Source organism: Fringilla coelebs, assembly GCF_963513975.1.
Source record: "Fringilla coelebs genome assembly, chromosome: 2".
Lineage (NCBI taxonomy): Eukaryota > Metazoa > Chordata > Aves > Passeriformes > Fringillidae > Fringilla > Fringilla coelebs.
In genome coordinates this window covers 79,618,138-79,761,980 of record NC_140029.1, presented here as the reverse complement: position 1 = coordinate 79,761,980, position 143,843 = coordinate 79,618,138, and the positions used below count along the sequence as shown (strand labels likewise).

At 44.9% G+C, this 143,843-nt stretch overlaps 2 protein-coding genes across 4 annotated transcripts; one reads left to right on the top strand and one right to left on the bottom strand.

Annotated features, from left to right (window-relative positions):
• Positions 1–47,222: 47,222 nt before the first annotated feature.
• AMOTL1 (angiomotin like 1) lies at positions 47,223–114,871 on the top strand (the record flags this gene model as incomplete). 3 transcript variants are annotated; one of them, XM_084226351.1, is made up of 14 exons in its annotated part: positions 47,223–47,307; positions 49,865–49,915; positions 70,479–70,625; positions 73,435–74,320; positions 85,227–85,503; positions 89,524–89,668; positions 90,749–90,838; positions 97,440–97,585; positions 103,373–103,522; positions 106,982–107,172; positions 108,483–108,608; positions 109,833–110,059; positions 110,764–111,033; positions 111,958–114,871. In XM_084226351.1, the coding sequence occupies 14 exons, from the start codon at positions 47,223–47,225 to the stop codon at positions 112,059–112,061; spliced, it is 2,895 nt and encodes a 964-aa protein (XP_084082477.1). In that variant the 3' UTR covers positions 112,062–114,871. The 3 variants fall into 3 exon arrangements, with proteins under 3 accessions (XP_084082477.1, XP_084082478.1, XP_084082479.1); XM_084226352.1 differs by lacking the exons at positions 47,223–47,307; positions 49,865–49,915 and adding an exon at positions 59,441–59,535; XM_084226353.1 differs by lacking the exons at positions 47,223–47,307; positions 49,865–49,915 and adding an exon at positions 64,526–64,537.
• Positions 114,872–127,872: 13,001 nt separating this feature from the next.
• On the bottom strand, positions 127,873–143,446 carry CWC15 (CWC15 spliceosome associated protein homolog). The gene is made up of 7 exons (XM_084226295.1): positions 143,379–143,446; positions 141,351–141,489; positions 139,214–139,326; positions 138,217–138,305; positions 137,399–137,509; positions 129,042–129,160; positions 127,873–128,751 (listed from the first exon to the last, which is right to left on the bottom strand). Exons 2-7 carry the CDS (start codon positions 141,479–141,481, stop codon positions 128,622–128,624), a joined length of 693 nt encoding a protein of 230 aa, XP_084082421.1. The 5' UTR covers positions 141,482–141,489; positions 143,379–143,446; the 3' UTR covers positions 127,873–128,621.
• Positions 143,447–143,843: the final 397 nt, after the last annotated feature.

Here is a 143,843-nt window from a genome sequence, read left to right as displayed (position 1 = left end):
CTTTTTAAGTAAAGCTTAAACTGACTGCTTGCTTAGCCCTGCCTGAGGGGGGAAACATTTTTTTAGCTCATTTTCCAGATGGCACTGAACACTGGGTTTGGGAAGCTGGTTAAATATTTTTCTGACAAATATTAGGTACCATTTGTTCAAGCTTGTTTGGTGAGTGCATGAGTGAGTGAGTTATGCCTGAATTAACTCACAGCTCTCTATCCAACAGTCATATAAAATGGTGTTTGTTTTAAGAGAGTAAATAACCCTTTGTAGGGTGCACAGACCTGACTCAGTCTAAAATCTGTTGATGAGAACACAGCGACTTAATGTGGATTTAAGTGGTGTTTAACTAAAGATAACTCAAGATCCAAGTATAACAGCCCGTTTTTAATCAGTAAAAAAATGTTATTATTTTAATAACTTGCCTGTAACCAACTCAGTTTAACAATTTGCATAATTATGTCTTTTCTTCTGTGAGGTCATTTAAAAAGCAATACCCCAGGCCAGAATTTCTATGTCTTCTTTGCATTCTAAAGATTTGTTTTTTAATGGTCTTGAGCTAAATACTTAAGCTTAATTTTCACACAATGGCAGCTGTTCCTGAGAGTCTCACCCCAAAATTATCTGAGTTTAAAAAGTTGGACCTGTTTTTCAGGAGTGCTTTGAGAGCTGCAGAGATTTCTCACTGCTGGTGCTACAGGTGCTTAATGTGCTCAGGAAGCACGAGAAGCTATGACCCCCTTTTAATTGAAAAATTTTCTCTTAAGGAGTACATACTTTTCTGAATTCCTTCAATGATTTTAGGTCCTTAAAATTGCATTGGTTTAATTTTTGCAACAGGTTTAAAACTGGACTTTATTTCAGGAATACTCAATATTTTAATAATATTCTTTTAATAACTATGAAAAATGTCCGAAATTTGGAAGTTGAATTTTTCTCTATTTATCAAAACATCTTTTGAAGTTAATCAACCCATAGGTTGGCTGTACACATTATGGAAGGAAATTCTGCATTTGCATCCTTGAATTTGCCATTGATGTAAAAGATGCTGTAGATATTTTGGATTATGAGAAGCTCATAAAACAGGAAAAAAAAGCATTAGGAATGCCCAAGCTGTGGCCTACTATGCCTCTGAGATCCTGATCACATGGATGCTTATGACTGGAAATTGGCCATCTTGCTTTTAAGCAGAAGGCAGAAAGATGATTGCAAATAAAAAGCATAGATTATCAGATTGTGAATGTATTTTGGTGCATTTGTAATGCTGTCAAATAACTTTGTGTAGTATAAACATGATTAATTTATTTGAAGCAAGCACAACATGACTACATGAAATGCAGCAAAGTAATTGTCCTAAAGACAAAGTTGGATTTAAAATGGAAAAATGATACTGGAAAAAAAAAAAAAAGGCATGCAGTTGTGGGAAAGCATGGGTAGACATTTTAATTTGTTAAATGGGAACAAACAGAGAATGTCCTTGGAACTGCTGACTCTAGCCCAAATTAAAACCAGAAAACATAGGTTGAGAATCATGCTGGTGCTCATGCTTACATCTACTTCTGAATAGGAATATAGGAATGGCCTCCTGAAATTAGGGCAGAACTCTGAACATTTTTATTCCCCTTCCAGTCCCAAGTGTATGTTTTCCTTGCCTTATTGTTTGTTTCTCTTCTATGTCATCCACATGTTTGTCCTCAAATGTGCACAGACCTGAGGATGTCTTCTTTCATGTCTTATTACTTTAGAGAAGGAGAGCTAAGAGGAGATAAGTTAATATATGGATGGTTGCTGGAAATTTTGGTTGTATTTTGCCAGAGTTCTGGGGTAAGATCAAGTAAGCAATATAAGCTGAATACAGAACAGAGAAGCATGTTTTAGGGCAGCATCTTGTTGGAGACCCTAGCCTGGTCTAAAAAATCTCATCAGGTTTTAAGGCTGAGACTTTATGCTGTGAGTTTTCTATTTAGTAGTGAAGATTACTGTATCCCCAAATAGTCCCACTGATGTATTATCTCAGAATCATAGAGTCAAAAGATGGACTATGAACAGAGACAGTAAGTCTGTGCTGTGAAAAAATTTTTCAGGTTAATTAGAGCAGAATTTGTCCTGAGTTCAGGCTCTAATAAAGCATATTAATGAGAATCCTTAATGAAAAAAAAAAAACAAACAACAAAACAACAGGATCAGCACACTGTCTGTTATGGTGTCTGTGGTGAGGAATGTTTTCTGTGCTTTACCCAACTGTGTCTTTACAGTTGGGTCATTTTTGTTGCTACTACTGAGGTATTTATTAAAGTGAGGATTAATCCACAGGAGCTGCTGAGTTTTTGGTAAAGAATTTTTTATGGGACTGCTGATACAGAGGAGATGAAATCTGGTCTCCTGCTCAGAGTCAAGGAGAGAAGCATTCTGGAGCAGCCCAGAAGCACCATCACTGCAGGGAGTATGAGTGAGGAGCAGACCTGGGCTTGACTCCATGTCAAGAGATGGAGAAGATAAAGAAATGTCACCAAAGTAGTGGGTTTTTTTAAAGATACTGAAGCACTTTGAACCCCATTGCCTAAAGCATTTGAGAAGTGCAAGGCTCTTCAAAACAGAACACAAAAGGAGACTCTTTTGGTCACAGGCATGGACTTTGCCATAGTCTGAAAATGTTCCCAAAGCTGCAGAAACAAGCCAGAAAGGCCCCATAAGCTTTTCCCCAGGTGAGCAGCCAGAAGAGAGCAGAAAAGTAAAGCAAGGGCATCACTAAGGCTGTAAAAGAAATGTGTTAGTTGAAAAGTTTGCAGCAGCCTCACTGGCAGCCCCAGTGACCTGGCCAGGACAGGGGCTAAGGGAGGATTCCTCATGGGTTTCACATCTGGGAATAATTTTACCTTGAGCATAGAAGCAAGATACATGATCCTTTCAGCTGGCTTGAGTATCATCAACAGGGCACTAAGGGACAAGGTAAAATACATCTCCAGTGTTTCAGAAGAAAGAGAATCCCACTCCTCCTCTTGAAGGTGTGTGAGCAGAGCCATAAGCTGCATTCCTTGCACTGGTTAATGACTTGTGACATACTGTGGGAAAAATATTTTTCCAAACATTGCCTCAAGAACAGAAGTGGTTTTAGCCAACCTTTTTTTAAAACAAATGGTCTTAAAACTTGACAAGCTCTCACAACTGTCCAAGCTTGCTGAACTATGAACTCTTTATAACCGTGTCTGCTGGCTGTGGGACAGCTACACGTGCTATTTAGGCATCTGAATAGGCTTTTTACAGGTTAAAAGGCTCCATTTCTTCCTTTTGCTCTAGTGGTTGATGTGTCTACCTGTCACATTTCTGCTAAGGATCAACCTCCACATCTTGCTCTCATTTCCCTCTTGATGGACTGCTGGCCAGCTCAGCTGCTTGGGCAGGTTAATCTCGACTGGTGGGTTTGGATACTTAACAGAAAAGTAGCATCATGAAGCAAAAGGTATATATGTGGTTTTCTCTTTTGCTGGCCTTTGGGATTGTGGGTAGTGAGGCTGGGGTTGAGCAGAGAAGGAAATGAAATGTAGAACTGAATGATTTATCTTGCTTTACCTAAAGCTAATTATACCCAAAGAATATAAGAGCTTCTAGAAGATAAGTGTCTCCAAAAGCCAAATTGAAGAAATTCTCTTTATTTGCCCTGTAATGTTCCCCATGACAGTTGCAGAAATGGGGATGGAGACATCTTTGTTTCTAATTTTCTAAACAGCTGTTTCTCTGCAAATTCAGATTTGATCCTTGATGGGCTCGGAGCAGTCCCTCGTCTTGTGCCATGGCTTGTTCACCTGCTTGTTCCTGCTGAAGTGCAAGGGGATCTGGACTGTTTTAACCTGCCCTTGAGACCATTGCTTTCCTCTGGCAGATGTGTAGGGCATGGAGAGGACAGTGAGCTCTGTGTGTGAGTGCTAGCATCTCGCTCACATCTACCTGGGGGATGCAGAGACAGATCTGACCATACTGTTCAGCTCCTCCCATGTCTCCCTGTGCCTCTGAATCTTGTAGATTGTCTTAATACTTGAGCAGTGTTACTTGCAGTCTGTGCTGGGTCTGCACAGAAAAGCCATGAGACAACAGCAGATCCTATCTTGGCCCCACATCCTCAGTCCACAAGCCAAACCCACAAAGTAGCCCAAATATCTCTAAGTACGCCTTCTATGAGACATTGGATACTTCAGAAAGTCTGATATCTAGGCCACATCCAGTGTGTTTTGTCATTAATAACTTCATTTATTTTGCAAGTGCTACTTTAAAAAGGCAGAGTGTTATGCTGGCCAAAGAGAAAGTAATCTGCCTTTTTTTCCTCCCTGATGTTAACTACTGGAGTATGTGCAGGCTGCCAAAAATTTCTGATTGCTTGGGCTATTGTTCAGCCACATCATACATGTAATGTTCTGTCCACATCCATGTATCCTGTGGATTTCACAAGTGGTTTTGGAGTGTATAAAGTGTCATCTTATGACATTTCTGCTTCTTATCAGTTTAGACCACAGTGTGTGCTATGAAGCCAGCAGCTGGAACAAGACTTTTAAAATGAGATAACTTTCTCTATGTCATGTCCATCTCTCTTGGTCTAGATTGGGATCTGTGTTTTAAATCATGCTGGGACAGTACACTTACTGCACTGGTGTACTATGCCCTGCTGCTTTTGCATATCTGGCATGGTCTAGCAGCTTTAATGCTGCCACAAAAATATGTGCAAATGAGCAAAGAAATAGAATAGATTTCATGAGTTCAGATGAAACCGCCACTTTATAACCCTTAGGTTTAAATTTAAGAATGCAGGAGTTAATTACAAATAGTTTGTCTGAAGTTACATAAATAAAAGGCAACTTAGGGACTGTGAAGCTGTTGTCTTGTGTTAGAGTGAGTCTACTGTCACTTCCACCTAGCAGTCTGAACCTGTCCCTTTCAGCTTCAAGACAGACTGGATGAGAGCCCATATATTAAGTCAGGGTTGCTTTGACAGAACACAAGTGAGAGGTGGGCAACAAATTTCGTCACTTGCTCAATTTTGCGTGTCTTCAAAGGAAACTAGAGATCCTAACCAGTCCTTATTTATTTTCAGCTCTGATGTGTCATACTGATGGATATGTGGATTCCTTATGGGTTAATTACAGACTTCAGTTTGAAGCGTGATATGAAAGAGTAACAGGGATGTAATTTTTATGTTATACAATGTATGTGTGGTGCAAGATCACCAGCAGAGATCCAACAGGCAAAGCAGACTGCTGTAGCATTAAGGTTTGGACCCAGAAGGTCTCGGGCATTTCACTTGATACTGAAATTAAACATGATTTGTACATCTGTAGGATTCTGTGTTTAGATTAGAAGCATCTGCTTTGACTCCTGTTTCTGTCCATCCCTACTGCATTGAGCAGGGTGTTCTCAGGAATACTGAAGTACACTCTTGGACTTGCAATCGAGATTTACCTGTGCACGTGTAAATGTTGAAGGAATGTGGCCTGGGTGATTGACAGGGTGTGTGTGAGAGAACAAAAAGATGCCACTGCAAGGGAATGCTGGCTTTGTTCTCACTGAAGGGTCTGACCACGTTGTGCCTCTTGTTTCTCATGATGTTTGCAGCACTTTAAAGTCTTCTATATCGAGCCTTCTGAAATGATGCTTCTGCATCAAAGAGAAAGTATCCATTCTGTGACATAGCACCCATCTCGTCTTATCAGAGGGTTGCCAATCATCTGATTTTACAGGTATTTCTCCATTGTTTTAAAAGAATGTAATTTCACTTACATCCCAGGTTACTTGGTTTATATGATGAAAACTCAGCATTATAATTAAGCTAAAGGCAGGTCTGGCTTCAGTGAAAATGTCACAAAATTTTATCTTTGTTTCAGCCTCCACAAACTCTGATATAAAACAAGAGAGAGGTATCTGAGGGGTCCTAAGTCCTGTGATCAGAACCTCTCCTGATCTTTGCTCTTAGGACAATGCTCTATATATTTTATGATTCTATGTTTTCTGTAAGAGGTAGTCCAGGAGGCACAAGTAGATTTTTATCATTTTCTGAAGTCTTGCATATTCCTAATTCATTGGAAATCGTTTTAGCCTGACTTTCCTGGAGATAACAGTGCTGGTTTCTAGGATGATACATTCCCCAACATTTACCTCCTCCTTCAGTAGGCAACCCAATGTGTGAGTTGTGAAGGTGAGAGTCTCTACTCAGCTGTTCTTCACACAAAACAGTGCTCAAAATAGGTAGATGTAGCTCGTGATCAGTTCTTATCTGAGCTCAGGGATGGTAGTTATTAATGGTGGTGGGATGCTGACATGTTTGGTACAGCCTGATTCCTAGCCCTTGGAACACCTCAGTGGTGTAAGATAGGACCTGCCCAAACCATTCCTTGCTCTTACTTCGCTTTCACTTTGGTTACAGTAGGCAAAGAACCCCTCTGTTTGTAAATGCACCAAATATTATCCTTCTTTCCTAGGGGATTGTGAGGTATTTTCCTCCCTCAGTAAAGTACTTTGAGATCTATAAACAAAAAAGCTACCACAGTGGTAGGAAGGAGCTGATGCTAGAGACGAAAGGAGTGCATGGCAGTCAATAAGATGAGAAGACTTGTATTAAAGCAGCCTGGATCTTTGACCTCTATGGGATAAATCACTTTCATCTTTGTTAAGCTGAGGCTGTAGTAGGAGTTGTCACTTTGGCTTTGAGAAGGCAGAGCAACCTCACTCCCATCCCCATTCCTACCCCCTTCCCATCCCCATCCTCTGCATATTGTCTTTGAGAGGAACATTTTAAACATGATGGAGCTGGGAATGTCTCCTTTGTGTCTGCAGTCCCCTGAAAGTTTGACCTGGTTCTGTTAAAAATGTTCACTCAGGTCCCACCAAGGCATAAGGGAAATCTCTCCAGTGCCTTTCTTGGTGTATCACCCTTCGTGTTAGTGCTGTATTTGCCTGCAGAAATATCACAGGAGACACAGCAAGAGGACTGCTCCAACACCAACCAGAGTGACCATGCTGATGTGGTGTTTATTCTGAAAGCAGAAGAAAGTGAAATAAGCTCAAACTGTTTTCTCCACGTGCACTGTTTGCATTGCATTAGTGTAGTTATATTTTTATATACCCCCGGCGTTTTGCATCTCTTTGATCTTTGCCATCTCACACACTGCAGCACAAACAGAACAGGGTCTGGAGGAAGCAACAGTGCATTGTGTGCCTTTGTTTGCAGTGAGCATGACCTCATGGGTTGTGTTCCAAAGTTCCAGAGAAGCCCATAGCCCCAGAGCAAGAGATATTTCTCTTCTTCATCACCTGTATACACCTCTTTTATATAAAGGAGAGGTTTCAGATGGTCATGTCTTGTTGTGTTTTGATTTTCAGGGGACTCACCATGACTGTCAATAACCTGATGCTCTACCCATCATGTGCTATGTTTCGTATGGGCCACTGCCTCTTGGAGCAAACAGCAACAGTGATGGTAGCGGGCACCAACATCCATCCTTGGCCAGGCTGCTACTTATTTTGGGTAAAATGAGGTGATTTTCCTTATCTTTGAAGGTGGCGTTCCCTATTCTCTTCAAAGGCTAATAGAAAATTAGTTTGCTCTTACATGCATGGTATCCAGAGCAGAACCTCAAAACAATGGGCTAAATTGAACAGAAGAAACATGACCTACCATGTAAAGAACAACTTTCCTTGATCCTCAGCCCAGCTTTGGAGATAAAAGTGCCCTGAAGAGTAATACATATACCAGCTAATGGAGCTCACTTCAGGCAATGCCTTTTTATAGTGAAGGGGGGCTTCTAGTTCAAAAGCTGCTGCCAATTTTAAATAAAACTGCATTGAGCAAAAAGAATCACAGGCTCTTTGGTAGCCCACCAAGTCCCAAAGACCATTCCAGATGTTTTGAGTAAAAATTAGCGTCTTGGATTTTAGCTGGGACTTGGAGTGTGTCCTAGGACAGAGGGGTGAAAGACACAGCTGTAATTCGATTCTAGAAGCGGAATTCAGGCCCATGGGGTCACCTTCAGAAAAGTTTGGAGGCCACCCTGGATTGCAGTTGGGCAGGTTTTCATACCACAGCCTGTGAGCAATTTTCTAGCCTTCTGTTGCTGTGATCCAGTTCTTAAGTAAGATAAGCACACGTAACTGAGACAAAGCCTACATAGAAAAAGGCCTGGTTGGAAAAATGCCCAGGTACACAGAGAACTCCTCCTTTTCCAGGAGCAGGTCAGGCCACCACAGTGCTTCTGTTTTGTTCTGTACTTCTATTACAAGTGGCAGCTGATTCCCATCAGTGGGGTACATGGATATAATCGTCACTTTTGCTTCTGGTTCCTTTCCAGAAAAGAGTTAGTCTGTCCCAGGCCTTGCAGAGGCATTGCCAGGTGCCTCTCACCTGAGGCCAGGACTCACCTGAACACTGAATTCTTTGTTCCACTGCCCTTCCTTGGTCAGACAAGAAGCAAATAATCAGATCACTGTTTGCTGGCAACCTGTTTTCCTTAGAACATAGGCAAAGACAATGAGATCAAAAGGTTTATCACCCAGGACTTTTTCTTTGTCAAATTTTCATCTAGTAGCCAACATTTTGATATAATTTAGGTGCTAAATGGAGACAACCGTACGTGCAGTTAACTGCATGAGTGTTTAAATAGAATATGTGTGCACAGAAAAATATTCAGAAATATAAATTTTCTTTGTTTTTCTTCTCATGTTTACCAGTGAGGACAGCTGGATTGGGCATGCTCTTGCAAAAATAATGGTCTCTGTTAAAAGATACGGCTTCTCTCTGCTGTGTCCATTGATAAATGCACTTCACTCGCTTATCAGTTTTCTAGCAGTGTAGTTGTGCAGTGATTTAACTGGGCAGGCAGCTAAACACCTCCCAGCCATTTGGACAAAAGGTAGAACTAGTGGGTTGAGAGAAAGATAGTTTAAAAGGATAGAAAAGGAAAGGAAAAATATAATAATAATAATAATAAGGATAAAAGAATATGCAAAACAAGTGATGCTCACTGCAGTTGCTCATCACTCACTGAATGATGCCCAGCCAGTCCCTGAGCAGAGATTGGTCTCTCCTGGTCAACTTCCTCAGTTTTATTATTCAGCAAGATGCCATATGATATGGAATGCCCCTTTGGCCAGTTGGGGTCAGCTGTCCTGGCTGTATCCCTTCCCATCTTCTTGTACACCCCCAGCCTCCTCCCACTGGCAGGGCAGAGTGAGCAGCTGGAAAGTCCATGACACAGAGTAAGCACTACTTAGCAACAACTAAAATATCAATGTGTTATCAGCATTATGCTCAACATTATTCTCATCCTAAATCCAGAACATAGCACTGTACCAGCTACTAGGAAGAAAATTAATTCTATCCTGCTGAAACCTTTGTACTTTGTACTCCTTGTGCTTTGAAGCCCTCTGCTACCTGCGTGCATTAAGACTTATAAGAAGAGTGAAGGACTCCTCTAAGACTGCCCCTGTTTGACCTCTGTAAACAACATAAGGATTGCATGTAGCAAACAAGAAAACATACTGACTCCCTGAAACCTAAAATAAGAAAAAAGAAATCATAATTACAGCAGCCTTTCATTTATGAACTCAGCTTGTTCAGTTGTCTTTAAAGCCCAGCAGCTGAGATAAGCATGACAGCAGGCTCTGGATGTTACAAGATTCGAGTCAAGATTTTGAGAGGTGAGGAACTGGCTTCCAATGTCAGATTGCAAAATCCACTCCACTAGCACCTGCCAGAGCTGCTCCAGGACCATGTTCTCTGCCATAACTCTTCCAAGATGGCTCAGATATCTCAGATTTCAGATATTTCAGATTCAGTAGAAAACAGCTCAAGCTCCATCTCCTAATCGGCATGCCATCAGTACAGGGTATGGGATTTGGGGTTTCCCGCAGCACAATGATGCTACAAATTCCTGTGATCCAGCCTGGTGTCCTGTGTGCCTACAGATGTATCTACAGAACCCTGCAGAGGGAGAGTCCCCAGGCTGCAGGTAGCAGGGTGCTGAAATTGCCTCTCATAAAGAAGTGTGTGTTCTCCTGGGTACAAGGAGGGGGTGGGATGGATAAGGGCATTGGGTTCAACAGGTTTTGCAAATGCAGGAGGTAGAGTGCAACAGCTTGGCATCCTGCAAGTAGTGGTTCATGTCTGTATGCAGCTGAGGACAGGCAGGAGGGGAGTTTTTAACCTCTTTCTTCTTGCTATTGATTTCTCCTCTTTGGGCTTGCTGGTTTGGCTGAAGTGTGGTGTACTGAACTTCTGCTTTGTCACACCTCTGTCATGGTGCTGCTTTTGCACTGTCTTGCTTTTGGAGGCTTAAAGCTTTCAGTGAAGAGCAAGGTAAAGCTGGGGTTTGATGGTTTCCTTGCTCATTGCTTCTTTAGTGTCCCTTAATCCCTAGCTAGAGTGTGGGAGTCTGGGTGGGAGCTGGAATCCATTGCTCACGTGTATTGGCAGAAGGTGACAGCAGAGCCAGCTCACTCTCCCACTTCTCCCTGCTAAGCAGAAGCCAGATCCAGACAGAGAAAAGCAAGAACAATATGAATTAGGATGGTGTAAATACACAGAAATGACAGTCCTAATCTATCTTTTTACACTGACATTATGAAAATGTCCACTCTATATTCCTCTAACTGGAAAAAAAAATTTGAGGAAGACTTGTTTGTCTTGTAATTCTTGAAAAACATTGATATGCTGAATATACAATGAGCACTGTGTTTTTTCTGTGCTGCACAAAAATGTATATGAAGAAAGGTTATTTTTCATCTTTTAGCATCATTCATCCATGCCTCTCTAACCAGTTATATTTAGGATGAGATGAATCATGGACTGCTGCTGCCCAGTGACTATAAAAGGAGTCTTAAATGACCATCTCAGATGCAGATGTCTTTTGTAACAATTTTTGTTATACTACTCTTCCTTAATTTAGTTTCACAGCTTGGATAGAAAAATCTGTTTGTAAACCAGACATCAGATCTCTTATGCCAAAGCTAAATGCAAAATTATTTGATTTTATATAATAAAATCTGATTTAGAGGTTATAAAAAATTTGTAGGCGATGAAATAACCCTCACAAATATCTCCAGAGTCACGGCTTGCTGAGGTGGGTGCTTTGGCATCTCTTGTGTGCAGTGGGTGGTGGGCAAGTACCATGGTTCTCCCTGCCCATCACCTTGCCAGCAGCAAGCCTTTCCATCCCCAGCAGAAGACACAGTGTTTTCCAAACTCTCTTCTTCTGGCCTGTTTTAGGCATGTGTGCTGAGGTAAGCTGAAGGTGCTTGGAGGGTTTGTTTCCCTCCCTGGGCAGGGGTGAGGTGGGCTGGTCAGGGTGCTGTGAGGCAGGGAAGGAGCTCAAAGGGGGAACCATGAGGAGCAGCCTCTGGGGTGGTGTTGTGGGCATGGCACAGCACAGATGTGGCCAGTCGTTGTTTGTGGTTTCACAGATGGATCACCAGTGTCTGCAGACGTGCTGAACCAGCGACTGCTCGGGTCCTGCAGCCTGGGAGAGGAGCTTCCACCTGGTCTGGCCACAGGGGAGCATCAAACCTGCCTCCAGAATGGGAACGTGCCACCTGCTGTCCTGCTTTGCCTAAGCAAACAAATGGTAAAAAACATTAGAAGCTCACTAGGGCAGGGAACATCTCCCTTTTTCTCTCTCTCATTCTCAGCTTTATTTCCTGCATTGTCATAGTAGAGATAGTAATGATGTTATTAAATATCTAACCAGATTACTGAAACATAGCATTTTTTGACCAAAGGTATTGGCATTTATGAATTTTAGGCAAAGAGTACCATAAATAAATTAATTTCAATGTTTTTGAAATTTTGCTTTTTGTTTTATAAAATAATTTACCTTTGTTTATAAAATACTTTATTATTGTTTATTATGCCATAAAACTTTACAGTGTCTTGCAAAGTAATCTGTCTTTTGCATTTTTGAAAAAAAGCATGACTATATTTTCGTGCCAATTAGTCATTAAACTGATTGGGACAAGTTTAGTAAAATTAATTTTGCATTCTGTTGCTGAGTACGCTGCTGGGCAAATAAAAAATAATTAACTATAACAAACCTTCAGTCTTGCTATTCATTTTGCCAACCCAGGAGAAACAGAAGACAGCAATGCTAGCTGTATCTAAACGTCATCAATCCCACTGGGCCCATTAAAAGGAATAGTTTCAGGTATTTCTATCTCCATATTTCCATTTCCCCCATGCACTTTTTCCGTGCTGCAGGAGGGAGGAGTTTCCCAATGGCAGAGAGAGGGGGAGGAAGGCTCACTGTAAGGTTCAGGTTTGAGCAATAAATAGAGGTAAGGCAGTGTCAGATGGCAGAGGTCATAAACCAGGTAAAATAAAGGCTTTTTTATTACCCTTCCCTGCATTTGTGGGATGGGGTTTGGATAGTGGCTGAGCACTGGAAGGAGGTAACTTTGCTGCTTTTGCTGTCAGTGACTCATAAGTGACTCAATCGGCTCTTGAAAACACAAAAGCACTCTTGTGCAAAGTTCTCATCTCTGGTTATAGGTAGTCATTACCTCTGAGAGGGTGCTCAGAACATGTGTAGGAGTTTCTCTCTGCCAAGAGAGTATTTCGAGGTGTCTGGTTTTTGACAACCCAATTTTCTTTCCACGCTTCAATTCCTTCCTGACAAGACAGTTGTATGGAGAATTTGCAATTTTTCTGGTTCAAGGTTTTTAATAAGTCTAGCGAGGGCAAAATCCTGTTTAAAAAGTAGCAGAGAAAGCTCTCTATTTTATTTTTTTTAAGCAAGCATAATTTGTATTTTTTAGATACAGATATTATATATAAATTTGAATATATTTTTTAAAATTTACATTTACAGCTGCTTGTCATCTTGGCTGTCTGCTAGCATTGCTGAGAATCAGAATGAAAGCCCATGGCTCCTCAGACACACAGCATCAAGGTGCTTGATCCCCTGTGTGTTACCCACCTTTCCCTGGCAAGCACCAAGCCCATCCCAACTCCATCAGGCACCCCGAAATGTTAGCCCACTATGGACATCCTTTTGTTTGTCTCTTGAAATGGGTTTTAAATCTGCTCAAATGATATGGTAATCTCTAGAAAGACTACTGGTTGGCTTTTTCCACGCTGGTGTGGTGCAGAGGGAAGATGCAGGGCGCATCAGCCGTCACCTGAAGGACATTTTGGCTTTGATCTTTGCAGGGAGATACGGCTGCAAATCACAGTGGGGTGCAGTGGGGTGCTGTAAGGGAGCTGGGCGTGCTGCTGCTGACCTCCCAGCGGGGGCTGTTGGGATGGGGCGGCCCCTCTGCGCCTCTCCTAATCCCTCCTGAAGGGATTACAGCAGTGGATGTAATCTGCTGCTCCGTGAGAGCTCTGCCGAGGATGCTGCTGCCCTGCACAGCAGGATTTTCACTCGGAGGATGCTGCTCTGCTGCAGCAAGCCCGCTGTGCTGGAAGCTAGGAGAGATCCATAGAGGGGTGTGCTTGTTACAGCGGCTGTCAGTGGGAATCAGGGCTCTGTGCTGAGCTCTTCAGCTCAGCCCCAGCTCTCTGCTGTATTCTCACAACATGGAAAAGAAGTGTTTTACCAGCATCTGCCTCCTCTGGGTTTGCTTCCAGTGCAGCTCATCTTGATTCTGAGTCTTGTTTCCACAGTCCTTCAGAAGACCCCTGAATGTTAACTGTCCATTTACATATTTAATTGTGGGTTTACAGTTAATTTTTTATTATTTTCTCTTGTTTTTACGGTCTTCATAATTTCCATGAGGTAGTACAAATTGATAGTGGAAAAATAATTTTTTATTTTCACCTCAGGTTTCTTAAATTTTCTTGCGTTTCACAGGGAAGATACTGCTATCATGAACCAACAAGAGCTAAGAAATTTCTACCAACAATGTCTTAAAACAATTTTTTTCATTTAAAACTGACTTCTGTAATGGAACTGAAGGGAAAGCAGACGCAACCTCTACAGTGCCAGCTTTGTCAAGGAGGATGCAATTGTATCAATACTACATAATGATAGACTCAAAACTGCCTTCAGAGTGCCTGCTACTTGCTTGGCTCTACAGCCTGAAAGGATTTCATAGGAAAGCAGGAGCACCTGGTGGTGCTGTCACAAAACTAGAAGCTTTTTACCCTGCTGAGGCAGATAAGAAAAAAATAAAACATTATTACTTACTTGCTTTGTGAGCACCTTAAATGTTACACCTTCTGGGTCTGAGTGCCCCTTCCAACACAAACCATTCTATAATTCTACCTTTTTCAGAAAAACTGGGACCCACAGTGCCCATGCATCCTAAAACTGAGGACTTTGTCTGCAAGGGCGCTCACTAATGTCTAGAATGAACAGAAAGAAGAGGGAGATGCACTGTACTCCTCACTACTAATTTTGATGTGAACAGAAGCTGAAAGTTTCATTTTCAAAGTCACATTTGATTTGGCTTTTTCTTATTGTAGCAAATTCATGGGTTTACTGGCTTTTTAAAAATAATGTTTGTTTCAATCATGTTTAACCAGTCTAATCCCTCATAAAGTATTTGATTTTGTAAAGCACATACTTAGGTTTATATATAATCAGTATTTATTTGGGGCAACAAGCAGGGAAAATAAAGACGGGAGTAGCGCAACATGTGGTAAAAATAAATAAAAACTGAAAGCAAAGAGTATGATGTGGTGCAGATATAATAGGGTTTAAGAGCTGTGTGACAAATGAGTTCTGTGGAAAAGGCAGGGAAAGTGGGGCTTTGGGGCTGGAGCAGTGCTTTTTTATTGAAAGGCAGTGCCCTTCTCAGCCAGCCCTGGGCTGCCAGCTGCCTCTGCAGGAGCTGAGCCGTGGCTCGGTCCCTAGATGGGGTTAGAGCGCTGTGATTCTCAGCTACCTCCTGCTGCTCCATCTGCATCCCGAAGGGACCAGCTGATAAAATAGACAAGGTGCTAAGGGGGTCTTTGGAGAGGTCACATCGTGCTGGCAGCTGCCACCCAATATAATCAGCCAGTATTGGGTTGCTTTTCTCAAGTAATTGTGAGAAATGCAACCAGATTCTTTGGAAACTAAAGCTTGCTTATTTGATAGCTGTTTCTCAGTTGTGTTAGTGTGCCCTTAAGTTCCTGTCTTTTATATCAAATAAAATGCTTCTGCAGAAACAGAGGCTTGTCTGATGCTGCAGATTGTGTGCCAGTTTTGTTTGAGTGAACAAGCTCTCACAGATGACAAATCTTGGAAGAGCAGAGAGTAAGTTCGCAAACTTAATTTGCACCATAAATATTCTATTTCTGTGTGTCTCCACAGTCTGGAGCTGCCTATGAAGTGTTCCTTATAAAAACACACCTGGGCTTTCAAAACGTGGGGAGAAAAGCCTGCTACTGGAGAAAGGACAGCTATGTGCTTGTATCAGTGATAATGAAAAATAAAGTTGGACTTTGATTAAATGTGGGGAATTGCTATTCAGCGTTACACAGTTTGTATCTGAGATGTATACTTCCATGAATAGAAGTTCCTTGGCTGCAGGGGCTGACTGAGCTGCTGCTCTGTAGGGAACAACACTGGATTGCCTCTTTGTTGAGGAGCTGGAGCTCTCAGGAATGGCAGTTCCTGTCTGCTGCTGGAGGAGGTTGTAAAGAGACCCTGTGCTGGTTGTGGAAGTGTGGGGAGGCAATGGTGGCATCAGTAGGTGCTGTGCTGGCATCTCTCTGCTTGGCTGGTGCTCATTACCCAGCACATTTCACAGGTTGAGCTCCTGCAGTAACCCCAGCCTTACTTGGACCATGGGATTTCCAAGTGGTATGGATTGGTTAAAGATCATCCACCTCCCCCGATGATGGGGAGGGACACCTTCCACTGGACCAGATTGCTCAAATCCCCATCCAGCCTTGAAGACTTCCAGGAATGGGGCATCCACAACTTCTCTGGGCAGCCTGTGCCTCAATGCCCTCATGGTAAAGAAATTCCTTCTATTATCTGATCCAAACCTACACTGTCAGTTTAAAGCCATTCATATCCTTGCAAAATATCTCTCTCCAGCTCTTCTGTAAGCCCCCTTATGGTACTGAGAGGTGCTGTAATGTCTCATCAGAGCCTTCTTTTCTCCAGAGTGAACAACCCCATCTCTTCCACCCTATATTCATAGCAGACGTGTCACTGTCATATTTTCTGAAAAATCCCTTCGCCAGGATCTTTTCTCCTGGGAAGCTGAGAAGCTTCAGAGAATTATCTGATGGCTTCTCCTGTGTTTTGCTGCTTTGGGATGTGGTGTGGAGATTGTTTATACAACATGTGAATTGCTTTTACTTAATGACCAGTCATGGTCCAGCTGTGTCGGGATGCCGGGCACAGCCATGAGTTTTCACTATCATTCTTTTTAACCTTCTGTCTGTACCCTTTCTCCATTCTTTAGTATAGATTAGTATAGCATTCTTTAATATAATATAATACAATATCATAAAATAATAAATTAGCCTTCTAAGAACATGGAGTCAGATTATCAATTCCTCCTTTGTCCTGGGGACCCCAGCAATACCACAGAGTTGTTCTCTCCTCTGCACTCACTTTGGCACACACATGTTTGAACAAGGCATGTTGTCTTGTATGTATGTCTGCAGAAAATCATTTTCCAGGCTCACAGTGGCCAAAGTGTATGCTGAAGAAGCTGCTGTTGAGCATGCTACAGTATGCAGGTATTTTTGCAGCATCCTTTATTAAACTCATTTTGGAAGCAATTGAACCAGTTACCCCAACAATCCAGATTAAAAAAAAAAAAAACAAAAAACAAACCAATCAACTCAACCACAAAACAGGTTTGCTGAGAATTATATTTGGTAGATGTGGTACCACACTGGTGACTGATCCTCACCTTGGAAGATGAGCAGCAGACCGGTATTTGCAAGGTTAGGGCACAGCTGGATGTGTTCAGTGCACGTGGCTTTGTTCAGATGAGAAGTGCCCGAGCGTAGGGTGGCATTCCTGGGGCAAGGCAACAACACTCAAATGTGCAGCACAGCTGGGGCTGCTGCCTTTTGTTTACTCAGGCACCAGTTTGTTTTGCACTTGAAGAAAATGCGGCCTGACTTCTCACCCACAGGGAGGAGAGTCAGAGGAGGAAGCGAGTGTTGGGAGTGCAGAGATCAGGAAACTTAGAGCAGTTATTTTGGGTGCTGGTAACAGCATGACTGCAAGGGAGAGGGGCTACGTGCTGCCCTGCAACCTGCTCTGGAGGTTTGCTCCCATGGCTGGGCTGGGATTGGTTTTAGAGTAGCTGATTGAAAGCTCTATAAGGCATATTTGTGCACAGGACAGTCATTTCTTTGTTTTTTAGGACAGATGTGAAGAGGCTGAGGAGGGAGTGGGATGGAAGTGTGGTAGGTGCAGGGTCAGCAGCTACAGGGACACTCTGTCCTGCTGCACCCCTAATGAAGTACATTTCCCTTATTTCCCCCCCAGAAAAGGGCAAGAGTGAGCATGCTGCATTTTCTCTCTGGTCTGGAGGCATTGTCACCACAGAGGTCTCCCCTCCAGTGCTTTCAGCTTGTTTGGTCCTAGCAGGATTCGGTCTGGAGCTGTCACCAGTTTGTTCAGCACAGTCCATTAGGGCAGATATCTTCAGCTCTGCTACAGGGACCTTATTTTCCAGCTGTCATCTTGTATGGAAATGAAATTTCTGGGGTAACCAGATCAGTCAGAATTGATAAATTCTTCCCACTTCATGAGAAAAACTGTATGTATCTAAAACAGTGGAAAAACCTTCCCATAGGGAGGTGTGTAGAAACAGAGCCCTGCATCACCACCTCATGTCTCCTGAGGAGGGGACCCATGTTTTCATGGATTCTGTGAAATTTACATCAAGATTTAATGATAATAAATAATAAACACAAAGGCATCTGAGTGTGTGGGGTCTTTCAGCCAGATTATGTGAAGTAGCTGACATGAGGGAATCCTGTAAAACTAGTTAGCTCTTTCTGTTCACCAATAGATTATGAGTTAATTCCATCTCCTTTTCTAATTGGTCATTTGAGGGTGGATTAGGCCCACATTAAAATGTTTCTTGATCTTCAAAAGTAAGTAGGTGGGTTAGTTATACAATTAGGCAATTATTTAGACAATATTGTACTTTTCATCGGTGTACTAGTAATAGGAAAACTTTGCTCCTATGTTGTTGACACATCAGCAGGAAAACTGTCTTTCTTTACTGTTTTTCTCCCCGATATTAATTATGTCAAAAAGGTTTGTCAGCACTGTAGAAGTGCAACCAGCAGTATAATTGGGTCACACACTTTGATTCGAAGTGACCCCTCACTGTTGGCCTCATTATTGAAATCTGCCCATTTGGTTTGACTTCTGTGCATGAGATATCAGGGGCCAACTCCAGTACTGGCAGGATTCCCACCCCAGTTACAGACATAAACCAAATTATTTCCTTTGGAGCCTCTATCAGCACTCAGGGTTGTACAAGGTGCAGGAAGTGGCATGAGGCATTATAAAAATTGCAATGTAGAAAATGTCATAATGCATTAGCAGCTCATCAAAACCAGTTTACCACTAAGTCGCTCCAAATTTAAATATGTTATTTCACAGTTCACATCAGTCCTAGCAATGGATGCTGGTAAAGACCCCACTAGTGCAGAAGGCTGGGTAATGGGCTTTGTGACCCACCCTAATTCCAGCATCGTGAGGTAAGGCTTTGCTAACACTGCTGCTATTATTGCTTGTCTGCCTTCCTTATTAGGGAAGTCTGAGGTTTAATTTCTCCTTGGAGTGCCTCACACAGATCAGATCATCACTGAACTGGAAGATGGCAAAATAACCATAACACTTCCAGCTGACCATAACATAACAACCTTATGACTTGCAACCTTACCATAACACTTGCAGTTGACCCAAACTTCAGGAAATGGGGAAAAGAAGAGGGAGCATAACCTGCAGATGCCAAAATTACCTCCAGCCACAGCTGAATTCTTGCAGAGTAGCAGGTGGTAGTGACTCATCCGGTCAGCCTGATTATACAGCATGGGGCTTTGGTCCTGCCCAAAGGTGGGATGGAGCCAAGGGTTTGGGATGGAGCCAAGGGCACCTCCAGAGCTGGCAGGGAGGGCATAGAGAAGCTTAATTCAGGCTCTGCATGGTGGTGAAAGGCAAGAGGAGGAGAGGCAATGAGCAAAAGCTAAAATATGAGAGGTGTGGATGGGCATGAAGAGAAATCCTTTCTCTATGAGCACACCCACTCCACCACCCAGAAAGGCTCTGCAGCCTCCTTCCTTGGGGGCTGTCAAGACCCAAGTGAAGTACTGAGCCCCTGAGGCAGATCTTGGAGCTGACCTCCCAAGGTCCCTTTTAGCCTGATTTTTTCTCTCATATTATGGAAAAGCCCAGTGCTACCAAGGGAGATGTGGGCAGACATTTATATGTGCAGGAAAATATCCAGTAGATGAGCTAATGCACCTTCTCATTTGGCAGTCTTGTGGTGTCATCTAACACTGGGACAGTTTAGGGGTGAGTCACAGATTTAATGAAGTATTGGGAAAAGTGCCTTTGTTGTGAGACTCTTAATGAGCTCATCTACTTAGCTTAATGAAGTGAGGGTTGAGAGTCAGCTTTGATCCCTGTAGCTGTTTATTTGAGGAACAAATTGGATTGTGCAGTTTGCAGTATATCAGATAAAGTCACAGCAAAATCCAATGGCTGAAATCAGATTTAGATGGATTCAGAAGAGAGGTCAACAATAATCACTAATAAATCTTTTTCATAAGAGTTCTGATTTTTGGGAAAAAAGTTGCCATGGATTATGATCAGTCCTCTGCTGTACTTAAATCAAATACATTTATTTGTCAGATATGATTGACCTTAAAGGAGAGTGCATTTAGGGGAGTCCCTTGCCCCTCCTGGTGCAAGCTGTGGTAGCTGAATGGGTGAACCTGAGTCGTGGTGCTGGCCTCATTCCCTGGTCTAGTACAGCCCAGGGAAGGCACACAGAGCTGCATTCAAGAGCCTGGCACAAAACCACAGCTTTGTTTCCAATTATCTACTTTATTACTTGGACAGATATTCAGCAAAATACTCAGTCTTGTTGTAAAATACTTCCATCCTCAAGAAGTAGCTTAAATTACACTTACTTCCTGGGTCTTGGTTGTATGGACAGTCATACTGCACTTTTTGCAACTGTCAGAGAAGGACAGTGATTCACTAAAATGCAGCATTTCAGTACTCATCTCTCTGTAATTCACAAAATGTGAAGCACTTTTGATGAAAGCCACATAGGAGCATTACAGTGTTGCAACTAATTGACAGTCAGAGGCTTAACCTTTATTTCAAATAATGCGAAATTACTATGAGCTCACAGTAGAAAATACACATCCTTTGTCCTCAGCATGTTTAGCCAGCACTCGAGATGTGCTCCACTCTAGAGCATTTTTCATCAAGATTTAAATACATGTAAGTGTTAAGTCATTGACTGTCCAGCATTTTTATGAGAAAAAAGGATGAAGTAATAGTTTGATTATAAGAGCATATGTTGAAAACCAGCAGTACACTGAGCACAATTCCTCATGGTAACACTGGTCTTTGCAGCCCTAGGCATGATTTTTCAAGAGCTTTTTTTTTAGAAAAGTGTATTTACATTTTAATCTGCTCAGTGTGATGGTCTTCTTGCAATCCACCAATTCTCAGAATCCAGCTAATGGAATGAATCTTACATTGGTGAAGAGTTTACTGCCACACCATGACCTTTACCACCTTTAACCCTAGAACACCTTCCTGTGTAAATCATTCTAGGTTGATTCTAAACTGATTATTCTTTGTGTGCTTCACCTGTACAGTAAGTAACACTGTGAATCTTGCCCTTGAACTTCGTTCCACTTTCACAAATTTTTTGTGCTAATACCTTTGGGAGTGCCTGAGTGGTTGTAAATCTTTGTTACTTTGGTCAGAGGACGGTGCTAATAATGCTGAGGTCGTGGGTTAAATCCCTGTATGACCCATTCACTTCAGAGTGGGACTTGATGGCCCTTGTGGGTCCCCATCAACTCAGTGTTCTGTAGTTCTGTGATTCTGTGAATACAGTCAGTAGTCACAGCTGAGGTGTGGATGGGTATGGAGAAGCACAGATGGACAAGCAGAATCATGAGAAATGATCCATCGAGAAGTGGTGGGATGCAGAGATACAGCCCTAACCAGGAATCAGACATCCCAGGCCACCCAGGACTTCTAATAAACTGAGAGCATGCCATCATCTTCACTTATGAGACTGTTTTAAATAGCATGTGTAACAGTGGATAAATTCACATACCTCACACACCCATTCTGTTCTTTATCCTGATAGTAAAATCAGCCAGAGATGGCCATAGGTGTTGAAGTTTCCCTGCTGCTAAACATCACCACAGGATACATGAGATTTCTTGGAGTTTTTTTCACACCCTAGGAGCCTGAGCAGGTTCAACACTTACCTGCTCTGGGAGAGTTCGGGTTTTTTTCCCAAAAAACATACATACAAATATTTTTAAATCTTAATGTTTCTTACTTCTCTAAGGAAATCAGATGTAGAGAGACACTGCCTAGTTTTAAGTCACCACATGTCTGTCCTCTTCCATGCCCAGCAAATTCCTGCATTAACAGTGAAGGTGTGTGGTTGCTTTAGGGTACACTGCTCGACAGTGAAGAAGGCAGGAAGCTCCTGGAAGGGAACCAGACCTTGCAAGGACTGAGCCCATCTTCAGTGATGATCAGCACATCAGGGATCTCAGGCCAGGGCAGGATCCTGGGATTAGCTGCTTCAAATGCATGTGAGATAAACCTGAGCTTAAATTCACTTATAATTAGAAAATACATATATGTAAGTGCCTGGATACTTTGTGGCCTTTGTTTCCTCTGCTGTTTCAAGACCCAAATTGTCACAGCTGTGGTCTGGGACAAATGCATGCCTTGGTTCCTTGCATGCACCCTGAATGCCAAGGACACACTTACCCTGCTGAGGAAATGTTTGGCATCTGCATACTGTCCAGAGTACAGAGAGCCAAGCTAAGGGGGAATACGTGGCTCAGGGGGTATCTACCATCACTCCTTCTGAGAAAATATTAAATTCCAAGCCAGACCATGAACCTGAACTGAATGAAGCTGTATATGGCTATTTTTAGCCTTTTTTCATCTAATGAAACTTGCCTTCTCTATACTATTTTACAGAAATTCTCATATTTTTAAAATGACAGATATAAATTAAAATTCCAGTATGAACTTGCTGACACTCATTAGTTGCATTGCAAAGGGTGCATAGCAATCCATATTAACTTTTTTTTATTGCTTTAGGATATGACAGCTCATTAAAAACAGAATAAATTGCATATAAAACAATTTTACATGTGTAGTCTATGGTTTTAAAGGTAATTCCCAATACATGTTCCTCCTGGAAGAGAAAAATACAACTGCAGAATTTCTTTTTAACTGATTCACATAAATCTGATTCCACAGTTTTTCACAGCAGTTCTGCATTGCTGCCAGTGCAATTTTAGAGTGAAGTGTAAGAATAACCTTAATGGCCCAGAACCTGTATTAAATAGGTATTGTAACAGGCAATATATTGTGAAATCATGCAAGGAAGAAATGTGCATTTGGGTATTTCATAGTGTTCAAGATCAGAAAATGAAGTATCCTGGAGCAGAAAGATTTCCTGGAAAATAAACTGGAGGGTTGCCACAGGGGTGAATGCAGAGCCAGCAGCAGAGACAGAGGCACTCTGTGTGGCACTGTGACCCCTCACTCCTTGTGCAGCCTCTGCATCCGAGGTGTTTCATGCTCATTTGCACAACATGCTCCTCCACCTCCTGCAGCACAGGTTCTGCAGGCACAGCAGTGCTGCTCCTGCTCCTGCTGCAGCTCCTTTCAGGGGTCCAAGGGTGTGGTATCCGCTGGGTCCCCAGGACGAAGGAGGAATTGAGAATCTGACTCCATGTTCTTAGAAGGCAAATTTATTATTTTATGGTGTTATATTAAAGAATGCTATACTAAAAACTATACTAAAGAATAGAGAAAGGATACAGACAGAAGGTTACAAAGAGTGATAATGAAAACTCGTGACTGCTTCCAGAGTCCCGACACAGCTGGGCAGTGACTGGTCATTAAGGCAGAACAATTCACATGAAACCAATCAAACAACCACCTTTGGATAAACAATCTCCAACCACGTTCCAAAGCAGCAAAACACAGGAGAAGCAAGCAGATAATTATTATTTTCATTTTTCTCTGAGGCTTCTCAGCTTTTCAGGGGAAGGATCCTGGGCAAAGGGATTTTTCCAGAAAATATGACAGTGACACAAGGGGAGCCTTGGGGAGCTGAACAACACACAGCTTTCTCCATGAAGCTCCTGGTGAATCACCTGGGGTTTGGGACAGGCTGCCCTGTCCAGGCTGGCAGTGGGCATGGGGAAGGGGGACATTGCCAGGCACTGCAAAGTCTTCCCAGAAAGTCTGCAACTGCTGAAAAACTGTGGAATATGCCTGTGCTCTGAACCTGTTCTCAGTGTCCCTGTGAAGGGCTGCTGGCTTTGAAGAGCACCACTGGCAGTTGCAGGGAAGAATCTAAAATATCTAATCTAATCTAAGCTAATCTAAGTGGCTCCTCTTTCTCTGCTAATGTTCAGGAGAGACTAAGGGCCTTGGAGAGGGCTGGCTGGGAGCATGGCTGTGGAGCCATTTGGGACCATTCCTTCCAGAACAAGACAGAGCCTGTAAACACAAAAATTTAAATGCTTTTGCTTATCTACACAGAGCACGCACTCTGTGCGCTGTGGTGAAGGGAAAAAAAGTGACAAATATTTAGATGTTTGGTCTCATTTGTCTTGAAAGATGGCTCAATGTAGGAGGCATCCCAGCAGGCATCCCACCGCGGTGCCCCAGTGTGCACCAGAGCTGACATCCCCCAGGCACGACCCCAGGGGCACTGCAGGCATCGCTGCAGGCATCCCTCTGGTCCACAGCAGCAGGCAGGAGAGCAGGAAATTCAGCAGACACCTCTGCCCAGCATCCCATCAGGACATTGCAGCAGGAGCCACACGGGGTGCTGCTTTGCTGCCAGCCCTGCTGTTGAGCCCGGTGGGGGCAGAGGATGAGGAGGGCAGGGCTGTGCTGTGGGCAGACACAGGCAGTGCAGGTGACTGACCACCCTAGGGTGAGCCCAGCTGGGGAAGGAAGGGCTCAGGAATGCAGAACCAGCAGTCTCAGAGAGCATCCAACAACTGCTGGTGGGAAGAGGGATCCTGAAGGTGTCGTCACAGCTCCTCAGCTGAGTTTTAAGGAGCTTTTAGACATGTTTAGTCCAAAAATAGTAAAAACCAGCTTTCCTTCCACCAGCTATATATATATCTCATGTCCAAAAATAGAGTTTTCAATGTGAAATTGAGCCTCTGGCTGAACATGCAGAATGTGACCTTGGGTGGTCTATGGCCACCAGTGGTGGGGAGAGCAATTCCATAGCAGCTCTGTGTACAGGGAAAAAAAATAAAAGGAAGAAGCACTGGTGCAGATAAGAAACAATCATATATTTTGTCAAATACTTTTTTCACAGGGTCTGGTTGGCCTGGTGAGCACCCCATGCCCATGAACAGGGACACAGAGCAGCCATGGGGAGCCAAGCCTGGAGCTGCCTGACTGGCTTCTCTGCCCAGTGAAGTGAATAACATCACACTGTAAAAATAATTTTCTGAAATCTCATTGGAATCTCAAGGCTGGTAGTAAAGTCTTGTTCCACATCTCTCACTTCCCCTCTCATTAGTGAGGGAAAAACATCTGGGTTTACGTTTAAAATGAGGAATAATATGTTCTCTAAATTAGGACAGCTGAGGACTTTTTGTGCCCAGGGTAGCAGAGTATCAGGAATGATGACATTTAAATACACATTCTGGTGTCCAGGGGCAAACCCCCCACTAGTGCCCTGAGATGTGGGGCATAAATAGACCACATCTTACTCTGCAGGCACATACATTTGACTTCTGGGTTTCTTTTCAAGGTCGCTTTTCCATTTACAAAATTTATTTATGGTCTACTTACATGAAATTTCAAACAGTTCTTGAGAAATAAAGTTTCATTTCATCGTAGGAATATTTTTGATGCATATGAACATTGGATTACAGAAATAAATAAGTATATATACAGAAATATATACAGAAATATTATGTTGAAGCTTTTGCTGAGCTCATTCCATTGTTAATCTGGTAAGGGAACAGGTCCTGGCACAGATGTTTTGGAAAACGAGTCCTGAGTCAATGCTGTGTGGTACAGGAACAGATGAACACATAAAACCCACTGACACATGGGCTGGAAATGGAGGAAGTGCTCCAGGTCTTGCTCTGGTCTCAATCTGTGAAACTCAAATGTCATTTTTCTTCTTGCTGTGCCCCCAGCAGTGACTTGAAGGAGGGCTGGGCTCAGCAGGCTGCTGTGCACTTTTGGCTCCCAAAACACAGGGCTTGCAAAGACAAACTCGGACTAAGCCTTTTCTGCAAGAAGCTTAAGGATTTCCCATCCAGCCTTGATGGACACAAATGAGTGTCTGTCCAAACTGAGTGTCTGTCCAAACTGTTTCCCCATCTGCAGCATGGCCTTTGGCCATACAAATGTGGCACTGCAGAACGCTCCGCAAAAATCCTGGTTTGGATTTCCTGCACTATCAGCATTGATGTTCAGGTGATGAACCCAAGGGGATGAAAAGATCATGTCACACGTTTCAAATGGCTGTATTTTGTGCATTTCCTGCTTATATTTCAAATATTAGGAAGGTAACAAGTTGGTAATTTCATTTAGAGGTGGTTTGGCGATACTGGCATTCAGATTTGTCCACCTCTGCTGTTCCCTGTATTTGTCAATCTCCCTGTGCTTTGTCCATGTGCTGGTCCAAGGTCTTTGCTCAGTTACTTTCCACAAGGTGGTTATGGGATACCTGAGTTATGGGATACCTGAGCCATTTATGACTATGAGTTTAAATACTGGCACATGAACAGCTGATACTTTCTTAAACTGTAACAAAACTTTCTGGAAATTATTTTCAAGGAGTGAAGGGGAAGAGATTGCATGAGTTTACTGAGAACTGTCAAGGCCAAGGGGCACCTGTCTGTAGTGATACACCAGTAAAAGATCTCTCAAAATCCAAATTTAGTTAAGTCCTTGCTATTTTGCCATACCCACTTGGATCAGACTTTTTTAAAATCAGTGGTGCTATTTAACACGTACAAGCATATTACACTTCCTGCCAAGGCACTCATGTACTTCCTTTTAAAATTGCACTTGTGTACTTCCTTTTAAAATTCTTTTCAAGTAAGTCCATTATTTTCAAAATAGGAGTGGGAATTTTAACATCATAAAAGTGGTTTTGACTCAATGTTTTTATTCCCTGATAACACTGCAGCAGAGTAATTTATGGGTCAAGGAAAACTGTGGGAACTTCATGCAGCAGTATCCAGTTCTTTACATTTTTATTGAAATAGCTTAACTTTCCAGCAAACAGCCAACTAGCAGAGGTGGTGAGGACCAGGAAATGAACATCACCTTGCAATATCTCACCTTGCATTTTATCCATGACCTGATCCAGACTTTGTCCTGGCAGTCCCAGGACAAGAGCTGGGTCTAGAAGGAACTGATTTCTGGGGAACCCCACTCCTACCTGGATCAAGCCCTTGAGCACTTTGGCTGTTGGAGCTGCCTATGGGCATGGGAACAGCAGCCCCTCTGCTTCTGACAGCAGGTTTGCCCATGCACTAAACTGGCTAATAACAGAAAAAATTCAGAAGTCTTTTAGTTAACTACAGGGGATAAAAAAAGCCAAAAAAAGAATGTGAGAATGGTTTTATTCAGGACAGGTTTGAATCCAGCATCTAATTTAGCTGATATGCTTTGAATTATATATAGATTTAGCATTTACTCTTCAGAAGTTTAAGGGTTCTTAAAAGGTCATATTTCATTTTGTATTAGAACATGGCATGTTGGCTTTCTGCACATAGGAGCGCTTGAGGTAAAATGCTTTTTATTTCCAAAAGCAGCAAGTGTGCAGACACTTAATAAAAATATAATTTCTTCATGCCCATTTCTAGTCAGTAGGAATTTTTCCTCTATCAAGCAGCAAAATAGAGGAATTTAGGCTGATTTCTTCAGGTTTCCATCTCAGATCTTCCAGAAAGTGATGAATATTGTAGTAATACAAAATTGCTCTTCACATTCAGCACCATTCCCAGATGATTTGTCTTTCAAACTCTTCATAGAATCACAGAATCACTAGGTTAGAAGATAATCGAGTCCAACCCATGCCCTAACACCTCAACTAAACCATGGCACCGAGTGCCACATCCAATCTTCTTTTAAACACATCCAGAGATAGTGACTCCACCACCTCCCTGGACAAACAATTCCAATACTTTATCAATCTTTCAATAAAAACTTTTTTCCTAATATCCAGCCTATATTTCCCTTGATGCAGTTGGAGGCTGTGTCCACTGGTTCTGTCAGTTGCTGCCTGGAGAAAGAGACCAACCCCACCTGGCTGCAGCCTCCTTTCAGGGAGTTGTAGGGAGTGATAAGGTCACCCTGAGTCTCCTTTTCTCCAGGCTAAACACCCCCAGCTCCTGCTGGCCACACTGTTCCTGACACAGGCCGGGATGCCCTTGGCCCTCTTGGCCACCAGGGCACTGCTGGCTCATGTTCAGCCGGCTGTCAGCACCCCCAGGTCCCTTTCTGCCTGGGCACTGTCCAGCCGCACCGTCCCCAGCCTGTAATGTTGCAGGGGATTACTGTGCCCAAAATGCAGGACTCGACACTTGGATTCATTAAACTTCATCCTATTGGGCTCTGCCCATCCATCCAGCCATTCCAGGTCTCTCTGCAGAGCCCTCCTACCTTCCAACAGATCGACACACGCTCCCAGCTTAGTGTTGTCTGCAAATTTACTAATGAAAGACTTAATCCCCTCATCTATGCCATCAACAAAAATATTGAACAGAACTGGCCCCAGCACAGACCCTGAGGGACACCACTGGCGACTGGATCACACCAATATCAGCTGCCTCTTTTGTTTTTATGTGTTCTGGGAAATCAAAACAGAAACCAATTTTGCAATTTAGCAATTGTAACTTAACCAAACAAGATACAAAGCACATGTGAGCCTTCTTCCCTCCCTCCTCAGGCTCAGAAGCACGGCTGAAGTTAATGGTGTAACTACTGTGATATAAATAACAGAATAAAACAGAAGAGAACAAGGCCCATGGTGTTTACTCTAAATATTACAAGAGTTTGGTCTTTGGAGGCCTGGTTTTGGTTCTGTTAAACCAGCTATGTCATGCCAAATATGAACTGAAAGATGTATCTGCTTAAACCACAGCATTACACTGGTTTAACTAAAGCAGCACCACCCTAGGTGTGCACACCACTGACAAGAGTGGCTGTCAGAGAATTTGTGAGTCAAAGAGTAAAACTTTGCCAATCTGACCTGTTTTGGTTCAAGTGGCCAAGGGCATCTGCCTTCAGGTCCTGGCTGCAGATGCAGAAGGCTGAGGTCAAAGCAGGGAATTCACCCAGGCTGTTCCTCCAGAGGAGGTCATCATTTGCGGATGAGCTACAAAACTGCAGCTCCTGTGTTTGAAGCAACCCTCTATGAAGCTCCACAGTAAAGTGCCAGGGAAAACTGGTCCCTGCAGTCACGGAGATGTAAAGCAAAAATAACTTTGAAGCAGACAAAGTGTGAATTGTCTTTGAACTGAAGCCACTGGCATAGTGCAAAAGCAAGAATTGGAGAACAGAGAAAGATAACAAAATGCATGTGTGTGTGAGAGAGAGAGATACAGAGACACATCCATGATATGGAAAGAAATTGTGTCTTCCACCTGATCTATCACCATGAGATCACTTTTTACATGGGCAGATACTGATAAGACGAAGGGGCATGGCTTTAAAGTGACTGAGAGCAGGTTTAGAATAAATGTAAAGAAGAAATTTTTTATGCTGTGTTTGGTGAGGCACTGGCACAGGTTGCCCAGAGAAACTGAGGATGGCCCATCCCTGGAAGGGTTCAAGGCCAGGTTGGATGGGGCCCTGAGAAGTCTGGTCTAGTGGAAGTTGTCCCTGACCATGCTGTGGTGGGCTGTAACTAGATGGTTTTTAAAGTTTCTTTAAATCCAAAATATTCAGTGATTCTATGCTTTGGTGACTTCAGGTTTATTAAAATCATCTGCTAATTGCAGCCCAGAGAATAGTCACAATGTCCTGCTTGTTTTCCTAGAGTTTTGTGGATGACTCATTGTGATATTTTTGTTTAACAGCAGGCAAAGGAGCATTTTCCTATCACACCAGTCTGTAGGGAAGCGTTTCTCTCTGGAGCTGGCTGTTGCTTTGTGCAGATGCAGCTCCACATGCAGCATCCCTCTGCCGTGCTCACTGACACTTCAGTCTGCCTGAGCATGCCAGCAGCAAAAACAGATGAGAAAATGCCCAAAGGGAAACCACAGAGCATCTAAAACTGCCAGAAGAAAACCCAGTTTGCAGAACACCATCTCTTCCTGAGAAAACCTTCCTAGCTCATCAGCACGCCTCACCTAGCAGGCGCAGGAGGGACGTGTGCGTGCCTAATTTAGCTTTGCAAGTATGTCACTGGGCACTGGCATGGAAATCTACCTGAAGTTTAAGACATTATAAGACTTGAAAAGTCACAGCATTTAAACACAAACCAAAGCTGGCCATGGGTGCCCCAGCTCCAGCTCTCTTGGGGCACAGGGACTGCAGGTGGTGGCCACCTGCTCCCAGCTCTGGCTCATCTCGACTGTCCATCTGCTGGTGCCAGTGAGGTGAGAGAGGCATGCAGCTTTTGAGGGTGAATCAAATCATCCCAAGTGAGGAATTCTGAGTCATTAATTTCATCCTGAAGGTAGGCACCTCCATTCTCCTGGGATGAATTTTAGAGCTTTAAACAGGTAAACCTAACCCCATCTGTGTACCCTTTACCTGGTTAGAAAATTTTGAAAGTAGTCTGCTGTTGTAAATCCTTTTTTGGAGGGGAAGAAATCATTTTGGTCCCTGCTTTAGGACATTCAGAAATAATATATTCAAGTCTAAAGTACTTGCTTTAGGCTCTCTTTTTAATCAGTGGAGGAGAATGGGCAGCTCTGGTGGGATAGTCATCTGTTTTGGGAGAGCTGGTGGGCTGCTTGGCTGAATCATCCTTAGGAAATGCTCATGCCTTCTGATAAGGTGGGTCACTGTTCACAAAAACTTCTTGAAAATAAGAAAAAAGTCTTTTTGGGAATACAGAGACTGTTTTATGAGCTAGAAATGCAGGGGTTTGCTAGCAGGGGGAGAGTCTGGGGCCTGGTAGTTGCACTGCTGAAAGCACTGGACAGAAGTGCAGGGAATGTGAGCCCTAAGCTGACATACACATGTGCCGGACAAATAAAATCCCACAAGTTCTCTGATCTGGGATAAAATCAGGAGTGTGACTCCCAGAGAAGTCCTTGAGGATGGGACTTCAAACACTGTTTGATCAGGGTATTCATGAAGCAGGGGACACTGGGTGCAGCTTCACAGGGCTGACACCTGAGCCAAGGTGCTCACCTATGAGCCAGCAGCCTAACCCTGGGTCAGGGGAAAGAGGGAATGAGACAATGAGACCATGAGAAAGATTCTGGCTATCCCTACACACAGAGAGAAATCAAATGAACTGACATGGAAGGAGCTGCTGAAGGTCACTTTATGCTCCAGCACACAGGTTAGAAGAGGAAAGAACTTGGTATGGCTGCACAAGAGAAACTAATTTTCTGCACTGAAACATCATATTGCCAGTTGCTACAGGCTGAGGCTGTGCTTGTGCACCCAGAGTTAGGAATTCATGTTGGTGAAAACAGCAAAGCACTTTTATCTGAAATAGGTATTTCTGTATCAGAAGTTCATTATAATGCAGAATAATAATTCAGTTTTGTGCCCAGGTACTGTGTAGGGGAAGCTGGTGGGGGGTTTTTGTTCCTCTGTCACTCAGTAAGTACATTTTTGTTAGCTAACCCATGTGTAGGTAAAACCAGCACATATTCTACTTTTATGGGTGATGTGGTGTTGACTTGGCCACAGTTTTCTTAGCTTTTCATTATTAAATTGCGTACAAAATCCATATTTAGCAATCAGAAATGACAGAGTGCTGCACACTGAGCAAGAAGGAACTGTTATCATTAAAGATGCAGATTCTTTGCTGTCTTGGCATCTTGCTGGATGAAGGGTTTTTCTGGATGAAGGGTTTTGGTTTTGCATTTGTATTACTTAACACGATGTAAGTGTAAAAGCACTTCAGCTTCAGATATGCTTGTGACATCTTTTAAACCTCAGTAATTGCATTAATTTGTCATAGTGCTCTGTAATTTCATAATGAAAGAAGTCAAATCAAAGGATATTCATTTCTCTTAACAGAAAATACATGTTATGATACTTTTGAAAATAAGATCATACTTTTTAAATGCAGAACACACTTAGATGCAGCTAATTACACAACCAATTTTCTTGCAAAGTTATGTTTCATTGGTTTCCAAGTAGTCTCTTTAATTTTGATAGACCTACATGCTGGAATTGAATTAAGCAGGTGAATGTTTACATGTTGGAGCCTTAGGGCATACCAGCCAAAATGTATAAAACAGCTTAGTGCTGTATATACTGGTTGCAATAGCTCTTTCAAAAATAGATGCCTGGGTTAGAAAAGGGAATGGGACCGAACTATTTAAACTAGAAGAGAACATAGATTTTAGAACAAATGGATATAAACTGCCCGTGAATGTGTTTAGACTGGAAATGAGAAGAATGTCCTTAACCATCACAAGATGAAAACATTCTTCTGAGAGTAAAAATGGATATAGAGGATGAAACTAGCTGTGAGATCTACCTCAGCTGGTTCAGCACAATCTCCTGATGTGATTCCTTGTGGCAGACAGCTGTGGACTATGATGGCACAGAAGCTCTGCTCTGGCATTATGTGGTTCTAGTATAATATAATGAGTACCTTTTATGTTAACAACCACCATGGCTCTTCACAAGGCGTGCTTGGATCCACACTAATCACCATCGAGTTCATTATGTTCAAAGGTTTGGACATGAAAGCTGTGAGGTAGAATCAGGTGTCCTTTGGCAGAGGTAATTGCCCTGGTGGAAGTGGCTGGTGATGCTCAGGGGCTGCAGGGGGAGGTGGGAGGATGAAGGTGCTTGTAATGTGTCCCTGAGCAGCATCAAAGAGAGCACATTAATCAAAGTGGGAACAACAAAGGGCAGAGGGATGTCTGATCTGAGAACAACGCCGTGTCTTTCTTGTTAGCTGGAGAGTCAAATTGCAGCAGATGTCCTCAGTGGTCACAGACTTTGAAGGCTTAATGATGCACAATGAAAGTGGTTGTGAAACCTGTAAATTAATGTCTGGATGCACAAGAGCAATGCTGGAAAGAAAATGAAAGTGATGGTACCTGATCCTTGAAGGTGTGACGTGTTTGCATCCCAAGAGTGAAACTTTTGGACTTTTCTCTGAAAAGTATTTGAATTTTGCAACTATTTGAGAATTAACAGAAACACATCATCCCTGATGCAGTGGGCATATTATTCCAGTGTGGAGTGCTGATAAGGGCCTGATTGCACTCTGCTTTTGGAGGGAATCCCCTGGACTTGGACCTTCCACCTCCCATAGGCATGACACAGTTTTACAGGCTGAAGCTGTGGGGATGATTTTCCTCGAGACAGAGAAATTTGGAAATACTCTCAGCAGCCCTCCCACATACTCAATAAATCTGATTAAGATCTGAAAAAGGTTTCATTACAGTAACAGTAAGCTCTACAGATTCAATTAGCATATTCTCAGGCAGCATTGATGCCAAAAACAAGAGGCTGCATTTGAGGGCCATCAGCCTGCTTGGCTCCCCTGCCTTTTGCAATTAGCACGGACCAGTGACGAGTACTGAGGAAGCTGTTGGGGGTTCTCTTGTTTCTCACAGCCTGCCTTGGAACCAGGCGCTTCCTGTGGCTGCGGTTTCACCGTCTGTTTGGTGGCTGCTGAGCTTCTCCTTCAGAAAAACAAACAGATGTTCCTTCCTCAGACCCAAAATACTCCAGTCTACATTGCTCAGGTGCCACAGGACTGCAGCAAAGCAGGGCACTGCTCGTGCAAGATGGTACACGCAGAAATAGAGAGCTACTGCTTCTGGTCATGCTGAATTGGGTGTCTCACAACCTCCACGCAGAAAGCAAGTGAAAATTCAAAGCTATTATTGCAATAGCTTTCTGGGATGTGCTTCACACAGAGATTAGAGAGGCCTTTGCAAGAATCAGCAAAGGATCAAGAGAAAAGTAGTGTCTATGGAAGACACCACAAACTGCAGAAGCCATCTTCTGGCAGCACTGAGGTTGCCAAAACCAATCTGAATTGTAATAACCCAGCTACAGCTTCACCCAGCTCTACAAACGTCAGACAGACTTGGGGTTCAGAGACTCCTCTAGGGTTTTAGAGTTTCCTCTTCATCTTTTGGGGGAGGCTGCCTCTCTTGTGACTTTTTCCCATTCCTTTTCTTTGGAGGTCCTCTTCTCTTGTGGCTGCTCTAGTTAGTGAGAGCTGCAGCATCCTCTGGGCAGGGATTCCCAGCTGCAGGAGGTGTTGAGGGAGTCCATGGGCTGGCACTTGCCCAGCTTTACCTCCCCTGCCAGATCCCCACCATGTGAGGACACCTCTGTCCCTCCACAACCATCCCCTCTGACCAGCAGAGCAAGGACCAGCAGCTCCATGGGGCTGTGGGATTTCAGGAGGGTCCCTTTGTCCATGTCATGGGCAAGCCTGAGGAGGCTGTCTGCTTTTGTGCTGCAGCAGAGCTGAGTGCACCTTGATGGGGGCTTATTTTAAATGGAGGATGCAGCATGGCAGTGGAGCTGGCATAGAAACTCCTGGCTCCATCCCCTGCCCTGTGCTTGTGTGGCAGGTGGCTGCAACCTTGTCAGCCTGGCTGTAGCTTCCCTCTGGAGCATTTTAGGACTGTGCTAATTCCCTAAATTTAACCAGTGATGTCAAAGGCTCATGTTGGCTCCCTGCACGGAGTCCAGTGCCCACACACACTGATGTAAACCAGGAATAACTCCACCACCACATAGATTTGAATCCTGTCCCAAGCAGTGGCACCCAATGCCCAGTTTTGTAACAGAGACCCCTAAACCTTCTCTGTGCAGCTGGCTCAGCCACACAGCTGGGGGGAAGGAGACTCTGGGGCTGGGAAAACGCACAACAGGAGAGCTGGATACAGCTGGCAGTGCAAGGAGAGACCTCTCAAGGTAAGCTGGAAATGGGGCACTGTTATTTATTGGTGCAGTGATGGCCAGAGAGCAGGCATGGGGATGGCTGTGTTTGGTTTGGCTGCTGAACTGATGAATTGGAAGAGGAAAGGAAACACACTCGGGTGTGTATCCAAATCAATGTTGTTGGTTTTGTCAGTAAAATGGCAAGGTAAAGAAGATAAAGTTCTGCTCAAAACAAAATGTTGGATGGTGCTGGAGATACCTGTCTGACTTTGGGTGCTGGCTAAAAGAAAACAAGGGAAACACAGGGCTCATTTCACAAAAATGCTGAATAGATGGCAGTTTCCCACCAGCTTCCCATCCACTTCCCTCCTTCCCTTCCTGAACCCAAGAGGCAGTGGTGCAGCACCCCACCAGTGTTCAGGATATGGACTAGCTCCCACTCAGCTCCTCCCTGAGAAGGGAAGCCCAGAAAGACTTTGTTAGGAAAAAGTGTCTGTTTTCAGACAGAATTAGGCAGCCACAGAATTCCTCATCCCATTTCCTGGTGCAAACCTCTCTCTCCTTTTGTCTGCTTTTTCAGAGGAGTGCAGTGCTTGCAGCTGGGCAGATGTTTAGCACAAGAGCTTTCCCCCACCATTCAGAAGAACTGGTGATCAGGATGAGATGTGAGGAGCAGGAGTTTTGCCATGCAGATGTTTTGGTGGGGCATGGTTGTTTGTGAGGATGGATTCATTTGTTCCTGGTAGGGAAAAGCAGTCCCAGCCATATGTGATGTTTTGCTGCCTGGGCAGGACACGGGTGGGTGGAAGGGCTGAGCCAAGTTAGCGCAGAACATCCATCACCTCTGCATTTCAGTCTGGCTGCAGGCTCTTAAACACCCCCTGGAGCCTGGAGCCCTTCTCCCAGAGCTGAGCTGCAGAGGGTGCAGGGAGTGGGACTTGGCTTGGGACTGGCAGCATCACGGGAAATGTTTGGAGAACTTACCCTGGGAGTAAAACAGGCTGAGCTAAGGCTGGGAAGAAACACTTCTTCAGCTTTATATAGCTTCCCCCTGCCCCTCCCCCTTCCCCCCCCAGCTTCACAGGAGGATCAAATCTCATCCATATGTTTTCTGATTTATTAGTTTTGTTGGAAGAAGACTTAGAGCCCAAGATTGTAACCAAGGGGTTAAGGATGTAGGAAGCTCAGCTCAGAGACCTGCATTGAAACAGGCCAGCTGAGGTCCCACCATTGTCCTGCCCTGACTGCTGATTGCTGCTGCCTCCCAGGTGGTTTTTCCACACACGGTCTAAAAGTTCCAACCTAAGAAACTTTTCCTGGCAGAAGTTTTGTTGAAAGCGGTACATTCCAGAAATGAGGGGGGAAAAGAAAAAAAAAAGCATTAGTTGATAATTTCCAGGGAAATATTGATTCCTCTGGCAACTGGGAGGCAGTGGGGAGAGCACAAGGGCCACAGGAGCTGCTGCTGATCCTCATGAGTCCAAGTGTTGAGGGGACAAGGCGCTTCCATGGGTAAGGAGCATCCCTGAGGTCTCTGTGCATCCTGGCCGCTGCAGACACAAATGACAGCCCTTTGGAATACTGCAGAGACTGGTGGGCAAGCTCCAGTGCCTGGGAAAAAAACCAGCAATGGAAAACCCACTGGCACAACCCAAGGCACAGACAGCCAAGAATGGGCTGTTGCAGCTTGCTCATGGCAGGGAAAGAGGTAGATTTGGTCTCTTTCAGGCCAAATCCATGGAACATATGCAATGTTTCATCCATCATGAAAAAATCTTGAAGGAAAAGCCTAAATCTTGGTGTTGCAGATAATCTATTCTTACATTCAGTGTGGTTCAGTGTCCCCATGGGGGAGGAGAAGGTGGGTTTGCAAGGGACCATGTCTGTTTCTGTGGAGAGACAAGACTGAGATATGGAGGCAATCAAAGACTTACATAATTATGGGGGGAAGCCTAAATGTACTGGCTTACTGGAAAGAAAGAAAAGGGAAAGTGCAGCCTCTGTCACACCATCTTTTTGGGAAGAGACATGGAATAGCTCCATACCCTAGAAGAAGGTGCTCCCAATTTGCTCAAACCCAATAAGAATGTTTCCAGCATAAGAACAGAAAAAGGACTGAGAGCAGTTGCTTTCTTGGGGACAGAGGGAGTCAGGCAAAAAATAATGTATTTAATAGAATTTAAATCTTATTCTTTGTTTTATTCATGGTAGCAAAGAACTCTCAAGCAACCCCTAAAAGAGTTCATGGCCATGATACTTCTGATTAGAGAATCATAATGGCCAACCTGGGTAGGACTGACTGCTCTAATGAAGTGAGTGGTAAAGCCACAGGAAGGTTTTTTAGTTTATTTGCACCATCACAAACATGTCAGTATTACTGGAGGTATCTTCTTGGCTGTTGGCTGTTAAGAGGTGTAGGGCAGTTATTTGGTAACATATAGTAAAAAAAAAAAAAAAAAAAAAAAAAAAAAAGCTATTGCCATCCATCCATTTACTTTGCTGCAAATGAGGGATCTGCTCCATCATTCCTTGAAGTCAGGGAAAATATTATTGACCGGATTAGGTTTCTCTTGGCCCCACACCTGGAGTTGTTTCCATTTGAGAAGTGCTACCACCAATGTTGGATGGCTGATGAATTTTTCAGTAATGTGCATATGAAAGTAATACCACCTCAAGGGATGATTAAATCACCAGGTGTCTCAGTCTGCAGGATGCAGCTGGACACATCCTGTCAGACGCTGTTCTTCCATAACTGACCTGATCAGACACTTTTTTTATGGCTGTTCCTCACCGATAGCTCATGCTGGCTGCATGGCATCAGCGTTCGTCAGAGTCTCTTGTGAATCAGCAAACCAGGGGGTGGATAATTGTTACTTTGGTTCCGTGCTGAGAGTTTAAATAACATGCACAAATTGCAACCCCCTTATTGATACAAAATAAAAGTCTAACAGATACTTAGGAGTATTGAAAGGAGTTACTGAAAGGAAAGGAGATGACGTGCTTCACATTTCAGCTGGAACAATTGCCGCTGCAATGCTGATCTTTTTCTGGTGGACTAAGGCTTTTTTCTTAAGTAGCAAGTAGACCTGGCTGGAAAATGGCCTTTCTCTTTACTGAGCTATCTACAAGCTTCAGCTTTTGGGTTTTTTCTGATGCAGAGCAGCAGGTCTTCTCTAGTTTTTCATGAGAACCAGAGAGAATGAGGCAAGGGCTTGGTGACAGGGACTCACCCACCACCATGCCTTAGATAAGACTGGTGGCCAAAATCTTGCTCAGTGTCATTAATGGTGGGGTTACAATTGCACCATCCTCACACCCTGGGAGCAGCCCTGGCTCCCCCGTGCCAGTGGGTAGATGGAGCCCTGTGCCAGGTGTGGCTCTGCCCTGGATGCATCCAGATCCTCCTGCAACTAGAGAAGGGGACCTGCAGAGAAAGTGAAGTAGGAAGTGACCACAGCATCCCACCACACAGCTCACAGGGAAGAGCAGGCAGCCAGGAGAAGGTCAGCAGAAAGCAACTGTTGGCTGCACTTCTGTCCTCCCAGTGGCAAGACATTAGGTGTCTGTGTTATGGCTGACCCCAGAGGCAGAGATCATCACACCCTCACAAACTGGCACCAGACTGCTGGGTGTAAGGAGACATCCTTACGCCCAACAGGAATTTGCCATCGATTCCTCCTGTAGTCACCAACGTCCCTGTCACCTTACCAACCTCTTTTCTGCTCTTGTCTGATCCTAAGGAAAGTAATTCAGTGAGAGGCTGGTTGGATTCCCTCTGTGTTTTTCTTTTCAGAGTTCCAATTTTGTTCAGCAGAGAAAGATTGTCCCCAAAGCAGGTTTCTCTGAAGAGGGAGCTGTAAATATTTTATGTTTAAGTCAGTCCTCTGGAAAATATAACCAAAAAAGTGTTTCTTACCTGCCAGTAGAGATCCTGCCTGAGCCTCAATTGCATTGAGGGATATATGTGGATACTTAAGCAAAGAAGATTCCTCAACCTGTCCCATCCTTCCCCAGGGAGAAAATTATGGTGATTATGGCTGTGCTGTCTGTCAGGGTCTCGGTGAGACAGAACTCGTCCTCTCTGACTCCCATCACTGAATAACCCAGGCACTGCTGCCCATCTCTGCCTGCCCCACAAGCAACCTGAGACTCCCCACTGCCTGCACCTGGCCTGGGACTTCTCTCCTTCCTACCACCAGTCCCACTTTCCTCCTCTCCCTGGAAAAGGCAACCCAGCATGTCTGTGAATAAGACAGCATTACAGGCATGGTATGGTCTAGGCATGGGAACTGGGACAACCCAGCCCTCAGCCAGGAAACTCCACTGCTTCTCACGAGGTGGCTGTGCAGGACCCCACCAGTGTTCACAATGTGGACAATCTTCCCCCCAGCCTTACTCATCCCTGAGCTGCCCTGCAAGCTGCAGCCCAGAAAGGCTTTCCTATTTTCAGACAATTTTCCAACAACAGTGGTATGACCCCTCTCATCCTGTTGACTGGTGTGATCACCTGTCTCTATTTGCTGCACTCTTTTGGGGGAAGGCAGTGTTCACCTCCGTGCAGATGGGTAGCAGAAGACAGGCCCCATTGTGAAGACTTCTGCCACCAGTTCAGAAGAACTGGTGAGCAGGATAAGGAGCAAGGGATGGGAGTTTTTACATGGACACCCAGGGGCACGGCTCAGGTGATGTGGCTGGAGAAAGGGCAGGGGCTGGTGATATCCAGCACCATCCCTCGTCCTCAGTACAGGGTAGGAAGAGAGGAAAGAGTGGGTTTACCCACTTTGTGGACAAACCTTTCTGCAGCAGATGCCCTGCAGTGCAATGACTGCTTGTCTCTGCCTCGCCCAGACTCACCTGGGAGCTTGGCTTGGGCTGAAACCATCCACTCCATTTGATTCAAGGCAGATGGGTGCCTCTGGCTGTAAATCTCCTGGGAAGCTCGTGACTCACAGCGAAAGAGCGGTGGCCATGAATTACGCAGCACTGGCTTCTCACCCTCCTGAAGGCGGTTTTGGCTCCCCGGGATGTTTGTGCAGGAGTGGATGAGCCTGTGCCATGGTGGGGCGACCACAGCCCTGCACAGACATGCCAGGAGGAAGGTAAGAGCATGCCCCAAGTCAACAGGCCTGGAAAAGCCATCAGGACTTGGTATCCCTATAATAACAAGCCTACTATGTAGTGTTTTTTTTAAAAAAGAAGCTTAACCCAAAGACTCCATCACAAATGACCATTAGTTGAATTCTATCCATCCTGTTTCTCCCACCACACAGTTGAAGCCTTGGTGCCATCCCCATCCTCCAGGATGGATTCTGGTGCATCAGCAAAACAGGGGCTTGGTGGGAGAGCTTTGACACTGCTGGTTCTGCTCCTGCTGCTCTACAGCTGTGGTGAGTGAGCCTGGGTGTGAGGAGGGCCTTGGGACATACCAGGACAGCCAGGGCTCTCTCAGCTCCTTGCCTGTGCATAGGTGGTGGCACAGCCAGAATCTTTCACTGCTGCAGACACGGGCTGCAAGACAGCCAGCACCAGTTGGCACCATGCTGGCAGTCACCAAAATGTCTCTTGGTAAGAGCTTGAATGCTCTTCCCTCTATCCCCCTGGAAAAAGAATGGGAGTGCAAGGTATCTGAGAGTCTTTTTTTCCCTGGCTGATATCTGCTGCTCCTGGACCTGCTGGCTTCCTGAATACGCAGGCAACAACCCACCTCGTGCCTGGCAGCATCCCAACCTGCTTGCACTGCATGAAGGTGCCAAGCACAGCCAGATACTGACAGATGTCTTAGGCAATGCTGGCCAGTGGAATGGGGTGATAAAGCCAAACCTCAGAGTTGGCTTGAATGCTGCACAGTACATTTCTCTTTGTCATCCACTACACAGGCGTGCTTGAAACCCTCCTGGCCCTGGGAATGGGGGCTGTTTGCCTCTAGGTGTGAGGTTTTCTGTCTCATCTGGTTGCTGGAAGCATTTAACAACCAAGATCAAAATTTTATATAATCTCCTGAGTACCATAAGCTGCCAAAAGACATGATGGATGGTGACAATCTTTCAGGAGATGGAGCAGAAACCAAGATCTGTTCACATCTGCTGCAGTTGTGTGGGCTGCCTACGCTCAACTGAGCTTTTGGATGCCGTGTAGGATTTGGAGCTTCACTTCTGGGATGTCCTTGTTGGAAATCATATGGGAAAACTGGTCACTCTGGAAAAAGATTGCAGAGTGTGAACATCTGCTGGAGCCATTTTCACCATGCTAAGACCATATTTTTCCAGGCTCTTCATTGTCACCCTTATCTCCTCCCACCTGCTTGGTACAAGTGGCTTCTCTGGAAAGTTAACTTACGAGGTAACATTCTCTCATGTTATTTATTCCTCTTCTGAGACTGCCTGAGGTGGCGTTTGATCATGGTAGATATCCCTTTCCAGGTATCACTTTCCCCAGGTGTTTCTGACTCAAGGGAAAACCCAGGAAGACATCCACCTTCCTTATCAAGATGTAACTAGCCCAGACACTGCTGCATCACACCATTTTTTCATTCCGTGTCACTGATGACTCAGCCTTCATTAGCAGCAGTCATCAGGGACTATTTCACCCTACATTTCCTCCTGGCTAGAGGCCATCCCATAACCTGTGCAACCCAATGAGCTTCAGATTGTCTCTTACAGTGCTGTGGCTGCTTTTGAGACTGGGCTGCTCCTTCTCCTTGGCACTTCCCACGTGTGGTGCCGCAAACTGCTGAGGAAGGCGGCAAGCAGACAGCCCAACATCTCTGATAGCTTTGGCAGTCTGCATGGGGGAATTAGCAAAGCCTCTTTGAGAAGATCTCCTTGCAGGGCTGCTTCTGACTGTCGAGGGATTTAGAGAGCCAGTTGGGGCTTTTTTTCCCTTCTGCTGGGTTTCCACGGGTTGCTTTCCCATAGATAATTGCGTGACTCAGGAAGACAGACACATACCTGGCATTCTTGTGGGAACCATAATGGGAGAGGTGGTGTAGAGCATTTTGAAGCTCTTTGAACACACAAGAGCAGCTGAATTCCCCCGACTTACCTACCCAAACTAAAGCAAGTCCAGGCAATGGCTACATAGTTTTTGTGGAGCTCTTACCCAACAGAGGACAAACATTTCTCAGGAAAGCTTTGGTCTTGCACCACCTAGGCACAGAGGCTTTTTGTCGCCAGAGAAATCACAGGTGTTTTTTCAGGTAAGATTTACCATTTCTATGTTACCCTTTTTTTAAAGATGTTTTCTGAACTGAGGCTGGAACAAGAACGTTTTCTCCTATGACTGCAAAGAAAGAAAAAAAAAGGCAGTAGTGTGCTTACTGAGATGTCAGGGAAGCACAGAGAAATTATCATCTCTTAAGTAGATAAGTGATTGTTATGGCTAAAATATCCTGGCAGCTAATTGCCTTTGAAGATAACTGGCAGAGCTGAGTGTGGTGGCATTTGGTGCTGCTAGTTTAATACAGACAGCTCTGCAACAGACACAAAAAGAGACAAAAGCTTTGCTTCAAGGAGTTGCAATTCAATTTTCTGATTTTGGAAAAAAAACCAGAGAAGTAAGAAAGAGAAATTTTATTCCACATGGTGACTTGGAGGACCTTACAGATCTTAAATTCACCCCAAATCTACACTGATATGCACACCCAGCATCTCCTGCACTGTGTCACCACAGCAGTGGTCCTGGAACACTGCGAGGTGGATCCTGATAACGTGCCATGCCTGTGAGACGGCTGGGACAGGTTTGTGAGCAGCTCCTTTGGGACCATTTTGGGGGGTACCCTTGCTCAAGAGTGAGAGTTTGGCTGAAAATAAGTATACTATTCTCAAAGGTTTTCGAGATTTTCTCTGGTTATCTGTGTAGATGATGGTCCACAGTTAGAGGTGAGCTATTTAAATGAAGTCATGACATGTAAATAGGAATGTATTTATTGGTTTGCCTCCTACCTTTACATCCAAAGGGATGTACAGGATAGATGGGAGCTTCTAGTGCCAGTCATCTTCACACACAGGCAATTAGCTTCCAGGATATTTTAGCTATAACAATCACTTCTAGTGCCCATCCCCATTAGTGCAGGTGACCTGAAACTACTCCCTGTTCCCTGAGACCAGACTGGGACAGGTCCTCCAAAAGGGTTTTGTCCTACAGAAAGCTTGTTGAAAATGCCTTAGGGTTCCTGAGCAATGCTGGGATCCTGACCCTGAGCCTCTTCCCTCTCTGGTCATCCTTGCAGCCCTGAGCTGAGTCAGGGGGATGGTGCCTGCCTTTCAGAGAAGGTTCTCTTTGGAGGAGATCGTGTGTTTCCTGGCTTGTGAATGTTTTTGTTTGTCAGGGTAAGGGAGCAATACAACTTGCAACTTGCCCTGACATGTGCCTGCTGTGTGTAGACCTGCAGCTTTTATAAAAAGGGCTCCTGTCTTGAGAACTGTGGAACGTTCAAGTGCTTCTTGGCTCTGGGCTTCTCCTTTAGCTGTTGTAAGGTCAGATTAATGATGTATTAGTTTGAGATAACTGCCATGAGATCATGTAATTAGCTTGTGATCATGCTCCGTGCCAGTTGGCTGAAACTCGACGCTTTTACAAAAAAACCTCTTTCAGACCAGCTACAAAAAGAGCTTTTTGATTGATGACATTAACAAATAGCTCATTAGTCACCTTTTGGGCTAATTAAAAGAGAGCACATCCAAGCAGTAAAGAACAGCTGTGGGTGATTAAAGGCAGCCGTCAGGCTGAGCTCTGGGGTACAGGGGAAGTAGTTTATCACCTTGTGCCTTTCACTGTACCCACGCTGCTCCAGGTTAAACAAATTTGTCCCCCTCAAAGTCCTGATCCTGCCCTGCTCAGCTCTGTAAGGCTCAGTCAGACCTTCCCATTCCCACTCATATTGCCTTTGGGCAGATGGACAGCTGCAGGAAGGCAGTGCCCTTGCAGAGCAGTGATCCTTGCCCAAGAGCAGCTGCTGCTTGCCCAAGTGATGAGACTTCCCCTTGGCACTGCCCTCACATTCCGAGTACATGGCCTTTTTGACACAGAAGTTGTCAAGAGTTACTCAGCTTTTAATCTGGGCAAAACTATGGATCAGGGGATACTTTACCTTCTCTGGACTCACTGGGATTGGCAAGGGTCTGGGTTATTGTGTAGGCACCATGAGGCCCCTTTGGTGAGTATGGGGAGGGAGGTTCCCAGCGCATGCCTGATGAAAAGAAGGTTATCCTTGTATTATTGCAGGGCTCTGGGAAACATCACAGGTAGAAGGATCTGTCTTACAGCATTTACTCCCATCTGTGATTGCTGCAAGGCTGCTGCCTGAGACCTTCTTCCGCAGCCTGGCCAAGATCTCTTCCTCATCTCCAGCTGAACCAAGCTCTTTTCTTCACTCCCTGCATCTGGTCTCAGCCTCAGTTCTGCCTTGGCTGCAAATATCATCCCTTTGGTGGGGTGAATATCGATTCCAAACCCCAAAAGTTGCCTGGAAGCATGTGTTAGGATCAGTGCCCTCTCTTTGCTGGAGAGCACACTAGCAATGGCCAGCCTCCCCTGCAGGGTTTGCAACATGAGCAGATTTTTCTCCCTTGTCCCAGCCTCTCTCTCCACAGGGATACTGAACCCCACTCTCCTTGGTGTGCTGCCTGCTGCCCCATCTAGCAGGCCTCTGATGGCTTGTGACCACCTCAGCTGCTGTGCAGCCTTTCTCTGGCTGCAGTCCCTACCCCAGCTCACTCTTACACCAGGCTGCTACAAGCTGGTGGTGGCTCTGCAGTCACCAGCCCTGGCCTGGCCCCCAAGCAATGGGATGGTGTGGCTTGGGGCTGCTCTGATCCCAGGAACCAGTTGTGTGCTCCCCCAGGACAGATGCTATCTGGGAGGGATCACACGTGAACCCTTCTTGGGTGCTGCAAGTTGTTGGAAAGGTTGTTCATCTAAATCAAGAAATCATTAAATGCAAAGGGCTCCAGCGTGCTGTTCTGGGGGCTCAGAGCAGTGAGGTGGGGTGTGAGTATCACCAGCCTCAGGTGGTCACCAGCCCTGGTGTGATCTAGCTGGATCAGATTGAATTGAGTATCTCGTGACACTGTTCCTCATGGAGAAGAGGAGAAGTAGCTGAGTCTGTGTCTTCTGGAAGAGCCACTGAATTTTACTCCCAGTCAAGTAGGTGGATGCAGTTAGAGCTCTAAAGCTGAATCATATGTGAGGAGACATGATAGTTCAGAGAAATGTGAGATCCACAGCATCTTCATCTCCACTGAGCAGCACCTGAGCTATGTGGATGGAGGCAATTTTAAGGGCAGTGTTTGGACAAACACTTCCAGCCTATACTTGTCCAGCAGATCAAGCCCCTGCATGCTGTAGCATTTAGGGTTTGATGCTTTAATCTCTTTTCTGTCTGAGTTAATCTCAGGTCATTAACTTTTATTTTCCTGCTGTTCTGGCCATGTGAATTCTACAGTTTATGGTACTAAAAAAAAAAATAAAATCCCCATGCAGTTGCTGAGTGCTCTGAGAGGCTCTGTGGCAGATTGTCTTGAACTGGAAATGCTCCAGAAGAGGAGCTTAACTGGGGCTTGTGCTGCAGCAGCCACTCCTGACAGATTAGAGGGATTGTAAAACATTGGTGAAATGGTCATTCCAATATTATGCTATTTTTTCCTGTGGTTTGGATGAAATTTGCAGGTTAGATTGAAAATGGACAGTCCTTGTGATCTGCATTGCTGTTTTTGTGGTACAGTAAAAGTTACAGAGTGAAAGGTGTCTTAATGTATTTAGCCCCTATTATTTTTTTAATATTGTATCAGGATATAGGAGGAATGTGGCTCTTTCCTCACCCTGTTTTTCCTCAGAGGAATGGTGGAAGCCATAGGTGTGTAAAAGGAGCACCCCTTGCCCTAGGTGATGACTGCACACAGAACCTGAGTGCAGGCCCTTTGGAAAATCTCACATTTGATTTGTCTTCTTGAAAGATTGAGTTAATGGGTGTTGATTTTTGATTGTGGCAAGGCTGAGCCCTTCAAGCAGCTGGAGCTATGATCCCAGCCCTGGTGAGACCCCAGCCCAAGCAGTGATGTCTCTTTCTCCAGCTCTGCATTTCAGCAAGAGGTCTATTGCATGAATATAAGTGCAGCTAGTGGGCCTGGTCCTGTGTTTCCACCCATCCCTTTCCCTCCCATCCCATCCTGTTGGGCAGCCACAGCAGACAGTGGGCACCATATGTGCTCTGTGGTGAGACAGGGACCACAAACCCCTCTCTGATGCTGGCGCTAAACACCAGCAGCCTCTGCTGACATCAGGTTCTGCTGTGAAGGGAAGAGGTGGATGCCCCAAAGCTACAGCAAGGACTGAGGTTTAGGATCTTCTGGGTGTTTGTCACTGCTGGTGCTATTGACCCAAATAAATGTTGACCTTTGCTTTCTCTAATGTTGGTTAGGCCTTACACGTCCGTGAAGTCAGAAGGTTTCACATCTGCAATTAATCAGTGTGATGAGGGCTCAGATCTTCTATCTATAAGATTTCATGTCTATATGATTTTGAGCAGAGCCAGCAAAGAGCTGAGGTTCCCTCTTTCAGAGAAACAAGTAAATATGGAAAAGCCATTTTATCTCCTATGCTACCTTGATAAATTGCCCTTTTGTTCTTTCTCTCTTATACTTTTATTGAACTTGAAGACAAACCCCTCCCTTGGCAGGTAGAAAGAAGAAATTGCCAGCAGTACACATTGAAGTGATGCCTTTCAGTAGTGTAGCTGTACAAATAATAGGTTTTTCATTTCAGTGTCTGAAGGGAAAAATTGAAAATACTTTTCGGTTTGGATCACCCCCTAAAGGAGAATGTTTCTTTGATTTCTTTTCTTAAGTGTAGCATGAGACGTTCTGGTTTGAGATTATTTACTGCTTTTCATGACTTAAAAAAATTAGAAAAAAGAAAAGAAAAAGCAAACCAGGTCACTTTCAAGCCAAAACCAGCACTTGAAAGAACAAGAGAAAAAAAAATCAGTTTTTAAAATGTCAAGATGGAGCCTTGCTGCTCTTCTCAGGACTCTTTTTCTTCTCTTTCAGCTTAAACTAATTACTTAGTCCACCCAAATTTGCCTGAAGTCTCAGCACCTCTTAATTGCAATTCAGGCGAATTTGCTACATCAAAAAACTCCAGCCCTGCTCTGCCTGCGCATGCAATGACCTGTCCTGCTCACTGCTCACCAAACATATACAGACAAGTATTTCATTCTACTCAATTAAGGTGTTGAGCAAGAGAATGTGTGAAATGATTTCCTGCAGGTCTGGCCAGTTGAGGAAGCACCAGCACATTCCCTGTTCATGCTGGTGAGAGCTGGCAGCGGGCTGAGGCAGGGGCTTGGGCTGTGCCATGCTGGGAGCCCCTGGGAGCCAAGTGCCCCAGCGTGGGGCTGCTGCCCCTTCCTGCAGCCCCCATCAGCAGATGGTCGGTGAGAGGCACCCGTGCTTGACAAGGGCAGGGGGATGGCTCAGCCATGCTTTGCTTCCCTGCACAGGCAGGGCCCCGTCCATCTCTTTCTTGGCCTCATTTCCTAAGGAGATGGTGCTGGTGTGGTGGTGTCCCTCCACTGCTATCTGCCTATTCCTCCCAGGAGCGTCCTGGATTAGGGTTGTGACAGCACTAATTACAGAAAATTCCTACAAATAATGACAAAGGAAATCAGAGGCCGAGTAGCGATGACCAGTTGCCAGTGTGGTGGGTCTCATGGGACTCCTCTCACTATGAAATCAGCTCTATTGCTGTCATTTGGGGTCTGGGTTTGCTTCAGACACTGCTAGGGAAAATCTTTGTCCCCTCCTTTTCGGCATCTTCCAACAGAGGCAAAAACTCTTTCCTTTTTCCCTGAAATATTGACAAGATTTCTCTCTGCTGAGGTGAGCTTCTCAGCAGCTGGCTATGGTCTAGCAACACGACAGATGCTCAGAGTATCTTTTGGTTATTCCCCAGAGAGAGCAGCAGGAGGCATTGCAAGCAGATCTTTGATGCTGTGGATCAGAGATGGACCCTGGTGAAAACTGGAAGCTGGATGAAACAAACTGGTTGTCTCATGGTGGGATCCACCCCTTTTCCAATGTGAAAGGAGGTAGGATATAATTTATGGCTCTTAATCCACCCAGTGAAAGTGCTGAGAGCCTTCCCAATGTGCTGCTGCCATTCACTGTGCTTGCAGTGGTCCCAGGGGTTTTGCTGGGCTATGTCCAGAGCTGGGCAGTACTTGGTATGAAGGTGGGAAAGGTCAGATCCAAACTGTCATACTGACACAGCCACTTGGTCTGCAGCTTGTTTTCCTGCTTTGGAGTGGACTTAAAAAAAAAAAAAAAAAAAAAAAAAAAAAAAAAAAAAAAAAAAAAAAAGGTCCCAACACCCATCTTTTGGCCAGGTAATATTCCACCTGTGCTAGATGTCACCACTCACTCTCCACAAGTGGGACTCTGCAGATGACCTTGGTTGGGAAGGAGTGACAGGAGAACTGATAAAATATTCTCTTCAATCACATTTGAGTGGGACAGTTTAGGTCGGCTTCAGGGATACACGCTGTCCTGGCAATGACAAGGGGGCTGCCCTAACTGGGGCCCCCTGTGCAAGGGCTATTCAAGGCTTTGGCCCACCTTAGCCAGACACAAGGTGTCCCATCTCAAGGCTGGGGTTCATTGCTCTCTAGAAATTCCCTGTTTCAGGAAAGCACTTGGTGCAGATGCAATGAGGAGTAGCCAGCAGTCCTATTTCCTCTATCAATTCATCTCTACCTAATTTCCAGCCAGCTGCTCTTACCTGCTTTTTAATCCCCATTTGAACATTTGGCAGGAGCAGCCACAAGTGCTCCTTGCTTAGCTCCAGGTCATCTTTTTTTACCAGAGGTCCCTGTCCCCTGGGCTAGCAGAAGCTGCCCCTCCCAGGGCAAAGTTCCTTCTTTGTCTGGGATGTGCTGTGCCCCAGACTAAAACCAAAATAAACCCCCAGCCTTCCAGATGGCAGCACCTTGGGAACGGAAAGGCTTTGCTTTGGTAAAGCGCTCACTTATCTCCATCTGTTTCCCTTGGCTTCCCGCTGATAGTGCAGATGCTGGGGGAAGGGAGAGGGACAAACCAAGATGTGGCATCGCCTCCTTTTCTGTGAGAGCTGAATTACATAAGTAGCTTTATGCTTTTGAACCCACAAGTAGATTTATGTTTTTGAGCCCTGGGTTCAACATCCCCAGCAAAGCACCACTGGGCAACATCCTTATGATAGAACAGCTGCTGCTTCTGCAGGTACCCAGCCTGGGGTGGCTCCAGGGCAACAGCACAGGGAAGCTTGCTGCAATCCACTCTTTTTCCCCATTAGAACAATATCTGCTTCTATTGTTTCTGAAAAGTCTTTGCTATGTGCATGGTCTGTGTTATTGTTTATACCTGTGCTGGTTAAATGCCTGTAGACTTCAGGACTGCGTTGTACTTGTGTCTGTAAAGCAGAGGATGGCAGTCACTGCCGTCAGGAGTTCATAGAAACCCAAAGCAGTTGAACAATTGCACATGCATAAACATTGTCTTTTGGTTTTGTATGCAGCCCTTTGCTATCCTAAACTCCTGGCTCACAACCTTTTCTAACCATTGAGCCTAAGAGCATTTTATAACAGGGGCCAAGATCACTTTGAAAGGGCACAGTTATGGGATTGCTGAAGGGTACCATGCACCTGCCCTTCTTAAAGGTCCTTCTGGAACCCCTAGGAATACAGGGATCCACAGACTCCAGATCAAAAGATTTTTAAGTCAAGCCCATTCGTTGAAAAAAAAGTCATGAATCATAAAGGAAAAAAAAAAAAACCACCACAAAACCCCCCACCCTCTGCAATTTAATTTTTTTTTAAATTTTCATTGGGTTTTTCAATTTAACAGCATTTTTGACATTGCAAGAAATGTTTGAAAATAGCAAAATCGCCAGGAACTACAAGGCACAAATGGAATTCAGTGCTTGGTCACATGCTCCTGTGTGGTTGTGGATCTTACTGGCAGTGAGGGATCTGTGCGCATTGTGCTGTGCAGCTGGGAGCAGCCAAGATTGGCTCATTTATGGGATGCAAAATAAACCCCTACAAGTTGTTGGTGAGAGATGCCACCAGCTCAGAGATTTCCAGAGCCCGTGGTCTCACCTGTCACAGGCGCTGAGTTACTGTAGTACTGCTATCAGGTAACTCATAGGTTTGATCAGCCTCTGAATAATTCTTGTTCCTGCTGGTTAAACCTTCTCCAGCTGCTGCTGTTGGAGGAGACTGTAGCATACAGGAAAGCTTTGCTGCAGGCAGGGTGCTCCTGGCCATGCCCTGAGCACTGGCTAAATTGAAGAAAGGGAGTGAAGAGCTGTGGTATGGACAAAAAGGGAAGCACTACTGGGGATCTCAGGGAGGGTACAGAAGGAGCAGTTGAGCTTCTGCTCTTCAGGGCTCATCCTGACAAGTCTCTGTCTTGAGCTGCTTCTGAGGTTTTTCAGTAATATCTGAATTAAAAGAAAACCCGCCACACGCGCATGAAAGCTGTCAGGGTGAACTGGAAGCAAGCTGAGCAGGGGCTTATCTGCAGTGGGATTAAAACAGTGTTGTCACCCCATCTGTCCTCATCTACCTCCCCAGCTGACTTCCCTAGCGTTTGTTCTTCTTCCCTCAGACAATGAGCTCTCCGAAGCTGCCCCAGCCCTCTTTGCTCTGGATCAGCTGGGTAAGTCCATGCTCCACATATTTTCCTCTGCCTTTTTTTTTTTTTTTTTTTATATTGAGTAATTAGGAGATGACTTTAACAACAGGGCAGCTGCTAAATGCTTTTAAATCTATCAGCACCAGTGCTTCCTTTCTGTGCTGTTTTTGAATGCCATCCATCAGAGGGATGGACTAACTTGACACTAGATGCATTTGATAGCTTTCTGTCTTAAACTGATGTGGGGTTTTTTCCCTGTGGGAGGAAAGCTTTTACCTTTCTGGTGCAGAGCACTATAGGATGATGTTGTTTCTTGGCTGGGGGTTTGAAGCTTAGCCAGCAGCTGGTACTGGAGTTTCTGTGACTTTCTGGCACCTTGCAAAATGATGAGGGATTTTTCTTCACATGGGAGGCAGAAGTAGGGATGTGTAAAGCAAGACAGAAGAGTAAGACAGTCAGAGAGAAAACAATCTCCAATAAGCAATGGCAGCTGAAGACTTCAGAGGCTGAATCCATGGGGAAACCTCACCTGGTAGTGATGTCCCCTTAATCCCAGGGTCAAGATCGAAAGAGGTGTGATTCTCAGGATGAGTTAGAGGTGTTCTAGATAAGGTGTGGTGAAGACTGGAGCTGCAGGATGGGAAGCTTCTGAAGGAGGGCTTCTGGCCACCCAGCACAGGAGGTCTGATGTGCATGGAAACGGGAAAATCACAGAATCACAAAATGGGTAAAGTTGGAAGGGACCACAGTAGGGTCTTCTGGTCCATCCTCCCTGATCAAGTGCCATCAATTGCACAGAGTTGAATCCAGATAGTTCCAGAACATCTCCAGTGAGGGAGAACCCCCAGTCTCTCTGGGCAGTCTGTTCCAGTGCTTGGTCACCCACACAGTAAAGAAACTTTTCCTCATATTCAGGTGGAACTTCCTGTTCATCAGTTTCTGCCTGTTGCAGCTTGTCCTATTGCTTGGCTCCACTGAGAAGGGCCTGGCTCCATCCTCTTGACACCCTCCCTTCAGATACTCACAGACATTGATGAGGTCACCTCTCAGTCATCTCTTCACAAGGCTGAGCAGGCCTTCAGCCAGTCTTTGTAAGAGAGATGCTCCAGTCCCTTAATCCTCTCTCTTTGTAGCCCTCTGCTGTATCTGCTCCCAGAGCTCCACATCTCTCTCGTACTGAGGAGCCCAGAACGGATCAGCTCCCAACCCCTCCTGAGAAGAACATGCTGGAAAGATGCATGCTGTGCAATAAGATACACTGGGAGATATGCCAGTCTCAGGACTAGGTACCCTGCCTTGCCCTTTGGCATGTGGGACTGCTACAGCACACTGCAATGTGCATCACCTTCACATGAGCAAGAACTGGCCCTTCCTCACAGGGAAAAGGCACTCTCCTCTTCATTTTCAGGGCAAGAAATTCCCCATTGAGATATTCAAAAGCTCTCTACACGTGGACCTGGGAAATGGGCAGTAGGTGGCCCTGCTTGAGCAGGGGGTTGGTCCATATGAACTCCAAATGTCCCTGCTAAACTCAACCTTTCTGGGATTCTGTGACTACCCTGCCACCCTTGAAACCCACCTTGACCCCAGTGAAGATGATCCACTTGCATCCACTGGGAACTCACCATGTATGGCGCTGGTGGAAACTTGGGATAGGAGGGTAAAACTTCAGGAGTACAGGGAGTGGTTTTTATCAAGTTTAACTATCTCCAATGTATATTTCTGCGCTAGGAGACAGGTTCTTGGAAAAAAATGCTAGAAATACAAAAATGCTTAAAAACTGTATGTCTCACTGGTTCTAGAATGGGTGGCACATGGGGTGGTTGTCCTCACTGCCAGCGAGGATCACATTTTAAAGTAGTCTGTGTGAATTCTCTCCACTTGGTGTCAGGATAGAGACTGCTCTGGTATCCATTCACCCAGAGGAGTGTCTTAACAGGGACTGGGCATAAAGCCAAGAGCCTTCCTTTGGCTGCCTCATTCATTATTTTTAACCACTGATTGTGGTTAAAACACGTCAAATAACTTTAAAATGCATTTTCTGTGACAGAACTTACACCAGCTTCTTTTATCCTCTTGGTTTTCCTTCTCTTATTCCTTGAACAGAGTCTTTCTACAGTGGCATGTGCCCACTTCTAGCCTTGGCAAACCCTCTAGATCTTAGTATTTAGTGACAAAGAACAAAGTTCCATTTCCCAAATAACAAGTTGTGGTTAATTTTAGGAGGAACTGCTCAGACACCACTTTCCCCTGCCCAAATGTTTAGACACCCCTCAGTCTGGAAAAGATTATCCAAACCAGTGCTTATATCACCTTACAATTCCACTCTGCTTTCCAAACACAGCACAAGACATGATTACTGCATCCAAGGTAGACTAGACAGACAAAGGATATGAGATAGCAGAACAAGTAATGGAAATATGATTTCTTCTCTTGCCTTGCTCCCAGCTGGTGAGTTTTCAGCTGGATCAGTCCCCTGGCCTAAGTCAGGCCCAGCTGTCTGGTTTGCAGTGCCAGGTAAGGCAGGCAGTAAGACCAAGCACAGGTTGGAGCAGTAGAGGACAAGGCCATCCCAGTAGCACCTTGGATTTATGCTGTGAAGTGATTGTCAACCAAAGAATACCAGGTCAAAAATACAAAGCCCTGGTCAAACCAGCCACCTGAACAGCAGGAGTTATTAGTAGAGGAGCAGCAGATAAAGCAGTATTATAATAAGAATATGATGTGGCAAAACATCAATATTGTTATAAAGCATCATCAGGATAAATATCACAGAAAGGCAGGTCTGAGCAGGACTTCAGGAAAACAGATACTGCCTGCCTGGAGGCAGGGATACAGGGATATCATACATCACCCTGTGTGCAGGACCAACTGATCCTAGCAGCCTTCCTAGGCAACTCACCACAGTGCTCAGTGGAGGGGTTTCCTCAGTGTCTACTTAGATTTCCATAATTTAAGCCAAAGGCAGGCATAAGCAGGAAAAAGGGTCAGATTGAGAGTTTCTTGCCCACTCTGCAGGGGCTGAAGGGGGCATCCAATGGAGGGTCAGTGGAGTCTATCCCCTTTCTCCTGCTCATCATATCTTCCTTGACCTCTAGTCCTGTGTCCAGCTTTCTGTCAACTTGTCCCAGCTTGCTGTCAACTGCAAATATAAAAAGCTGTCATTGAATTTTGCATTACTTGTTGGAAATGCTGTTTGGGGCCAGATTCATGAGAAGTTTTTTGCATCACATCATACCATGAGTAACTAACCTCTAAGAAAAGTTTTGACCAGACACACATCCATCTTTTCATATTTTATTGTAGCCCAGGTGTTCCTATCTTGAGTATGGTGACACCACATGACGCAGTGCTGGAAGTCCCACTTATACACCAACACATACAGCATCTGCACCTTCTCATTCATCTCCCAGGTTTATCTCTTCATTGCAACAGGCCAGATGAGTCTGACAGCTCTGTTCTTGCTGAATCTATGCTGGATGTTTCTCATATTCTCCTTTTCTACATGTTTGCAAACATTTTGGTGTTCTAAAGCTTCCAATGATGGAATTAACAGTGAATGGGAAATCCCTTCCTAGCTCTCCTTTCTCTTATTGTCTCAAAGATTTGTGCTCTGTGTTGCCGTGCCTGACCTTCAAAAACCTCTCTGTGGTTTGCTGCTGTGTGAATCAGTGGCTCACCTGCACCTTGTGCATTTCTGATGTTCCTTGGAGAAGTACCCAGCAAGGGAGGCAAAAGTGACTGAGGGAGAGAGCAGCTTCCATGGAAGCAGGCTCTGAGTAAATTACAGCTGAACTGGGTGGAAAAGAGATGCTTGAAGGAAGGTACAGTAGCAGTATAAGAATTATGAATGGCATAGAATAAATAAGTGCAAGAGAGACATGGGGCATAGTGGATGCCATCCAGCAAAGAGCCACAAGGGTGATGAAGGGACTGTGGCACTTCTCCTGTGAGCAAAGGCTGAGAGAGCTGGGTCTCATCAATGTGTATGGAATGTTGTAAAAAGGTTGTAATCAGACTCTTTTCAGTGATGCCCTGTGCCAGGACCAGGGGCAATGGGCAAAACCAGAAGCACAGGAGGTTCCTTCTGAATATCAGGAAACAGTTTTTTTCTGTGACAGTGACCGAGCACTGGCACATATTTCTCAGGGAGGTTGTGGACTTTCCATCCTTGGAGTTATTCCAAAGCCATCTGGACATGGTCCTGGGAAACAGGCTCCAGGTGGTCCTGCCTGAGCAGGGCGGTTAGAGCAGATGACCTGCAGAGCCCCTTCTGGCCTCAACCAGTCTGAGGTTCTGTGAAAGAGGGAAAGGCTTTAAACAGCCCAAAGGAAGTATGTCTTCACTCAGCACACAATTCCATTGTGCAGCTTGCTGCCGCAGAATGTCCGGGGTATGTCAAAAGTATGAATGGGCTCAAAAAGGGATTAGAAAACATCAGAGGAGAAAGATGTATGAAGGGCTCTCAAACTTGATGATGCAGCTAAACCTTCTGGCTCACAAAGGGAAATGGGATCATGTACTAGAGGAAACAGCACTTGTAACGTTCTATGTATTTTCTTTGCAGTCATCTGCAGGAAAGGACACTAGGAGCTCTTAAACTTTGCAATAATCTAATGTGGTCCTCCTTGTCTTAGATCAACAGTGACTAACCAGAAGAAAAAAATAAAAACAAACCACCCTTTCCTTTCTTCATCTCCTCTCCCACAGCTTTAGCTGCTAGATTTCAGCAGATATGAATCAGATGGTGACTGTTGTGTTCCTTTTGTTCTGTAAATGATTAAAACAGAACATTTCACACTTGCTTTGTGGCCCAGCAGAGAAATGCTACATTTTCGCCTTGGCAAATCCTGAGGTGGAATTTCTGGCTATGGAGAAAGTGAGATCAGGGAGAGAAAAATTATCCCAACAGAGGAACATATGCAGACTACTTTTCTGTCTCTCCCGTGCTTGGCATATCTTCTCCCTATTTTCCATTTCCTCATCCTTCCTCTCTTTTCCACCTCCTTCCCACCCCACTGGCATTTTTTCTGCCTGGTGCTTAAAGATGATTTAATTGAATATCAGAAAAAAAGGAAGCAGACGGAATAAAAAATGCGAGGTGAAAGCCCCCAGCACAGAAAGCCCTGGGTAGAGTAATGAGAATGTGATGAAATGGAAAAATAACGTGGGAGTGGGGGGGTATGAACTCACTCTGCCAAAACTGAGATGAATATCCATAGGAGATGCAATATATCAGTGGAAACCCCTAGGACCTGCGCCTCACATTTCCTGACAGCCGACCAGAGGAGGAATTAGCTGGCTGTGCTATTTATAAGTGCACCCTGGGCATGGTCAGCTGCTGGAGGAGGTTCCCCACAACAGCAGCTTGCAGGAAATGCTGCTTTGGTGATACTGTCTGCCTGGGGAATAAACACGCCCAGAAATGAAATCCCATTGGATATAAAAGGGAAGGAAAGAAAAAGCCCCGGTCCCTGCCCTGTTTCTTCCCACTGCTTCATAACCATCCAGCTGTTTTTTCTTTCTTGTCCTGACCTCATCCCATACTGGAGCAAATCCAGGGAGCGAGCGCTCTGCTTAGCTGTCTTCTGCCAGAAACCAAAGAGGTCAAGTTATTAGAGAAAAATGAAAGCTCTTTGGCAGAACTGGAAAAACAGATGTGCAGAGATATTTCTGCTGCCTCCAAATACAATGCTGCCTATGAAATGTGTATCAGAGGCGATCTGATAAATGTGCGCGGTTGTCGGGGTAGAAATCTTAACTGCGGCTAATTATTTAGCAGGATGGGTTCCTTTGGGGCTCCAGGTTTACTGGAGCTGAGTTTACTGGCTGCCGGGTTACAAGATTACTTGAAAATCTTCTGCAGATGTGATTTAGAAAGTGGTGCTCCAATGTTTCAAGAGGAGCTGCCTCTGCCCAGTAGCTAGAAGTCTTTGCAGGACAGGTAAAGCCTGTAGCTATCAAGAAGAGAGAGGCTATTCTCCACCTGAGAAATGGTAAGAACATCTTTTATGCCCAGGGCTTTGTGGCTTTTATTAACTAAATTTGCCTGGGTGGAAGTTTCTATGCAGTGTATTCATATTTGTTGATTGAGCTCCTGCTGTGGTCTCCCCATTGCAGGGCAGCTATTTGTGCCACCCCCAGAGGTGGTGTTAACGGGGCTGGACCCCTCAGTCTGCCCATCAGCCACTGTTAAAAGCAGCAGAGGCAGCAAGAAGCGGAATTGTGCGCAGGCATTTGGGGTTGCCGCAGTGTCAGGCGGAGCGGGACAATTATTTGTTTGCTTGCAGCATTTGGAATCTGTGGGATTACACGCATGGATGGCTGCAAATGTAACGAGCATCAATGCCCGTGTGCGCTCGTGGTTTGGGATGGCTGCATCCCTGCTGCAGGGCCTCCGGGGTCCAGCCCCAGGTCTGTCAGTAGCAATTGCTCAGAGCTCCCCAGCCAGCAGGTGTTTGGGATGCAGCAGGGATGATGAGTGATGCAGGGGGCTGCTAAGGACCAAGCTGTGGTGGCACCTGGAAATGCTTCTCCCCATGCTTCTCACCAAAATCCTTGGGATATCCATGAAAGGTGTTTGTTTTTCCTAGCAGGGTGTAAAAGACACGAGACACATGGATAATGCAGGTCTCCTGAGTCCATGGCTACCAGGGAGAAGCAGGAGGCAGGCAGCGAGAATAGATGGCACTTTTGTATCCTGGAAAGAGATATCACTGTCATATCATATCTGCTGACCTTACAACTGGAGTTCTGGTGGCACTTGGTCCTGGTTGAACAGGTTAGATCCAAAAGGGATGAAAAAGGAACTTCTTTCCTACCCCAAATTCCTTAGAAGAATGAGATAAAACAAACAAACAGATAAAGGTATATTAAAATATTGGCACTATTCCCAAATTGAGGGAATGGTAAATTTTAATAAAATATATAAATAAACAAATTACTCAGTACATATGAAATTTATTAAAATGTTGGAGCTGCAAAGGAGAGAAGCTTGGGTGGCAGTTGCCTTGCCCTCCTGGGCAGACACAGCTCCCCAGAGGTTATCAGATGTATCAAACCACAAGGGATTAGAGAACTCCCTCTCCAATCTGCCATTCTTTGTGGCCACTTACCGGTTTATCAAATCAAAATGGAGTTGAACAGGAAAAAAGATTTTGAAAATCATGTGGAAATGCCCACCAGAAAATTAATAACATGAGAGAAAATTGAAACCATACTTTTACTTCAGGAGAAAAAAAGGAGTCTTGTCCTTGGGAATATTACAGCATGGTTCACCAGGTTCTTGCAAGTCTACTGAAAGACAAGCTGACAGATAATTTTTTTTCTTGATATATTTGTTCTTCTAGCACCAAAATCACCACTGATCACTTTCGCTAGGTGAAAGGGGAGCACAAACCCTGGGGCCAGAATAAGAAACAAAAATAAGCCCTTGAACAGGTTGGATCTGCTTGGCCAAGGGCAGTACAGCCAGATTGCACCCAGGCCCCCATGACACAGGCTGGGAAGCAGAAGAACCAAAATAATGTGCCCCATTTTGCCCAACCAAATGATCCAGCTGGAACATGAAAAAAGATAGTGCTTGAATTGCCACTTTGAACTGGACTCAGTGGATTCACTGACATCAGTGCCCTCATCCCACTTCATCTGCCACGGAGAACAGGCACTTAAGCAAGGGCAAAATTTCACCTTCATTTTACAACTGAGCTGGCTTGTGCTTCACCTGTGCTCATAAGCAAACCTAACCTCTCTGTGGGTGGTAAGAAAATCTGAAAAATCCAAGGCAAATTGCTCTTGGGGACCGAGGTGTCTAACTCTATTGTCAGGCTCTCCATGACTTTGCAGAGGATTTAGACATTCAAGAACCTGAATTTGAGCTTAATCTTCTCCCACACACTCAGGGTATCTGCAGATGACAAAGGAACAGAACACCTATCTCTAATCCAAGTCTGGTACCCTAAGCCTAAGTAGTTTTTCTCCTGAAGTGGTCAATGATGTGATGGTTCCCCTTGCCCCCCACCTCAAAAAGCAGCATATTTGCAATTCAGTGCTCCCCTGTTTGAGCATAATCCCAGCCTGTATTAGGTGACTTCATGGAGACAGGAAAAAGATGTTTCAGTCTCAAAGCTTCAGAAAGACATCACAGCACCTGATTGGCACCTCGCCTTGCATGCAGGCATGGAGGGAAAGGCACCTCTGAGGATGCTCTGGATACCCCAGAATGATGTTTGCTCACGTGGCAAACATCATTCTGGGGTAACTTCTGTCATGCGAGATGCTCAGATGCAGGAACTGAGGAACCTGATTTCACCACTGAATATTTTTTCCTTCTTTGCCTTTTCCCATATCCTATAGCTTCCGTCTGTCTTGCATCTGAGGAAAACCCAAACTCTGAGCAAAGCTGGGTTTTGTGATGCAAAAAAGCAATGCTTCAGGCTGCTTCGAACCACAGCACTCTCCCGGTGCCTGGAGCTGCTGGGAGTCCTCTCTGCATCCATCCAGTCCTGTGGCCATGGCACTGGGCCAGCTCCTCTCTTGCTGTGCCCCTTTATGGGGCTGTGGTGACAGTGAGAGGTTTCTTCTTCAGCCTGTTGCTGCATTTCTTCCTACCTGTCTTTATCAGTTTGGCACAGTACTGAGGAGGAAGAAGCCACCCATCAGTCCCTGGGAGAAAAAAGTACAAGTACAATAGACAATCCTGGCATCACTGGGCAGCTTGCTGGACTGAAAGAGGTTGAACCACTGAGAGGGGGAAACCCAAGCAGTGTCCTGGCAGTGCCACTTATCCCAAAAGATGCCTAGCGTATGGGACAGTGCTGGGAATAGAGTGTGTTGGGACTGCCCAACCCAGTCTGTGCCCACATCATAGTTGCAGGGATGGGATTGAAGCGCTGTGCAAACACCAGAACAGCTCTTCTGCCATGTCCCCTCTGTCAAACCCTTGGCAGCAGGGCTGGAGTGGTATGGGGAGATGGAGCAGTGAGTCACTCCAGCCCTAATGAACTCTCATCCCGTGGAGCTGGTGCGCCAAACCACAAAGACGTGTGATGGAGCAGGTGGGCAGCAGGGCAAGGGGCTGCTCTCAGGAACGTGGCGCTGAGTTTAGGAACGAAATTATATCCCCGGTCAATCCCCGACAGCCATCGATTCCTCCATGCTCAAGAAGAAGCTAGAGCTCTGGGAGACGAGGAGGATGGCCAAGGTTGATTCACAGGCTTGGGACCCGGCGAAACCCCCACCAACTGTCCCGCAAGGGACCAGGGAGTCTGTGGCGGTCTCCAGGTCGGGATTTAGATCCCGAGCACCGCCAGACATGAGGTGTGCTGCCACAAAGGCTCACCCCGGGCGTAACCTGGTGCCTTCAGTGGCTCCGGATGGGGAAGCGAGTCTCCAACCTGGGGTGCGAGACTCCCCCGACCGCGCCTCCCCCCCAACCCCGACAGGAGGGGCAGAGGGGCGGGTAGCGGCCGCCCCGCGTCGGGAGGTGCCTGGACCGGCCTGGACCCGCCCCGTCGGCTGCCCCCGCCCCCGGCTGTCCCCGCCCCGGCCCGGCCCGCGGCGGCCGGCGGAGCGCGCCCGGCGGCGGCGGGGAGCGGCGCGGATGGCAGCTGTGCTGCCGGGCACGGCGGGGCGCGGAGCCGGAGGTAATGGCGGGGAGGGAGACGGTGTCCGCGCGTCCCCGCTCGGCTGCGTGTCTGTGCGTACATGTTCGCGCACACGTGTGTCTGTCTGTGCGTGGGGGGTGCGGGTGCCCGTGTCCACGTGTGTGCCGGGGAGCGCCGGGGTGTGCGGGGGTGCCGCGGCGGGATGTCGCTTCTCATGCCCATCCGTGAGCGCTGCCGTGCCCCGCCGCCCTCCCGGGAGGATGCGGGAAGGCCTGGGCAGCCTTCCGCCGGCTCCCGGACCCAGCGCACCCCGCTGCTGCCCCGGGCTGCGTGGACCCCGCAGGCGGTGCGGGAGCGGGGCCGGGTCGGTGCTGAGCCTGCCCGACGCTCCGTCAGACCCGAGCCGCCCGCCCGGCGGGCGCCGCTGCGCCCGCTGCTCCGCTCCCGGAGTCCTCCCGGGGAATCTTCCCCGCTCCGGGAAGGCAGAGCAGCGCGGGGCGCGCCCCGAAACAGCCCCAGTCGGAGCGGGGTGTCCGCAGCATATTCTGAAGGAAGAACACGCCGCGGGTCCGCCGCCCCGGCGCTCCCGGGAAGAGCGAAGCGCCGGCCGGAGGCGCGGGGAATGTTTCCAGCGGCGCTCGGAGCGGCCGCTGCCGTTTCCGCAGCAGCGATCGCGGCGTCCCCGCGGTCCCCAGCGCCGGGCTGTCACTCGGAGCGGCCCCGGAGCACCCACCGGGGACAGCGGCCCCGTCCCGTCCCGTCCCGCGGGTACGTGGGGTGGCAGCGCCGGCCGCAGGGGACACGCAGGAGGGGCCTCCCACGCCGGGAGAGCGCTTTCTCACGTTGTTGTTGCAGGAGGATGGTGAAACGGAACTTTTTTATATTTAACCTTCCTACCCATGCAGGGAACAAATATAAACTCCGGTAAAAAAAAAAAAAAGAAGTCAGCATTGAAAGAAAAAAAAAAAAACCAAAACCCACAACGTGAATTTAACCCGAATCCTTCTGCCAGGTTTTGTGATTCATAGCTTTAAGTACAGGAAGGTCGCTGCCTGGGCTTTTTCCTCTTTCGATGGAAAGAGTTTTTTTTTTTCTCTTTCCTGGTGCTGTGCGAGCATCCCGGGAGCTGTGGGCAGCTGCCGCCAGAGACAAGAATCTGGTGGCTGAGGGTCTGCAAGGCCCTTCTTGTGCATCCACTGAGTTCAGCTTATGCCTTTTTATGTATAGAAATAAGCCTAAAAGCTTCCTGAGAGAAGGGTGGCAGTGAGCATGTGTGCTATGAATTTTCCTGAGCACGGCTAGCTGGCAGCGCCATTCCTGCTAACAGGTGTGCATGTATATAGTTATATATAGATACTAAATACATATCTAAATAGATGTAGATGTATGTTTAAGTATCTTTTTATATTTACATAGATATAGACATATATGGCTGCATACATTGTATATAAATAAAATACAGACCATGTGTATATATTTACTTTTATACATATATATGTGTATATATACGTAGTCATTTCTAATGGCCAGAAAAGCTTTTCCAAGTGTTCTATAAATACCTTATCAAAAGTGTCCAAGTGGTAAGGGCAGGGAATATTGGGTTGGCAAGAGCTCTCTCTGGGTCTGTGCTGGGTGCATGGTATGGCCCTGCATGGAGGGTCCGTGTCCTGCCCAGCCTTCCTCATCCCCAGCCATGACTGGAACAGTGGTGTGAGGGGATGAATTCACGGAGGCTTTAGGTGTTAGGTTGTTAAATAGGGGAGGTATGTGCCCCACGGTGCTGCTGAGGCTGGGCTTCCTAGTTTCCCCAGGCTGTGTGGGGCCACTGGGACCCCCCCAGTCACCTGCATGTCCGTTCTCATTTGTCCTGATGTCCACTGCTCTCCTTTTCTCTCTGTCAACGTTTGGCAGGGGAAACTTTGCTTTCCCTCTTCTTTTGGAAAGCGCTCAGCTGCTGGAGGAGGGCAGCTTCAATCCAAAGAGGCATGTGTGGCCTCTGCTAAGTCCAGATATCTGTAGGATTGGTGACAGGCCTGAGGGCATTTTCCAAGTCCTGGCCTCCCACGGTGATCTGGACCAAGCCCTCTGTGCATTAGTCCCTGGATGGAGGGATGGATACCCAATACAACTCTGGTGCTCCTTGCAAGAGCTCCTCTGTGAGGGAACGCCAGCACAGAGCCAAAGGCTTCGCTTTTCTCCAGCAAAGACACACCTAAGGGGGTTGGAAGGGATCCCAGCAGCAGCCTGGGGAGGGTCAGGCACAACCAGACTCTTCTGGTTTCAGGATTATGCGGAGATGTTACTGCTGACCATTGTAGATTTCCTTCAGGAAAGAGTCCATGGTGCCTTTTTTTCTCACCGATAAGCATGTAACTTGCTTTTAAGGCCAAGTCTGGTAGAAATGTTATTTGGTGCTAAGGCAGGAGTGTGTGCCCTGTGCAACCTTCTTGTCCTGGAAACCATTAGGAGGACAGCTGCATACTTGGATTTTCACACACAGACTATCTGCTAATGTAATAGTCCCAGTGGAAAGTTTAGTGCTCGGGAATATTTTGTGGATTTGAGAAAAATCCCAGGAGGATTTTTGGCTTCATATAGCAATTGCTTTTTGGCAGCTTTGGGATAGATGTAATCTGGTCCCCATTTGTGTCCTGAATTTTTAAATGGAACGGCCTGCCTTCCACTCAGGGCAGAAGTAGAAATAGATGGAAGTAGAAAATAATAGTAACAATAACAGCATTACCTCTAAAAAAATAAATTCTTAGGGCAACTTTTCTGTACAAATGTTGCATTTAGGAAATGTATATGTCTATTTTTGGTCATTTTAGTGACTTTTTGGGTAGGTGAGATGCTACTGTGGGTGTAAATTTCAGGTAGATCTGTAGAAGCCAGTGGAACTGCTCCAGGTTTGGATTGGTGCACACGAGAGCAGAGTTTGGCCGCACAGTAAGGTGGATCCCATTAGCGGGAGGAGGTTCTGCACCATTTGCTGGCTTCCAGTGGCCTTGTCCAGGTCAGATGTGTCCCACCACATTGTGTGGCTGTGGTTTTCCTGATGCATGTCTGTCCCAGATCTTGAAGCTGTAGCACGTCATTTTTGTGCAAAGCAGGCAATGGCAGCCAGCATGTGTCAAGGCAGCACCAGCCGAGGAGAGGGGTGATCTACAGGGGCATGGCGTGTCTCAAGGACACATAGCATGGGGTTAAATAATTGAGCAGCACTTGGGATTATCTGCTCTGACCATGTTGGTTAACGCAAATATAAACGTGCTTTAGACTACAGTAACTCCAGTGATCAAGTCTCAGGCTGGAAAATATTGACATTGTTAATTTAATTTTATTTAATTTAATGAATGACCTAATGATTTTAAATGCTTTTAGTGAAATTCCTCCCTGTGATGGCTGCCTGGGACAGACAGAGGGTCCCTGCTAGTGACATGTCCCATTCCCTGGGATGTGTCCTGCTTATGACCAGCAACATTTTGAAGCTGGCTTTGGTATGATGGCTCCACACCGGTGGCTGTTGCTGTGATTTTCCCTGTTCTAAATCTGAGCTGAGCCATCTGGCAGCAAGAACTACAGACAATTATCTTGTTAGCATTTCTGCGTATAACAGCTTTATTAAATTTCTGCATTTTAAAAGTGGCTGAATATAAATTGCATGTAATGTTTTAATAATGGAAGGATCATAATTGTAATATACGTTCTGGTGGGAAGAAGGTTTAATTTCTTTTTGCTTTAAGTTATGACACTTAAGAATTGTGCAAAGACTCTGCTTAGTGTAGGGTTATCTTAGTGAAGAATGAACAGTTCTTCTCACAGATCAAATGAAGAGCTGAAGATCCCTAGTATGGTTTGTTGCTTGTGTTAAAAAAAATGGAAAAACTCTAGAAATCCATACGATAGAGTTCAATGCCCGCCTTTTCAGTTAGAGAGTACTGTACAGCCTTTGTACTATTTTTGTTCTGTCCTTATCCCAGGCTCCTTTGTACATTGCAAGCTTGTGGGAATGACTCAGGGAGAAAGCTATTTAACCTAAAGGACACCACTGGCAAAAAAAAGCAAAAACACAGATGGATAAAGAGCAATGTCTGTGACTGTGAGTGGGAACCAAGAGGAATATTTGTGTGTGTCTGAGGAGAAGAGATCCCAAAGCCTCCTCCAAATGGGGTGAAAAAGATTCCTCTTCTTCAGGATGCTGTTTATTCAATTCAAGAAGGGAATTTTATAACATAGTTGCTTGAAGTAACAAGGAGCTACGACTGAATGACCCACAGACCTAGGTCCTATTTCACTTCTGGTTAATTAATGGAAAGGCTTAAATATCGGAGTGACACGGATCATGCCAGTGCTTTTCTGTAATGTGATCATTTTTAAAGGCAGTAAGTACAGAAAAATTTATCATGGCTTAAACTCCTGCTCTACAAGTGTCTTGTCTGTAAGTTGTAGCTGATTGATGATTTTGCTTTTTTTCCCCAGTGGGAAAAGATTTCCTTACCTAAGAATTTATGTGATGCATTTTTATCTTGGAGGATTTTTTATTGCTTGGAAATCAGAATTTATAGTGTAGTGAAAATGTCTGCAGACAGTTGCTGGGCTGACAAGTGGTGTGGCTGTAGCAGAAGTGTTGTCTCACTTGCAAGCTCCATGTCAGCCTTTGTATGTCATTCTTTTACTGGGAGTTTCTTCCCCTACTTTCAGCTCTGAATAATATTTATCCTTTCATCTCAGAGCAGCAATGCTGACATGAGCTGTCATTGTGCCACTGGCACTTTGATCAAAGCAAGAGTTTCAATTATTGATTCAATTCTTTGAAGAAATTTGGGCTGGATGTATTTGTAGACTCAATGTCATAGCTGCGAAGGCAAACGTGTCCCTTATAATATGGAGAGACCTTAAAAAATGCACATATTTTTGCAAAGCCTAACACAGTTTCCTGAGGAATATGCATCTTTTCCTCCATCAGGTTAATGCCCAGGTAATGTTTGGCACCTGGAGGTGTGATGAGAATACTCTGCCTGTATCCTGCCTCTCCTCTGGGGTGAGCCTGGGTTGGGGGGGGAAAAAACCCAGCATGTTATTCTAGCATTATAAAGCCTGTTACCATCTGAGATGAAAGAGTGGTGATGGACACTGTCTGCCCGTACACGCCACACCTGATTTCCATTGGGAAGGCAGGGAAGTGCGGGCATCCCAGGGGATCTCCCGGGGAGGCAGCCTTGGCTCCACTCTCGCCTGTATCCATCTGATCTCATGCCAGGTTTGGGAGCTGCTTTCAAAGCACATTTGCTTTGCTTCTCTCATAGGCTTTATTCTCCCCTGCTTTGGTTTTTGCTGAAGGGAAGCATATATGAAAATAAGCACGTGAGGCTGAAGTTTCATGGAGAATGTTCATCCTTGTAGGCAGTTAAATTTGGGCGTGTTAGCACAATTCTTTGGGAGAGATGGGGTTTGGCTGATTCCATTGCCTATTCCTATTAGTCTTGCTCGTGCTTTCTTGGACAATGCACTTTCTGGAGAGTGAAATGACAGTACCAAGGACGGGTGACTCCAGAAACTCTTTTTGATCAGGGGAATAGCCCAGTGTGGATCCTGGAGCTGATACTGGGATGAGGATCTCTTTCCACAGAGCGGTGAGTTGCGGAGGTGTAGCTCAGTCTTATAATCCTGCCAGGCACAGGGGTGCAGCTTCTCTCACTTTCATGTGGGAAATGAGAGGTGCTGCTCACTCACATCTGGTGTGCATTATGCATATTGGATTTTTGTCCTGCAAGATATTGCTCTGCTCCTGTGGAAGTGATACTAGTGATGCTTGTTCATCCTCACAGGGCTCAGGAGCCCTGGCAGCGGATGCAAGGTTCCCAGGCAGAATTATGGGGTGTGAAGATGAGTCAGCCACCCCAGAAGCGACCTAGAAAACTTGTGCATTGACTGGGGAGCTGCTGATGGAAAACAATCACCAGTGGCTGCCTGAGCCCCTGCACTTCATCGGAGCTGTGGCTGCAAAAGAATCCCAGTGCTGTTGGAGGTACCAAAAGCATCCCTCGTGACATTGTTAGGAGTCCAATGTTTATACTTAAACCAAGAAGCGAGACGCGCGAGTTATTTTTTTCTGTGCCAAAGGAAACTCAAATCTTCCTCCCAGCTTTGGGAGAGTGGCATGGCTGTGTGGCTGGGGTATGGCAATCCCTGCTCTCAAGACTGGGCCAATGCTTAGGGGAAAAAGTAGGGTCCAGGGTGCACACGGAGAGATGTCCAGTCTTGACAGAGGGTTCCTGTGACCCACTGTGGGGACTTATTGGTGCACCCTGGGCAATTCATGGCACAGCCTTCATGCAGCCCCCTAGGCCGTGGAGTGCTTTACTGTGGTTGTTTCCCTTAAATAATTATCTTCCTTTTTTGACTTGAAATTTTTATGCAGCAGCAGGGTGGAGAAAATATTTTAAGTGTCGAATAAGGTATTTATCCTCCTTTTTGGCACGGCTGTGATACAGAAGGACAGGTGTGGGCTTGGAAATGATGTAATTTTCCTCCTGTCATTTTTGGACTTCCCTTACATACTGTGGCAGGGTTTATAGGAAAGTGTAAAGCCTCCTTACTTTTTAATTGCAGATGATTGCTTAGGATCATATTTGAAACACCTCAGTCTCTTTTGAACCACTCAGTCAGTAGAGTAGAGATTGAAAGAGAAATTTTTGAAGGTCAGCTCTGTGGTTTTGTTTGGCTGGGTGGCTTTTGGGTGGTAGGGAAGGAGTCATACGTGCCAGCAGCATGGGCTGAGCTGCAGGCAGCCTCATTATGTTACCTGGGTGGGCAGCGGGTGTGATGCAGAAACTCATTACCTGGGCTCTTCCTGGAGGTGTTGCCTCTAAATAGCAAGCTGTGTTTTCACAACTGGCATCTTCTGGTGTTTTGCTGAACACAAGAGTAGTAGTACAGTTTGGCTGTAAGAAAACCATCTTCTCTGACTGTTTTTGTAAATTTGTTTCTTGAGGATGCTGTGACTGCTTTAAAAACATGTCTTTCCTCTCGTGTCACAGCAATGAGCTTCCTATGTGGTTTGCTTTAGATCCTTTTCAAAACCAGACTGAAGCCACATCAGAAACAGGAAATATTTAAGTGTTGCTCCACTGTCTCTGGGTCCTGGCTGACTGTCTGGTGTTAATCTTAGCAACTGATTCATTTGAATAGTTCTGAATCTTCAAATGAATTGCACTGCTGTGCAGTAACCTCCAGGATAATACATCTGCTTCTGTACAGTGGAATGCATGCTTATCTAAATGTGAAGGAAAACAAATGAATTGGTGTCAGGCAGTCACTTAGATGTAGGGGAGATGGTAGAGATGCAGAAGTGGAGGCCTGGAGCAGCTACCCAATTTAGCAAGGACTGAACTGGGCCAGAAATATGCTCATGTCTTATAGAGATGGCTGTAAGAGACACTAGATACATGGCAATTGAAGGCATGATGTCTGTGGACTGGGCTGCATCCTGGTGTTCTGGGGCTGAGGGGGCTGGGCTGGCTTTGGGAGGGCGAGAGCAGAGGGCACTGCCTGCAGGCACCTACAGGCATGATGCCCGTTCTTCTTGGCAGTGGCTGTCACAAAACATGGGGCAGCAGCTGTGGTTTGTGGCTTGTTTGGGCTAGATCTGGGTAAAAAAGCCATTCCCCAGGGACACACCCCTGGCAGGGTGATGATCTTCATTCTAGGTTGCCTTCAACTGGCTTCTTAACTCCTGGGTGCTAGCACCACTGCTCTGACACTAGGAATCAGTTATAGGGATGAAAATTGCTCTTCTGGTGACCATTGTAGAGGAATGAGGAGGTTTGGGAAAGGAGCAAGTCCCTAAACATTGGATGGGTGCCTTGCACCATGTCCAGAGCTGGATGTAATAAAAGCCTTTCCCTTCAGAAAGGGGAGCTGGGATTTGGAAGGCTCCAGTGACAGCAAGGGGAGAAAGAAATAAAGCTTGTGCCTTGCTCCAAATGGCTTGTGAGGTTCCACTAAGCTTTCAAGTGGTGCCTTATTGCCCATGATCTGGATTGTGGCTGTGTGCCAAGCACTGATCTATTGGCAACTGTTTTCTGTGTTACACAGAAACTGGTGTCAGTTACAGCTGACATTTTATTAAAACCTACTGTGAATGAACATAAAATATTGTTACATCATTTTTTAACATCATAAAACATCATTACATCATTTTATGATTATAAAACATCAACATGGGTACAGCATAGTCCGGTAGTTTCTGCCTGGATTGGGGCTACTTGATTTTGACTGTGATATAGCAGAGATCAGAAACTGAGCAGTTTGGCAGATGCTGGCATTTACCAGTCCTGATTTTAGTAGAATATTGCTCTGCCATGACAACCAGGGACAAGTGGTTAGCTGAGAATTTCTACTCCTGTTAAAGAAAAAAACATGTCTTTGTTCTCCATCTTGTAAAATTTGAAACCATGACCCAAGGGTGCCTACAGACTCTAAATGCAGAAGGCGAGGATGCAATTTTAATAATTTTGAATTCTCTTTGGTGAGTGGTGGGGCCAAGCCAGTATCTGCTGGCTGCCCATGTTGCCTGTAATGCTTGAAGCTGCTTGTCTTCTTCCTTGGTGTGCAGGTTTTCTTTGCTTCACCCCAATCTACTTTTTATTCATAAAACAAGCTCAGGTTTGAAGTGCACTGGTTGCATACAGGATTCCAAATTCCAAGGCAGGACTGTGTGTGTGGAGGAGCAACAAAGGTTGTCTTTAATTCTATTCTCTACCAGAATAGGCCAATAATTTTGGAAATTAGTGTACTTGAGATTTTTCTTGGGTCTGTGTCAGCATCAGCACAATTCACAGACCAGTCTCCTATGCTTGTTTTCGTGTACATATATGGCTTAGATCTACTCAAGCAAGCAATCTTTCCCTCTTGCTTTCTAAATATAGATAACTGCCATACACATTCATGCATAATATGAATGGTAAAGTGATGAATTCATTAACATTCTGCAGAAATGCCTATTTCCTCTCCTCTTGGCACAGAAGAAAATAGTATCTTCGTGCCTGTAGAAATGACAGGCTGGATCCTACCCCCTTGTCATCCCCCTGCTGCCTTGCTCCATGCAGTTGCATGGAGCTAGTGATGACCTATGTAATATGTGCAGGCAGCATGCAGTTAGCTGATCATAAACCAAGCAGTCAGGATTAATGAATCCAGGTCATTCGTGGATGGCTGTTTTTCCTGCAGAGCGAGGTACTGTGGATCCCAGTGCTTGTGGGCTTCCTGCCCCACAGGGATGGCCAGATGCATCACCAGTGCCACTTTGAGCACTCTGCCTCCTGCTCAAGCGGGTCCTTGGCAGTGGCTCGAGGTTGATGACCATTCCCTTAGCCTAAAACCTGTGACAGCCAGTGGGGTGATTGGAGAATGAGCCTGCTGTGTGCCTATTGTGCCAGGGTACTTGCAGCCAGGAGATGCTCATTTCCAGGGTTTGAACCTCAAGGAGTCTCTCTTTACAAAATGAGTAAGCTCTCAGAAAAATGAGAAAGTAAAAATCACAGAAGCATAGAACAGACCAGGTTGGAAGGGACCTCACAGATCACCTGGTCTAACCTTTTGAGGGAAGGAGACAATTTAGATGAGATTATCTGGGACAGTGTCTAATCGTATACTGGAAACCTCCAGTGATGGGGAGTCTGCCACATCCCTGGGGAGGTTGTTCAGTGAGTGATTGTTTTCACTGTAGAAAGTTTCACCCTTATGTCAAGATAAAACATCTCTTAGTGCAGCTTGTGCTTGCTGCCCCTTCTCACTGTAGCTCCTTGTGAAAAGAGAGCCTCTTTCCTCTCTGTAGCCTCCCTTTAAATGCTGAAAGACTGTACTGAGAGGTTCCTCACAGCCTTCTCTTCTCTGGGAAAAAAGGACCTAACTCCTTCAGCCTTTCCTCTCAGAACAGGTTCTACAGCCCACTGGTGATTTTTGCAGCCCTCCTTTGGGCCCTGTACAGTCTGTATCTTTCTTGAATTGTAGGATTATGCCAATGTCATTTGTGGCTTGAAATATAGGGCCAAGCCAATGTCATTCCTGGCTTAACACTGCTGTGATGCGTTTTGTATCAGTTTGTTAGAACAAGCGCCCCTGAGAACAGATTTAGGATGAGCCTTGTTTGCCAAGTTGCAAGCAGAAAAGGCCTTAATGCTGTGTAAGTGCTGCTAGGCAGAGACTAAAACATCCCTGTATTATCAACAATGTTTCCAGCACAAATCCAAAACATAGCCCCGCAGTAGCTACTGAGAAGAAAATTAACTGTGTCCTAGCCAAAACCAGTGCAGTGCAGCCATCAGTGTCTGTGTGATGCTGGGGCATGCAGCTCCTGTGCAGTTGGTCTGCAGCACAAATTCCCATGGCCCTCGAGCTACATCTGCTCCTTACCGTATTAAGAACATCTGGACAAAGTGATTTATAAACTCTCTCCCTTGATAGCACTGGTTGTATTTTATGTCTCAGCAATTTTCTGTATCGCTTAACTATTACTCATGAGCGGATTTTGTGGGAAGACCTTTCCCAGACTATAGTCCTATTTAATGTGTGGCCGTGTCCTCGCCTTTCCTTCTTTTTACCCACTCCCTTGTTCAGTTTTATGGTGGCTCTGTTGATTTCATGTCCTGGGGCTATGCCTTGATTTGTGAGCTTGTGATTTTTCACTGTTAGCTCCTACAAACCTTTCTTTGTACCTGGACTGAGCACCTTGTAGGCCAGGCTGGGTCAATGCGTGAAACAGCCCTGGTGACTTGATGTTTTGCCTCTTGTTCCCCAGAGCTAATGTGTCATTTGGGAAGTGAGGACTGAAGAGGTGGTTTGCTCACTGGCCTCAGAAGGGCTTCTCAACAGCTAGCCATGCTCAAGAAACTTTTTTTGACTACTGTCATAAGTCTTGGCTTTACATTTTTGTCATTCATGCAGTTTCTTTACTGGCATTCCGTTCTTCTTTCTTACAGGCTCCACATCTGTTTGTTACAAGCCTACCAGCCCAGTCCAGGTACTGGAAGACTCTGGCTTTCTCTACCAGGATCACCAGTTGTTTGCTGGCAGGCATGAAGTGTCCCCACTAACAGCTGAAGTGATCAGTGCCAAAGAAAAAGCTGGTAAGTGCATGGCCACACTTCTGTATGATTACACTGCATTTTCTTCCAGGTTTTTCCCAAAAGCTAAACCATTTACAAGTAATATTTAGAGAGTTGAAGGCCAGCTTCTCCTTCCTGGTAGAGTCAAAGTTACCTTTGACTTGTGTATTGTGACCCACCATCACTTGTCACCTGTATTTGTGGAGGGTGCATCATTTCCCCTTGTCCTTCAGGACATGGTTGCTTTTCACTGCAGAGCTGGACCAATTTCCATGGCTCTTTTGCTGATGGAGCAAGACCATAGGCCCTTGGAAAACTGACTGTGGTCAGTCCTTCTGGACTTCGATAACAGGCAATTTAAAGTACACCTCCCAGATACAAGCATGATAACATGACTAGCATGGAAATGGAAATCCTGATGTATTATAAAAAACTGCCTTGACTGTGTGATGTTGGCTTTATCCCCTTTCCTCATGCTTTTCTCAGGCATTGTCTAACAACCTAGACTGTAAGCTTTCTGGTGTGTTAGGGAGACATTATTGCTTGTCTGTGAAAATGTCCAGTGTGATGAGGCTTCTGTGTGCTGTGATAACATGAACAAAGCAGCAAGAGTTTGCTGTAACTGCAGGGACGTTTGAAACAGCTGGACACTTGGTAGATGGAGATGCACTCTGTGTCTGTGCATCTTCCTGCCTCAGACACCATCCCGAGGCGCTTACAGACCCTCTGAGAGCTGGTGGCCATGGCGCAACCCCAGCGGGTGAGGCTGGCAGGCAGATAACATTGTTTCAGGGAAAGCTGGAGAGGTGTATCTGCTGGGACAGGTGTGGAGTGAAACAGCCTGGGAATCTTCTCTCCCTCTTGAGCCCCACAATCATCTTTAAGGCTTTGCCACAGAAATGTTAGCGGAAATGACCTCTTATCGTTGTTAAGAGTCAAAGGCTTTTCTTTCCCTTTGGCATCTGGGTTGGATATAAGTTATCCCACAGCATGTGTAGTAACTGATGAAACCTCAGGGAAATTACCAGACCTCAAGAGAAAGTTTGCTTTTAAACTACTTTCAAATGTTTAAAACCAAATGTAAGTCCTGAAAAACTCCTCTGAGAATTGGGAACAGCAGGAGAAAGTTGCCAAAAGTGATCTCAAAAATCCAAACTGCAGAAAGCACCTCCTTCTTGCCTAGGGACATTGGAAGACTCTCTTCACTTTTGTCTGCACTGGAGTCTTTCAGGAACATTCATCTGAGCTCAGACAGTGTTCAGATAGACATCTTACAGCATTTTTGGGATGGAAGGAGGGCTCCAAGAGGGAGGGACTCCAGAGGTCTTAGTCATAGTTAAATCATAGAATATGCTGAGTTGAAAGGGACCCATTGGGATCATGAAATCCATCTCCTGGCCCTATGCAGGACACCCCAAGAATCACACCATGTGCCTGAGAGCTTTGTCCAAATGCTTCTAGATGCTTAACTCCAGGCAAATTGCACTGCCTATGTAGTGCAAACATGCTGTCATCGACTCTGAATGACTTCAGTAGCCTGTGTTGGGGTTGTGTAGCTAATCTGTCTGTGCTTTTTTTTTAAATGCTGGCATTACATCTATAACCATAATACCTTCCTTGTAAAATTGTAACAGTTATTATTAGCTCCCTTAGAAATAGTGCTTTCAGCCAGAAGGGAAATTGCCATTTTAGGGGAAGATGCCAGAGCACAGATTATTCTCTGACCTTTAAGACCATTTCATTTTCAGTTCCATTTCACTGTTTTTCGGTAACACATTTTACATTTTATTTTGTCATGGCACACAATTCACTTACACCTTTGGCCATCAAAAATGCAGCAGTTGGTGTTGCCATGCAGGCTGCCTCTGTAAGTTGTGCAAGCCACCTCCAGGGAGAGGTGAAACCCTGAACAAGCTTCCTAGAGAGGTGGTCAATGCCCCAGGCCTGTCAGTGTTTAAAGAAGCATTTGGACAAGGCCCTTAATAAAATGCTTAAACTTTTTCTGAGCTTTCAATTGGCCAAGCAGTGGGATGAGATAACCATTGTGGGCTCCTATCCTATCCTATCCTATCCTATCCTATCCTATCCTATCCTATCCTATCCTATCCTATCCTATCCTATCCTATCCTATCCTATCCTATCCTATCCTTTTCCTGAGCTTTCAATTGGCCAAGCAGTGGGATGAGATAACCATTGTAGGCTCCCATCCTATCCCATCCTACACTATCCTAACCTATCCTGTCCTTTTTCTGAGCTTTCAATTGGCCAAGCAGTGGGATGAGATAACCATTGTAGGCTCCTATCCCATCCTATCCCATCCTATCCCATCCTATCCCATCCTATCCCATCCCATCCCATCCCATCCCATCCCATCCCATCCCATCCCATCCCATCCCATCCCATCCCATCCCATCCCATCCCATCCCATCCCATCCCATGCCATCCCATCCCATCCCACCCTATCCTACCATGTTAGAAAAAACCAAATTTGCCTGTGACATGGAATGTCCCTTGTTGACTTAGAGAGAGGTTCAGAGCTGTGGGCACTGGACGCATGGAATATTATGGAGGGGAAGGCCAGGGAGGGGACTGGAATGTGTTCCTAGGGGTCACTGCCAAACAGAATTAGGGTGTAGTGGTGTAGGATGTGCAGGGAGCTCTGCCTCCTTTGTTGGCTTCCATCCATGTCCCCTGTACTGCCAGGGGAATCCAGGGGGCTGCATCCTGGGCACGGGGTCACCGCAGTGGGATGTAGGAAGGGAAGAAACAGCAGGGGGAATTAGAGCTCCTGGACAGCAGAGCTAATGGCCGCCTTTCTCTCCCTGCCCAGCTGAGGAGACCCTCTGCACCCTGCGCCCGCCCAGCTTCCGCCGTGCGCCAGAGGCGGAGATGCGAGGGGCGGAGGAGGTGGCAGCCGGCACCGTCCTGCAGCGCCTGATCCAGGAGCGGCTGAGGTATGGCAACCCCAGCGAGAACATGAACCTGCTGGCCATACAGCACCAGGCGACGGGCAGCGCCGGCCCCTCCAACAGCACTGCCAGCACTCTCTCTTCCGCAGAAAACCTTGCTCCCGAAGACCTGCCAATGGTCCAGCCGTCAGGGCGGCAGGAACCACAGGGGCAGGAGCACCAGGGGGACGGTGCTGCCATGGAGAAGCAGCCTCGGGCCCCGCAGCCCCCGCACAGCACCGAGGAGCTGCCCACCTATGAGGAGGCCAAGGCCCAGTCCCAGTTTTTCCGTGGCCAGCCCGCACCACCAGCCACCGCCGCCACGCCGGGTTTTTATGGCTCTTCCAGCCAAAAGTCCAGGACGGAGGGGAGGCCTACAGTGAACCGGGCCAACAGCGGGCAGGCGCATAAGGATGAGGCGCTGAAGGAGCTGAAGCAGGGCCACGTCCGCTCGCTGAGCGAGAGGATCATGCAGCTCTCGCTGGAGAGGAACGGGGCCAAGCAGCATCCCCCAGCCCCAGGAGGTGGGAAGGGTTTCAAGGCAGCCCCACAACCCAGCAAGGCCACGGACCCACGGGGCCCGCCTCCCGAGTACCCCTACAAAGGCAAGGCAGCAGCCCCGGGCAGCAAGGGGCAGGAGCACGGGCTCTTCTACGGCGAGCAATCATCACAAGATGTCCTCAAGGCCGCCTACGCCGCCCCCCAGCCCGCCCGGGCGGAGCTGGCCCTTGTCCGCTACCAGCCGCCCCCAGAGTACGGGCTCAGCAGGTAATGGCCACTGGGGGGGTCTGCAGGGTCACCTGGTCCTGTCTGGGTGTCTGCGGGGCTTGGGCCTCGTGTAGACACGGCCAGAGTGAGCTGTAGCTCCAGGCACACGGTGGGGACATCACGCCCTGCAGTGGGGACATAACATCCTGTGGCTGGGATGGCAGGCACGGCTGGTGGAGGCACCTGCATCTCCCAGAGGGCTCTATGAAGCTTATATTCCACTATTTGTGCTACTTACATCTCCCCACAGCACTCACGTGGGGCTTTCACAGTACTGGGCCCCTCATGCCAGGCCTCCCTGTGAGCACAGGTTTATTCCAAGCGCATTAAAAATAATCCAGTGTTTGCTGGCTGTGCGCTGATCCCTGTGAGTGGTGCAGGTCCTGCCTTCAGAGGTGATGTGGTGTTAAGGGCTCTTTTTCCATGTTGTACCTCAGTGCAAGTGTTTGTCTGTCTCATCCCCATCACTTTGACCTCTCAGACAGTTATTTTGTTGGGTTTGGAAGTCTGAAGTTGTTTGGTGTGAATGTGAGCAGTTTCCATGTTGCAAGCTGCCTCATTGGGTCTTTACTGATCCCAGAATCCCCAAAGGTTTTGTTGGCATCACTTTAAGTTGCACAGTTATTTTACCACAGCAAAGACACAAAGAAAAGGTGGTGCAGCTGACCTGGCTCTTTCTGTCCAAAATGTACAAGGCATGAAATGCAGGAGGGAATGCTCTGCTTTTCCACGTTTGCAGAAAAGATTGAGACAGGTAGGAACTCAAAGTGTAGTTACAGTGACAGGGGCAATGTGGCTGTGACAAGCAGCAGGCCGGTGCTGAGTCTTTCTACAGCTACATGTATGGCCACTGTGCGGAGTTTATGCAATTTTTTCAGAGCAAGATGGTATTTTGAAGACCTCAGCAAAAATGCCTGTTTATGCAAAGAAATACCTATGTGGATGTGAGGGCAACTGAAGCCATGCTTTCCTGCAGCTGGTTGTGATGCTAACAAGCATCTCCAGCACCAAGCTGATTCATCCACGCAGAAGAGGAGCTGGTTTGGGTATTTTTATCACTCTTGGTGTCTTGGTTTGAAAAGACAGGAGTCTGCTAAGGAAGACTTTGGGTATTTTTATCACTCTTGGCGTCTTGGTTTGAAAAGACAGGAGTCTGCTAAGGAAGGCAGGAGCCTCTCCTGAAATGGAGAATGTAAACCCTCCCCACCCCTCTGAATTGCTGTAAATTTAAAATTAAGGGACTCTCAGGCAAAAATATGGGAGCAAGAAATAACCGTTCTTTAACAGGGAAGAAAAAATAAAAGGATAAAATAAACAATGCAGTACACTAGAACAACACTGACAGAGTCAGAATTCAACCTGTTGGTAGGAGTCCAATTGGAAATATGGCTGCAGTCCTGGGGTGTCAGGTGTGGCTCTGTTGGAGCAGGGGGTCCTGTAGAAAAGGGGATAGTCTTCCTCCGAAGATCCAGTGGAAGAAGAGGCAGCTGCTGTTCCTCTGGGGAATCCAGTGGAGAAGCCATACAGTTATTCCAGAGTCTCCAGATTATATCTGGGTAGGAATGCTTGGCTCCTCCCTCTGGGTGGAGCATCTCACAATGGGATGTTATAGTTCTTATCAGTCAGGCAGTGACATTCAATAGCTTGTTATCAGCAGATGTCCCCTTCCAAAGGAAGAGTGATTGTGATCACTCAGAGAGAGAGATAAGGAGAATTGCCCACCTGACAAAAGACAGCTGCCATACAGATGGTAATAGAATAGTCTTGCCTTGCAATCTGGAACACTTGGAAAATGCTGGTTCAATAGCCACAGTGTTCTGAGTCTGTGCAAGTGAGTGGAGCTGGGTGCTGCATGCACTGCTTCAGCTAACTGGGAATGTCAGTGGGGTCAAATGGAAGATCCTTTGGGGCCACTTCCAAAGCTTTTCCCAATTGCCTGATCAGCAAGCTTAATACTGACAAACCCTCTTGATTCAGTGCAGATTTCCATCGTACAGGCTGGATCACACCAGCAGCTGTGAGGGGAAATCCACTGGCTCATGGTGGTGGTCACTGCTCATTCCTGGCAAGGCAGCATCATTTACCCCCAAATCACACTGCAGGGGGGATGTCTGCTACCCCTGTGTGTTTTCTTTGCATGATGCTGGAGAAATCTCCCTCCTGTCAGGTATGGGTGCACCAGGGGGAGGGATATGCGACGCAGCAGAGGACTGGCAGCGTGACAGAGCAGAGCTGCCAAGTTTTGCACACTTACTAAAAAAATCTTCAGTGGTATCTTTCTTGCAACTCAGCAAGGGCCTTAATACTTGTCAGTCTGCATATATCCCTGCTGGCTATGCCAGCAAGCTTGTACAGATGTAAGGCAGGGGGTTGGCATGGCTGGGCTTGTTTCACCAAAGCTCAGTTTGCTCAAAGGTGTATGGTGTCTCTTGAGCTTCATTTAAGGCAGTTCTGGATCCTGATGTACAGGTGGTCATTTGCAGGTCCTTCTTGGCTCCCTTCATGTGCTGCCTGGATTTTAGGAATGTTTCCTGTCAGTGAATGGGGGAACATTTGGCTGTGTTCAGATGTCAGACAGTGAACCTCTGGGTCTCAGCAAATTGGTGGTCTTCATCTTCATCTAAGGCTTCTCTGTATTTTTTAACACAAGGATGTCAACTTTTCATTTTCCTTTGGCACCCTGAAATAATCATTACCTTTTCTCAATTATTATGAACTGCTGTCACTAAAAACCAGGAAATAAACTCACTTAGTTTATTCTGTGCTTACCTCAGTTTATAACTCGTCCCAGGTCCTGTATGGTCCTGTCACCCAGGCAGATTTGGTTGACAAAAGCATTTAGGAGGTGATTTTAGTCCCTGTGTGCTTATTCATCGCTTGTCATTTCTCTATCTCAGCAGCTGAGCTCCAGTGCATCTTTGCATGCATCTTGGGCTGCATGACAGGATGGGCTTGCCCATGTCTGAGCTGCCTAAAATGCAATTTCATAAAGTGATCTCTTTGCCAAGTATTTCAATCTTTGGAGAGGATAAAGGCAGGTCACCTGTTCAGGGATGTCAGCCCTGTCTTTACTAGGGGATTTGCCTGGGCAGCAGTCACTGTCTGAGCCCTGCTGGAGGAGCTGGGTGCAGGGGGAGCACTGTGTTACACTCCTGGGTTGCTCCTAAGCATAGACCTTCCTGTGAACCTTGCACTTGCTCACTGCTTCTCCCCTTATCTGGGCTCTGGGGATGCTCACTGCCAGGCATCTGGCTGGGATGGAGGACCTTGACAGAAGAGGTTGAGATAGGGGACTGCCTGGTTTCATAAGGTTAATTAACAGTAGGGGTAGGGTTTGGAGAGGCTGGTTTTTCTGTTAGAGGAACAAGTGAGGTAAGGAATTTCAGCTTTCATCTCATCAGGAGTGTCTGGGACAGAAGCTGATGGAAACACAACTTTGCTTACGGTCAGATGGGAATCTCACGTACCCCAGCATCTCCTTCCCTCTGTCTTGGTCATATCAGTTCCCCAGCCCATCTATCCTGGCATCCTCTGGACAGGGACCATGCGAGTCTTCTGTGTTCCAGAAAAGAGGAGAAACACAGAGAGCATCGATCCAGAAAAAGCACTCATAAATACCAGGGATGGAAAAGACTTAAAGGTTCACTGAACCCCCACTTCCCCACAGTCCTTCTCTGACAAGGGAAATGTGGCTGGAAATGGACCAGTGCTGGCTGGGAACTGTTGAAGGATAATGGAATAACTGTAGGCACTGCTTAATTTCCTTTTTTGGTTTGACTTTTTGTTTTGCACAAGACTGGTTTTAAAGGAAACATTGCCTTTATAATCATTGGGGTGAAATCTTGAAATTTATTGTAAATTTCAAGATAATTAATTGGTGTTGTACTGAAGAAATCCTAGAGTCATATGATGTAGGGGTAGTCTCAGCATTTATATAAATCAGATTTAGTGACTTCTGTTTTATGGACGTCACAGTTGCAGACCAGAACTTGAACCTTGAAGCTTAAAGGACAAAACAACTAGAAGGCAAATAAAAATGAACCAGTATTTTTTCCTTTTAAAATGTCAGTATTTTTAAGCCAGTTGCTTGATGCTTGGGGCCCTGACTCACAACTTCTGAATGCTTTAAGTTGGCCAAGTATAATAATCTTTAGAAAAAGTTTCCTTTCCTAGATGTGCAGCCATTCTTGAATGGTGTCTTTGCTAACTTTCCTTAGGTGCAGGTTCAGAAAGTCACAGCTTGTTAGGTAAAAGGGCTTGGAACTAATCTAATTTAGTTTTTTGCATGATGCCGTGAATTAATTCCAGTTTGTGAAACATTCAGTCCTGGTGAGTATAACAATCTCCATCTGGAGAATCCATCACGGATTTTATAGCCTTGTTCCACTAGCTAATTGCCATCTCTGGCAAAGATCTCCATTTTAGTTTCAGCCTGTGTTTTCTAATTACCAGGGATTTTGCAAAATCTTTGTCAAATACCGTGAAGAGACCTGTGCTATCATGTCTTTAAGACATTTAACAGATGGAGCCTGGAGCCCTGTACTTATTTCACTATTGTCAAAATCCCTTTTTTTCACTGTGGAAAGCCAGCCTGAACACTGGTTCAGTACCAGCTGGACCAGCGGCTAATCAGGTGTAGTAACACCTCTGATTTGACTCAGTGTTCCTTGTTTACATAGCTCATTAACACTTGCAGTTGGCACTCTGGGATCTCCCCATGCAGCTTGTTACCCAGTCAGGCATGTGAGGGTTGTCACAGCCCAAGATAGTATTTTCCACCCTTTCACTTTAGCTTGCTGTATTTATTCCTAGATGGATGAACTTGGACCAGCTCAAGTCGATATTGTATCTCTGTGTCGTGCTTAAGTCGTGATCCAGATCACTCGGTGCAATGAATCCTCTTCACTGATCCCAGTGGCTCTTTTCAGATCCTGGTGTCTTTTATTCAGAATGATTTCTTTATCTACACTATTAATAAAAAGCATGTATAATGCAAATTAAGCCTTGAACTGGAAATTCTGCATCTTTACTGAGGGGAATTAATTTGTGGGACGTGCAGAAGACAATCTTGCAGGCACCTTTTCATTCTGTTTTAATCCATGAGTTTTCAAAGTCAGCATGCAGAATCAATGAAAAGAATAAATCTGGGCTGTTTTTAAATACATGCCATTTCTTATGTGCCTCATAAAATTCCACCCTGCCAGGATGCAGAAGTCTATAATTAACTGCTGAAATAGTCTGCTGCTTCTCCAGTATTTGTGTATTTATTCCCCCACACATATTACTGCTGTTTTCAGATAACCTGTTGATAGTAACCGATTCAGCCATGTCTGTGGCTGCTGTCGGGACACAAGGAGCTCGTTTTCTTCCCTGAGACAGCCCAGGCAGGCGGGTTTGCTGGCACTGTGGACAAGCTGAAGGATGTTACACCCAAACTGACTTGTCCTGGCTTTTCTCTGCAAGGATAGCCCAAGCCCGAGTGTGGATTGAAGGCTACATTTCCATCTGACAGCCCTGCAGAAGAGCTTTGCTTTGTATCCTTTCCTTCTAGTCTAAAATGCCTTACATTAAAATAAATGAAAGTGAAATGAAGCAGTTTCCACAGCTTGGATGATGCCCTGTCATTTCTCCTTACCCTTCTGTATTATTATCCCAGCTGGCTCCTCTAGAAGTGCAAAGGTTCAGGAAGGCACCTTTTCCTTATGCCGAGAATCTGTTCTGAGTGTAGATCTCTGTGAGGAAATACAATATCCTGTCCCTCTCTACTATCAAGGGTATGTTTGATACAGCATATGTCTTTTTAGATTATCATTTTCCCTGCAGAATCTTCACATAGTCGTGCCAAAGAAGCTGGGCCAAGTCTTTCCAGAGCTAACAAATGTCGCCAACAAAATAGTGAATTCAAGAGATGTGAGTCCAAGTCTGCAGAATGTTTTTTGAAACAAACACTTGTGTTTACAGGGTGCTCCAACTCTTGCTGATTCCATAGGAGAGAGAATACCATGAGGGCCATGTCTGGGCTTTGGCAAATGTTCTCCCATTTCTTTCTGTATCACCATTTAGTGATGGATCTATAATTGTCTTTCCTTGCACCATAACCATCAGACTGGGCTTGCTGACTTTGCCATGATCCTGTTTTTTTCCTGCATGACCATAATGCCATTTCTTTGATGTTATTTCCAGTGAGACAGAAGAGTGTTTGAAGTCTGCTTCGTGTCTGTAGAAATCATAATGAAATCAGGTAGACACCTGGTCTGAGGTTAGTATCCTGACTGAAGGTTCCCAGTCAATAGGCAGGAATAAGCACATTTCGCACACTTTTTTGCTCTCATTGTAAGGTGAAAGTCTAAGGCAACTTCAAAGAACTGCACCTCAGAAAGGCCTTATTCTCATCGCTGACTCAGCCAGAGCATCCACAGAAGATGCATGAAGTTGTGAGATAAGGTTCCTTGGGAGAGTCTTTGAAAGATGAAACAGGCCAGTCTGCCCTAGAGGCAAAGGAAGGCAGAGCATTCCGAGAAAGATGAGCTAAATAGGTTAGAGGAGGGCATTTTAATTATGAATGTAAATGGCACGGTGTGTTGGAAACAAAGTCCTTCCTCCACTGGCCCCTTTCCATCCCTGGACAGAGGAGAGCTTCACTGTACCTGTAGCAAGGCTGAGGTGGAATTTCCTTTCCAGAACATTTACAGGAATTTTCATATACTAATACTGCACTGCTTTATCCAACAGCAGCTCTTTTGTATTTATGATTTCCTGGTCATCAACAGCAAGTGGACTTTATAATTAATTTTATTTCCAGGTTTTTTATTTCTACATAAACTTACAAGTTCTCCCCAAATTTCTCTGTCTTGGTAAGTCTTGCTCCCAGGTGGTCCATTATAAGAGGACTATTAAGACCATGCCTAAATTTGGGGGCTTGGGCAGCCCCAACATCTTGAGGAGTTTCTTATGAAAGTGAGGTCCATTGTTAAGTATTTTGCTGAAAACATTGTATTGCAAGCTATAGATAATAAGCTATTATGCATGCTATATCTGTGAAAAGAAAGAGAGCACTTGGTGACCCCAGCACAGTAGCCCTTGAAAGCCTCACAGCCTGCTGGTGCTCTTAATTCAAAAAGCTGTTTTCCTTAATTTTTTCTTTTTTTCCTTCTTTACAATACATTGCAGAAGCTTATGGGGGCCCTACTTCTACAATAATGCTAACAAAAAATATGTTTTTAATAGAAATGTAGCTGAAATATTGGAGAGATAGCCAAAACTCATAGTGTTCCACTGTTGCATGCTTTTAAGAAGGATGATTGTTAACTAGAATGTTTGGCTGAAAGATTTTAACGTGCTCTAATGCAGAGTAAGATCAACATTTAAAATACAGTAAAAGCATTGTGAGAATGTCATTCTTTACTAAGCCCAAAGGACCTCAGGATAATCCTGATTGCTGCGTTTCTTTGGAGCTTTACGTGAGAATTTGGATAGGAACTAAGCTGCTGTTATTCCTCTTTTTGCAAATGCTGATTTGCTAATGTGAATTGCTGTGTTTATTTTATTACATATATACTCAGAGATTTTGCAGTTGGCTAAGTCAGAACTAAATTGGGACAGATTAAACAAGTAAAAAGGAAGTTAGAAACATTAATTTTGTTGAAGAGCTGTGCTTCAAGAGATATAAAGTCGGTTGTACCTGTTCAGTTTCTGAACTAGAAAATGCTGGAGAATCTCTCCTGTGGCCATGACTGCTGAGACTCTGGTGGCAGGCAGCGGCTATAGGGTGTAAATCTTTAGTAGCTCGGAAAATCATTTGTAGTTCAAGAAAATAGAGATCTCTGTGGTCTTTCCTCCCTCTGTAGTGTAAAGCTAGACAGACTAAAGTGACAAGAAAAGATGAAATTGATGAAAGGCTAAGATTTCCCAAAAGTACAGTGTCAAAAATTCATGCAAGGGTCTAAAGGGTGTGTCTGTGGACAAAGATTGCTGTGCTTCATAATGGAAAAGAAAGATTACTGTATCTCCCCTGGTTTAGATTCAGAGATCAATTTAATTCTATTGCTTTATGCTATTCCCATAAAGAAGTGAGAAAATCTGTACCTGCAGCAACTCTTCCAAATTTTCTGCTTTCTACTAAGTGTCTTTAGGGGTGTAACTGTATTGAGACAGTTGGGCTTTTACTTGCACAAAACCAGTGGTGCCTTTTCTTTTGGTAAAGACAAACAAGCTCACACTTACCTGAATTAATTGCTGTGGTAAAGTGTGAGCACAGACTGGCTGTCAGCAGCATTGAGGAGGTGTTGCGTGCTTGTCTGAGTTCACATTCACTTGTGGAGCATCTTTTGCACTGTGAGTGACATCCCTCACTCATGATGTTATTTATTGTTCAGATTTTTGAGCAAAAGAATATTCAAGTCCCATGATGGGCATCAGGTCCCTTGCCAGGTTTGCACACTGGAGCACCAGGAGGAAAAGGGGACTGTGGGGATGGTATGAGAACTATGCCCATGATCAGAGGGCTGGAGCACCTCTTCTATGAAGACAGACTGAGAGTTGGAGCTGTTCAGCCCGGAGAAGAGAAGGCTCCAGAGAGATCGTACTGCAGCCTTCTAAAACTTAAAGGGGACTTATAAGAAAGCTGGAGCAGGACGTTCTACCAAGGCCTGTAGAGAAGGGATAAAAGGAGATAGCTTTGAACTGGAAGAGGGTAGATTTAGATTAGATATAAGGAAGACAGTTTTTATGCTGAGGGTGGTGAGGCTCTGCAACGGGTTGCCCAGATGCTTTGTCACGGGAGGTATTCAAGGCCAGGTTGGTTGGAGCCCCAAGAAGCCTCATCTAGTGGAAGATGTCTGAGCCTGTGGCAAGGTGGTTGGACTAGATGATTTTAAAAGATCCTTTCCAACCCAAGCCATTCTATGATTCTATTAATTCCTGTGTGTTTTGTTGTGAAGTGCCGTACAGCACCTCCCTGGCTTCCTGTCTTATCCTCTTCCAGTAGACATTTAGCTCCTTAGTTATTACCCTGCACCTCTGCCAGAGAACGAATATGCCTGGGACTGAGAGCAAACCCTTCTGGTCCTGGGAACTGCCCGGGGGGAATGGCCCCTTTCCTGTGCTCTTGAGCTGCTTCCGTGGATGTTTAATTTACAGGAGAGACACAGCCTTAGAGATGTCTATGCTAGGCAGGTAAAAGCCATCTCAAGGCCAGACTGAGCTCAGCACAGCTTTCCTCAGTGCTGGCTGCATGAAGCTCTGCTGGGATCTTCTTCCCAGGGATGCTGGTCTGTACTTCTGACCAAGTTAGCAGTGTACTTGTGTTCGATGTTTCCTCCATTTCAGTACCTTTTTGTGCCAGAGTGGATGCATTGGGCAAAGCTGGGATGAGAGTGTGGGACTGAATGTGTGCTGTGTTTGGGGGCCTGGAGATTTGCTTTCACTCTAGTTTGGACAGAAAGTTAAGGCTGAATTGCTGGCTTTCTTTGCTGTCGTGTGGCTTGGCAGGGACAAGTTTGTTAGAGCAGTGCTGTTCATTTTCTAGGGCAGGATTTTAAAATTGCCTTCACTTTTCAGCTTTGTTCTGCTGCAGTCGAACAAAGGGGTGGGTTATTGTCAGTAGAATTAGGCCAACACTGAAGGCTTTTGAAAGCCCTGTTTTGAGCAGCTGTGTAGGTGCTGAAGACAACAGTAACCATAATTACTCTGTATTTATATAGCACAAAATTGTCTGTCTAAGAAAAAGCATTCATGGTTCTTTGAGGACCCAGTTCTTTGAGGGGTAAATATGTGTGTTCATTATGTCTTGTGCTATGTGTAGGGTACAGAAATAAAGGCAATGATATCAACAGCAAACCTAATAGCTTGTGGTTACATTAAAATACAAATCCAGAAGGCACTTTTGATTGCAGACTTCAGGTGGGGTCCAGCAGCCAACTTATTTTCCAGCCAGACTGGGCCCTGACACTGAGGTACCACGTGGTCTGGATTGAGTCTCTTTAACAAGACCAGTGTAGAAATTTCAGAACTTTGGCATCAGGGCTTAGAAGTGGCTCAGCCTGTGCACAGTGAGATTTTGCCTGGTTGAGGCTTCATGGGCTGCCTGTGCAGTGGATGGAGGGATGGAGATGGGTCAGGTGAGGGACTCTGATCCCACCTGGCTGTCAGCTCCAGGTTTACCCTCATTGCTGAGACACCCTCCTGGATTATCTTCCAGCCGCTGCAAATTATGATTTGGGTGTTTTAAAGAGCTGTCTGCTGACAGCAAGCCTAGCTCACAAGCAGATCCACTGCCAGCTCACTGCTAATTCTTCGCTGATATGAGTCTGGTGAGTGATCGATGCCCTTAATCGGGGCACAATGAGGTCTCCCACTGGAAGATGGCTTTCATGGCTCACTGTGATTGAATGGGGCTGTGCCTCCAGCAGTTCTGCAGCAGCACTTCCTCTTCCACTTTGCTAAAGCAAAGCAGGGATGCTGCTTTGCTCACATCACTTCCTCTTGTCTCCCAACTCAGCTGACCCACTGGTCTTGCTCTGGGCAGGGAGTGGCGTTCAAAGGGTGAGTAATGCATCCCTTGTGTTTTCTTCAAGCCTGCCAGCTTATGCTTCTCAGCCGTGGTGTTTGTGGGAAGGGGAGGGAGGGAGAGGCTGGTGGCTGCTGAAGTATTAGCTGCACACCTAGGCAAAAATGCTGGCTTTGAGTCAGTGCTTCCTTTATGCGCTCATACCAGACACGTACGTCTCTGTCGAGAGAAGGCGAGGAGACAATTTACCCAGGCTCTGCTGCGATTGTTGGCATTTAGGAGTCGTGACTGTCCAGTTAGAACACTATTAATAAACCATGCAGTCACTAGGCGAAAGCTCCCGTAAACCTTTCGAGGGCGTGCGGCTCTAACACTTCCCCCACGTGTGCTTTCCCACAGCCGACAATGCCAGCCGCCCTTCCCGCCGCCGCCGGCCCAGCAGCACAGCCCCATGTCCTCGCAGGCCACCGCTGGCCCCCTGCTCCCGGGCTCCTTGCCCCCGCTGCCTGCCCCCGTGGCCGCCCAGACCCCGACGCTGCCGGGCCAGCAGCTGACACCCGACGCCTTTGCCATCGTGGAGCGCGCGCAGCAGATGGTGGAGATGCTCTCCGAGGAGAACCACGTGCTGCGGCAGGAGCTGGAGGGGTACTACGAGAAGGCAGACAAGCTGCAGAAGGTAGGTGGAGAGATTGGGATGGAGCCTGGCCAGGATAACCATCTTGCTGCTTCTGCCTTTGGACAGCTGTTCGTAGTTGTGTCACTGCAGTGGGCATGCACCACTGGCCACTTCTAACCACTGCCTCTCCGTGGTGGTCTCACAGAAGGGGAATCCTTTGCCTTGTGGACTCTACTGCCTTTAGCATGAAGCAGAGCAGTCCATCAGATATGTCTCAACTGGATATTTTCCCCTTCCATCTTCCATGCTGGCCTCACTGGAGCTTTCCCTGGAAGTCTCCCAAGGGCAGCAGGGTCCTGCACCATCTGCACAGGGGTTAGAGATGCAAGTGAGAGCCATATGAAGAGCACATTCTCATCTGTCCCAAGCCGTCTTGCCCAGATTAAGCTTGTGTGGTGCTCAACACTCTTTGGAAGTGTAACAGCCACCAGTGGGGCTGTCCATTGTTTGGAAATGGATGAACTGGGTTGTCTTAGAGGCTTTCAGTTACTGCTCCTTGAATTTCTAAGAACTGATGTTAGACATCCATTTGAACATGTTGGTTCTAAAAGCACTGTCCCTTTGTCTGAAAGAACAATTTGATAAAGATTTTGCTTGAAACCCATTTTTCTAAGAGATCCTGTGTGCTCTTTTCTATAAATATGCAGATTTTTTCGGCGGAGAAGGGTGATGTCTTGTGCACTGCCTGGGGTGAGAAGATGAAGAGTTGTATCAAATGAAGTAGAAGTTGCCTGAAACTGAGGCTCACTGAAGGCATATCAGAATGCTCCCCAGATCTGCTGGCTTTGGGTCCCAAGGGCTCGGACCAAATAACTTATTTAGGACCCTACTCTACTGTTTCATTTATGTCTTCCCACCACTTATACACAAATGAGCTTAGACTGCAGGTCTTTTCTCCCAGAATTTAGGAGTCTGTATAGGAGCTCAATTTTTTTGTATGCTGTGTGGATCAGTGTGTTCTTGGAGACTTTGTAGAAGAAGAAGCAGCTCTCAGAGTCCATGTCCCAACCTTAGCTTTGGGAGAAATTTGTGACAATCTGTTCAAATAGATTAGGAAAAAGACCAAGTATTTTGTGGCTGCTGTCCTTTCTGCCTCCTTCTCTGCAACAAGATGAGTTGAGTTTATTCCCAGAATTTCCTAACCTTAGTTAAAAAAATTTTGCAGCAATGCTAACTGTTCATGAAGAAATCTGCAAAAACTTTATTACTGACTTCCTGTGGCCTTTGTGGGCAAAAAGAAGTATTCCAGCTATTAATTTTACAAGAGCTGCATTGTTCAGTAAAAGGTATTTAAGTGTAATGCCCTATAAATATTCTGGTTTCTTTCACCTTGGAAATGGTTCTCTCTTTATCTTGGATGCCCTGCAAGTCTATTGCATCAGACACCAACAGAAAGGTATTCAAGCTTGGGCTGAAGTCTCATTCAGTCAGTAAAGTGTGGACTTGAGTCCCATTGACTTTGGGGGAATGTAAGCGGAGTATTAAAGTGAAACACGTACTCAAGTGCATTCTTTCTTCAGGAAACAAAATCTCTAACACTTGGTATCCCTCCCATGCTGCTTTTGCTGTGTTTGAACACAAGGTCAGGGCAAGTCTTCCTTGGTTCCCACAAACATTGCCTCTGAAAATGTGATTGAGTTAAATTATGTACTTTGGATGTGAAAACTCTTCGTTCTTGTTGCAAGTGGAAAGGTCAGGAATGAGTACTTGTTTGTGGGTAACGATTTTATTCTAGGTAGGACCAGCTTCCCATCACTTCTATTTGTTACAGAATAAGAGAAGTTAGAGAAAGTCAGCCCGACTTGTAGGACTCCCTGGGCATTTGTGCAAACAGATCAGTTCTGAGGGTTGTCACATTCTCAGTTGTATGTGAACAGACTTTTTTCTACAGAGGTACAAGGTGGTGATGAGTCCCTGTGCTGTTTATTGAGTTGCCTCATTTTCTTACCTAAAAAGAGCTGGAAGAGGAATTGTGTGCATTTAATTTTGAGCTTTTTGGATGATTTCCCCTTTTCTCAGTAGTGTTACCTTGCTGAAGTTTAATTTCCAGGCTGGGCCAGCTCTTCCCCATGCCACATGTGTGGATTGTCTGAGTGGGTTGGCTCCAGGAGCTACCAGGCAGAGAAAAGGCTGAATTGGTTTCTTTTTCCTCTGTGGAAGAAGGAGAAGGAAATCCCAGAGCTGTTGAGAAACGCCAACACAATTTATGGCTGTTCTTCTGCTCTCCTTTTATTTTGTTCAGTGCTGATGGAGCACTTGCTACAGGAAGTTTTTGCCTCCAGGGCTGCAGGCGGTGTGGTGATGTGTTTTGGGAAATACCAGCACATAGAGGGCCAAGCAGAGCTCCTGTGGTAACCCGCTGCATTGGGCCAGACTGTTAGGCTGTGGAAAGCCACTTTTGTGCTGGCAAATCTGCTCTGCTGTGGTAGGAGCTGTCTGGAGAAAGCATCTTCTCCTGCAGATAGTGGCTTACCAACTCCCTGAAAAATTCAGAGAGAACCAAATTAAAGCATCTTGCTAAGGACTTTGTTCATATGCCTCTAAAGCACTGAAAGGCTTGGAGCATCGACCACCTCTCTAGGAAACCTGTTCCAGGGTTTGACCATCCACTCAGGAAAGAAACACTTTCTCATGGCTAGTCTGAATCACCCACTTGTTTCAGCTTTTGTGCTTGTGAACAAGCTGGAAGCAGAAATTGGGGAAGGTAATCATGTTTCCCCATCATGGCTCTGCCAGGCTTTTCTTGGTGTGTGGTTTGGAGGTGCTGCCTGCCCATGGGCTGTATCTTGACAGAGTGGCTCCAGCATTGTAGGAAGTGCAAGTCCAGGCTGTTGGAGCCTCGCTGTGGGCTCCTACACACCCAGTGGGGGGACAGCTCCAGTGTCCCTGGAGCTTTCTTTCTGCAAGTGCTGCAGCTGTAAAATCATGCCTGAAGCTTACTGAGAGGGATGTAACTCTTCAGCAAGTGGAGATGAGCTTGCACCCTGGCTTCAAAAATCATGAATCTGTCCCACCCGTGACTCAAGAGGTCAAAAAAGCACCAGATTTAGAAAGGTTCATGGGAGGCTATGTGTGTCTTTTGGTTTTCCAGCCTCTGCACATTATCAAGCCTTTCTCCACAAACACAAGGGCCAGGCATGCAGGAACAGATTCCCACATCAGCATTGATCCCCTCTGCAGCAATAATTTTACCAAAGCTGTATCACTTAACATGACATTATCTTATTAAAAGAGTTGGATGGATTGAGCTGAACAGCAAAACTCTACCCAGGACTATTCTTCTGTGAGTCTTTTGTGTTCAGGTCTTAATATGCAAGTTCACCACTAAGGGATTCCTCTGCATACACTGCCTGCAGTTCGCCAGATTTCAAGAAGATGAAGTTAAGAAGATTGAAAACCCAAAACAATTGGTTCTGTTTGCTACAGAGAGTTTCTCTTGTATAAAGCAGTCTTCAGTCAAGGAGGGAAAGGAATGGATCCACAGTAGTTTAAATGACAGGTGGCCAGAGCTGAGCCTAAAATACTTTTGGTGGCATTCAGAGCTCAGAGATAAGTTCTGGATCAGGGACCTGTTGAACAATAAATGAATAAATGTTGCCTCCCACACCCTTTCTAGGAGAGAATACAGCCCACACAAGTACACCATTTCTTTGTTTTTTCTCTTCTTGGGTGGCATTAAAGCAGTCACCTTGGTCATAGACCAGAGGCAACCAAGCAGTTCCATCAAGTCTAGCCCATCTCAGGCTTTTTTGGGAACTGCAATGGGGCGTCCTGGGGTGTTGTGACACGGTGAGCCGCCCCACAGGGTGTTTACAGGGGTCCCCAGTGCAGGAGCCACCAGCATGGCTGGGGCTTCAAGCCATTGTCTGCCAGGGAGATGGGTCATTGCAGAGTGGGTGGCTGGCGTGACACTGGACATGAGCATTGCCCTGACCCCTTGTGCTATTGGAATGTGCTGGGCAGACACTGGAACAGGACACATTCCTGCAGGGCTTTAACAGGAACTCTGTCTCCTTTCAGTTTGAAATTGAGATTCAGAGGATTTCAGAAGCTTATGAAGGTTTGGTCAAGACCACCACTAAGAGGGAGTCCCTGGACAAAGCGATGAGAAACAAACTCGAAGGAGAAATTAGGAGACTTCATGACTTCAACAGGGATCTCCGTGGTACGTTACAGTTGCTTGTGGTTTTTTTCCCCTGTGGTTGACATGGTGTTTCACTAACAAGCTCCAGAGCAGCAGGCTTTAGAGGAGAGGCTTCATACAATATTTAGATACGCCTCAATAGAAATAAGGCCCTGCTCACTGGCATTAGACAAAACTGCTGTCACCCTCCTGGTGGCAAAAAACCTTCTGGCAAAGTGTAAGAATTGGCTCCAGATGGTGTCTTTGTGTTTAACACTTGAAAATATGAATTTGACAGCAAGGCCGCCAGTCACGGTATCCCATTGTCTCAAACCGAGACACCTGCCCACTCCTAAAGAGCTGAAGAGCAAATTGTAATGTAGAACAATGCTGTGTTACCCATAAATCTCCAAGGTCAGTGCCTTCACAGGCCAGTAGCCAGTATCAAAGTTATCCCTTTTTTAAAAACTTAAATTTGAGGGTGTATCCTTTTGAGAAAGGAAATGGAGGATATGTTGGGTAACTATTGCCCATCCAGGTTCCTGATGGGGGGTAGTTTGGTACTCACTGCTTCTGCAGCCTTTTTCGAGCTGATTTATGTTTTTTGCAATGGTGTAAGTGGGACACATTGTCTTTTTGAAGGGGGGAAGTTTCTGAAGGCAGAACCTTTCCAGGGGAAGCTGTCCTTGGCTGCAGAAAATGCCTTCTTTCCCAGGACATCCCCAAGGAAAGGTGTCACTGGGCTGGGGGCTCCTGTTCCCCAGGGTGTCTTGCTGCACCAGGGGCAGCTCTTCACTGCAGGAAAGCAGCCATCTCCTTACACAGTTGGGTAATTCAGATTGCAGATGCCTTGTGCATTTTGAGTAGTGTGAGACATGATTGCCTGGGCATGTCAGCTGTGAATGGCAGCGACTTTCCTCCCAGTTTCTGTGAATCTGAATAACACAGCTTCATGGAAGAGGTCAAAGGCCTCATCTTTTATGTATGTGTCAGCCTCCATTTTAATATCCTCCTTCAGAGAGTCTATTTATACTTCTCTGCTGGCATGCATCTTATTTTCTTGGTTGGCCTACAATTTTATATACATATATTTATACTTGAAGTATTTCCTGTTTTTTGCAGAACGACTGGAGACAGCCAATAGGCAGCTGGCCAGCAGAGACTTCGATGGGCACGAGGACAAGGCAACAGAGGGCCTTTATGCCACTCAGAGTGAGTACTGTGCTGATCTGTTTGGAAGATGCATGTATATATATGCATGCATGTATACATGCATATATATATATGCATAGTGGAGTGAGGTGAATACTTTGCTATTAATTGTTATCCTGCTTGTGGCTTGGTTTTACTCAGCTAATTCATCACACAGTCTTGTTTAAGCTGCAGACTGGGTTGTTTAGGGTAGGGTTTTTTCTCTCTGAGCACCAGAACCAAGCAGTGGGAGTTAATGGTAACACAACTTAGCTTATTTTTGATAAATATTTATCTGAAATTGTGAAGTGTTGCTTGCAGAGATAATCTCTAAAGATGCATGCTTTTTAGAGAAGCCAGATTCTTTTCTTGGCTGGGAAAAGCTCAGAACGAGCTCTGCTGGCTAGTTGTCGGTGCCATGGTTAGACTAACAGCAGAAAGAGCAGAGCTCAACCATGCTTTTTACCAAGAACTGAAGTGACAAAGATTTTACAGCTCCTATTGCTATGGAAGCATCCATTCCCAATGCACTGCAGGCTCCCATAATGACTGACCATAGTGCTGCTGGTTTCCTTGCCGTGCACTGGTGTGTGTGTGACCATCCAACCTGAGCAGCTGGATGCCGTGTGGCAGTGTGTGGTTTCTTTTGTATCCTAAGCATCTTCAGCATGCTTCAAGAAGGGCTTGGCCACCTGGAAGCTGTGCAGTATCTTCACTGGCTGAAATGCCAGTGAAGCTCATTGCTGTGTACAGCTCATCCTCTTGTTTTATCACATCAAGAGCTTCTTTGGAAGATGAGCTGCAACTGCAGTGGAGAACCATCCACTTCCATTAGCATTGCAGAGCTTGGTATTATTCAACATGCCTCACCACCAGCCCTGCAATGTCCAGCAGCTGCTCCAAATGCTGGAGAGCCTTCTCCTGGCTCCCACCAGCAGTGATGATGCCAGCACAGCTGATTGTTTGGTACATGTATGCACAAACCAGAGAAGAATCCAGTGATCTTTTCCATGACACGTTAGCTTTGCCATATTAGCAAATGGCATAAAGGTGTGTAGATACTGGTGCAAATCCAATGGGATGATCTCTTAAGGAAATGGCATTGCTGTATAAATCTTGTCATCCTCAGGAAGAGTTCAGATGGGAGAAGCTGCTCAGTAGAAATGGGAGACTGGGATCTGCTCTCTTCACGTAGCGATAGCCTGGCAGTGTTGCCATATGCTATTAGCTACAAGGAGGAGTTAAATCCCCAGGATGGACTCGGTTTGAGTTCTTTTCCAGTACATAAACATGCTCTGTGCTTCTGCTGATAAATATCTAGCAGTGAAACTTTGTGCTGTGCACTCAGCATATTGCTGCAATCAATTCACAGCTTACAAACAAATATAGCTTTTTGGATCCTATCACGTAAGAAGGTCTGGATGCCTGGAGTGTCTCCTGGCTAGGCCAGCGAGCTAAATGTTACTAATGCAATGCAGAGTGCTTCCAAGAATAGAAAAATGGGCACATGTAAAGCAGGTCCTCTTCAGTCATGTTCTTTGGGCTGCTGGGACATGCACAGTACTGACCTCCATATCAGGGTGTCTGCCTAACAAACACCCCTCTCAGAGTCCATAAAAGGTTCTGCTTGGAAATCCTCTCTTGCTCACTGCATTTATACCCTGATGTCTGTGTGTGTCTAAGTCTTCCACTGGGGCAGACTGTGACTGGGGTTTGGCTGTACCTCACTGCTGACCTGGGTGTTTTTGCAAGCACAGTTTGTGTCTTCCTCATGTCTTTTAATTGGAATGCACAGGCAGAAAACTGAGAAGAAGGAAACTGAGTTTTAGCTGCTTTATATACACTGAGATTGAAATAGTTCTTTTAGAAGAAGAGAAAAAGGTTTGTTGTGAAGGTGATGTTTTGGTTTTATTCCAAAGAGTAGCAGGTTATTAAGTAAATGCAGGTTAGTAAATGCAAATCTAAATTTTCATTAGGAAAGCAAAAGCAGATTTCTAGTCCCTATGTTTTTGGAAGACAGCTGGGAAACATGACCCAAGTTATATAAGAAGACTCCAACATCCATAGTTTCCTAAAAGTTGTAATTTTTAAGCCACTCTGGTGATGAGGTGAAGAAAGAAAGATAAGATTCTTGAGGCTGATAGTACTGCATAGCAATTTTTCTATGGTAAAACTCCAGTATTGGGAAAAACTCCCAGAAAAAGAGATCTGGCAAGGCAGGATGTTCAAGGATCATTTCTCAGTTCCTTGCAGAGCTTTCCATTAGCAGTGCAATAGTGCAGAGCAGTCATGTGCTCTGAGATGGAGACTGCAGGTGACAAAAAAGTCTTATTCTTTGCAATCATAATAGACAAAGCCAGGCCACATGCCTCTAAGTATTGAGTGCTAGGCAGGGCTGGAAAATACTCACACCATATTAGTCAAAAGATAATGATGTGATGTTTTGTCAGGGAAAAGGGTTTTTTAAGGAAAGCCATGAAGCAGTGACTGATGAAGGCATATGGGCCCGTACAGGCAAGAGAAGAGACACTGAGGAGGAGGCTGAGAGATGCTGTGGAAGGGAAGAGGCAGGCTGAGAGAAAGCTTACAATGCAGCTTATTATCCTCATATCTTGGGAAAAAGATGTTTTCATGGAGTGTGAGATTTCTGTGTGTTTTTTGGGATTTCTGAACTGTGAGAGCACTGTTTTTTCAGGTGTCTGAGACAGATTGAGGTCTGTGCCCATCTACATGGCTCTGCATCTGTTAATGGGGATACATGGACAGTTCCAACAGTGTGTTGGTAAAGCCTTACACTTTGTGGGAGTGGTCAGTTAATGTGCCACGAACTTGTGCATATATCTCTGTCCCAAGTATCCCAGGCAAAGAAATGTTCCCATTTCCAGACCAGAAATAATCAGGAAATAATCTGCATTGCTGCTTCAGGCCTCCTTTGGCCCAGCTTTGTCAGCATCAAACCACAGCTGCAGAGGACTGAGTGAGGTTTGGACAGATGGACAGTAGCTCTGCTGCTCTTCTGCAGGGAAATGTCTAGGCCTGGCAACCTGGCCCTATTTGATGTGTAGAGAATTTAGTAAAGCTGTGGAAAACCTTCTCCTGTTTGGCTGCTTGGTATAAATACTGATTCATTTATTTTGCTTTTTTTTTATGGGGTGGATACCGGCTGCTGAGAGGTCTTTGGAGCAGGCAACAAGGTCCTGTCCTCATTTCAGATTCCTTCTGACAGTTGGTCTGGGGACGCTGTTGGAGCAGGAGGGCCCATCCTGCTCTGGATCCCCTGTCTCACAGCTCTGGCTGTTTGGGAAGGTTGGGCCACCAGACTTGGCTGGGACACAGCTTGATCTAGGTGAGCAGGAGAGGCGACTCTTGTGCCCCGTCCTGGTACATCAGCTGGTCCAAGGGTGACTGGCAGCAGCTGCCATGGTGTACACCTGTGACCAGGGATGGCAGATGGCAGAGCTCCTCCGCACACTTGCCATGTCAGGAGCTGCAAGAGTGACAAGAGGCTAAAGAAGTCCCTCAGGTTTCACTGAGGAAAGGCATGGTCACTGGAAGGCATCTGTGGAATTAACAGCTGTGAGTGAAGAGCCACCACTGGGAAATGAAAACCTGCATAAGTGAAATTATTGGAAGTGCTGCAAGGGATGTCCTATGGGAACCACTCTTGTTTGCAGGAAATCTCTTGCAGCCAAATTAGTCTCCAGCTGCTGTAATTTGATATATTTTCTTCTGCCAGCAGTGGTCATTTCATAGTAGCAAGGACTGTCTTTAAAATACGTCCATGTTGCCACTCTGCAGCATCAGAGCAAGGCAAAAATCAGTTTGGGATGTATTGAGATGGTCAAATAAGTTGATAGTTGGATGTAGTGTATGCTAAGGTGGGAGTCACATCTGAGTCGCACTGCCTGTGTCATCTCATGCCTTATCTTTTTGTTTAAAGTTTCCATTTCAAAGCAGATTCAAGACTTGTCTACTTTTGATGCACTTGCCCAGCCTGACAAGTCAGAAAGCCTGTGATGTACAGTACTGACTGAGAAGTACTGAAGCAGCCTCCTTGCTTCACCCCCTTTCCTCTTCCCAGCCAGAATACAAGTGTAATATCCATTGTGTGTGAAGGTACAGCTGTCAGAGGCAGAAAGATGTGAGATTACAGCAATTCTGTAGAAAGCTGTGTGATCACAACTGTGAGCTGCAACAGTGAAGCCTTTTGGGAGCTGTTCTGTAATGGGTTATGGCAGTGACCCAGCAGAACACAGAAACAGTTATTAATTAGAGTCCTTTAGTTAAAATGTGTATGCAAGGGTAGTGCAGTAAAACAGTGTTTTTAGACTTTAGGGATACTTTGTTTGCACTTGAAGAGAATTTAAAGTATGTTCAACTAAGTCCTTCATCACTAAAAATTAATGCAAGTAAAGAACTTATAAAATGTACTTCTAGGATTTTACAGGATGAAGCTGACATGGAGAAGTGTTGAGAGCTGTTCAGGAAATTTTTCTTGCTAGCTTTCTAGTGGTGATTATTTTGTGTATTTGCGTATAATTTGTCCTCTTTTGGCAGGATAGAAAGCATATGCAACAGGGTAGGCTGAGGACTTCAAGGTCCATGAAAATGAAGATCCCAAGAACTGTTTTGCTATGTTATCCCCATGTGTAATGTGAAACAGGGGTTCCAAATCCAGAGCAGAGCATGTGTAGTCCCAGCATGAGGTGGTGGAGTGGAGCACTGAAATAGCATTCATCTTCCAGCTTCCTCACCCTCTAATGACATTAGCTCCCTGATAATTTGCCCAGATTTACACTTTTCTGCAATAGATACTAATGTTCCTTCTGGCTAATCTGATTGAAGTAAATATTTTTGCATTGAAGGAAGAGGTCTGCATGTCTAATACAAAACCCCATGCCAACAAGGGAAGAGGAAGGCCACTATCATCCCAAGATGGCTCGTGGTGGCAGTCAGTGGTGTGGTGTCCACAGCACTCACTGGGCTTTGCCTGTGGGCTTTGCAGTGACCAGCATGATGATATTGCTGCCAGCAGTTTTTATGAGGAGCTGAGTTCCTCCTTTTAGGATAAATGAGAAGACAGGTGGGTGGGTCTGAGTTCACCTCATCCACTTTTGCCTTGTTCCACGTGGCTCAGCTTGTGTACATCTCACCTTGCTGCAGGCACCTGCTGATGGTGTGTGAATTAAACCTGTTCTCATCCCACCTCACATTAAGGAAGAATGTGGTCCTGCTGGGGGTAGTTCAGGTCTAAAATGGAATGGCTTTGGCCATGAGAAGTTTTCTGACCCTGCCTGGGGGAAGGTGGATGGTTGGGCTTCCAGCTTGAGTGGCCACACTTGGGTGGCATGGGCTGGATGTTTGGGGCAGGTTTCCCATGTTTCAGTGTTTTTAAAACAACTTTTCACTTCAGTTAAAAAATAATAAATTTTGTAATGCTATGTTTTAAAAATCAAAAATCAAAACAACATTTAATTGATGCCAAATAAGTTTTTGGAGGAAGTTTTCCTTTCTGGAGGTTTTCCAAGTACCTATTTTTGTTGTCATTCAGAATGAAGGCCAGATCTTAAATTTCAGATGTCACTTAAAGAAACCTCCATCCCCTGCTCACTCTGGTCATTAACTGTTTGTATTCTGACATCAGGGATCCAGTGATTGGCATGTGACACTTATGTTCCCAGAAATGGCTTCTCAGCACTGTCATCGCAGAAGCAGATGGAGCCAAGCACTTCCCCAGGCAGCTTGCCAGCAAAGTCAATGGTGGGCCTGCAATTTGTTGCTGAAGACAAAGATGTGAGCAGAGCCGACTGAATTTAGCCTGTTGTTTATTTTTTCAATGTTGCTTTAAATCTTACCCAAAAAAGGGATGATTTTTGGCACAGAGGTTATCGACATGCTTTAGTCTCACTTGCAATGCTTAACAGAAGGGGAGCACTGGTCGCTGGATCCTGCAGGTCTGGAAGGTCACCCAGGGCCCCCATAGGTCTGAAATGGCTCCCACAGCCTCCCTTTTCTCTGCATGGTCAGAGGAAGTGTGTACAGAGGCTTCCTATCATATTCTTTGTTCCTGTTTTCCCCTCTTTCCATTTTCAGGCTGTCCAGCACAGATTTGTGTTTACTGTTTGGCTTCTTCAAATTTTCTGTGTGTCATGGTTTCCATCTTTGAAGATGAAAAGCACGAGGCTCAGCACAGCCCATATCCATGGGGCTGAGGTTTCTTGCCCATTACAGGAGGCAGCAGAATTGAAGCTGGCAGCTATAAGCAGCTCTTGATGCAGGGTGTTGTGTAAAAAAGGGGTAGTTGGTGCAAGCCAAAATGTTTCTGGGGGATGTGCTAGCAGTTCAGCAGAATGGGAAGCTGTGAGGTAGTGCTGGGGGCCACAAGCTCTGCTGGTGCAGATGCAGCCCAGGTCTCTGCTGCTGGTGTAAGGCTGGGCACTGAGGGGCTGAGCCCTGGCACTAGACGCTCCTTGCCTGCTGTGTCTCAGCGCTGTGTTGTAAAGGCCTTGCTCACTGTTGCTTTTCATAATTTCTGGTTTTCTAGGGAGGTGACAGCTTACCTCTGGTGTGTGGTCTGTGACCTGTCCTCATGGAGTGCCTCTTGCTCTTGTCCTTCTTTCAGACAAAGAGAATTTGAAGGAGAAGGAAAAGTTGGAGATGGAGCTGGCAGCTGTGCGCTCAGCCAATGAGGACCAGCGGAGGCACATTGAAATCCTTGACCAGGCCCTAAACAATGCACAAGCCAAGGTTATCAAGCTGGAAGAGGAGGTGAGGCATGGGCAATATTTCTGTGCTCTGAGCATAAACATGGCTCATGGTTAGACCTTTCTCCATCCAAGTCCTGATTCTCTTCTACCCACAGGGTGCTAGGTGTTCCTGTTTCCCTTGTACTTGCCCTTTTATAGAGAAAACGTGTAGTTACACAATACTGAGCCAAACAAGCAAGCAAAGGAGACCATGGTTGTGTCTAGAGCAAAGCCTTTAACAACATGTAACCAGGAACAAGATCAAATTCAACTAGCTGGTGGCTGAGGTAATGGTAGGATTTAACAGAAAAATTGAATAAAAAACTGACCACTCACTGGCCTGGGACTGTGATAGGGACATGTGGTGTTAGTGCATCCCATTTCTTACCAAAGAATACCAGGAAGCTTTAGACATGCACACAGCAGTGCAGGACTTGGTGACTTCACATTTTAAAATGTCTGGCTGATCTGGCTGGAAGCAGAAGGACTGACCAGGACTTAGAGCTACAGGTTTTATTTGAGAGCTGAAGAGAACCTATCATACCGTGAGACCCAAGAAGTGCAAGAATCCCAATAAGTAATCATATAAGCCTGATAATAAAAACAGGTATTCAGAGAGGAAGCGAAATCCCATGCACAGGGTGCTCTTTAAACTGACAGACAGAACAATGCCTAGTAGTTGGAAGCTGAAACTAGACAAATTCATAGTGGAAATAATGTTCAGTTTTAACTATATCTAAGAGTGACATTATCAGTTCTCCATTACTGGTGAAGGAAGTCTCAATTTATTGTATTCCTTAAGGACCTTCAAATCAGGAGGTGTGGATATAGTAACTAGTTGAAAGTCTATGCATGCTAGCAGATTGGGTAAAACTGTCAAAACAGTCCTTTTGGACCTTTCAGACCCCTAAAGTCTCTGTTCCTGGGGCCAACAGAGGGAGAATGTTTTATGGAAAGTGAAAGGAACCTAATCTTTACTACCTTAGTGGCCAGGTCATTGGTGACAGGAAGGCTGTTGATGACCCTCTGCCCTAGCAGATTAGGTATAGGTTCAGACTCTGGCACAGAGTGTTGGCAGGATCTTGGGCAGCTCTGTTCCCTTTCAGAGCCTCATTTTCCACCTGCTCCCTCCCCAGGGCTAGCCAGGGGAGTAGGGGATGCAAGGGGTCTTGTGGGGAGCAGAGAAAGCCTTTCCCAAATATTTGCAATTAACTTAAGTGCCATTCATTCTCTTGGAAAGATGAAAAGAGAATTGACCTCTGTGGTTTTTGAATGTCTTTTATTGACAGTAAAATGACAATGTTAGGCTAAACCGGTGGTTACTTAGAGTCAGGAAGATTTAAAGTGCTACATGTGAGTGCTAAAGACATTGCTGGTTTGTACCTGAGCAATGGCCCATTCTGACTCCCTGTTTAGAAACATTTAAAAACTCCATTTCCTTGGATGGATGCACTCAGCAGCAAGAAGAGGATCACTATAGGTTTGACTGCTCCTTTGTTAGACTAAAGTCTGCTCACCATCTGGGTGTATTTGGGGCAGTACCTTTGGGGTAGCTGCAGGAGCAAGCATATCTTTAATCCTTACAGAATTCATGTGACACTCTTTGGCTGAAAGGCAACCTGATGTTTTCTATTTGCCTTTCATTACAAAGGGCTGAATAAAGGAATGGTTTAGGTGGCAATGCCTGCTTCTACACTCATGGCATCATGCAGGGGATGGGAAGAAATAGTGTTTAGCTTGTGTCTGGTCCACAGACTGTCAGTGTGGTACTGGCAGGTAATTCTGACTTGCTGAGTAGAGACTATACAGTAATGTCCAGGCAGGTGGTCAAGAGCCTACCTTGTGCCTGCTGTGTTGTAGTAAATATGTTTGCAGCCTTAGGGCTCTAAGAGCTTGGCAGTAGTCATGTTTTAGTCTAGTCATTCAACAGAAATGTGCCTCTGCTGGATGCTGGATTGTGTACTGGCAGAGCTGAGAGGTTAGATGTTCCCCTCTAGGTTGCTCCTAACCTGCCTAGGGCATGGCAGGAGTTATGGAGGTGGTAAATTCCTGCCTGGGGTGCTGTAGGTGTTACAGAGGTGGTAATCTCCTGCCCTGGGCATGGTAGGGCTCAGAGGTGACGTATATGAAAGTGATGCCTTGGTATTTGCCAGAGTATATCAGAGTCTTCAGCGTGACAAACCCATGTTGATCTGGTACTTTTTAACTTATTTTTTCATTCTAGGGGCAGTTCAAATGAATTTTAGCCCAGCTGCTCTGTTTTAATTGTTCAAGGCAGTGTCAGGCAACTTGGGTGAACTGCAGTTAATCTGAGGCTGCCAGCATGTGCCCAAGCTCCAGCAGTCACTTTCCCTTTTGCCCTGTTTTCATGGCTGAATCAGAGCACCTTTTCAACAGTCTCCAGTGTTTCTGGATCTTAATTAGACACATGCAGAAGATAAGCTGCAGTGATAAAGCTTCATTTTAAGCCAGGGATTTTTACTATAATTTGGAATATATTGAGGAAAACACAAATTCAGTCAAATCAAAATGACTGTTATTATTGTTAACAGAGCTCTAGCTCATATACTGCTTTGTAAATCTGCCCAGATTTCTTCTACCACCAGCATGTATTTAACAACGTTTTAAATCAAGCCTTGAGAAATAAGCAGTAGCTAGTAAGTTGAATTAACATAAGATAGTGTTCTATATAAATCTACATTATCCTGAGTGCCTGCTAGTAGATGGATTTAATTCAAAATGTGTAGGTGGTATTATTACCACATGTCATTTAGCAGACTGCTGCTGGAATCATGTGTCTGTTCCATGCTTTGAATAGAAAACTGAATAATTGGAGAGGGCTCAGAAAGTAGCTGTACAGTTTATTTGGGGTCCAGAAGCTGTTCTTTGCTGGGAAGAATTAAAGTGAAAAGTTGTCTGAGCTTTGGTCTGTGCACATGAACATGAATCACTGAACGGTTACGATTAGAAGGGACAGCAGTGGGTCTTCTGGTCCGAGCTCCCTGCTCAAGCAGTGTCATCCTAGAGCACATGGCACAGGATTGTGTCCAGGTGGTTCTTGATTATCTACAGTGGGGGAGGCTCCACAACCTCTCTGGTCCATCTGTTCCAGTGCTCGGTCCCCCACATAGTAAAGAACCCTCAGGTCCTTCTCTGCAGAGCTGGTTCCCAGCAGGTCAGCCCCCATCCTGTACCAAAGTATGAGGTTATTTCTCCCCAGGTGCAGGGCTCTGCATTTTCCCCTGTTGAATTTCAGAAGGTTCTTCTGTGCCCATCTCTCCAGCCTGTCGAGGTCCTTCTGGAGGGCTGCACAGCCCTCTGGGGTATCAGCAGCTCCTCCCAGCTTTGTGTCTGCAGGCAACTTGCTGAGGAGGCACCTGCGCCTTCACTCAAGTGATTGATTCCTAGGTTTACAAAGCTGGCCCCAGTATTGTACCTTGGGGGACACCACTAGTGACAAGCGTCCAACCAGGCCCTGTGCCACCTGGGATCTGCTGTTCAGCCAATTCTTAAACCTCCTCACTGTCCACTCATCCATGGTTCCTGAGTTTTCCCATGACGATGTTGTGAGAGACAGTATCGTGAGTCCTGCTGAAGTCAAAGTAGACAATATCCACTGCTCTCCTTTATCCATCCAGGGAGGGATGATGAAGGGTTGCTGTAGAGAGATTAAAAGTTTCTATTTAACATAAGAGGAAATAATGAGATGCAGTGTTTGGAGGCTGAAGCTGAACAAATCAGGGTGGAAATAAAGAGTTAAGAGTAATGAACGCTGAAAGAATCTAGTTAGAGCAATAGTGGATTCTCCATCTCTTACAGTCTTTCATTCAAATCTCATATCTGTAGAATTCAATTGTTCAAACTGGAGTTACATCTCTAGCACAGATATTTTTCTGAGACCCACTCATCTTTACTCTGATTTATTTGCTTGGATGATCTCCTTTTAGCCTTAGCTCTTCTTCATCTTTATTTTCCTAATCCCCAGGACAAGGGCAGTGTTCAGGCAAGTTTCCTGATCTGGTGAAAAAGTGAATTGTTTAATTAAATGCTTCTTGCTCTGGTAGATCACAGTTTGAAAACAGAACAAGAAGTAATTTGCTTAAATTGCATAAGAGAAAGCCAGATTAGGCATTAGGGTAAAAGTTTTCTGGCAGTAAAGGAAAATAAGCTGTGAAGTAGTTTGCAGGGATAGGTCGTGTAATTCCTATCCCTGGGTGATTTTGTAAACAGCTTATAGAGATATGTGCCAGATTTTAGTTGATCCTACCATGCAGCAGGAGGATGGATTGGTACCTCTCCAGTTGCCATCCAGTTTTGGGTTTTTTTGGAGTCTGTGTGTCTGTGAGGTGTTGGAGCTTAGCATCACATGTCTCTGATTTTAGCTATCCTTGCGTTATGGATCCATGCTTCACTGGCAACCTAAATTAATTTGAATTACAACATTTTATACTTTGTATTTTAAATGTATTGGTGATTTTTTGTTTTTTGGTTTATGAACCTACGTGCAGACTAGAAAAGTCAGAATTGGCTTGAGAACCTCCCTATAAACTTATGAATGTGAGAACTGTCTTGTTGCATTTCTCCTGCAAAATTGTTTTCGAAGGCAGTGGTGGGCACGTGAGCATCGCCTCACCCACAAGGGCAGAGGTGTGTGAGTGTGAACACAGCCTAGAGGGCTGCTCCAAAGCCCAGTTGTGCTTGCTGTGATACAGATGGACCCTGCAGCATTTGGCAGGACATGGGAGAGCAGGTGAGGTTTGCTGCCAAAGAGAGACCCTGGGGGAGCTCCCTAACCCTCTCCATCCATGCTGGTGTGGCTGGAGGTGACACAAGCCCCTTCCTACTGCCAAAACAGCACTTTCAGCAAGAAGCCTCTGCTATGTGGGTCTTGCCAAGTTGTGAGCTCCTAAGGAATGCAGTCTTCATGCTGCTGCCAGAGACTAGTGGGGTTTATAATCTCATTAATTTTCAGGGAAAGCCCAGGGAGCTGTAAGCATTACCCTAGATTGCAGCAGGGCTAAGGAGGTCACTCTGCCAGTTGTTGGTGCCAGGCGTTAGGGGGGTTTGTTTAGACCAAGCTATGCTTTTGCTGTGAGCAAGCCTGTATTTCACTTCACCTGTGACATGGATGGATTTAGGGTGACAGAAAAGGAATTTGTACCCCTTTTGGGGTTTGCTGCTTGAGCAATCTCTCTCTGTAAAACCCTGCGTTGCAAAATCCTTGTGTCATGTTTAGCCCTTCAGTAATTGCACTATAGATGTAAAGAGGGCCTGGCTTGAGCTGTCAGGACATCCCATCTACAGATCACTATGCAGAAGCTTGTGAGCAGAATAGAGTAGGTGGAGTGCTTCTGGCTGCTGGCACTGCACTTGTTCCACCTGTGTTAAGCAAATATGCAGGAGTGAAGAAAGAACCCCTCTGTTTGGGTGCAGGCTGTGTGCTGAGTGTCAGCAGTCAATAAAACCCACGGGGATTCCTCTTAACTGGGTCTGTCCTGCATGTTTGCCTAAAGAATGTCCACTAACATCACAGCTCTTGCTTAGAAATGGCCTGGGGGGTTCATGGTTACCAGATCCCCAGCGGGGGGAAGATCTGGGGCAGCATTCCTTCCAAAAAGGGTAGCTGTGCCCCAGCAATGCCTGCTGTGCACATTCCCTGCCCATCAAAGAGACACCATCCTTTCCCTAGAGAAACTCTTGGAATCAAATGACCAAAGCCATGCTCAAGCTCAGTGTGTGCCTGCAAGTGCACAGGGGCCCCAGGGTGGGGTACAGTGCCCTGCAGACTGCTGACCCCTGTGCCCCACAGCTGCGCAGGAAGCAGGCCTATGTGGAGAAGGTGGAGAAGCTGCAGCAGGCACTGACACAGCTGCAGGCAGCCTGTGAGAAGAGAGAGCAGATGGAGCGGCGGCTGCGCACGCGCCTGGAGAGAGAGCTGGACTCGCTGAGGATGCAGCAGGTGAGGATGCACGAGGTGATATGGGCAGGACCCCAGCACAGGCCCTTGGTGTCGATTTGAACAGAGATGGTCACTTGCAGCCCTGTCAGGTGACACCTTGTCTTTGGATTCTGGTTGTTGGGCTTTCCTCCTAAACCATTCGTTTGGATAGGGTTGTTGATCACTGGAAGCATTCAAGGTAATGTTGGGTGGAGCTTTGAACTCGTGAAGTTTTTCCTGGCCATGATGGGAAGGCTGGATTTAGATGATCTTTGAAGGTCCCTTGCAAGCCAAATCACTCTGTGATTCTTATTCCTGATCTTCAGCAGAGGATGGAGCCGTTCTGCTGTGGGGCTCTGGATACAGTTGGGCCCCGTCTGCTACTGAGCTGAGATGTCCTGGCTCCCTTGCCCAAGGGTAGGCAGGGGAAAATGTCCTTCCATATTTCTCTTTCTAGCAATGACAGATTGTGCAAAAACCAGCTCCACGCAGAAGGAGGAGAGGAAAGGTGCAGTACATGTGAGATTCACCCCAAAAATTGTAGCCAATGTTTCATTGAAAAGGCCAAGTGGGATGATGTGGGATCTGATAAGAGCAAGATCTAGGCCCATATTTGTTCTGTGCAAAGCTTGATGTATGTGGTTCACAGAAACTTCAACCCATGACAGACCTGAAGCCAAGTGATACCATCTTCAGACAATAAATTATTTATTTATCAGTCCAGTCCAGAATGGGCTAGGAGTATAGCTTTGAATTTCTGTGTGTCCCCTTGTTTTTCAGCCCCCCTGTGTCATTAGAGGGGTATTGCTATGCTTGTATTTTATGCACAGTTACTCATTTGTTATAACACTTTCATCCCTAAGTCACAAAGTCCAGTCATCTTGAAATGGGAAAAAAAAAATGACGGGGTTGCAGGGAGAATTTCCAGGCTTCAGCCGGCACCAAATGCCAAATACATGGGCATTGGCCCTGGAGGAGAGTGAGCAGATATGCTACATGTATCAAACTACGGCTTGGGGAAAAACCAGCAACATAAGCAAAGCATGATGCTCTTGGAACTCTTGAAACTCTTGAAGCACTCACCCATATCTGTCATCACATGCATCTGCTACTATAACCTTTCCTTATTTATAAGCCATTAGTGGACACCGAAGCAGCTGTTACACAGAGTTTGTGCTGCCAGAAAGCAGAGGGGCTGATCCTGCTGGCAGGATGCCATTGGGAAATAGCTCTACGGTCAGGGTCAGTGTCAGGAGTTTGCAGAGTCATGAAGCAGCCAGACCTGAGAGCATCCCCTTCCTTCTGGCAGCCCCAGGGCAGGGCAGGTCCCCCAGCACCCTGCCCAAGGTTTCGCTCTGCCTTCTCATTCATCTCTACTCTTTCTTGCTGCCATAGAAGTGTTTTAAGTCTTTCTTGCCCAGTCCACCACGGGCTTGGTGTTCAGGTCTTCTCAGTTTCCCCTTAGCCAGTTCTCTTCCATTTTAACAAAGGAATTACGTAGAGTTTAACATGCTAATGCCATTTGAGAAAAGAACATCTGAGAAAAATACAATTAAAATTAAAGTGAATGTAAAACTAGAAATAAGGCTGGGGTACAGAGACTGATATATTAAGTAACAGGGATGGACTGTTGCTGAAATGCCTGTCTCGTGAGTTCAGGCTCTGCCTGTTCATTTTGGCAGAAAATTGTTCTGTAATTTACAGATTGTTTATTTTTAATATTTTTTTGGTACCATAATTAGCAATTGCTGTTGGGTTGACATAATTTTAAAATGTCTGCACCCATTCTATCTAGTCAATTTTAAGAGGTAAGATAACTCTTAACTTCTTGTCTCACCTATAAGCTTAGGGAGAAAACTTGGGAGTATTTTTACTATTTTTATCTATACTGTTTGTTTATGAGCCACAAAGTTGCAGAGAATCACTTTACTTCAGAATACCCCAGCTTTTTACTTCAGAGCTATCTTCTCTGAGTAATCAAAGTTATAGCTACTGAAACATTTTCTCATTGCAGACAAAAAAGGGTGATTTTCTTTTCTCATTTTTACCAGATTGAGCAGAAGGGACCCAGCACACAAAGAGACAGTGAGCCAGAATCTCTTGTGTCCCTGGCTTGCTGGTAGCTGAGTCCAAATGGCAAATCTTCCTTATCACTGAGGCACGAATTGGGACCAATAAACAAACCCTTTCAGTCAGCACTGCAGGCTCAGTGTGCAGGGCTGGCAGATGTTTTGACTCAGAAGATGACAAGCTCCTGTGATGTCCCAAGATACCATTTATAGATCAGGATGATACTTCCAAATTACTACCTTCATGACAGAGGTTTGACAACATTTTTGGAGGAGCAGAGTCACAGCTGTTGATCCCAAGGGCTACTCCATACTGCATTTCCAGAAAGCATCTTCCAAACATGTATGTTACTGCACCAGAGGCAAAGACTGCAGCCCTTCCCTGGTATCTCTAGTTTCAGTGGTACAGTTTTGCCAGTGCAACCTCAAGGTGCAGCATGAATGAGAAGCCAGTGCTCCTGAGACATAATTTCCTCTTCAGCACAATACTGTTCACCATAGAGTATAAAAAAATCTCTTGCATTTTTTTTAAATTAATTTATTTCTCCTGAGTTCTCACAGAGCTTCATGCCTCTCCCCTCACTGTGCACTCATCCCTCTGCTGAGCCAAGGACTGGATCTCCCTCTGCCTCCCTATCAGCAGTAAAAGAAGCTCAGGGTAGCTAGCTACCCATGCTGCTTAGGTGACTTAAATAAAGTGCTGTAACTGGGTGGAATAAATCCTGCCTGGACAAGCACTTTTCTTGCAGCATAGATGGAAAGAGTTATGCACCCATTGCTGCTTGTCAGCATCCCATGGGAGCCACCCCACAGGCACCTGGGAATCTTCTGCCCCTCCAGTTAGAAAGTTAGCTGTTACACCATGGAAATCATCCCCTGAGGGCACAAGAGAACTAATGTGCCAGAAGGGACAAGCTTAAATGCATGGCTGGGATATCTTCCCAGCTGCTGCTTGAAACAGGGTACATGGAACTAGGTCACAAGGTGCTTTTTTTCAGCTTTAATATATAAACCCTCTGGTAATTACTGCCTGTCCATACTTAGCACTGCCCAGCCATGGGCATGAAGTCCCAGCAAGAAGAATATCTTTTAAAACTTCATTGCCTCCTTTCCTACCATTTTTTTTCCTACTTTTTCCCTTGGCTTGGGGTATCCCAGGAAATCTCTGCACATCCAGGATAGCAGCTATATCCTTGCTTCTGTCAGCATGGTCTGGGGAAGTGTGTGCTAGGGTTGCAGATACAGTCAACATGCTGTTCTCCTGCAAGCTAAGGGGTTTATCCTGGGATTTCCACCTGGCCCTGTCAAAAGACATGGGGATGTCTTTGCATGTGCCAGAAAACTGAGGAAAAAAGGGTCAGCACGCCATGCTTGGCGGGGCATGAACATCTGTCACTGTTTCCACTGGCAGAGGCAGGGCAGCTACCAGGCAAGCAGCCTTCCGGAGCATAATGCCCCAGCCCTCATGGAGATGGTGAGGGAGAAGGAGGAGAGGATCCTAGCCTTGGAAGCTGACATGACCAAGTGGGAGCAGAAGTATCTGGAGGAGAGTACGATCCGGCACTTTGCCATGAATGCTGCAGCCACAGCTGCCACGGAGAGGTAAGATGGCCTTGCTGCAAGCAGGCAGCTCTGCTCACCATGGGAATGCATGGCAAAATAGTACAGAATGGGTGTTCTCTTAAGGCTGGATGTTGCTTGTCTTGCCCTGCTGAGTCACACTGCCAGGGTTAATGCATTTCTCCTGGGTGTTATGCCAGTGAGATAGAACAGTTGCTTGAGACAGGATTTATCCTTCTGACTGGGTCCAAAGGTTTATCAAATCTAGGCATCAGATTGAAGCAATGGCCTCTGGGTGTCTCAAGGTGTCAAATTCCACAGCACAGGTAAGGCAGCTCCTTCCAGTACCCTGGCGGAGTGAGCAGGGACGTGGTATATAGCTGCACCCATCCCATGGCCTGCAACAAGATTGTTTAACCTAGTTTTAAAAACCTGTAGTAAGGGAAATTTTATTGCCTAAATAACCCTTTTCACCACTTCATTAATCTTCAGATGAAAATGTTTTTCCTGATAGCTAAGCTAAACTTCTTCACTGCCAATTATCTGCATTGATTCTTGTGCTTCCCAAGCATACAGGATGAACAACTGACCAGTGCTGATGTTTAAACAGCCTTGTAAATATTGGAAGGCAGATATTCCCTGTTGTATTTTCCCTGGTCTGAACTAGCTTCCTCCCCTCAGCCATTCCTGACATGCCCTGGTGTAAACCCTTTCCCATTCACATTGTGTATGTCTGGACTATCTGTTTCCAGTTTGTCTGTGTCAAAGGGTGGAGGCCAAAAGCACAGAAGGCAGTGACACTTTCCAGTGGTCAGGAGGATGGGATAGTTAACTTCTCAACTGAGTTTCTTAGGAACCAAAGCCCCAGGAAACATCCTAAAGTGAGTTTTCCCTTTGAAATGCATTCAGATGTGTGACTCAGGATGGACTTTCCTTTTGCACTCCAGTCTAGGCAGCAATTACTGTGCTGTTTTTCAACTTCCAAGGTGTAGAGCTTTGTTACTGCTCCATGATGTAGTCTTGTTGACTTGGGATCTGGTGAGTGGGTCCCTCTGATGTCTGACCCTATCGTTCTGGGTGGCTGTTATCCCTGTGTGGGTCACCCCTGATTCCAGCATGCTCTCTGCTCCTTTAACCCAGTTAAATGAATGGCATTAATGACCCAGCCCAAGCCAAGAGTAGCCTGCAACAGGACGCCCCGATGCCAGGTATCCATCTGCTTGATGGACAACATTGCTGGCTTGCTCTTTGAACATGGCTTTGGGGTTTTCTTTGCAAGTTTCAATCTCACCTGCAAAAGCCAGCCTCACAGTCTCAGGAGCCTGACTGACCGTGGTGAACCTCTTTGCCAGGGATGCCTCGGCCCCGAGCCACTCGCACAATGGCAGCTACGGCGAGACGGCGCTGGAGGTGCGGGGCTGGCAGGAGGAGGAGGAGATCGTGCAAGCCAACCGCCGCTGCCAGGACATGGAGTACACGTAAGGGATATGCCTTGCCAGTCCTGCTTGTTGTGGTGTAGGGGCTGGGCTCACATAAACCAGGATGCCGTTCTGTTCCAGGGATGGGCTTGGCTTCACTCTGACTTAGTTTTGCTCTTCAGCATTCAAACGGGGATTAAAGGATTGTTGTCATAACTTCCTCCTACCTTCCTGTTAAGCCCTCTGTGGCAAACCCAACATTTTTACAAAGCAGAGGCTGTTCCAGTATTAAAAGTAGTCTGGCATACAAGGACATGAATTTGCAGACACTTTTATAAAAACAGGTGTATTTGTTGCTTGTGGAAAATACCAGTGATTGTTTTTACTAGATTTGGGTTTTGTTTTCACTCACAGATGCAAGCTAATCCTGCTTCCAAGGAAGTAGCAGAGTTTTGCCACTGCCTTCATAAATATAGATTAGCATCTTGTGTTTAAATTGCTCATTAAACGTGTGATGATGAAAACTAATGCTTTCACTGCTTCGCAAAATGCACCTGCATTGTGTTATATATTGTACAGCACAGTCAGGCTAGTCATTTTACTGTCAAAGTGTACAAATTTTTGAAAAATATAGTTTTGTAGTTGTTCCGTATGATTTGGTGTCAATCATTCCTGGAGAGGAGTTCAGATAATCCCATTTTTTTAGTGATTTGAGAGTCTTCAGGGTCTGTATGAGAGAAGTAGTGAGCTTTGCTTGGCTCTGAACACCATGTGCTGATTGTTTTTGCAGCAGTGAGGGAGAAGGAAGGGCCCAGACTACCTCTTAGAGAAACCAAAAGGAGCTCACTTCAGCAGGTCTGCACTCCAGCTGACAACAGACCTGAATCCTAGGGTGAACTCAATCTGCCAAAGCATAGTTTCCAGATTTAGCGCCAATATATTACAGGGGTGAATATTGCCTATGTGTTTGTATTGTAAAGGTAGCAATGTGCAGCCTGGTCAGCATACTGCCCACTGCTCCTGATTAGTAAAACCATAGCAGAGATGGGTCAGTTAACCCTGCAGAAAAGTTTTGGCTTAATAGCTAGAAATGCTGTCTGTTTTGAAGTGCATGGTTATCCTTGGAGGAATTGCCAGGAGCTGTCTTGCCCAAGTATCCAAAAGCAGAGAGGACAGAGCAGCAGGGCATCTGCCTGGGGACCTCCCTGCTGCCTCCAGGTGTGGAGACCCGCCCATATGAATGTTTTTTCCATTCCTGTAAGCAGAACATTCATATTTTGGCAGAATTAAGAATCTCCACGCCAAAATAATTGAGAAGGATGCCATGATCAAGGTCCTTCAGCAGCGGTCGCGGAAGGACCCTGGCAAAGCTGACAGCACCAGCCTGCGACCGGCTCGCTCCGTGCCCTCCATCGCCGCTGCTGCAGGCACGCACTCGCGCCAGACCTCGCTCACCAGCAACCAGATAGCTGAGGAGAGGAAGGAGGAAAAGCTCTGGAAGGGAAGCATAGGTGAGTTCAGCTTTTGCTTTGGATCATCCATCACTTCATGCTAATCCTTCTGCTTGAGCTCAGCAAAAGTGCCTTGGCACACATTGCCCTGACAGATCATTTCCAGAGCACTTGCCATGGACAGAATGTGTGTCCTCGTGCTTAAGTCACAAAAATCAGTCATTCTTTAACCTTGCATTGTATTAATTACATTTTAAATAATATTAAATCATTCTGCACTGATTATAGAAAGCCATAGTTGAGGGAAGACCTCCTAGAAACAACACATAATGTTTGCAACTTTATGGGAGTAAATAACAAATTTGGACTAGAAATAAAGCCTGAATAAAGTTAATCAAGAGAGTGAGAATCCCTTTGGATAGGACAGCATGATGTGATGTGGCAGATAAATGGGAAAATCAGTGCAGGACTGCCTGTTGTTTGGGGGCACATAGGATGAGGGTGTGGAGGTGTGCAAGGCAGTGTTGGGAGTAAAGGCCACTGGGATGGGTGTGCAGGAGGGGAGGCAGGGAGGGGAAGCTGCTTTCAAAAAGCTGTCTTGTAGGAAAGTACCATCTGGATGCAAGAAGAAGCAGCATCAAGGGGAAAAAGCTAAGCCAAACTAAATGACTGGAGCCATACCCAGCATCTTGTAGCTCCAGGGTGGGATGGGGGACAGCACGTGCTTTTGAGCCAGGATGTGACTGACCTCTCTGTGTTTACAGGGCTGCTCTTGGGAAAGGAGCACCATGACCACCCATCAGGCCCCTCTCTGCCTCCACCTCTGCCCTCCTTGTCTTGCATGCCCGTGCCAGTGCCGGCAGCCTCCCACGCAAAGACGGGCAGCAAAGACAGCAGCACCCAGACGGACAAAAGCGCGGAGCTCTTCTGGCCCGCCACCGCCTCCTTCCCCGGCCGGGGACGCCTGGGTGGCACCTCGTCACACAGCCCAGCCCCACGGCCCCTGGGGACACGAGTGGCCAGCGAGAAACTGGGTGAGCTCTGCCAGATCTCTGTCAGTGCAAAATGTCAGCACCCCCGGGGCTATCCGCAGTCCCCAGAGACACGTCAGTATTAATGGGGGCAAGGTGTGGGTATGTGATGCTGCCACAGTTTGTGAGGTATGGTGGAGGTTTCTTCAAGGAAACTAATATTGTAGAGAGAGAACTTTCTAAGGCTGCCCAGGGTGGCTTTGCAGAGCTTGGTGCTCGCTAGCTTCTGTAAGGCTCCGTTTGTCTGTGGCAGGCTGGATATTTATGGTGCTAGATATAAAACTGTAGAATTTGACACCTTGAAAACACTCCACGCCTGCTCACAAACTCTTCTCTTTTTTTTCAACTGAAACCATGGTTGGTTAAAACACCATTTTCTCCCTAATTTTTAAAGGAAGACTGGGGGGAATAGTAAGGAGAAAGTGGAGATCTTTTTTTAGGAGGGATGAAGAAGTATAACTTTAGTTATTTTTGAAAGGTGGAAACTGCTGGTTTGCAGCCCTAGCAAAGGAGACATTTATTTTATGCACATTATTTTGAAAGAGCCTGTTTTTTACACATTCATCTCCTCTCAAAAGCAAGTTTTCCCTCTACAAACATGCTATGTATCATTAAAAGGGCTGACTATCACAGAACTAGATGGTCTTTAGCATCCCTTCCAACCCAGACCATTCTATGGTTTTAGCTTAAGAGGTTCTTTGGTGTGTATCTCTTAAATACCATCTCGGGGTCTGTGCACACCGACACACCTTCTGTCATTGTACGGAGAATTCAGCATCACACATTCTTAGTGTCCTGAACAAGTATGGCTTTCAGTATGTAGGATGTACAGGTAATACATGCCCCACCCTCAAGGAATGGGTTGATATTTGCTTTGAACAACTTGAATTTAGACTGAAGACCAACTTTCCCTTCTTTCCATTGCAGAGAACTCCAGCCATGGGAAGCTGCCTGACAGCAAAGGCAGAGTGAGCAGCCTGCTCCACAAGCCTGAGTTTCCAGATACAGACATGATGGAAGTCCTCATCTGAGCAGAGGACAGCATCTCTGGGGTTTTGTGTGCGTACAGACAGGCCCAAGATGGTCCTCGGTGTGCCAACCCTGAAAACTAACCCTGAGAGTCTGAAAAAAGACAAAGTTTACTCCCAAACTGAAGCTAGAGTCTGACATGTTGAGACTTTTCACCAGGCAAGAAGTCAAGAGCACTGAAGAGGAGTCATGAAATGAACGTCTGACATTTTCTGAACAGAAAGGGTCGTTGAAAATGGAAAGTGGTGTGAGAAGGGGAGTGTTGAGGAAAAAGGAAACTGTGTTTTCTGGCATAAAGTAGTGAAGTTACAGACTGGTTGCACGCTGCTGCTCTGTTTTCCTGCCTCTGCAACCAGGACAGGGAGTGAAATCCTGTCTCTTTGGAGGCCAGAGAAAGTTTCTGATAATCCAGGAAAAACTTGCATCTTCCTCAGTATCAATGCATTTCTCAAAGGTTTCAGTCTCAAAAATTTCACTTCTTGATTTTTGTGAATAATTGGTCTGTAGATGTACACGGCAGGTTCTTGTAAGTATTTGTTTGAAGTGGCATTGGTGTGGCTTTCCTGGGCAGGCAGGTCAGGTGCCTCTTTCCTGGCTGGACAAGTATTTCTCTTGGAACTGAATTTACAGTACAAATATTCATGTCTTGCAACCTCAGAGCTTGCTGAGACTTCTTTTTTTGATAGGAGCAGTTGTTGCCTGAAATTCTGGTGGATGAATGTAGAAGGGGGAGGGGGGACCCTGCTGAAGCAAACCCTGTTGTAACCATAGGAAAATTTCAGGAGGGAAAGTTGGGGGAGGATCCCAGCAGCTCCCTAAGGAGCTGTGAGTTATAGAGTTCCCTCAGAGGGGAGCTGCATGGGTTTGTTTTTAGAAGAGTTAAGCTGGGTTGCCATGTGAGATCAGAAGATACCTCTTTCTGGGCACTGGTTCATCGTATGTGAAGAACTAGCGCATTTGTGGTAAGAACAAGATTTTTCCTTTCAATTCTTATAGCCAAATCCTAGATTCTTTCAGCATACAAACCTGCTGTTCCAGCTGATGTTGGGCTAGACATTAAGGAGTGCAGGAGCAGGCGGGGATGGGTATAACTGCAAAGCAGTATGTGAGCATCATGTGTTTTCTGTGCTGAGCTGTGGTTTCTTTTCACCTTATTTAACCCAGGGTGGAACATTTTTTATTTTCAGCTTTGTCCCTGAATTCAGCAAGAGGCAGCCAGCTCACCCACTGTGTTACTCGTGGCTTCGTGCACTGCACATGCCGATGGGGAAATTTTCCTCTGCGAGGCATTTCTGTATTGGCTTTGTAGTTCCTGAGCCTTGTGGTGCACTTGAAGGAGAGCTTGGCTTTGGGAAAAGGAGCAATGGGATCTAATGTGAAGCTGCCCAGAGTGGAAAAGTGATGGGTGCTAGAAGTAATGGTGCACTCAGGGCTGGCTCAAGGTCACCTCTTCCCATAGGTGACAAATCAGAGCCCTTGACTGTTGAGGACGCCAGGCATTTTAAACTCTGCTTTTGCCAAAAACTGAAGTCCTTGTGAACTCAAAGCCTTCACAGGCCAGAGCCTTGTGCTCAGTACTGCCTGGCTGATACCTTTTATTTTTAAAAAGAACAAAATTGCTATGTTAAAGCTATGCACTTATTTTTGCGTGTACCTAGAATTAGACGTATGTTGTCACCCTCTTTCTGAGTTTCGCACTTGTTAAACAAAGTAGTGGTAGGTAGGTTGTGCAGGAAGCAAACTGTGTGTTTCAAGTATTAGCAGCTTAGCATTGTGAAACCAAAGGTGTAAAACCCTTGGAAGATGTTAAACAGCTTAATATATGCCTTGTAAGATATTTTTTTCCTCTAAAGTTAATTTAAACGTTGTAATTGTTTGCATAAAAGCCGGGACCGCGTGTGACATCACCACTGACCCACTTTCGTGGCCCTTCCTCAAGCATCCATGGTAGGAAATGGGACAGGAGAAAGACAAATCAAGGGAATACAACTAAAATGTTGGTGAATTTTTAATTGCATCACTTTTTATCCAAGAAATAAGGATACCCAGGTGCTTGGAAGTCCCAAAGCATTTTATTACCAGCTGTAATATTTCTTTTGCTGAAACTCTTCAGTAAGTTGTGTGCAGGCAGACAGTGAGGCATCCAGGAGAAACAGTGCTGCATCAGCATGGATCAGCTCTCAGTTATGTTTGGTAGGGGTTCAGCTCGATTTCTCCAAGTCAGCTAGAGTACAGCACTCCTCCTTGGGGAGAACACAGTCTCCCAACTTCTGCTGTCCAAAGCTGGCTTTACAGTTGATGCTGCCCCAGATATAGGAAACTGTTAGAGACAGTGTGTAGGCAACATCTCAAATAAACCAAATTCTCACCGATTCTGTTAAACTCAAGAGATGTCAGTTTTCCTGGAGGGAAGGTCTGGAGGAGTGGTGTATCTCCCTCCAGCCCAAGCACTAGCAGGTCTTGGATGGAGTACTATTGCCATATGTCAGCCCCGCTGAGCAGAGCGGCCCAGCTCCATTTGTGCTGGCTTTCCCAGCTCTTTGAACTGTTTTGTGTTTTTGGGAAACTGTGCTGTAGCCATTCCAGGTGATGTCAGTGGTAACTAGTTGTAAAATACTGTCATTTTTTATTGTTGTTGGTTGTATAGAGAAGTTTGTGTACAGTGTTTTACAGCTGGAGGGTTATTTGTACATAGGGGGGGAAATGAAGGATGTTATGTGTCACCCCCAGCAAATGTTGATATTGTTGGTCAGCCAAAGATTTCTTATTCTTTGCTGTTTAAATTTGTGCCTTACTATTGTAGATAATAAATGTATAAACATGTTTATTTTCTCACTTTTCCAGTGTGAATACATTCAGTCCTCCAAAAGAAAGAACTTAAAAAAAAATTCTTGAGGCTTTGCAAACAATGTGCTAAGACTAAGAGGGGAGACCTCAGGGTTGCATCTTCTCCATTTTTCACAGGTGTTAATGAAAGGCCCCACAGCAGGTGACACCAGTAGGTGTACGTGGGCATGAAATCTGTGGGTCTCCAAGGCAGAAGATCAAACTGTGAGCTTGCCCAAGCAAGAAAAGCATGATTTTAGAGATGATCAAGAAGAGATATGATTTTTTTGAGATTGTCTTCACTGGAAGGAAATGAGAGGGGAACCTTACTGAGATACTTTGGTGAAGATATGAATATTTTTTAGCCCTATGTTCCTGCTAAGCATAGAACTCCCACTGATTTTTATTTTTTAAAAATTTTTTCTTGAGGGTCGGGGGCTTCTTTATTTGACAGATGTTGGATCAGTGTGAGTGAGCTACCTAAATATCTTTTAAATCTAGATGTTCTTGAATTATATACTGTGCACAGTAAGGAATAAAGATCAGATCGCATTGCATGCTGTAGTGCTGGCAAGGGGAATGCTCCAGCCTGGTGGAAATATTGTTCCTATGTTTGTTTATGCAACTGAAATAAATGGGGGGAAGGGAGCAAAAGTAAGCCAAGTGTCTGGCTCTGAGTTAGGGGGTTTGCTCAGCAGGCTCTCACATGCTCTTGAAAGTGTCTGTTAAAAAATTCCTGAATCAGGTCCCAGGGAGCTGCAGGCATGAAAGGCATGAATGGCACTGAGGGCCTCCCTCTCCTATGAGTTCTCTGCCTGTCCCAACTTTCTCTCCCCAGATCTTTGCACAATTGAAAAGAAACAACCTGTCCTGAGCAGGGGTGTGTCAGCAAAGATCCAGGGGGGGTTGCAGAAGCTTGAGGAGAAGTTTGCTTGACCCAGATCCCAGCACCCTGTGTTCCTCATGCAAGCACAGGTCGGCCTGACCCATCTGATCACTCCATCTTCAAGATATGGCAGCTGGCAGTATTTTTTGTGCCAAGAACAAAGTTTGGTGATTGCCGAGATTGTGGCTTTTTGACTTCCTTCAAGTCAAGATCTGACAGTAAAATTTGGCATGTATCTTGTTTTTAAAGGCTGTGGAAGAAAAGGAAACTAACAGAGGCCAAACCAATATTAGGATGGGAAAAGCCTCATAGCCAGCTGTGTTCAGGTATAACAAGGAGGGGGCTTATTCTTCTTTTGGGTTGTGTCTTTAACAGAGATACTCTGGCCAAAACCAGAATGTCGCTGTAACACTGTCTGCAGGTTAAATATATTTTGCATATTAATGCCAGGAATAAACATGCAAAGAAGCAAACTTCCAGAGTCAGTCTGATTAAACATTAAAGTCCATTATTCCAAAAGTAAGTAACAGACCTGCATTGTGTAAAGCAAGAGCTCAGAAGAGCTAAAACTATTCGCAAGATTGCCATTTAGAAGCATTCAAAATCTAGTCCAATCCAAAATGACAAGACCTTTTCAGGATTCACTTGGATTCAGAGCGCTGTGCAGTTGTGTCATCTCTTCTGTGCTGGTTTGCTACCATTTTCAGGGCTTTTCTCCTCCCAAAGTTTGAGAGGGACAAACATAAAAACAGCAGTGAGACACATTCTTGGGGAAAAGCTGTGATTTCTGACACCTTTAAGTACCCTCTGGGTCTGGACTTAAAGTACATTGCAGTGAAACATGAAGAGTTCAGCTCTCACTCCCTGGCACGAAGGATGCTTCCAGGATCCTGCTTGTCATCAGGATCCTCAGTCTGGGGTCTGGATGCAGTCCAACAAACCGGGCTGGTCTTGAGCACCCCGCTGTGTTCCTCAGCCACTCTGGGTCAGGTAAGTCAGCCTGAAGGTACCAACCCCCCTCTCTGCAAACCAAAGCAAGTGGGGAAAACAGGGCACAGTGTCCACAGCGCACTCTCACCTGAGAGAGGGGTAAAAACACGAGCAGCTGCCATCGTGCCACTGTGATTAATGTTCATCCAGACCTTAAGCTGCAGCTTCAAAGCCTTGTAAAACCAAACACGAGTGCCCAGCATTCCTGAGCTATAAAAGGCCCAGGAATTCATTGACTCGAGGTATGAAGACCACAAGCTATTTTCTTTCATACCGACCACTTCAGCTTTAGATGAACAAAATATCAGTGTGCGTATTTTCCAGAGTAACCCTGCATGGCCTTGCTGCAGTCCAGAACTCAGTCCTGTGCCAGTGCCCTCCAGTCTGACACAAAGCGGGGCAGCAAGTAAGAGACGAGCCCCAGGTCTGTGCTGGCCCCCATCCTGTGAGAGGCTGAAGAGCTTCAGCAAAGTTTAGTGCTGAAAGGGAGCTTTTTCCCCGTGGTACCACATGATGAGGCAGCGATGGAGCTTTTGGCAAGCTAAACATTGGAGGATGGCAGTGCTACCACCTTTCAGGAAGTCATACTCACACCTGACCTGACCATTGTGCTGGCTTCTCCAGCTGCTTGGTGGACTCTTTGACTCCTTGTTCATGGCTCCCCTGGTGCCTGTGTGCCCTGTGTCTGTCCCCTGCAGAAGCAGGGTGAATAACCAGTGACTCACCAGGCATGTGAAGCTTCCTCCAGGACACCTGGGCTCAGAATGAGAAGAGGGGACCGTGATGGCAACTGACATTCCTCCCCTGGTCCCTGTTTTGGGCCTTGATCAGCCCAGGTAGGAAAAATCCTGCTGGGAGGAAGCTCTAGGAGGAAGAAAGGAGTTGTAAGGTGTGAGGAGGTGGAGGTCCTCTTTCTTGGCCAGTTACTTGGAGCATTTTTAAGATGACCCTTTCTGGTAGGCTTGCTATTAAAACTGCAATGCAATTTGTTGTGCAAAAAAATTGCTTCTTGGTGTAAATCCCATCTGAATTCATAGAAGGAACCTTAAAGACCACATGCAGTTCCAACACCCCTGCCCTGGGCAATGACACCTTCTGTGAGACCAAGTTGCTCAAAGCCCCATCCAACCTGGCCTTGAAGGTTTCCAGGAATAGGACATACACAACTTCTCTGGGCAGCCGGTGCCACTATCTCACCACCCTCATGGTACAGCATTTCTTCCTTATGTCCAATCTAAACTTTTCTTCTTTAAAGCCAATACCCCTTGTCCCATCACTACATGCCCTTGTAAAAACTCCCTCTCTGGCTTTCTTGTAGCATCCCTCTTGTAGCTCTGGCTTTCATCCTCTCAGTGCACGTCCTACCCTGTTCTGCTGCACCCTCTCGCCCCGCTGCCTTGCACATCTTTTTGCAGCTCAACCCTGCCAGATGCAGGCAGTGGAAGCCCAGGCAGTCAGGTTCTCATGTGCCACCAGTTTTACTGTTCAGTTTCAAGACTGAACAGCTTAAGAGATAGGAGCTCCCCTCATCTAGGCGCTTGTACAGTGCCTTGTGCAGTGGGGCCATGTGCGGTAGCCCCAAATCGTACTCTCAAGCTGTAAATAAGGATATTTGTTGAGGATTATTATTATGCCTGCTCCGTGCACCTCTGCTTTTAAAATGAAATCCCTGTACACATTCCTCAAGCCTAAATCTGGTGCACAGGTCAGAGCCCTTTCAGTTAAGGTGTTAAACAATCTCACCACAGGGCTTTTTTTAGATGGCTGAGCCTTTCTTTTCAGATGCCATGAGTGCCTTATCGTGTTACCCAGATGGCTGTGTGTGCTGGCTCTTCTGCCTGCAGGGCTCTGAAGCCTCACCCGACCCCGAACAGGACTGCAGCACCAGCCTACATCATCCCTGTCCCCATCCACCACTCCTGTGCCATTTTCCAGCAGCCATGGGCCAACTCCCGGGCAAAGCCAGCTGGCACAAGGCGTCTGCGTGGGAACCACTCCCTCTGCTGGCTCATCCTGCCTGCTCTTACCTGGCGCTAAAACTGGGAAGGCTCTGGGATGGGGGTTTTCATCTGAAGGGTGAGTTCAGCATGTGATGATGATGTGATGATGCTAATACCACTAATATAATAGTTACATTAATTATTGTAGCAGCAGTAGTAGATGAAGAAAGAGACCAAGCGGAATAAGACTAAACCAGACTAGGAGGAACCTGATCTAGTTGAAGATGTCCGCTGTCATTGCATGGGGGTTGGACTAGGGGGATGGCCTTCCAAAATCCATTGCAATCCAAACCATCCTATGATAAAGCTATAAATAAAAAATAAGAATAGGAAACAGAAAAAGAAAATAAGATAAACAGGAATAGGAATAAGCACAATAAAAAAATTGGTTTGTTACAGGGAACAATAAGAAGAGAAGAAGGAGAGCAAGAAGGAGAATAAGCAATCTGGTCACCTCTAGTGGCAGAAGAAAGTTTGAGTACAAAGAATTTGATTCTAGAGTGAGCTAGACTTTCATGCTAAGAGAAATTTTTCTGTTATCCCCCAGTGACCCCTGGCTGTGGCCAGGCCTGTTCAAATGTAGACCTTTCCAGGTAAAAAAGCTCGATCTAAGCACAAGGCTTTGAGCTTGCAGCAAGAAAATGGGATTGTGTGATTGTGGGAACTGGGTCTGCATTTGAAAACTAGTATATTACATATCCCCTGGGTGTGAAAGTTCTTTGTGCATCATCCAGTTGAACTGCTCAGACCCAAAACAGCTACCACAGACCAAGTTCGTTTCAGTTTTAGAGAGGAATTTCATACACCCCTTTAGAGCAAATATTTCCCAGCACTCAAGAGCCTTCACCCCACCCAGGTCAGCTTTCTCCTTAGATCCTTCACCAGCAGCAAGATTTTTCCCATGCAAAAAACATGCTTGAAGTTGAAAGTAAGTAGAAGAGACTTTTCTGAAGGCAGGAGCTGTCCCTCAGCTCCCTGGAGAGAGGGATGCCATGTGGAGGATCCCCCCTCAGGAGCAGGAGCAGCTCCAGGGTTGCAGTGTGCTAGGCATTGTTGGTGGGGCATGCCCTGGGGTCCCAGAGGGTCCAGCAGTCTTGTGTTATCATCATATGCAAAAATCATAACCTGTGCCTCCTGATCCCAGCAGAGCTGGCACAGAAGGGTGCTGCAGCCCTGGAGCTCTTGGGCAGTGGCCAGCAGCTGGGAACGCCTTTGGCAATCTCCTCCTCCCCGGACCAGCTCCATGTGTCCCTTGTGGGAGACCACCAGGAAAGTACCATGGAGTCTGCACTCATCACTAAAGTAATTTATGTGGACTGTTTTGCTGGATGTATCAAAGTCTTCCCTTAGCAGGGCACTGTAGAAAGAGGGAGAATCGGCAGGGACAAGCATGGCTGCATTGTTTGCTGGGCAGAGTGGGACACTGGAGAGCAGAAATATTGTGGCCCTGCCATGATCCTCTTGGCCTGTGTTTTCTAGGCCCAGTATCACTGGAGCTCCAGGCTCCTTTCCTCTCTCAACCCTCACAGGAAGCCAAATGCCATTTCACTGCTGGGCCTGAGATCCCCAGCACCATGGGTGGTCCAGATTAGAAAGATGCAGAAGCAACAATGTTGGGGCCCTGCCGTGATCACCTTAGCAGGACTTTTCCAGACCCAGTTTTCCTGGAGCTGTAGGCTCTTTTACTCTCTCAACCCTAACCCTAAACCTAGGCCTAAGCCTAAGCCTAATGGCAGCTTGGCCCTGAGGCAGAGGTCCTCATTGCCATAGGTGTACAGATTAGAAAGTGTTGAGCTGGCAATGTAGTACCCTGCCCTGATGCCTTGCACTGCCTTTCCAACTGCCAGTATCCCTGGAGCTGCAGGCTCTGCAGCAATCTGAGCCCTAACCCAAGCCCTAATGGCAGCTTATTGCTTATGAGATCCACATCACCATGGCTGGATTCAAAAAGTGTACAGTGAGCAATCTTCATTTTGATGCACTTCCTTTCTTCCAATTCCATTCCATTGTTTTCCCTTAATTCTTTCATGAAAATTATTTCTTGAAATTATTTAATTGAAATCTCAACATTTCATTTCATGAAATAAATGAGATGAGGAATCAAGACGTGAAATTAAAAGATAGCAAAGGAAATAAAATGGCATAAAATGAAATTGAAAAAACATATTCTGGCCTACTGAATGCTGGATGAAAAAACCCCAAAGGGACCAAGCCCTGGACTCACTCCCCCATTTCCAAAAGCCGGTTTTGCTAAAGACCCAGTGCTTGTCCCACTGCATCCTTGACACTCACACTTCACTGTTCCTATAATCCTCTGTTTCTGCTGCATCGGTCAAGAAAACTTGTGGGGAGTTTTTATCTTCCTGACAAATCTCTTTTCTTAGGAAGAGCAGCTTCTGTGTTAGTCCATAATGATGCCATTCAGCATCAAACCACTCCTCCTATGCCCAGCTTGCCACCTTGGGTTTGGAGCTGATTTCTCAGATACTCAATCATTCACTGTCCCTGCAGCTGCCAGGGGCAGCTTATCCTACCAGACTCCCTGCACTTGGCAGGAAAATACATAGCTGACTCTTAGGATGTCTAGGATATTAAAAAACCTCTTTGGTTTGTTGTTATTTTCACTCTAGAAATTGTATTTCACAAACAAACAAACAAACAATTCCAGGTATCCAGAAACATCTTGGTCTTGCTCTCCCATTCACAACAAGAACCAACTCCACCACAGGCAGCAGTAAAACACTGGGATAAAACCAGAGCCGTGCCAGTCACAGGACTGACATCTCAGAGCACTGTTTTTTTTGAGCATTCTAGGACAGAAATTAGAGCTTTAAAATCTTCCAGCTCCCTTTCAGATGGCTCTTAACTGACCACAATCTCAGACATTGCTCAGCATTTCCCTCAGACACTGAGTCCTTTGCAAAGCCTGTTTGCAGGCCCCTGAACTGGTTGTCTAAGGAGCAACTATCTGTGCTGACTCTGGAACTCATTCTTTGGGGCAGCTGAAACAAGTGCTGCTGAGCAGTGGAGAGCACACAAACGAGTCCACCTAAGCCCACCTAGTGAGTTATCACCTCTTTGCCTAAAGCACACTGCAGGAGTGGGAAGAACTCCTTTCTGTCCATGTTACTCTGTCATCTTTCCTGCTTATCCATCACACTCCTGATCTATTACCTATAGAGCTCAAGATCTATTCCCTTTATTCATTTCACCATTTTATTATCTTTTTTCTGCATCTGCCAGCTCTGCACTGTGTTTCCCTCTAGCTGAGTGCAGTCCAAACACCCTCCAGGTCTTCCGTGAAATCCTTCCTCCCATTCCCTTGAACCAAGGCACTTTGTGGCATCTCTCCATGTTCTTGCAACACACTCACCCCAGCTCTCAGATTTGATGCTCTTGGCAAGGAGTAATTATTGGGGGAAAAAAAGGGATGAAATTAAGTAACAAACCCTGTCCAAACCAACAACTGCTGAAGAGGAGCCAGCAGGGCTACCGCAGTAAGGAATGGAGAAATTTGATCCATGCATGCTCCCATTTGCAATCAGCAATTGCCAGTAGCTTTCTATTAAAAGGAAGAGTAAAATTAAAAATATTTCTGATACATATCACTGATAATTGATGAAAAATAATGACTTTAAAAATGCAGAATTTTAATGAAATCTTCATGCCAAAGGCATTCTCCCTCTGGATACAGACATGCTCTCATGCTCTGCAGCTACAGCTGAGCTAAGAGACATCTCAGCAGCCAAAGCAATATCCCAAGCTCCATCCTCCTGCAGAAGTCTGACCTGGCAAGTGTGAACTTACCCAAAGTGACCAATACTGAGCACTTCTCCTGCTATCCCCTGCCTTGAGCAACATTAACTCAGAGCTTCTGCATCTCTCTTGTGACCACCTTATGCTCTAAGGAGGGTCCTTGTCTTGCTCCAAGTGGTTTAGCACAGCAAGTGTAAAACTACACCCACTTCCATCAGGAACAGAGCTGGGATGCTGGCACCCTGTTCTCTCCTCAGATCCAGGGTTGGGACTGGAAGAGTTTGCATGCCTGGGCCACTCCTGTAAATTCACAAAAGCTGAAGCAGAGCCAAAACCTGAACCCTGCTTCCCTCACATCTCAGGGCAGGGCTAAAATCATTGCCTCATCCCTTCCTTCATGTCCAACTCCATGAATATAACAAGTTTTGCAACACAAGTCCATCAAGAGCAATAAAATCCATCTTAGCCACCATCTTGGCTGCAAAGAGACTCCAGAGGCTTGGTTACAATCCCCTGCTCTAATGTCCACATAACACCATCTGGCTTTTATTCTTTATTGGAACAAATGGTAGAAAGGGATATTACATAAAGAAGGACTTTTATTTGCTTTTTTAAAAATTATTTGGCCCCAAAATTTTCTTAAATTATTCATTCTCTCACTTGAAAAGAGGATGCATTGAAAGAGAGAATATACATTTTTAAAAGCTGAGTTTGAAAAGCATGCATAAATTAAAATATGGGGTGGGCATAAAACAGCTGAAGATTTCATCTATGAATAATTTCTATAGTTCTCAGAAAATATGATTTATTGTTGTTACCATCAGCTTACCTATGCTCCAAGTGAAATTATTTCAGCCCTCAAAGTTTTGAACTGCAAAGAAGTTCCAATGAAGTCTTACCTTCTATAATAAATCACAATGCTGTACTACCCAAAACAAGTGTTGCAGTGAGAAATGTGATGAATCCATCTATTGCTAGGAAGAGTAATTGGGGAAGTTGGTTTAACACAGTCCTTTCAGGGGTGCAAGTGACAGTTCTCATCACCAGAAGAAAGAAACCCAACAGGATCCCAATTTCTTCCACTCTGTGTTTGGTGTTGACAACCTCTGTTTCTGCCTGGTTTCACCACCAATCCCAACCATGCATGTGCCATCAACTTCAACTGGGCAGCCCCAAAAAAACAGACCAGCCACAAGGGATCCCATCTGAAAGTAAGCAGACTAACTGGCAGATGTATCCTTCACCCTCACCCAACTCAAATTCACAGCTTGTTCTCCCAATGCAGAAAAATAACGATTTTTCACTGGAGAAAGCCCAACTGCTTGAAATCCCATCCACTAGAAACAACTCAGAAAAAAAGGAAATAACCCAGTTCCTTAACAGGAGTATATCTGAGACAAGAGCCGGTTGGAGTGGCAGATTTGTAAGTAATGCAGATACCAAGGGGAGAAGAGCTCAATACTCAGCATCCAAATACAGCTTTTTGTGGCACTGAAGGCCCTGTTTTCATTCTGCCCTTCACCCTGAGTGCTGAGCATTTAAGCTCTTCAGCATACAGCCTGCTTTACAGCCTCCATTTCCATAAAACTTATCATAACAGAAGCCTATTGTGGCCTTTCAAATGATACTCTAGTATACAATTTAGAAATAATCTTTTCCTATGCAGCTGATACTGATTTCAACAGATAGCAATCAGATTTCTCTGTTCCATTCTTTCACCTCCTGTACAGTGCTTCTTCCCTCTACTTCAGAATGTATTTCTTAGGCTTGGTGGCAAACTGGGATTTTGATTAGGAGACATAATTTGTTTAGATATACATGACCCTTTCTTCTCATTAGAGCTGCACTAGACACATTAGAATTCCAAGGAATTTTGTGCTTGTTTTTTTGTCTGGTTTTGTTTTATAATGAAAGTTCCCCACTTGAAATTACAAGTTTTGGTAAAATCAGTGACTTGAAGGTTCTGGTCCTGAGCTACTGCTCAGATGATACAAAGGGGAAAGAAAACTACTACACAACCCTTTGGTATATTCCAACCCTGAACTAAAGCAATTTAAATCTAGACATAGTCACTATTTAATTTCTCCCCACCAGACACAATATTATTGTCATTCTCAAGTTACATCCCACGATACACCCACCTATGCCAAGAAAACAAAGTCAAGTCTGAGATACAGAAAAGCCAACCTGTCTGACCTCAGTCCAAGGAGGAAAGCAGCACAATGGTAATATCTATCTGTGATTGAACAATATAAGAATTCAATGTGGTCTTGGCTGGTTTTTGATTTTTTTTTCATTTACTTCAACTGAGTGACTGGGCCATGTATGGAAACATTAATCTTCTTTCTGCTTATCCACAATTCAAAAAGAGAGCTCAGAGAAGCCTTTCTTTGGAAACATGAATTTTCCAGATGTGCCCATTTAAGCTCTGCTTACACTGTATCTTGCAACATCCAGTGTGGTAGCAAGGCTGTATTTGCTTCTATCACCACATATGATGTGTCAATCTGCCTTGGTAAGGAAGATACAGCTGAACTCACAACAAAACTCACAACAAGACTGTTTCCTTGAAAGAAGCTTCCCAAAGTTTTTCTTCCAAACAGGCATAACAAAATTAGGGAGTTTTGGTTTTGAATGACAACTAATTAAACTCCCTTCTAGAAGCTGACAGGAGATGGAATGAAAACATGGATGAAAACATTTCTGTGAGTACTTCCTTTCCCTCCTCCTGAATCTGTATTGCAGAGCACTATGTCATGAGAAAAAAAAAATCAGAGAAGTACCTACATGTGATTCTGACTTTCCTTACAAAACCAAAAAAAGCTTCACACTCCAACTAGCCCTGGCTGCAGATATGAATAAACACTTGAGTCTGAAGCACTTTCTGAGCATCAGCGCATCCCTTCAAGGCTTGAATCCTAGATTTCTTTGAAGTGAAACACTTGAGGGCAACATCCCCCAAGCATTTGATGCTTTGACCTCCTGTTCAGATCTCTCCTCCAGCATGAAAGGCTTTCAGGTATTTGTAGCTGTAGAGAGAAATTTCAGCACCTCAGTGGGAACTGATACCTGCCTGGCTGAAAACAGACACTGGACTGTGACCACAGCAGGCACCAGCTGTGCTGCCCATGAGACTCCAAGGGAAACAGAGTGAGTACCAGATCACCCCTGCCCCAGGATTTTACTTCAAACAAAATACAAGTGAACAGAGAAACTGGAACTCACCAAAAAAGGTTCGTTTGGATAGGGTTTTTTAAAAAAAGAACTCCTTCCAGGCATTCACAGGATGCTTATCTGGTACCTATAACAATGAGAAATCCTGAAAAAAGCAGATGGCAATCCTGCTGGTTGCAGTAGGAAGCCTGTAATATTCAGCCATCTACTCGAGGAAGACAAATAGACACTAAATGTTTTAGAACCCTGTATACACACAGCACAATTATTTCCAGCTGCAGGACTATCATTAGGCCTTATTCCACATACTATTAATCCCTTTAGAATTATAAAACATACTCCAAGAAAAATTTGAAAGACAAGGCTTCTTAAAAAAACCTTAGAAGTTTAACTGTTAGCCCCCATGGAAAATAGGTTCTAGTTTTCAGTTGCTATGCTATTCCAAAGGTAGCCATAAACAACAGGGAAACTGTTTATAAAGCAGATAGGCTTTGTCTATACCTACCAGTTACTGTAAGTCCAGGTGTTGCTTACAAAAACACAGGACTGAACAATCCTGATTGCCAGAACTGCAAAGTAATGCCTTCCTTGAAATACTGAACATCCACTTTCTTCCACTTCACCTCCTGGAACAAGTTGTCTTTGCCAGGTCCACTGTCCTTGTTGAAAGCTATTTGTCATACTGAACAGGGGTTCCTGGAAAAAAAACTCTGCTGAGAGCAGAGGTGTAGAATGTCAATCTGATTTTTTTTAAGAACTCACAGTCACACTGCAGTTTTACAAAAACAAATGACCTGCTTATTTTTCCTAGATGCATGCAAGGAGCACAGTAGAAAATTAAACATCAATAGAGCATCAATATTGAAAGCTCTTCCCTGGCAAAAAAAAAAAAAAAAAAAAAATCACAGAGCACTTCAGATTTTCCAGTACTAGTAAAGAAAGTTCCATAATTAATATTACAAAACCCACCAAAAGGTAAGATTTGAGATTCCTTAATTAGCATATTGTGTTGGTGTATTGCTGAATCCTCAGATTGTGGGTCAGCTTACACTCCAGAAGGCTAAAATACAAAAGCTCTGAGGGAGAACATCAGAGATAGGATCTGCAAATTCTGTGGTGGAGCTGAAAAACAATGCCAACAAAAAAAACTCAAATGAAGCTGTAGCCTGGAGCTCTACAGTCCCTACAGATCTTTCTTCAGAATCTGCGAGGGAGGGAGCTACTGGGAGAAATGACCCAGCACAGCTATGCATCATGCCCCAATTTAAGAAAGGGATGCTCCTGCAGGTGTGCAGAACAGCTGCCTGCATGCCTGGGGAAGACCTCATTCAACCCTAGCCATCTGACTTCTCTAATGTTATTTTCTCAAAGAAAAATTACGTTATTTCAGGAACACAAATGATGGTCACTTTGCATGTGTGATTTTCCATGAGGGCATTGAACTGGCATTCCATCTGTCTCCCCATCCAATAAGACTCTGTGCTCACTCACTCTGGCACAGCAATTACATCTTGGAATACCGAGAGACCAATGTATTTTTTTGCTGTTGCCATGACAACTATGCTGCTAGGTTGGACCTGAAGCAGCAGCTGGATTCTCCACTGCCAGGCCCTGACAAGTACAGCCCTTAACTTCTTTTCTTCCCACCTTCTAAACATGTTGCCTATATACCAAGATTTTAGAAGTTTTATTTTAAGAGACTTACAAACTACACCCATTTTTCTGCTTCCCAAGAATCATCCCTATCATGAGTTAGGTAGCAGAAATAACACAAATACATATTCCTCCAGAAGCTCACATGACCCCAAGCATGCTGAAAATCTCATTTCCAAGTAAAGGGGGATATGAGCTGCTGGCATTAGTAAGCTATGCATAGCTTAGTGAAAGGGTGGCAAGTACAGCTAAAGCTAAGGAAAGCTTTTACAGGATACCAGTCAAACAAAAATCTGAAACATGCTCTACATTTACTCTCTTAAGAAAATCAGGTAAGTTTTCAAATTAAGAAATTGAAAATAATACTAAGAAACAAAATCTGTGAGAACTAACTCAATAGAGCATAACATGGCAAGGAAAAGGGTAAGAATTTTACACAAATACATCTGAGTTCTGCCACTGTCACCTCCCAGGCAGGGAGATAACTGCTCCATTCTGAAAACGTTATGTTCTGATCCAGTGCATCACTTGGCCAAAATTTCAAATGCAACTGAGATGACAGGAGAACAGAAAAGAAATAAACCCTTCACATTTTAGCTTTTTTTTGCAGTCATTCATACTTTATACCATCCTGAGTGTTAACATGGACATTACAGGAGTAAACAAAGTGTACTATGGTATCTTGATATCATTTGTTTGATAAAACACTTGCAAGATTCTGACAATTCTATTACCACCACTAAAAGACACACACAGACTGAAAAAGAAACTAAAACCAAAGATTAACTAAGTTTCCAACTAGCTTTTAAGAGGAAGTCCAGTTTGTTACAGAAAGTATAGCTCCCTTCAGCTCACACTGCTTCCCATACTCAGCTCTTCCTCACCTTTGATTAATACTGACATATATCTAAGTTGTGTAAGTTACAAACCATCATCACTATAAATACAGGGCATTTTTGAAAGCAATTTAAACGATCAGCAGTATTTATTGCAAATCAGCTTCTCTCTTTTACCATTTACAGGTGGACAGCAAAAGTAAACACACAATGAAGAAAAAAAACATTCATGTGACACAAACTGGTTTAATTAAACTGTAAAGGAAAACAATACGCAGGAATAAAAACTCCAGATACATAGCACTTATTATGAAGCTGTTGCTGATCTTGGAAAAGCATTTGAGAATCCATGACCAAACATTCAGCCTTAAATTCTGAGCGAAAGGGAGGGAATGGCCACGACCTACCAAGTCCTTCTGCACTACTGCACATAAAACTGTACTACTTGATATATTTTTCCATGAACTTTTTGTGAAACTCTGATCGCAGAGTATCATTGACGAATCTTTTGTCCTTTTTTGTTTCGTCTATCCCCTTGGCACAGTTCTTGAAGACAACATCGTCATCCCACCTGAAGACAGAAGTTTTTCATTTCAGTAAGCTTGTATGAAAATTAGGTGAGATATACAAAAACATATAAATGGAGTTTGACCCTCTTGCATTCGACCCTAACTAGTCATTAGGATTAGATTTTAGTCTTTCAGAAAAGATGATCTATTATTCTACCCCAAGCTATCTCCTACACACTTGTGAGAAGATCTGATGAAGGAAATAGAAACCAGCTACAGTGATAACACTTTCTGACTCTGAACAGCAAGAGTCAGCAAGGGGATGGGTGTCACTGAACAGACTGCACAGTACCTCCTTTTAACTTTGAAGTTTGCCTGAGGCTGTGCTGGCCCAGTGAGGTTCAGCAGTGGGTTACCACTCAGGATGTTCTCCATCCGAATTCTTTCTTCTTCAGCCTTTTGCTCTTGTTCCTGAGAACCAGAAATGGATATATTATTTTTCTAGGCCACTTTTCTCCTCTAGTTGGTAGAGATACACATTATTTAGCTTTGAACACTCACACAGATGGAGCTTTAATTCTTAGCTCAGATTTTTCAGTGTTTAGCACTTGCTTATGAGGAGATTAAGGACAGAAGCAGAGATACTCTACAGAGCTTGACTTTGCTAATAAACTGTCAAACTAGCAACACTCATATCGGCTCTACTCAGCTCTGATGTGCCATCAAATATTCAGGTGAATTCCAGCTTTACCATATACATATTTATTATATTAAAAACTGTATACACATTAAAAGGTTTTCTTTATCCTCATGAGAAAACACAGTACATCATACAATATTCAGTAGGCAGAAGAAAACATACAGCATATTAAAACTTCTCTATTTTCAGCAGCTGTTTGGATCTTACAACTACAACTTCCCTAGGGACCAATTAAAAAGAATATTGACAACCCCACAGTGAAATGAACAGAGGATGTCATAAGACTATTTAAGAGTTTCAATATTAAGAAGCAGACAAATTTTCTTGTCCTTATACTGTCAAATGCATATAACTCAAGCCTAAGTGAAGCAATGCACTACAAGTAACACAAAGTAATTTCACTGCCCACACTTTCAAGCTCTATTAGCACATCTAGCGACTTAAATGTTTACAGACTTGAAAATTACTGTTTAGTATTAGTTTAACATATTTTTCCACAGACTTCCACAAATACTGCAGGCAGTGTTCTTTGATGAAAGAACTAGTAGGGGAAGAAAGTAATTCTTTAAATTAGGATGACTAAGTAGGTTTCCTACTCTGAAGTATGGTCTGAAGACAATGAATATGGTTAAAAAATGAACTGAAGCTTCATTAGCACTGCAGGAGAATCAAACCATTAAAAAATTATATAGACTAAAAACAAAGAGATCATGAGGTCAGGGTTTTTCCCCAAGCTGGGAAAAAAAAAAAAAGCCTGCAGAAAATTAATTGCTGAGGAATTCTACAGCATCCCAAGAGAGGAAACAGTTTCCTTGCTGCTGGAGTTAACAAGGTTTAAATGCTAAATCTGATGATGATGTTAGCCAGAGTTCCCTAGCTTCAAACATGCAATCAATACTAAGTTATTTATTATTACCTATAATTCACAGTATTTTTCCATTAAATTGCTCAGGCATGTGAAATTTGGATGGATGCCCTATCCCTGGAAGTGTTTAGGACCAGGCTGGATGGAGCTCTGAGCCACCTGGCCTAGTGGAAGGTGTCCATGCTCACAGAAAGGGGGTTGGAAGTAGATGACCTTTAAGGTCCTTTCCAACCCAAATCATTCTGTCATTCTATGAAATTTTCTTTTAAAATACCTCAGCTTTCTTAAGAACATGGATTTAATGTACACACAAATAGCAGATGATGCAGGATCACTGGTAAAGACTTTACTTTTCAAAATCTACTCAAGTTTTAGTTATGAAAAGACGCCTACCACTACACTGCTCCTCACAAAATGTAGAACTGGCTGCAATTAATTGCCAGTGGGATAGGAAAAGCTCCCCAGAAAGGCGCATTGCTCAAAAGCAAAGCACAGCTTCAGGACAAGCCCTGTAATGCCCCTATTAAAATATATGCCTTGGAAAAACTTGCTTTTTCCTGCTACTGTATCCATGGAGCTTTAATACAAACCACGACAATTAGAAGTTATTAACACAAATCAACTGAGGTCTTGAATTTTCAAACAGCTCTAAATCTAACATTTGCAGTCAAACTTCTGTTATTATCACCCCAGTAAGTATGGAAACATGGAGAACAAAAATATTTGATATGGAAAAGAAATTTCCTCCCATGTTAGAAATATAAACTCAAATTATACTTTTCTCTGTGGATCAGAGACAAGAAATGTATGCAGCTGCTTAAGCACAGAATGCCAACCTTTGATTTACCATCTTCCTTCCACATAACATGGAACACCCAAGAGCCATGAAATCCCATTTACCGCAGTCTGTTGCCATGTGTTACCACCAGAAGTCCAGCAGCCCTCAGATTTTTGTAGAGCACATGCATGCAAAGCACTGTTTTGAAACCAAGCAAAATCTTGGATACTGGAACAAGCAAAAACCCAGTACTGATCTCCAGGTACCTCCCAGGAAGGAGGTGATCAGATACTGCTTATGACTATTAGCAAATTTACAGCTGGATGCAAGCATGTGAAGTTTTCTCTGTGTTGTCCAAAATGAGGTGGGCTCTGCACCACTAACTTTAATCTGCAATGCTCCATTAAAAGTGAGGCTTTGAAAACACAACAGGCCAGGGAAAAATACCGAGAGCAAATGAAAAGGCTACAAACCAAAAATTCCTAATCAAGAGAAGGCAGCGCTACTAAGACCATTGTAAAAAATTACTAGTCCTCTATTGAAAAATGGCTCTGTGAAGAGAACTTGTTCCAAGCTTCTCTATGCAAACAGATGCAGCAGTGTCTCATTTTAGAGCTGGAGTCTGGGTGAACTCTTCTGAAGGCGGCAGGTGGAGCACAGTCTCATCCTCTAAGACATTAACTTCAGCCATGATTCAAAGTTACTGAACCTGTGCATCGTGCATTACCTTATCTGAAGCCGACATTACTATTTTGGTTTGGGTTTTAATGATGCATGAAAATGCATCCACACACCACTGACATACAGAGAACTAAAATGCACTTCACATATGATTTTTTAAGTGGTTAAAAATCGATTGGAGTCAGCCAGCAACTCTTCAGGAAGAATTGCAGTTCCTCTTCCCTCCCTTTCCCCATTTTAGATTTAATCTCATCAATTCCTACAAAGCTGATGATTCCAGCACTCTCCACCATGCATGAAGAGAAGCAAAAAGCACTCATTTGAATGGGAAATATTCAGAATCACTAGCGAAAGACAGAGCCAATATTAAGAATCATAAAAAATAGGCATGCAGTACTCCCATGTACTTCCTACACACAGATGCACATTCTAATTTTCTATACTAAGATTTCTAAAAGGCATGTTACATATCAGCCTAACCTTTATCTGCTTTGACATAACCCACATAATATCCTTCAGCCTCAATCAGCCTGACATAGTTTTCTAATAACAAAGAAAAGCATTAAGTGACAAAATGTGATGATAGGTAAAAAAAAAAATCAAAGCTGAAATAACACTTTTAAGAAGTGTTATACTACAAGCACTAGTGTAAGACTAAAAGAGGGATTTAGCTCTGGATTAAGACACTAACAGCTGGACATGGTCCCATAGGCACCTGAGCTCACATCTTGGCAGAGACCTAGAGGATACAAGAGGGAGCCAAGACAGCTTTTAGTGCTCACACTAAATTACTGCTCACACTAAATTATGACACAGGAGACCAACCACATTCCAGGCTCTACTGACTGCATCTCCGCTGTACCACCATGCAGGCTACGAGACACAACTCGTACACTGGCCCCAACAACTTGGCTTTTCAGGCTCAACTGAGTTCTGTCTACAGCTAATTATTGCTAGCAAAAAAACTGCATTCACTTAAGTCAACTACAGCTGCAGAGGACTGAGAAATGGCAGATAAAATAAGTGGTAGAGGCAATCTTGGGAATTTCTTTCCTTGGCATATCTGTTTCTGACTGCAAAGGAAAGAAAAACATCGTTACCATGTTTATTTTGAGCATAGCTCCCTACCCTTAGCACAGAGAAAGATTACTTCTACAGAAAGTGCTGAAATTCCCCAAATGACTCCATTGTATCAAAGTTATTTAGCCTACTCAGTTTTTATAGATGTTGAGCAACTGAAAGAAAACCTGAAATACCCAATTTCATCAAAGGCTGAAAAAAAGTTAAAAAATATAAATTGCATAACCTGATTCAAATACTAATTTTTGAATGACAAACTACGACAAGCGCTTCCTTTAGCAGCAGGGGATGAAATTCGAGAATGCACAGACACACTCCAGATATCTGACCCTGTACAAGTTACTAACTCTGTGCAACACAGAGATTCAAATAAATAATTGAAACTTCAAAAACAAAGAGCACCAAGTAATCACAATGGCAGTGTCCACACGCAGCTTTGTTGTGATTTTGTCCACAAGGAAAGGGATGTTACCACTAGTTCTTGTCAAGGTTTAAGTGTTCCTGGCATGTCTCAAACACTGAATGAAGAAACATACTCTGCCATGTGCTTTTGCCTCTTTACTGAAATTTTCTTAACCAGTGATTTCATCTTCTAGTTTTAGTCAGACCCTTGAGATTTAAGTGGAAAGGTTAATAGATATCATGCCTCATTTTCTGATGTTTTATTTGAAAGTCTGTGACATGGCTAATACAGGGGGCAGAGCTAAGATTACTCTGACCACTGGTAAAGTAATATACTCAGTTATAGAGAAACTTGATGAAATAAAACTGTTAAGAAAAATTGAAATTTTTTTCTGCTCTCAGAAGCAAAGCAAAGAATGACTGGATATTAAAACAGGCTTGCCAGAACTGCACACATACATTCAGCTGCTCACTGGTTTGAAGTTTCTTTTTAATTATTTCAGCTTACTTTCTAAGGAAGCACTTGAAAACTGAAAAACAAGAGCATTATAAAGCTTATTTTAAAATATTGAAATGTTTCCTGAAACCTATCTGTGGATGGTTAACACAGACGATGATCTACTGTTTGTACAGTTTTATACAGACCTAGAATAATTCCACAGAAAGGGCTTTCAAAACTAGAATTTCCTGGTCAGCTTAGTGTCTACTAGACAATTGTAGAGGAAACATCAAGAGGACTCCCACGCTCAAACAATTTTTTAAAAACATTCATAGTATTTATTTAATGATTCCACATAACTTCAGGGAACAAAGCATTTTGATAAGTTAACAAGCTTTGAGAGGAGCTGTTTATTTGACTGACAAGCTATTAGAATCTCTTAGTATTAATACTGTCAAAATTAGATTTAGAGGATTTCTATGGAAATTGGTGTTACCCATATGGGAAGTTAGCAGAGAACAGGATGCCCTGTAAAAAGCAGACTCTCACATTTTGTTTTTAACTGCTTTTTTAGCACAGATGCATTTGGAAAGAAGCCCTTCTCATTTGATGGCAACTCAAATAATGGACACCAAAGTGATGAGTGAAGACTATTAACAAAAATACACTTCACTCTAAATGAAGTCTCAGAAGTAACTGGACCAGCATTTTAATAAATCAAAATAACTAAAGTATCAGAGAAAAATCTACATATGGCACAGGTGTGGGATATATTACAGTAGTTTACCCACTTAATCTTGTTAAGACCCTGGGATGTTCCAAGAAGGTGACAAGAAGAGACATTAATCTGTCTGTGTAACTATGGGGTTAGAGAATGATGATCAGTGTGAAGAGAGAACAGGTATTCACTCCACAGTTTCTCTTTGCCTGGCCACTGGCTTACCCACATTATCTACTGTGGACAGCAGCATTTCAGCAGGTAAAGCATTCCTGTCCATGGATTTGGATTAACAGCAACTGCACAGCTAAGAATTTACATGAGATGCTATCCTGAAGTCATCTGAATTATTAATACAAGGTTACTTACAAAATTAGGTCTAAATTATGGCTTGCAGTACATAGGAACATGAAATAACATGCACCTTAAGGGAAAAGGATTTTATGTAAAATAACTCTAAAATGCTTAGCCAGTAACACCTTATTCCAAAGCAGTGGAAAACAAGGCATAAGCTAAACAGATTGCACACTAAAGCCAACAAACAGAAGACTTCTTTCCAAAGATGACTCTTACTCCTAAAGACTCTTTCCAAGGTTGTGGCCCACTCTGGCTTTTACTTTTTTTATCAAAATAGCCTTAGTTTCCCATTCCCCAAAAAAACACAAGAAAATAAAATTCCAGGTACCCATAGAGCACCCTCTATTTATTGAAGATGCCAATTTTAAAGAGAGACTACCTGTGAACACTGTAGGTCTAGATTCTGACTGGGCAATAGTGGGCACTACTGCAAATAAATAACACAATTGTATTCAGTATGCATGCAGCACTGGACATTACAAGCCCTGCTGCTGGGTAAGGAGAACATCCATGAAAGTAAAATATAATACCTGTAAGAGACAGCAAAACAAAACAAGTGCTATCCCAAATACTTCGTGGCTTTTGGCACCCTCTAGTGACAAAATTAGAATTTCACAGAGATTATGATATTCCTACTTTCCACACATGATAAAAGAAGCAAGCACTTGGTTATCTGAGCTGCAATTTACTATTATTTTCCTAATGCAAGTTTTCTACACTGAAATGTGACAAGTTATGAAGTTTAATCTTGATGCATAACTTACAACTATCGAGCAAAGTGGAAAATCCACCCAGACTTACAATTTCATTTTAAGCACTGTGCAAGAACAACTGAAGTCAAAATCTTTCCTGCATATGGCTACACTTAATTTGTAGTTTAGCACATTTCACACAGGAATAAATGGTCGAATGGTTGACAGTGTTTTTAGGTAATTTTCACCATGCTGTTACTATAAAAGACAAATTCATTGCTTCATGATGCGCCTCAAATGCCTAGATAAAGACATGAGATGCTTTCAGACATCCTTTAATGCAGAAGATTCTCACAGGCCAGATGGGCAATCAAGTAGCAACAGTCTTGTACAGCACAATTTCTGCAATGAAGCAGCATGGTACAGCTTTTAGTCTTCAATACTATTTAAGTGCAAAACTGCAGAGCTCACTTGTTTTACAGGCCTTGCTGATTCTAAAGGTGAATTTTATATTGTTAGGCAAGAAAAGGCTCACAACTACAATGCTGCCAACAGCAGTTAAAACATTATCCTCTCTTAGCTGTTCCTAGTGTCTGCTGGAAGCTCAGCCCTGTTCACTGACAGCAAAGCATTCATGAAAAACACTAAACTATGAATGTGTATGTTAAGCTACAGGAAAGGTTCCAAGTAGTTCAGAGGCACTAAAACATTATGTTGTCAGAACAGCCTTTGATTAGTCTCCTGATCAGCATCTAATGTGTTTATTTAGCATGTTCTAAAAAAATACCTCAGCTAAGTTTATACACAGATGCCAGGTGGCTTGGTTTTCTGACAGATTTTTTGATGGTTTGGGGTTTTTGTTTTGTTTTACACTAATGGAGAGTATACTTATAAAAACATACAAAACCACTCCAGGTGAAGGAACCAAAGTTTCACAAAAGCGCTGAAATTATTTAAGCCCTACTCAAAACGAGAAAGCACTTAGTAAATAAAAGCAGATGAGGGAATGCTGCACATTTCCACTACTTCTGTTGCACCACCAGAGGAGAGTGTTTCAGCAGTGCAGATGAAATACCTGGACTCTAAACTCTGTTGCAATAAATATTAGAACCAGTACTCAACACAAACATAAAACCTGGTAAGTTTGACAACACAAATCGCTCCCAGAAACTAGTCCAAACTCCCAGTACCTAGAAGTCAAATCAATAGTTAGGAATTTTGTGGATGCACTTCATCCCAACAATCCGTCTTACACAAGGACCACTAGCATAGGATTGAGTCCCACTCACAGGAAAACATCTGTAACTACAGGGACTTTCCCCCCTTTCCAAGGGCAGAACATGATGTAGAGAGAGAGATTATAGAGAGGTATGAAAGCTACATGTGAATGGAGCTTCCCAGTTCTGAAAAGACTGCTGTATTGTTATTTGGTTTTGCAGAGACAACTTTCAAATGAATTTGCCTGTGTATAATCACATGAAAATAGTTCTGGTCTTACAGTTCAAATTGGAGCTCCTTGCAGCACCAAAGCTGTAAAAGGACAACTACTGTATAAAACCTGCAGCCATAAGGAGCAGCACCAAAAAGCACATATCTTTATTTCATAAATAAAAATATTATTTCTTGTTTCATACAAGCTAGTTAAGAAACTAAATTATGCGGGATTGCATGCAGCTCACTAATGCCACTATATCCTTTGGTATGATAGCTGAGTGCAGAGGATTTGCACATGAAATCAAGATTATCTTGAATCACTGCCTGTACAAAGTGTAGCAAAAGGGAGTAAAATGTTTCAGTGAGTAAAACATTGAATGTGTCTTATATAGAAAAAAATTCAATAATTATTAGGCAGAAGAACAAATCCATCATATCTGAGAGGAGGTTTGAACAGCACTTTGTTTACCAGTTCCCACTCATCCCAAGTACTTAAGGCACACCAGTTTTAATAGACATCAGTTCACAAAAAAACAAGTGCATTTTAATGTGTGAGATTTTACCTTTCGAGCTTGTTCTTCAGCTCGTTCTTTCTTGATTTTTTCCAGTTCAGCCAGAAGAGCTGCAGTGTCATCATCATCACTGTCTTCCAAGTCCTCATCTTCATCATCTTCCTAACAGTAACAAATGGAAAGCAAGAATCAGCTTGCTCATTTAATTTAATAAGAAATGGCCCTGGGCTGCCCAACTAAGGCTACAATTTGCTGCTGACTGATTTCTGAAATAGATGGGTAGCAACAAACGCAATACAAATAGGGGTTCTGCTCTTTTACAGTAAAGTCAAGAGAAAAATATGTCTGTGCTTTTGGGTTGACTGCGATTAAAAATGCTATGTAACTGACAGACTCTAGAGAATGGGCATCCTCAGTCACTCTCTAATCATTGTGATACAAGTCATTCTGTGTGCCTGATTAACTTGTCCAGTACTGCTGGGACCCAAAACCACAGGATTAAAAAACCCCAGAGCTTATTGTCAAGCCTTTGACTTAACTCCTAGATATCAGCAATAAGAAGCACAGTCAAAGGCAAGCATTGGTGGCTCACGCAGACAGTCATTCACAGGTACCTCAACAGTTCTACCCTTGGGGAATTCTTACTAATTCCCCATACTGTAAGTGGTATTTTTGTGCTTTCCAAGAATACCATGACAGCATGGACCAGAATCCTCTGAGCCACTCTGGACTTTCACCACAGTACAGAAGCTGTAAAAGGAAAATATGTTGGAACCTGTCTGAAATCTTTAGGCAACCTAGAAGTACATACTGCATAAACAGCAAATCCTTAAGGCAGGGTAACAAGGGAAGACAGAAAAGATACATACATCAGTAAGAGGATCATCTGCATCAAGATTTGCTGCAGGAATCTGGTCTAGCCGAGGCTTCTTAGACACAGAAGATGATGTTGTATGTTCTGTGGTGTAAGAGTAAAACCAAAAAGTGTCTAAGACATTTCATTTAGCAGCATCTAGTGTCAGAAAGCAAAAATCTTCACAATTTGTCTTGCATTAGAGTAAGAGAAACAAGCTTATGCTTACTTTCCCCTCACTTCTCAGTTTTAATGTCCAGGTTAATTCCTCCCCCTAGGAAGCCTCAAGGGCAGCAATAACATCCCAAACTTCCAGTTTGGCCTCCAGAAGTTTTTATAAGTCATTATTATTTCAATCAGAAAAAAAAACCCATAAAAAACAGATATGGAGAAATATTCTTATTACATGTATCCAACTGGAGGGTTCCCATTTAGGATGATCCCAAAGCATTACTGTTGGCTAGTTTGGTCCAAACCACATCTACTTTCTTCTGTGAATTTGAAAGCCATGCAATAGCTTCATACCTAAACCTAAAGTACAAGAGGTTGTACTTTAATACTAAAAATGAGAATTTCTCAAAAGGCTCTTTGATTTTGTTACTACTTCACCATATGAGAAAAGAATAGCATACTTTCATACAGATTTATTGTTACACTGGTGCTATAACAGCAGAAGATGAGTCATTACTCTTTCTCCTTTCTGTCTTGCTCATCCAAGTACAAAAAAAAAGCCCTTTATTAGCTGTAGACACTTGTTGCCAAATCATTACAATTATACTGTATCAGCTGGGCATGCTTTTCTACTGGCTGGCCTAGATTTCTGCTAGCATGAAGCCAGCATGAAAGCCAGTGGACATTCCCTTGCAGGTCAACAGCTCTGAATTACCAAGCCAATACCTTAAATTCTACTCTCATGACATGCCGTCTGCAACTGCAAACTTCTTACAACACCAAATTTCACGCAAGAGCAACGTTTCACAAAGGAGTTAAGATTTTTGTTTCTTGGTTTTTACCTCTGGTTGGTCTGTCTCTGTTCTTTTCTCTGGCAGCAACTCGTTCTCTCTCCTCCAGCTCCCTTCTGAAATCACGGTTACGCACCTCTTCAGGAGCATCCTGAGTGGTCTGTCTAAAACAACAAATGGGGAGAACACCTGAAGTTTAACACTGCAGCTGGGGGCAAGTTTTTCATGGAGGCCAGTAAATCCTGGGCTGAACATATAAGGATGGGGAATAAGAACTGGGTTCCATGCAAACGTATGTTTATTCTCTCTTCAGCAGAGCCCTCCTGTGTATGTATGCATTGCACACCCAGACCGGCCACACCACACACCCCTGCTCCTTCTGGTGGCTCTTGAATGGATGAAAGGACCCTACTTAAATTCCCATGAAACAGGATAGTAACATCTGTCTGTATTTCACAACGTTAAAATGTTCTGTTCTCCAGCAGTCCAATCCCAGTGTCCTAGCAGACATCTACAAACATCATGGTCACCTTTCTTCATTGTTTCACCACCCAAAGCTGCTGCTGCAAACCCAATCTCTAAGGCTTACAGATAAGACCAAGACTAGAACATCCTTTCCATGAACCTTTTCTTCTCCGTGAGCACAGACCATGACCAATAATGACAAAGTTGTGACAACAGGCAAAACACCTTGTAAATACATGTCACCCCTCTTTTATACAATGACACACCAGCAAAAAGCAATGAACTACATATATCTGAGCCAGATTAAATTCCACCTAGAGGCTGCTGAAATTTTTGTGGATATCTTGAGAAGAGCTAGTGAAGAAAAACAAGCAGCAATTGCTTTCGGCTCTCCACAAACCCAGTGCTGGAAGTAAGAGTGCCTGGAAGAAACCCAGGTGTGAGCCATTATAAACACACTGTGTGCACAGCCCGTCTTTATGATAAAGCCTTTAATTTGCTTTTGTAATTAAAAAAATGAATTTAGAGTCATTGTTAGAGCTGCAAAATCTTCCCTAAACACTGTGCCACGCACACAAACACGAGCAGGATTGAAACACTGGACTTTTCCTGCAGTGATACATTCCTGGCAATTTAACAAAAACCACTTTTTATTAGGTATTTGGGAGGAAAACCAGAAGACACTTGATGCTGTCTCCATCTCTCCCGCTCACACAAAAGGAGGGATTTAAAACATATATTGTATATTCCCGTCTCCACAGACTTCTTCCAAAGCAACAGACTGGTGTTCCAAACCCCACTTTTTTTGCAAAACAAGCCACCAGGATTTTCCCCATAACAGCAAAACACATTTGACAGCACTTTTTGTGTTGTTTGTTTTGGTGTTCTCCAAAACACTCGGCTCCCTTATGAATACATATTACTGAAAACAAAAGGGGCAGGAGGGAAGAGGTGGCAGGGTAAATATCTACACAAAAAAGTGCAAAAGTAAAACCTTAACAGTAATTTCACTGACAAGAGTAACCTCAATTAGATAAAATGAGCATTTTTAGATTGACACACAGAATTTAAATTCAATCACTGACTCCAGGTTTTATTTACTCTTTCAAAAAGATAAAAATTTATTATTAATTTCAAACATATAAAAATATTCCCAAGACCACATTCTCTTTCTCCCTGGTTAAAGAAACTTCTTCTCCCAGGACCTGCATAAACCATGTGCAGCTTAACATCAGCTCTTCCAACACATCCCACTACCTGAGTGCTATTCTATGGCTCCCCTGCCTCCTCTCAAAGCCCTTACACAGTCCTTTGCCAAATACATGATGTGGTTTTCCAGCTTTCAAGATGCGCTCAACTTCACTTCTCTCATCCCAACCTACTCTGTAAGTGACAGTACTCCCTGTGGTTCACCCACAATGCCAACTTACTTTCCACTTCATTGCCCAAGAAGTTCATCTCCAACTCATCTTCTGATAATTCATATACATAAACAACAACAAAGTATCACTAAAATTAAACTTCCCCAAATCACCTGCAATGCATTTGAACTCCTAGCTCTGCTTTTGAGACTTTCACTTTTAGCCCACTTGTTCAGCACAATCTCTGGACCTTGCACAGTGTCAAGCACATCAATATGTATTGAGAAAATTTTAGACTGCCACTCATAACAAACAGTCATTCCCAGCCTGCTTTGCCCTGACACTCAAAAAATGATACTAACCTGTACTTGATTTTAGTATGAGAAGGAAGATCTCTGCTAGAATATTGTTTGGATAGCTGGCTTAAGTCTCCTTCACCTTTTCCTCTTCCTCCTCTTGCAGGTTCAAACGTCGGCCTAGCTGCTGTCGTCATCTTCTCTCCTACAGAATCAAGGGATGAAACAAGTTGTTACTACAATTCACAGCGCAAGACACTCATTAGGAGATACTCTGCTCCTGGAACTGTAGAAGCAGGGACAAGCCCCAGTGGTAACATATAGCTGGTATATCAGCTGTCACTCAGCTCATGATCCTCAAAGTTTAAGCAGTGTTTCATTGACAGAAACTATTCAGGTTTCACAACAGAGTCTTTTCCAATATGCTTGGGAAAATGATACATGGACTCTAAGTTAAGTATGAAGCTATGTTTGTAAAGTAAATAACACCAGCCAGGAACTGATCTCCCATCCTTAAAGCAAGCAGTAGTCTTGCAACTAAACTCTTTCCCCTCCTGATAAACCACCCTGAGGAATGACTGCCTAACGGGCTGAGCCCTTCATTACTCCCCAGACCATTGGTGGTGCCACCACCAGGAACGCTGACTCACAGAGACCACAGCGTGCCTAGGATGGCGCTGATCATTAGCCACTGGGGAACACCAGGCAACATAAACAAAATGCAAGGGAAAAAGCTTGGAGAAGTTGTCACCAGCTCTCCCCTAGAAATTGCAGGAACTCAGCACGCCCTAAAAACCAAACTGGCAAATGCCCAAATTTCTACTATCAGTTCTTCTGTGCCTAAGAGTGAAACAGGCTCCAACCAGCCTCAGCCACCCTGGGAGCACACACCGTGTTCAGCACTGCCTGACAGGACCTGGAGACCCTGCAAGCCCAAACCAAGCTTCTTTTGTTAGTTTGTCACTTTGAATGAGAGCACAAAATACCCAACTTCAGCATCAAAATTATAATATAATGTGTGGCTCAAAGTAACATCCCATCAGGCAGAACAGTTACTGCCACTGAACTACTCAAAAAACAAAATTAACAGAGAGAAACACCTTTAAAAAGAAGTGAGACGGTAACTAGCATTGACTTGTTAATCAAGGACAGCAGACACTTTTCAGTGATGCTGTACCAGTCAACTGAAGATCAGTGATCCATTTCAGATCTCTTGGCACACATTCTGCCAGACCCATGATCCAAGAAAGTCAGTTGTTCCCATAACTTATCCTGTGCTAATTATGCTAAAGTAACAGGGGGATCCATGAAATCAGACGAAGAACAAGATCTGGAGTAGCTGCAGTAGTTTCAGGAAACATCTGGAAAGCATCCCTGCTTCTCTTAGGTTACAGAATTAACCAGGTTGGAAAAGACCTCTGACATTGTTTAGTCCAACCTGTGACCAAACACAATCTTGTCAACTAGAGAAGGGCACTAAGTGCCAAAATTCAGTCCTTTCTTAAACACCTCGAGGGATAATAGCTCCACTATCCTTGGGCAGCTCATTCCGATGTCCAATCACCCCTTCGGTGAAGAAATTCTTCCTAATGCCCAGCCTAAACCCCCACTGGCACAACTTCAGGTCACTTCCTCTTGTCCTGGGAAAAGAGGCCAACCAACTGGCTCCAACCTCCTCTCAGGCACTTGTAGAAAGCGATAAGGTTCCCCTGAGCCTCCTCTTCTCCAGGCTAAACAACCCAAGCTGCCCCAGCCGCTCCTCAGAGGACTAAGTCAGTCTGGATTCAGCTTGGCCTTCAAAGACCCAGACTCAACCTTAAACCTCTCAGATTTCAGAAATACCTGGAAAAGCCTCTCTAGCACTACCAGGACTTATCGGCCAAGAAGGAATGACCGAGCTCGGCCTGCAGCTGGATTGCCTTGGCCTTGCCGGGCTGCGCCCTGACTGGGGGATCCAAATCGCAGCGTCAGGCCCGGCCGCAGCCCGGCCCCTCGCCAAGCCCGCTGGCCCCCCCCGATACCCCCTGCCCCAGAGCCGCCTTTCCGCCTTCAGACCCCTCCCGCAGCCTCCCCGCCGCTTTCCCGGGCACTCACAGCGCGGCCTCCTCCGCTCTACGCAGCCAAACCCTACACCGCCACCATGATTCCGCCACGCCCCCACAATGCCCCGCGGCGGGCCATAGAGACGGGAGCGCTGACCATAGAGAGGGGCATAGAGAGCGTCTCCGCCATGATGGTGCCGGAAGTGCTGGGGCGGCGGCGGCGCTGCCTCGGTGGCGATGGCGGCTGCGCTGAGGGGTCAGGGCGAGGAGGGCTGGGGGTAAGGAGGAGGGAGGGCTGGTAGCCTTGGAGAGATAACAGGGGAGGATAGAAACAATGGTAGGCGGAGGAGAAGGGAGAACTTTAGGCATTCTCGTTAAGGAAGACGTATTTTGCTGTGGCGGTGCTGTGGCGCTGGAACAGGGCGCACAGGGAAGGCGAGGATGCTCCGTCCCTGGAAGTGTCCAGAGCCAGGCTGGACGGGCTTTGAGCCATTCGACACGGGGGTTAGAACCAGAT

Bases quoted from the DNA above. Each gene is read 5' to 3' on its own strand.
- CWC15 (XM_084226295.1), bottom strand. From the start codon at position 141,481: ATGACGACAGCAGCTAGGCCGACGTTTGAACCTGCAAGAGGAGGAAGA. The intron at 138,306-139,213 runs GTAAAAACCAAG...CTTACACCACAG, and splicing joins CAGAGACAGACCAACCAGAG to AACATACAACATCATCTTCT. The intron at 137,510-138,216 runs GTATGTATCTTT...TGTTACTGTTAG, and splicing joins CAGATGATCCTCTTACTGAT to GAAGATGATGAAGATGAGGA.